Source organism: Alosa sapidissima, chromosome 18 (genome assembly GCF_018492685.1).
Source record: "Alosa sapidissima isolate fAloSap1 chromosome 18, fAloSap1.pri, whole genome shotgun sequence".
Classification (NCBI taxonomy): domain Eukaryota; kingdom Metazoa; phylum Chordata; class Actinopteri; order Clupeiformes; family Clupeidae; genus Alosa; species Alosa sapidissima.
The window spans coordinates 15701262-15845440 of record NC_055974.1 but is presented as its reverse complement, the minus strand read 5'-3'; the positions used below and the strand labels follow the sequence as shown (position 1 = coordinate 15845440).

At 40.5% G+C, this 144179-nt stretch overlaps 9 protein-coding genes across 16 annotated transcripts in view; 7 read left to right on the top strand and 2 right to left on the bottom strand.

The window, feature by feature from the left end:
- The window catches only part of capn1 (calpain 1), a 37929-nt gene extending 29236 nt beyond the window's left edge, over positions 1-8693 (top strand). The window contains exons 11-22 of the mRNA XM_042069209.1: positions 461-621; positions 755-766; positions 1641-1852; positions 1951-1990; positions 2164-2229; positions 2383-2440; positions 2726-2790; positions 3581-3649; positions 3909-3987; positions 4713-4829; positions 5151-5209; positions 7075-8693. Of these exons, the coding sequence (XP_041925143.1) occupies positions 461-621; positions 755-766; positions 1641-1852; positions 1951-1990; positions 2164-2229; positions 2383-2440; positions 2726-2790; positions 3581-3649; positions 3909-3987; positions 4713-4829; positions 5151-5209; positions 7075-7101 (965 nt within the window). The 3' untranslated portion in view covers positions 7102-8693. The remainder of the gene's footprint in view (positions 1-460; positions 622-754; positions 767-1640; positions 1853-1950; positions 1991-2163; positions 2230-2382; positions 2441-2725; positions 2791-3580; positions 3650-3908; positions 3988-4712; positions 4830-5150; positions 5210-7074) is intronic.
- Positions 8694-9478: 785 nt separating this feature from the next.
- dusp19b (dual specificity phosphatase 19b) lies at positions 9479-12916 on the top strand. Of its 2 annotated transcripts, XM_042069353.1 has the most exons (4): positions 9480-9806; positions 9906-9952; positions 11578-11730; positions 12084-12916. In XM_042069353.1, the coding sequence occupies exons 1-4, from the start codon at positions 9584-9586 to the stop codon at positions 12264-12266; spliced, it is 606 nt and encodes a 201-aa protein (XP_041925287.1). In that variant the 5' UTR covers positions 9480-9583; the 3' UTR covers positions 12267-12916. The 2 variants fall into 2 exon arrangements, with proteins under 2 accessions (XP_041925288.1, XP_041925287.1); XM_042069354.1 differs by lacking the exon at positions 9906-9952 and having other exon boundaries at positions 9479-9781.
- A 1702-nt stretch (positions 12917-14618) lies between these two features.
- Positions 14619-19249, bottom strand: pnp5a (purine nucleoside phosphorylase 5a). Its single transcript, XM_042069330.1, has 6 exons — positions 18913-19249; positions 17844-18013; positions 17591-17694; positions 17232-17407; positions 15761-15951; positions 14619-15103 (listed from the first exon to the last, which is right to left on the bottom strand). The coding sequence occupies exons 1-6, from the start codon at positions 18933-18935 to the stop codon at positions 14868-14870; spliced, it is 900 nt and encodes a 299-aa protein (XP_041925264.1). The 5' UTR covers positions 18936-19249; the 3' UTR covers positions 14619-14867.
- Positions 19250-33898: 14649 nt separating this feature from the next.
- LOC121689463 lies at positions 33899-36222 on the top strand. The gene is made up of 3 exons (XM_042069328.1): positions 33899-34290; positions 34957-35769; positions 35879-36222. The coding sequence occupies exons 1-3, from the start codon at positions 34227-34229 to the stop codon at positions 35929-35931; spliced, it is 930 nt and encodes a 309-aa protein (XP_041925262.1). The 5' UTR covers positions 33899-34226; the 3' UTR covers positions 35932-36222.
- A 13961-nt stretch (positions 36223-50183) lies between these two features.
- Positions 50184-51511, bottom strand: LOC121689494 (three-finger toxin 3FTx-1). The gene is made up of 3 exons (XM_042069364.1): positions 51381-51511; positions 51019-51102; positions 50184-50921 (listed from the first exon to the last, which is right to left on the bottom strand). Exons 1-3 carry the CDS (start codon positions 51499-51501, stop codon positions 50743-50745), a joined length of 384 nt encoding a protein of 127 aa, XP_041925298.1. The 5' UTR covers positions 51502-51511; the 3' UTR covers positions 50184-50742.
- A 19616-nt stretch (positions 51512-71127) lies between these two features.
- Positions 71128-83988, top strand: LOC121689442 (low affinity immunoglobulin gamma Fc region receptor II-like). 5 transcript variants are annotated; one of them, XM_042069279.1, is made up of 10 exons: positions 71128-71233; positions 72420-72455; positions 72544-72816; positions 79260-79529; positions 79749-80015; positions 80315-80416; positions 80638-80662; positions 81038-81138; positions 81259-81309; positions 82236-83988. In XM_042069279.1, the coding sequence occupies exons 1-10, from the start codon at positions 71137-71139 to the stop codon at positions 82277-82279; spliced, it is 1266 nt and encodes a 421-aa protein (XP_041925213.1). In that variant the 5' UTR covers positions 71128-71136; the 3' UTR covers positions 82280-83988. The 5 variants fall into 5 exon arrangements, with proteins under 5 accessions (XP_041925213.1, XP_041925214.1, XP_041925216.1 ...); XM_042069280.1 differs by lacking the exon at positions 82236-83988 and adding an exon at positions 81730-81784; XM_042069282.1 differs by lacking the exon at positions 79260-79529.
- Positions 83989-87595: 3607 nt separating this feature from the next.
- LOC121689413 (carcinoembryonic antigen-related cell adhesion molecule 5-like) lies at positions 87596-131576 on the top strand. Its single transcript, XM_042069210.1, has 15 exons — positions 87596-87691; positions 94484-94519; positions 94608-94880; positions 103065-103334; positions 107962-108231; positions 112857-113123; positions 113233-113502; positions 113722-113988; positions 114204-114320; positions 114675-114705; positions 114892-114962; positions 125684-125734; positions 125815-125856; positions 126804-126857; positions 131036-131576. Exons 1-15 carry the CDS (start codon positions 87670-87672, stop codon positions 131077-131079), a joined length of 2085 nt encoding a protein of 694 aa, XP_041925144.1. The 5' UTR covers positions 87596-87669; the 3' UTR covers positions 131080-131576.
- Positions 131577-133749: 2173 nt separating this feature from the next.
- LOC121689484 lies at positions 133750-135529 on the top strand. 3 transcript variants are annotated; one of them, XR_006024779.1, is made up of 5 exons: positions 133750-134005; positions 134177-134308; positions 134584-134683; positions 134903-135013; positions 135104-135529. XR_006024779.1 is itself a non-coding variant. In XM_042069352.1 (5 exons), exons 1-5 carry the CDS (start codon positions 133951-133953, stop codon positions 135292-135294), a joined length of 594 nt encoding a protein of 197 aa, XP_041925286.1. In that variant the 5' UTR covers positions 133751-133950; the 3' UTR covers positions 135295-135529. The 3 variants fall into 3 exon arrangements, 2 of the variants coding, with proteins under 2 accessions (XP_041925286.1, XP_041925285.1); XM_042069352.1 differs by having other exon boundaries at positions 133751-134005; positions 134584-134688; XM_042069351.1 differs by having other exon boundaries at positions 133753-134005; positions 134584-134724.
- Positions 135530-136663: 1134 nt separating this feature from the next.
- LOC121689483 (urokinase plasminogen activator surface receptor-like) lies at positions 136664-141829 on the top strand. Its single transcript, XM_042069350.1, has 5 exons — positions 136664-136824; positions 137907-138017; positions 140164-140310; positions 140660-140776; positions 141154-141829. Exons 1-5 carry the CDS (start codon positions 136776-136778, stop codon positions 141366-141368), a joined length of 639 nt encoding a protein of 212 aa, XP_041925284.1. The 5' UTR covers positions 136664-136775; the 3' UTR covers positions 141369-141829.
- The last annotated feature ends 2350 nt before the right edge of the window (positions 141830-144179 follow it).

Sequence of the window (144179 nt, the reverse complement as noted above, 5' to 3'; positions counted from 1 at the left end):
GTTGGTTTATACGCCATTTTGAACAATCAACAAAATCCATAGGAAATCAGTATCGACAGGATGCTGTTTCATACTTGTCTTGGACTTTCTGAAGACCTTTTAACAGTAATGCAAAATGACCAAGAGGTGTCACTGTTGTATTAGTTTTCACACTACATAGGATCCTTCTAATGTCAAAACTTTGACACATTTTCCGGTGCAATGGGCTCTTCAAGTTAAAATTGTTATTATTGGGCAAACAAGATATTCAGTGTCGGAGTGAAGATGTAAGGAGCAGACTATAACAGATGATGCTGTGCAAAGAGACCATTGCTTCAAATGTTTCACAAAGTTCACAAAGCCTCGCTTGAGCCATCACAGATTTGTTTGCATATATAGTAAAATATTCTGAACTGAATGCTCACCAAAAGCAACATTGGCCACCTCTAAGAGATATACATTGTTTTCCATTCCTCTACAGCCACCTTCTGGATCAACCCACAGTTCAAGATCGCGCTGCAGCACCCGGATGTATCCGGCCAATCAGCTTGCAGCTTCCTGGTAGCTCTCATGCAGAAAGATCGTCGAAAGAAGCGGAAGGAGGGCAAAGACATGGAGACCATTGGATTCGCCGTCTATGAGGTGAGAAAGACCGAAAGACTCAAGTTCATCACTCAAGTCCATTGCAGTGTCTTCAACATTACAGTAATACACATTTTTCGCATCATGACATCAAACATCTTGAACATCACAATTTTTTTGTTTCTCATCACAGGTTCCAGATCAGGTACGTCCAATTTGGAGGTAGATGGAGATGCTGGGCTCAAGAGATTTAAGCAATGTGGCACAAGTGAGAGTGGCGTTGGCAGCAGATATCACCATGGTTCTGATTCCGCCATAGGCACGAGGCTGGAGTAACAGTGTTACAGTAGCATCCCCCTTCCCCTTCCTTCTGCCTCTCGTCCAGTCAGAAATTCATAAATACTTTGACCGGACCTAACATCACTGACACAAACTGGACTGAATTATACCCTAGTGCAGTGGTTCTTAACTGGTCTGGCTTTGGGACCCACAATTTCCCATGTTCATTAAGTTGCGACCCATATATTTTTTTAGCAATCAAACCAATTGATAGGCATACGGTGAGCTAAAGTGCGTGTAGGCCTACTTGTTTGGAACATGCTGATGTTTGGCATTACATTTGTGAAGTCTTCAACTCCTGATGTCACCTTTCAGGTCCAATATTAGATCTGATAGCATTTAAAAATGGGCGTTTTTATTTTTTATTTTTCACCACAAGCTCCACAACCTACCCAGAACGGTTCCTGGACAAACTTTTGGGTCCTGACCCACCACTTAAGAAACACTGCCCTAGTGGACTAACACTATAATGGCAGAGAGAACTTATCAAACACAATTTTGTATGACATAAAATGTTGAACGTAATTTATGCTAGTATTACTACTAATGTTTCATATGATTTTTTTGTTTACTATCATTTAGGCTCTGTGCTCTTTGGAACATTGTGATTGAAATGCATGTAGAGCTACTGTATTAATTTGTCCAATATCTCAAAATCTCAGTTATCTCAAAAGACAAAGTCGCATTTCTCAAGGTCAAAGGTGACCTGACCCCTCTCTCATCTCACCTGGTATTTATAGTACCGGGGTCGTTCGGGAGTGCACCTGAAGCGAGACTTCTTCCTGACGAACGCGTCGAGTGCCCGCTCCGAGACCTTCATCAACCTGCGCGAGGTCAGCTCTCGCTGCCGCCTGCCCGCCGGCGAGTACATCATCGTGCCCTCCACGTTCGAGCCCAACAAAGAGGGCGACTTCGTCCTCAGGGTCTTCTCTGAGAAGCCTGCCAACTCCGAGTGAGTGGTGGATAGTGTGTGTGTGTGTGTGTATGTGTATATAAATTAATATATATGAACAAAGTATGCCATAAGGTTTCCTCTTTGTCTTTCTTCAGAGAGCTGGATGACAACGTCGTTGCAGATATTCCTACTGAGGTATGGCCGACAGCAAGCATTATTGTAGTAAACAAAGTGCCAGGAAACCATAGCCGTTGAGTTTATAAACTTCCTTTCTTCTTCTCCCTCTCTCTACTGCTCTATCTCTTTCTCCCTCCCTCTCCCTGTCAACCTTTTCGATCTTTTTCTCTCTCTGGTTTCCTTCACTCCAGACCAAGTTGGATGAAAGTCAGATTGATTCAGGATTCAAGAGCTTGTTCAGACAGCTAGCTGGCGCGGTAAGTAATGGATTATGTCAGCTGTTGATGTAAAATTATTTTACTTTCACACTCAAGCATCTATCGCTCGGACTTCAACTGAATTCGGCGGAGATAAAATAGAAACTGTCTCTGTAACAAACTCTTTTGAACCCAATTTCTCTGTTTTTGAAGGACATGGAGATAAGTGTCACAGAACTTAAAACCATTCTCAACCGTATCATTGGCAAACGTGAGTACACATCCAACCACCCCCCCACCCCACACACACACACACACACACACACACACACACACACACACACACACACACACACACACACACACACACACACACACACACACAGTTTGGCTAAAAGTTGTATTACCTCTCTCTATCACCAGAGGGCACTTTATGTTTTTGTAGTGAATACTGAGAGAGGTTGATCACAAAACTAAAATCTGTATGCTCCATACCTGACCTCACGAAGGAAGGCTGGTCTTGTACTAACCTCTTCTCTGTCTCCTCTTCACACAGATAAAGACCTGAAGACTGATGGCTTCACTGAAGAGGCCTGTCGTAGTATGATCAACCTGATGGATGTATCCTTACTCTCTCTCTCTCTCTCTCTCTCTCTGTGTGTCTGTGTGTGAATATTTGTGAGAGACAGTATGTAATGAATGAGACTGTGTATAGCTAGATAGATAGATGATAGATAGATAGATAGATAGATAGATAGATAGATAGTATATAGATAGATAAATAGATAGATAGTATATAGATAGATAGATAGATAGATAGATAGTATATATATAGATAGATAGATAGATAGAAAGATAGATAGAAAGATAGATAGATAGAGTTGATGTCCCCAGATAATCTTTTTCACACGTAAATCCATGTTCCAGTGTTACGAATGTGGGCACAGCACCACATATAACATGTAAGACATGTGACATATAATATGTAACATATCCCATCCCCACTCAGAACAACACATCACATCGGAACACACAAATATAAACTCAAATGAACACAAATCCACATAACAGACTGGGGGGCAACACGGGTTCTCTATGTAAGTTTGTTCAGCACTGTGATGGCGGTGACAAAACTTCTTTTAAAGGGGACTTTTGTCCAGTTTAGAGCTCTGTATCTGTGGTAAGATAGAAGCAGTGTGTGCATTTGCCATATTTGTTTATGTGTATGTTGAGTTGTTTGTTGTATATTGTGTTGTCTTGTTTGTATACACAGGTTTCAGAAAAGTTGTACGTATCTTAAAGTGTAGTGTGTGTGTGTGTGTGTGTGTGTGTGTGTGTGTGTGTGTGTGTGTGTGTGTGTGCTTGTTTAGTGCAGTGCAGATGTGTTTGTGGCCTTGACTTATTAATACAGACTGATGGCAGTGGAAAGTTGGGATTGACTGAGTTCCATGTGTTGTGGGAGAAGATCAAACGCTATCTGGTGAGACGTGACACACACACACACACACACACACACACAAGAATATTGCACTGATAGCAATGTATTAAAATGCTACCTGCTGAAACGTGCACACACACACACACACACACACACACACACGAGAATATTGCACTGGTAACAATGAGCCATGTGATTATGTGTACCCATAGTACCACAAATAAGCATAATTTTTTTTTATGATGAATAAAGGTTATGTAATCTCTCTCTGTCTCCCTCTCTCTCTCTCTGGCCCTATCAGACTGTCTTCAGACAGTTTGACCTGGATAAGTCGGGCACCATGAGCTCCTATGAAATGCGCATGGCCCTGGAGTCTGCAGGTATCCTCCTTTAGCCAAACTCCCTCTATCCCTCTACTCTACTTAGGACAGCCGTGGCCCACTGGTTAGCACTCTGGACTTGTAACCGGAGGGTTGCCGGTTCGAGCCCCGACCAGTGGGCCGCGGCTGAAGTGCCCTTGAGCAAGGCACCTAACCTAACCCCTCACTGCTCCCCGAGCGCCGCCGTTGTAGCAGGCAGCTCACTGCGCCGGGATTAGTGTGTGCTTCATCTCACTGTGTGTTCACTGTGTTCTGTTTGTGTTTCACTAATTCACCGATTGGGTTAAATGCAGAGACCAAATTTCCCTCACGGGATCAAAAAAGTATATATACTTATATACTTACTTATACTTACTCACATACCACCGCAGTACAATACAGTGATTACCTGTGTATTAACCGCATTGTGTATAAACCGCAGAACAGTGTTTTATGCAAATAAAAAAAGTGTGTGTGTGTGCTGTAGTTGTATAATTGTGTACACACAATATGATTTTTTAAATCTTGAAATGCACAACTGTATTGTCATATGCTGTGGTTGAGAAGATCTGGTGCCTTATTTGAGTGTTTTGTATGACTGCTTATTTTAAAAACCAAACCAAATGCAAAAGTGATGTGTGTATGGCTTTTATGTCCTCTATTAGCTTAATAAAACAACATGAGTTGACCCCCATCCCCTTCCTTCTTATTTTGATTGGATGCTGTGGCTGTCTGTTACCTTTTAGGCTTCAAATTGACCAATCACCTGTTCCAGTTGATCATCCTGCGCTACACAGAGGAGGATCTGTCGGTTGACTTTGACAACTTTGTCACCTGTTTGATCCGCCTGGAGACCATGTTCAGTGAGTTTTAGCCTTTAGACAGGGCCGCATGTTTGCTCTGACACATAAACATCTGTACACAGACACACACACACACAGACACACAGACGCACACACGCACACACACACACACACACGCACACACACACAAACACAGAATATGCACTGAAGTGTGTATATGTGTGTATGTAGACCTATGTGTCTGCATCTGAAGTGTTTTTCATCAAGTGTATGCATGCATACATGTGTGCATTAATATGCTGTATCTTTATAATATTTTAATAATATCTTAGACTTTATAATATTTTAATAACTCCCTTCCTCTCTATCTCTTCCCTACAGAAACGTTTAAGACGATGGACACAGACTCTGATGGTGTCATATCCCTCAATTTCTTTCAGGTAAGTTCCACAGCTTGCTCTTGGCTGGTATTTATCACTCACATCTATGTACCTTAACTGTACTTTAAATATTTCTTCTCTGATATAAATAATGATATAGCTTACAAAACGATACAAAGCATGATACAAAGCAAGTTCTAATAAAGCCTACCCTTTACCTAAAGCCCCCTAGTATGCTATCATTAACGTTTCCCAACGTTTCTCTGTCATTAAACAGAGCTAGGTGTGAAGTTAAATTAGTTCATTAGGTTCATGTAATTAGTGGGTCTGTTGACCGATGCAGGTGTTTTCACACCCTACCTCGTAAACTGCTTAGCCCAAACCTGTCCAGGCGGCACACAATCCAGAGTTTATAGACCCATCCTCTAACAAGGAAACAGAGGAAGTTGTCAAAACTTTTAAAAGCAGATGGTCCTGCTGCCGCTGTGTCCTACTGGTGCCTAGACTGCTGACCTAAGGGTGGCTGGTTTGATCCCTGACCACTTAGAAAAATGTGGGTGGGAGGAGTTATTGAACCATGCTTTCCCATGTCCACATCAATGGCTGAGGTGCCCTTGACCAAAGCATCTAACCCCCAGCTGCTTCCTGAGCGCCGGAGCAATGACCGCTCCAGGTGTATGTGTGTACTCATTATTCATTGCTGTGTGTGTGTTCACTAACAACGGATGTGTCAAATGCAGAGGAGGAATATCCCTCAGGATGAATAATACTATCTATCTATTTATCTATCTATCTATCTCTATATCTCTATATATTTATCTCTATCTATCTATCTATCTATCTATCTATCTATCTATCTATCTATCTCTCTCTCTCTCTCTCTCTCTCTCTCTCTATCTATCTATCTATCTATCTATCTATCTATCTATCTATCTATCTATCTATCTATCTCTCTCTATCTATCTATCTATCTATCTCTCTCTATCTCTATCTATCTATCTATCTATCTATCTATCTATCTATCTATCTATATCTCTCTCTCTCTATCTATCTATATATATATCTATCTATCTATCTATCTATCTATCTATCTATCTCTCTCTATCTATCTATCTATCTATCTATCTCTATCTATCTCTCTCTCTCTCTCTATCTATCTATCTGTCTATCTCTCTCTCTAGCACTCTATCTATCTCTCTCTCTCTATCTCTCTCTATCTCTCTATCTATCTATCTATCTATCTATCTATCTATCTATCTATATCTCTCTATCTATTTATCTATCTATCTATCTATCTCTCTCTATCTATCTATCTATCTATCTATCTGTCTCTCTCTCTAGCTCTCTATCTATCTCTCTCTCTCTCTCTCTCTATCTCTATCTATCTATCTATCTATCTCTATCTCTCTCTCTCTCTCTCTCTATCTATCTATCTATCTATCTATCTATCTGTCTGTCTGTCTATCTCTCTCTCTCTCTCTCTATCTATCTATTTATCTATCTGTCTATCTATCTGTCTGTTCGTGTGTTCTTCACACCAGTCGATTGTGAACTGGTGACCCGATCGTTCTGCTGGTTCTATTGGTCACTGCACAAGGCTAAACTGGCAAGACGAGCATTATCCAGCCCACAAAATAGGACAAACAAGCGTTTGACCTCTTGTCCAGACTATATGGCTGTTACAGTTCCAGTAAATAGTTTGTACTGTAAACTTCATGTCAACATACTGTAGTTTTCTCTCTCTCAGATGAAAACTTTCTTCAACTGAAGAAATGCAATATGCAATGTCAATGTCATTCAATAATACAGCATTTCATCTCTCTCTCTCTCTCTCTCTCTCTCTCTCTCTCTCTGTCTTTCTTCACTCCTACTTCTCTCTCTCTTTCTCTCTCTCTCTTCACTCCTACTTCTCTACCTCTCCACAGTGGATCTCCCTCACTATGTTCGCCTAGAGAGGCTGCATGTTGGCTGAAGATTCTGAGCCTCAGTCCAGCACCCTGTGCCAACCCACACCCCCTGCCCACCCTTATACCAGCCGTGCCTTAACGCCTTACCACCCCAAACCGGTGGTGGGACTTCGGGCCAGACTGCTTTCACTTTTTAACCTCTTCCCTCCCACAGTGGGTTCCTGTTTACAAGACTGGTCATTTAGTGTGTGTGCCAAATAGTGCACTGCGTCCTACTACAATCATCACCATTTTGACAAGGAAGGACTTCAGTGGTGCTTCCGTGAGACTGCCATGTGGATTAAGTGTATTATAGGCTATTCCTTGTTTTAGCCTAAAACATTACTTTAAATTATGTCCCACTGCATAAACACTATGCAGATTAGAGAGATAACATCATTATACTAGGTAACATCAGCTGATGAAGTGACATATCAAGGGTTGGTGAGAGATTGCCAAATCAACAATTTTAGGTTTTATTCTATGTTGTGTGGTATTCTCAATACCAAAGATATACCAAAATATATTCTTGGGGCAAAATGCAAATTATGTGGATATGCTTGCCATTGCTTGGAGTAATGGAGTGTAAAACTCAGCATTCACAATCATGGATATTGCTTACATGCTACTTTATTGAGGCTTTGCCTTTGCTGCCTCGTGACTGCCAAATGTCTATTTACATCTCAGCATCTTATACATAACCACTGAATGCCAAAAAACCTGAAATCTTACTTCAATGATGGGATAGATTCTTGAGCGATATAGAATTTAGGTTCTTTTCATGCCAGAGTCCTGGTTTAGATGACCTTAGACTTCTACAAAGATATTGGGTTAAAGTTGGTTGGGGAAGTACATGTTTACACAGTACCATCACAGTACAACTTTAAAGCTACGGTGGACTCTTTGAGTTACTTAGTTTTTCTATGTCTCAGCCAGCCATTTGTGTAGCTAACTCACATCCGGTCAGGAAAGCCACCCATGTTTTGATAATACATTACAAACACATTGGATCATTGTTTGAGGACTCGTTCACAGAAGTCACTCATTCTATACTGCCTGCTTTTATGTCAGTGGCCAATAATCATAATTACAATGTCAGTCACAAGTCAGAAATTCCCTGCTTATGTTTTTACACTGCACTGCATGTTTGCTTTTGTACAAAATGAACTTGTTTTTGGGGGTGGGTTTAATAAATCATCGGTGTGTGTTGGGAGAGGCTGTTTTTAAATACTTCTAATAACCTAACAAAAATGAGTCTTATCCTGCCAATTTATGACCCCGAGATTGTGTAAGAGGATCAACAATATATGGGAACAACAGCATATGCCGAAAAGTGACGCCAAAAAGGGACAGGCATAATAGTGTGCATTGGGTTGACATGCCTAAGGGTGCATAGATTCCTCAAATATGGACAATGGCCAAAATGTTATGTTTACGGAACATGCCATAAGCACCTTATGTGCTAACCAACCAACCTTGATTAATTGTGAAATGGTGCTTGCTGTCACTTCATTGTAGTCTCTACTGAATTGATTTTTATTATGTAGGCTGCACCTTTTTTCTGTCAACGTTGTTGAATAAATACATTTTTAAATTGGGTTGAGATTGGGCTTCATTCTTTACACTGATTCTGTACCCCAACGTATCTTCCCACTGTGTTCCCACTTCCCACACATCCCCAGCACAGTCACATTTAACACAAAGACACCAAATTTGATTTACACAAAGATGATAGACTTGAGAGCTGTGAAATTTGAGTGATACATGTCTATTCCATGAAAGTTTTTACATTTTTAAAAAAATATGTTATAGTTTGTTAATAATTTAACTTAACATGTACCTTTGTTACAACCTTGATGCAGCCATAAAAAGTGCAGTAGGCTACAGTTGTAAAAGTATAGTGTCATGAATGTAACAGTGCTAAAATCTTGAATTCTATAACATATTGTAACACAAAACATTATATCTCCAGAACGGTTTGACGCATATGCTTCAAATTTGGTACAAGTGTTTATATGGACTCAAAGATGAAGTGAGTTGATGTTGGAGGTCAAATGTCAAGGTCAAAAACACCTTGAGTGTTATATCTCAAGAACGCCTTGACACACAAGGTATTTTGGTACGAGGGTTTGTATGAACTCAAAGATTAAGTGATTCAGTGTTTTTTTTTCTTCAGGAATCTCCCTACCAACATTAAGCCAGCAGCTTTCCATCCACTATTGTAATTCCTCTGGCATTACATTTTCTAGTTATTATTATTATTATTATTATTATAGCAAGTTATAGGCCTTAAAGGCCCGTTCTATTTATAGAGGTTCTAATAATAACTAGTGAGAGGACTCTTAAGTCGTTTACTTTCACAAACCGGAAATATAATCTTTACTACCGATGTCAGTTTATTATTTTCACTGACAGCAATGGTTGATTTTCCAACTCAAATAATAACGTTAAATTATAAGGATAGGTCAGTTCAGATACTGTCGTAATTATGAATTCGCTAGCTAGTGAAATTCAGGGATTTTCAAAATCACATCTGAAGAAACAGTCTACGAGAGTGACAACAGTAACCGGAAGACAATTAATAGAAACTCGGAGCGGCTCCTCAGTCCAAGTTACAGAATGCTTCCCTGAGCCTGAGGCAGCCTGCGGGTTTGTCCAGGACTTGAGAGCGGACCTACAAGTTGGTGTAATCAAACCATTTCTTTTGCTCTGTAAGATATCATGCCTGATCACCATATGCCGAGCGTTTTCTATGCGTAACCGGACAGTGCCCAGAATTGCAGGTCTAATAAATTATGTTCTTCTTTCAGCGTCCCAAGATGCTGCTCAAGATATTGATACGTTGAGAAAATACAAGGTGATGTTGTCGAACTGTTATCATGATGGTTATAAATAGGGTCCGTGGAGGGAATGTGCTACAATTCTTTCACACAAACATACGGGTATTTGTGGGCGTTTTTGGGAGGTAACACGCCATGCATGCTTTTGGAGGTGCAAACAAACGCTGCATTGCCATTGAGATCACATAGTAAGGAGCTGGCTCAGGTGTTATACAAGTTTTTTTCGTGTTTAGTTGTAAAATGAAGGCACAGTTTTTATAGCCATACATGCGTGTTCACTTCAGGCTCCTTGGCTATCAATTTGGTAACGATAGATAACGATACATAGATACTGTAGATAGATAGATGGATACTTTATTGATCCCCAGGGGAAATTCAAGGTCACAGTAGCATACATACACACACACACACACACACACACGCATTCACTAACCGCAGAAAGTAATTAAAAGTATATAATATAAAAACACAACTATGCAATAAGGACAGTAGAAGATAAATATATACTAAATGCTAAATATTTACGGGCTATTTGACGTCTTTATGTCTTAAATGTTGAGTTACTCCAGTCTAGATTTTGTGACGTTAATCACTCCTATCCAAGTGGGCGGTGATTACGTCTGTGACGCGTAACTTTGCAAAGATAGGCCTACGTGGAGAAATGGCCAACATGTTGTATTTTGTAATAGGGACCTCATTGTTGTACATTTGTGCAGTCTCTAATATAGGACAGTGTGCAATATCAGTGGGCCTCATCGTGGCAAAGAAGTGCAATATGTTGGGTGCATTATCGAAATATTATGGAGATGTGATGAGAAGGGGTGGGGTTAGAACTTTTCAGTTACTCCAAATGTTGTTGCATGCAATTTCCATCAAGTCATAGCTTTCAAACATTCAACTGTAGAACACTCCCTGTAAATGTCAATTAATTCAATGAATTGTTCATAGTAACTTACAGAACTTAATCTTATTTAACCCTAATTTATTAGAGCTATAACCCCATTTTGTAGCCCTGCATATCTGAGAAATAATGGTAATAGAAGCAAATTGCATGGTCATTGTTGGGTACATACCATTATCCTCAGAAAGTATGAAGCAAACCCAAGAGAGTCAGGCAGGAATTAAAAACATGTTGATTTGGCATGGAATGACCCAAAGGCAGATTCTTAAATTCTTCTGCAGGCCCTCGAAGGCAGGATAACTTAATGATCAAGTGCAGCTGTTGCACAGGCCGATCCAACAATGCCTGACATTTAGTGTCACAGGGGATCACGCTCTGTGTATTGATTTTCATGTTGGTAAACCGCACACGTGATCTGTTACATTTTCAGTGGCAAGGTCAATAAGGTCAGTGTTCTTAACTTACTTATCTTGGATATCATGGGGTTTTTAATATTTTTTTTAAATGAAATGTAATGTAATGTACTTGTCAATTGTAAGATACCCAGTATCTCAGGTGATCCCATTTGAATTTTGGATATGTGTAGACAACGGCCATATTGGCGTAACTAACCCCATGCATTTCTATGGAGGATTTTTTGAGTGCTCTCTCCTCATTAGAAAGTATCTGCTTATATTCAGTCTTATTATTGTTTATGACCTATAATTAATGTTTTTGACATTTGTGGACTTTTTTTTATAGGTGACCCACATCCTAAATGTAGCCTACGGAGTAGAGAATGCCTTTCCTGACTTATTCCACTGTAAAACTGTTACCGTGCTTGATGTCCCTGAAACTGACATTACATCGTATTTCCCAGAGTGCTTTGCCTTCATAGACCAAGCCAGAAACCAGGTAAAGCATGTGTCTGTGTGTGTGTCAATTTGCTTAGCATAGAAAAGGTCAAGTCTACTGTGTACTGAAATTATTATTTCCTCAACATGCATTTGGGCTTGCCTTATCCTCATGTTTTTACATTACATTACATTACATTACATTTGGCTGACGCTTTTTAGCCAAAGCGACTAACAACATAGTAAACAGTTTAAGTTTTAGAGCAGTTCTCAACAATTTTAGGACAATTTAAAAACAATTAAAAACAATTTAAAAACAATTTTTTCAACAAGATGTATTTTGGTGTCGAGAGACAAATAAAAGGCAAAATCAATTAGTCAATCAGTGTGTGTGTGTGTGTGTGTGTGTGACAGGGCGCCGTGGTGTTGGTCCACTGCAACGCAGGAGTGTCCCGCTCGGCCTCGGTGGCGATGGCGTACCTGATGTCTCGGGACACGCTCTCATTCCAAGAGGCCTTTGATGCTGTGAAAGCCGCACGTCCTTCGGTCTGCCCCAACCCCGGCTTCCTCAAGCAGCTGAAGAGCTACACGCCCTGAATTACAGCGGGGTACACCAGGCATGTAACTGATGCGCACCCGATCGCGGAGTGTGCTCCAACAATTCACTTCCTTCCGCTATAATCTGTGGAAGTTGCTGCACCAGACGTGATACTGGCGCATTACATAGAAAAAAGTAGACCAGTCTTGTCAAATTATTTTAACGAAATGCTTTGGTTGCCCACCTGGTGTAGCCCCCCTTGTACCGTGGAGTACATACAGCCCACCCAGTGAAGGCAACCTCTGCAATGCACCTCTGTGTGGTTTAGGGCTTAGCTGTAACCAGGCAACATGCATATTCTGAGAGACTCATTGAGCAGCTGCCATTGTTTAATGGTAGATTTTTGACCAGTCTCTTAGTTGCCATGACGGTGATTCAACAATGCCATCAAGCCAAACTTTCCTTTGTCTGGCAAGGAGGATACCCTTTTTAACCCTTGCCTTTCACCTCAGTGTTTGTGTGTGTTGAGAAGGGGGGTTGCAATTGGGTCCTGCTTTTTGTGTGATTGTGTCTGCTTGTGTATCTTAGATATGCTACTTTCACATTATATTGTGCCAGATGTATTTTTATGTATGTCTCTGCACTTATTTGTCAACGAGTTTTGCACTGAAATAAAAATAACTTTTTTGTACCACAGTTAAAAGTACTACTTTCAGTTGTAAATAGTTACTCCTTTGCCTAACCCCCTTTATTGTGACTGTCACAGAAGGGACACCATATCACAAAAGGCAATAAAGGTCGTTATCGTGACCTGGGGCATGTCACCGGACCCAAATGTGCACTGCAGCCTTTGATAAAACAGCATCGGATGTTGTAGCAGAAAGTATGCGACCAAAGGCCGTGGTAGTCTCATCTTCATTTGCTAACTTCTCAGCCCACCCCTCTACAGTTGCACAACTGCTGTGTTGTCTTGATATGTAAAAATAGGTCCCAGTGAGATTGTCCTTTCCGATAGCTGAGTGGGTGTATTCCTGGAAGTCTATCTCCTAAGGATGCGACATTTTCTCCAGAGTTGCACAACTACTCTATTGTTTGGTTAGGTATGCCATAAAGGTCTAGTAATTTCACAGGCAAACAAGGATATCCTATTCCTGAGGGAGGACTATTACAGGGGAATTTTACAAGTACCCCTTGAAGGTAATCAGGCCCAACACTCAAATGCACCTTTGTAATTAGTGATACACTGGATAGAACAATTCCTTGACAAGGAGCACGCCTACGCAAGACTTGCAGACAATTATTAGCCAGGCTATCTGAGAATAAAATTTAACAAAAGTTAACCTGAAGCTTCCAGAAGATAAAGTTACATGATCCGCTTATAATACTGTATATACATTCACACCCTTATATTTCAAGAAAATCTGGCAGGTCAGTGCTGGAATTGACCAACCTGATTCCGAACTTGTGCTGGGCTCCCACACACAGCTGCGTTCAGTCAACGCATTCCAGTGGGTGTTCCCGACGGTAGCTATGCAAATGACTTGAAGTAAAACCGTAATGTGATTGGTTGGTGCCGTCCGTAGATTGGATTGATTGGTCGGTGCAGTCTGTCGGTGCAGCAACAGCTGAACCAAAGATTGTGGCTGAACAACGCGAGCAGCGGGAGAAACGCGACGCGACGGACCCACAATTCAGTTCGGCAACGGATCACGTGAGCCCATTTAAAGTGAATGGGATGAGTCTCCAGCAACGCGATGCACGCAGCTGTGTGTGGGAGCCGTTACTCAACGGTCTTCTTTTGAGGAAGGACTTCATCTAAGAGCTCAGCGATTAGGCATGGTCATCAAGTTCACACTTTAGAATTCCTCTTCATCTCTCGCCATCATGAACACAGTAAAACACACTTAATTTTATTTAATAACTTTATTTATACAATCTTTACAGCATTTCTCTTTCTGTTCAATACAATTGACAGATTAGGGATAAAAAAAATAAAATAAAAAAAAAGTACTAAAGAAACTAAAAAGCTCACTTGAGAGCTTCAACAATGCAAATGATCCACACATACACACACAGGCATGCAGTAGTTCTGTTTGCAGTGTTACCTTATATTCCAGTCATCGGAAGTCTGTGCATTGTCCCTGATACACACTTTTGGGCAACCATACAGTCAATAAATAGTAACATAACATTTATGTTAAAGAAAGAAAAGAAACTCTATTGTACATCTATTGACAACATAATACAATACATTAACAAGTCTCATATCTCTACCATACCTCTAAGTTAAACATAGAAGCACAGAAACAGACATAAAAATGATTTAAGTTAAAAACAGTTGAACAGGCACTTGATGAAGGACATCCCTCTGAGCATTGCAGGAATGTGCAGGATCATAGTGAATAGTTCTGAGAGTAAGGTAAAAAAAAAAAAAAAACGAAAACCCAACAGATATTAAGAAAAAAAAACCTTAACTCTCATATTTTTGTGTTGCTGTGACCTCATTTTGAGAGGGTCCAGAAAACAGGTGCCATATCTGACCTTTGCTTTCTCCAAATGACCCCAGGCTCTCTTAGGCCCCCCCCAACCTAAGGGTAGTGGGGGTGGGGAATGTTCTATGTACAAGAAGTCAAGCTGGGAACAGGCCACATGCAATCAGCTTAATGCAGGTTGATGTCGTCGTCATTGTTATTGTTGCGCTCGATGCGCATGACCATGTTGGCGACGAGACGTTCAAGCTGCTCGGCGCGCAGCTTGCCGGTTTCGAGGACCTCCTCGTGGTTGGCCTTCTCCTCACTCTCGTAGTCCATGACCGACTGGTTAGTGATGAGCGACAGGGCGAAACAGCGCATGCCACAGTGGCGGGCGACGAGGACCTCGTGAACCGTGCTCATTCCTGTCAGGGAGGGAGAGGGAGGACGCCGCTTAAAAACAGCATTCTAGAATGTATTCAGTCCTGCCAAACATCCAGAAATCCTTCCTTCCTACATCTTGGCATTGTCATTTATGTGAAAATAATTCATATGCATGTATTATGTGCATACTGAATCACAGTGTTAGGTCCCTATCAAGAATGTGAAATCTGGTGGATAAGATCTCACAATTGTATGTCCATCCTAGTGCTGTGAGTGTTTCTCTGCACGTCTCATAAGCTATTGGACACCAGTTCCCCTGCGGACACCTTAACTTCCCTCAGGATTATTTTGTATCCGTGTCTCTATTAGAATATCAGTGCCATCAGCCCAGGCCAAAACCAGCTCTATTAGAATCACACCATTTCATTATATGCTCTACAGCTAATATGTTGTGTTACTGCAGGACCATTTCTTTATTGGTTGATTTGCACACTCAATCGATCATTCCTGGGCTCGGTGCCATCACACAGCTCACTGTGTGACAACAGCAACGAGTCGGAAGAGAAGAAGGGGGGGGGGGGGGGGGGGGAGAGAATATATATATATATATATATATATATATATATATATAGTTCTATCTCTGGAAAAAGACAAGGATGACGAGGAGAAGTATGCACAGGTGAAGATGGGACACTCACCAACGGCATCAGCGCCCAGCTTGTGCAGCATACGGCACTCGGCAATGGTCTCGAATGATGGCCCGCCCAGCACGCAGTACACACCCTTCCGCAGAAAGTCGCTGTAGCCCAGCTCTGACCCGACGTCGAAGGCCAACTGTTGAAGATCGCGGTCATACGCATCTGACATGCAGGGGAAACGCACTCCAAACCTGAAAGAAAGAAAGCAAAGGAGTGAGTTACAGTCCATACAATTCAAATTCAGAGTGAAACCCTATCTAGGTCCAGAGAGAGATTCAGTGCAGTCATTATATCTGATGTTACTTCATCATAGATAGATGAATTTAGTACAAAATGCCTGCTCCCATTCTTTCTTCAAATTATGCAACAGGCTTGAAAGACACATACATAGAAATGTAAAGCATCCATCAAGGGCTAGACTGCATGACTTGGACTTTTTGCATATGAAGGGTTCAGACGCAAAAGCCTCTAAATGCCACCCATGTCAAAAATGAGATAAAGATGGTGAGGGGATGCTCTCTACACATAGTATACGCTAATCAAATAATTTAACTTCTAAACCCACTAAATACCACTCTCTTCCTGGTCTGAAATATCGATAGGCAAAAACCTATAGGAGCCTGAATTTAAAATGCTCATTTAAAAGAAAAGTGGTCAGACGGATTTAGAGGGTTTTGCATCTGAACTCTTCATATACTGTAGCTTATTTTGCCCAAGGGCTACACCCACATAGACACGGCATACTTTCCGAGGCTAATTACCTCATGAGTCATGAGATCTTGCCAGTTAAGCTTTAATGCACAATGCCAAAGAATTTCACCAGCTAAGGTTCGTCATTATAGTTTTAGCATCAATACTAGACTCCCCCGCCACCCATACAAACATCACTCGTCTCTCCATATATATTGGTTTTAATTACTTGACTTGTGCCAGCTTAATGGCTAACGCCTTGGAACGGATATTCAGGACCTTGAGGTCTTGGTTAATTTGATAAGTCAACAGGTTGGAAATTACACAGCTGGAGTGTAGAAGACTCGTGAGAAACCCCATCGACACGCAGGCCACACATTTACGAGTCATAACTTTGCTATCTGTATCTGCATTTACACTCCGAGGACATTCTTATCGTAAGACCTTGAAATGGGCCCGCACGACACAACATTCTGTATCTACCCGTGCTACTGGATGCCAGAGAAATCAAACCTTTCTGATACGATTTTAAAAACCCTTAGGCCCAAGAACGGTCTTAGGTAACGCCCCAACAGTGCTTCATGTACTATGCTGCTGGCTAGATGTAAAACTGCATTAAGTTGTAGTGGTAGTTTACTTGTGCCGTGACAATAAAGCAGACTCTAAATCGAATGTAACCAGTCGGGTTAGAGTTATGAATCAACCCTTGCTTAGAAAACAGTACTTGTACTGGGATCTACCATCACAGATAGGCTCCTTCCATCTAGTCATAGTCACTCACCTCTCATCATTGGGGCCAACCAGTGGGTTGTTGCCGGCAAAACCAGGCATGTTGAGGTGGTCCTTGATGATCATGATGTCGCCCACCCTGTAGTCCTGGTTGAGGCCACCAGCCGCATTGGTCAGAATCACCGTCTCCACACCCAGCAGTTTGAAGATCCGCATTGGCAGGGTGATCTAAGGCACAAAGGGATCTTGAGTGGGACTGATACTAATAATAATAATAATGGCACTACACAGAAGTCATATAATACAAATACTGCTGACAATATATTCTTCTTTTGCTTATGGAATTAATTATTGACGGAACTGAAGAGGAGTGTGTATATGCCTGTGTGTGTGTGTGTGTGAGATCCTCACCCTCTGTATGGGGTAGCCTTCATAGAGGTGGAAGCGTCCCTGCATGCACACGCATGCCCTTCCCTTCAGGGTCCCAAACACCAGTCGACCAGCATGGCCATGAACTAGAACACCAACATGAAACACACGGTCAAAACACAATAAGCACACACACAAGAACAGGGCTTCAGCACAAAGTATACACAGGCACAAATCTCTGTCACTCGGTCACAGTGTGCTGACTGTCATAATCTGGACACACACACAAACTGACCTGTGCTCTGGGGAAAGTTGGGGATGTCTTTGTAGTTGAAGGCCACCTGGTCCTTCAGCATCTCAGCGAGTCCTCCCAGACCAGAGCCACACACGATTCCCACCAGGGGGCGCACGTCCATCTGGGCCATCAGCCAATCAGCTGTGGCACGGCACTCCTCATAGCTGTACCTGCGAGAGAAGCAGAGATTCATTCATTATTTCCCTTATCGAGCTGTGGCCAGAGGCCTGCCGCCTGGGCTCCAAGTCACATTACACTGAAATCAAATGTCAACAAACTTAAAGGTCAAAACACCCAAATACAAAATTGCCTGATAATGCAATGTTTTCACACGGTTGTATTGCATTTTAGATAAAGTGCCCGGTTATCTTCAGTTCGGAGTTTGCTTGCAGTTCAACATAATTGTGCAACATTCAGCAGTGAGAATCTAAAATTGGCTCAGACGCTAGACCTGCAGGTACAGAAGTTTATGATTTCTGATTTTGGCCACACTGGTAAAGGCAGCGTGATCGAAACGCCCACGACCACGGGATCCCCAAATTGGCAACACTGTAACACGAGCTAAGGTCAGACTGTCACGCTCACTGCCAATAGACTGACTGGCGAATATAGTCATGATCAAGGTGTGACATATGGTATCTCAGGTGTCTGAAAGGCCACATGTTACAGGACCCTTAATTTCCTTATTTGCAGCCCACACAGATAACAGTAAAACCGCACGCAACAACTGATAACGTACACAAACACAAGAACATGGGTCCCCGACTCAATGTATTTAAACCCATATCCCTCGACACACCAGTCATGAAACTGAAGTTTGTGATCCGGCCTTAAGTCAAGGGTTATCGTTAGATTTGTCGCCAGGTCGCGTAACCGCGCTTTGCCTTCAGGCGGAAACCCACCACGTGCTAGCCTACGCTAGAAAGACGACAAAGCCTAAGCAAGTGAGGTAGTAGGCTAGCCTATACCAGAGACACGCGGAATGATGCAACCTTGCACCCCAAATGTCAATTCTACCATGAACTTCATCTGATAGTACAGAAAGCATTTCAAATTAGTTCTCACTTACCCAGTGCTCTCTTCGGGGTGCATCTTTCACGTTTTCCTCAAAATCCTTCTTCTCAAAGACAAAATAACTAACCCGATTAGGTTATAAGCTGCAAACCAATATCACTCTAAGACAAACTTTCTGAGTCACTTTACTCGCAGCCTACTCGGACGTTTTCGATCACAAGAATAAATAAAATGTAGGCCTAAGAAAGAGGTCGTAGCCCAAAACGAGTAAAAACGCTTTTTTAAAAAGCCAAGGAGTTCTTTTGTGTTGTTAGCTGCCTCCACTGAGGAATTCCTGCTATCATAAAAGAACGTTGGCGAAGCCGGTTAATTTATAGAGCCCATGCCCTCTGCCGATCCAACCCCTACGTGCTACGCGAATGGTGACTCACCCTTTTTGGATGGGCGCATACCCCCCCTTGACGTCAGCGCAGTAGGGTAGAGACCGACGGCAAACTGTCCTCTGTAAAGTAGCCTTCAAAAGGGACAAAGTGATAACTTTCGGAAAAATAAACAAACCAGCATGTGTTTCGTAATAGCTTACCTTATCAATTAGCCTATTACTTAATTTTTATGACACTGTAAACTGCACCTGTTACAGGCAATGCTCTTTCATTTAGCCAAGGCCAACCTCAAAAACAAAAACATGTTTCTTATAGCCTAGGTCTACTAATTATTACCCAGGACAGGTAGCCTATATTTTAGTTGTATCATGCTTTGAGGCTCACTTATGCTGTTATTGTAAAAGAATCGGCAAGGTTTAATTTTTTTAATTAGCCTAGGCTTAAGTTACATCCGTTTTTATTGGGGTGTTAAAAAGAAAATAACTGTAATCAGACTTGTGTAGGCAAGTTCATTTTGTTAAAGTAAATTGTTAAGATTATCATCATTGTGTAACCTCTTACACTTACCTGTAACTCAGAACAGAACATTTTACAATTCTGACTTGGCATGAACACCCTGTTTGGCAACTAGAACAGCTTGACTTCATAGTGCAGACAATTTCCAATAATAAAAAAAAATCCCTACAGGAAACCTTTGGTAGCAATACACGTGATATATGGGAATGCAATCTCAATTGTTATCTATAAAATGGACTAAAACTAAAGCTCTCATGCAATACGGGCTGTTCAAATAAATTTGAAAAAGTAAGGCCTATGTATTTTTAAAAAGTTTTCAGTACTAAAGTTTAAATAAGTTATAATTTTTTTCTGACTGGCGCTTGCAGTTAGACAATGAGACTTTGTGAAAATATATTGCTAAAAAGTTTTTTTTTAAAACCGTCTTTGTGTATGTGTGTGTTTAAGAGACACTAAGCTAGTTTAGTCTAAAATAATGAAAGTGCATGGCTCAAAAATGGAACTGACATCAGTCCTGTTAGCCATTTAACTGTGGAATAAAGCTGCAATGAACACGTACACTTGTGTGTTCACTTTAATGTCTCGAATGTTTGACTATAAAGAGGCCATTTCAACAAGATCTACCATGAACAGGGAACGTTTATTTATCCATATACTATTTAATGATGCATGTGCAGTGTTCACAGTGTGATAAAGTTTAACTTTGAAATCTAACTGAATACTGTTAATTCAAAAAAATAAAAATAAAATAAAATAAATAATTTCATGAAGATAGGATCAACTGGTAGTGGAGGATGTTGATGGAAGAGGGAACAAAGTCAACATACAGCAATCAGAAGGTAAGAACTGAGTTATAGGTTGTTTATGTTTACCTAAGATGCTTACTGCATGTTGTTATGGGTTGTTGTACTATAGTTTGTGCAGCCAGTTAGAATTCTGCTTATCTATCCTCAAGACTGAGGAGGACTCACTGATAAGAGTGACAGTGTGCCTGAGCATCACACATGGAACACATGTTGGCACAAGGTCACACATGGAACCTCAGAACAGATCAAATAAATAACATTGACAAGGCACACACTAAACGCATGCACGCATACGCATACAGTATTACGCATGTTGTTATTGTAGGAAGTCTGATAAACACAGCTTTCATTCCATCGTCACTTTGTGGAATGTTTTCCCTATGTTGTCCATGTCACATGTCAACACTGTCTGCTGTCCACAGGTAATCCAACAACAGTGACCCAGTATCTCAGCTACTGTTGCCGGGTGGCCATGTTATGAAAGTTCTGAGAAGTGCCTAGGGCACGCCTTCGCTCCAGCCAATAGGGTGGATGTGCAGGTGTGATGTTAGCGTGTCTCCTGTTTGCTTTGCTAGTCCGGTGTTTGCTGCTCAATCAAAATCAATAAAAATGTTCCTGTAGAAATACCGACACACTCTCTCACACCTGCATCACACACACACACACACACACACACACACACACACACACACACACACACACACACACAGGGGAAATGTGTGCCAAATGTCTGAGAAAGCAAGAAAGAGTGGGGCAGTGTTCTTTTGAACCTTTATGAACTCTCACCGCACACACACACACGCACACACACACTAGTGCACACACTAGCGGCATGACGACCCTTCAATCTTCCTTTGTGCTTGGTTTCTTCTCTGTGTTACCCTCTTTGTTGTCACTGGTATCCTACTCCTCCTCCTTCTTTCCTCCAACTTTACTGTCCATTTTATCATCATTTTCCCACATTTGTCTTCCTCTTCTACCTCTTTCATAAATCTACTCTATCCTCCCATTTACCATCCCATTACACACCATCCATTTATTTCCTTCACTTCTTCCTATTTGTTCTAACATGCCTAGCAAAGCTGTATGCATTCCCAAAGTGCGTGACAGGCACACAGGTTGATGTTTAACACACATGCATGCTGTATCCGTCACTGGACATGCCAGTTAGTGGACTCGCCAATGCCATGTGAGTCGGACACAGTGAAATCGTGTTTTCTGATGCCTTGATGAAGATTTTATTCACGTGAGAGAGCCTTCCACTAGAAGCCGTATCATCTGATAAAGTCACATGGCCAGGTCATGGGAGCTGCATTTATTCTTATAAGATCAGGCTTTAATGCTTGGGTCAACTCTGACATCACATTTTCAAAATTATTAACCAGTAGGTCTAAGCAAAAGCATTCTGGCAAATGACACATTTTGCTTGCAAAAGACTCTTACACTGTTAAAACATTTAAAATATGCAGCAAAAGCAAATTTTGCCTTCAAACAACACATTTTGTAGTCAAATCACTGTGTGGTTTCAATCAATCAGTAGCCTACACACTGGACAATAAAATGCAAAACATAATTCTCAAAAGGAATTTCATTTTTGCTATGTCTGGGCCATTTCTTTCTCATTTTTCTGGTATGTAAGACCTACAGTAAACACCTATAAAACAAATTTCATCGAACTACAACTTGTCATTTTTTTCATTGAAACAGACTTTCGGTAAACACATGGACATATTCAGCCCATTGCAGAGCTAACGCAATCTCAGCCACTAGCCACAGAAACGAAAACTTTGTTTTGATTTGTTTGCAAAAAGGTAAATTATTTTGGGATTGAAAATGGCCAGATTTCTCCTTGACTGTTTTGGGTGTGAGAAATGTAAACCCGATGTAAACGTGTGAGCACATTTGCAAGAGATGATTTCTGCCAAGTGGATCCCAGTTTTTTTGAGCAGGTCAAAGCAATGGAGAAAACTTGATGAATTGGTCAACACAGACCTCACTAGAAAGACCACACAAGTCAACTGTGATACAGCAACTCTTTCACTCCCTCTCGATGGGTAGAGGACTGATTCAATAGACAGGTGTTGAACCTCTCTCTCTTTCTCTCCCTCTCTCTCTATAAAATAGAAAAGAGAACAGAGAAAGCATTCAGGCATAGCTTTGTTTCAATTATGTGTATGTGTGTGTTTGGTGTTTTTTGTGTGTGTGTTTGTGTGTGTTTCTGCTTCAGCAGGATGCTAAACAAGTTAGACAAGTACATGACATTTTTACAATTTTTAACAATTGCTAAAACACAATTTATAGGTTTTAGAAAAGGGTGGAAGGTTTCAAAAATGTGTTGAAACAATTGTGAAAAACTGTATACCGGAAAAGACAGGCATTTCAGGCAGTTTCGGTCCTTACTGTATACAGTAACTGTTCAGCAACCTGTTTACACGCTGAATGGGCTTAAATTGGTTGTGTTACATAATTTGAAACAAGTGTGATCAATTTGGAGTCATTATGTTTAGAGTAACATATGGCATTTGTGCTTTGATTGTGTTTACCTTTTGCCACTTCTGGTTAGCATTATGCATCACAAGTGCAAAATATGTTTTATTGCATGTGTTTAGAGTTTTGCAAAAAGAGTCTATGAGATCTGCAAATATGTTTTATGTGTGGTTTTGCCAAAAGGATGAGTGATTCAAGAAATGTGAGAACGACAACTGAGAATGTGGTTCAGAGTAGGGAGTTTAGCGTTTTAGCAATTGTGAAAAAACTGTAAAAAAAGGGCGGTGAAGCATAATGTTATGTAATGGAGGCCCCTGAGTCTCTCTCTCTCCCTGTGTGTGTGTGTGTGTGTGTGTGTGTGTGAGAGAGAGATAGTGTGTGTACTCGTGTGTGTGTTGAGTGCTTGACACAGTAATATCCAGGTGATGTTTGCTCAGTGCTGACTCTGAGGTGCAGACTGCAGGACAAACTGTGCAGCCAAAAGACCAAAAACTGTGTTACACTGTTTCATTCACCCATTCACTTCACTCATTTAGTAAAGACATGCAATTTCACACACCTCCTTTAATACGGGTTAGAAGATACACCAAATAAGGCATGTGTTGTAGAAATAAGGGCCTGTGGTGTAGAAATAAGGGGAAATGCATTTTGTCCACATACTCAAACTGCTAATAACAACAAAGTTTCAGTTGGAATGTACCAGATAGATGCAGCTGTGTGTTTGTAGCCTAGACTTTATTACACAATCTTGCTAAGTCCAGTCATACTTTTCTGACACTGATCGTTCAGGTATGTAGACATTTCCAACTCTGTCCCATTATTTCAGTGTGAATGAGCTTTGTCCAATTTTCATCTCATTAGAATGATAAGGTCCTAGCTGCATAATTCCAAATACCAAAACTGCTATGCGGAACAATCCATTTTTTGGAGTTTATATCTATCCCTAAACTCCAAAATGCATACACACCTCACACAGTGAATGTGAACCTGAAGAAGCAAACTGTGAAACGCGTTGTTCATGCAAATAAAATCAGCAAAAATAAATCCTCCAGTGTGCGATGTATACTCGTTTTTGAGGTTTCAATGGTTCTGCACATCATCAGCACCTGGAAAAAGAAGGGCTGTGCACAGGGATTTTGAACTTTGATGGACACCTCACACAGTGTTAAAGTTTTGTCACACAATATGTGAATAAATATATTATATAAATATATAATATGAATAAATATAAATGGTAGAGCCTTATAATTCCAAGGGAACATAACTGGCATGACCTTAATTGAAAATACTGGTGAGGAAATTCTCCTTTAGGAGAATGGAAGTCCATATGACAAATGATGCACAACACAAAAGCAGACACTTATAAAGGACACTCTAGACTGCAGGCTCTTTTCAGGGAATGGATGATTGTGATGCTCCACAGACAGAGGCCCGTGGCCACTGACAACGGGGCGAAAGTGGGTTAGGTGTTACTGTAACAACGAGGTGGGTGTTGATGCCTATCATGTGGCAGAGCAGCCCACAAGGCACCGGGGTGAGGCTAGAGTCCAATCGCAGAGGGATGTGAAGAAGCAGAAAGCCCTGTGCCGCTCGCGTCTCATCTCCCTGTAGAATGAGGGCAATGCCGCGACCACACACACACACACACACATACATGGACATGGCTCAGACACAGTCTGTCTGTCTTCCGCACACACTCACACACACACAAACACACACCGCCCCCCCTTCCCTGGACGTGGTGGCAAGTATGGTAGTTTATGTAATCTGCCTGCCTCTTATCATGTGTGTTGGATGGTGGGAGGCTGACACACACACACACACACACACACACACACACACACACACACACACATATACATACACACACACAGAGATGGTGTGGACATATATAGATAGATAGGGCAGATAGGGGATGAGGTAATAAGGGAGAGGCCTCAAAGGCTAGTGAAACTGTTTTCACATTTTTCAGAAAAAAATTATTTAACCAGTTTCTTCTATGTCAGACCGACAAAACCGGTCTTTTCAGACAAACCAACAAAAGAGATGCAGGTCACACACACACACAAAATGACACATCACAAGACCTGGCACAACTGGCACATGACACATCACAGGCACGTGAAAGCATGGGTCCAATTGATTACGCATTCAAACAAAGCCTCTCTGTGGTCAATTGTCTTTATTGGTCCTCTGAAGACACACACACACACAGTCACACACACACACACACTGAGAAACTCTGAACAGGGAGGAAGAAGAGCATAGACCAGGTTAAAGGCCCCTTGATGCTGAGAGAGAGAGAAATAATTTGGAGACTGCTCAAGGTCTGACGAGGCCAAAGATAGGTCAACACATAGTCTGGTTACTGTCGACACAGTTTGCAGAGCAGTGATTTCGGCCAAGGACCAGAGGCCGCACTGCAAAAATTGACGTTGGCAAACAGAGACAGTGGAAGTGGGGGGTGGAGTGATAATGGGGGTGTAGGAGGCTGGGTGAAAATTATAGAGCCAGACGGACAAAGAGACAGAAAGATAGACACACACACTTAAACATGTAAGGGAAATGGGTAAGGCAAGACAAATCAGATCAGATTTTATGGCAATTTCTGCAAATGCTCATGGCATATAAACAGGGAAACCAACTTCGATTTTTCTGACAGACTACAGACATACGTACAACATGAATGGCTAAGTATGACCTGAAAGAGTATTCATGTGTGTGTGTGTGTGTGTGTGTGAGAGAGAGAGAGAGAGAGAGAGAGAGAGAGAAAGAAAAAGAGAGAGAGGCAGAGCGTACGTATCCGCAAGTGTGTAAGAAAGTGTGTGACAGAGTGTGAAAGAGTGTCAGTCAGTGAGTGCATAATAGCCAGAGAACATCATTTTGTGTGTGTAGAGAGTGTGTGAGAGTGTGTGACACTGTGAAATCACCAGGTCTGTTACCAGAGAGCCATAAAGGCCAGGACATGATTGGTGCGCACCGGGGGTGGTGAATAAATGTGAATGACTCACTCAGTGGGCCTTTGGCCCCTCAGTGAGCTCCGGCCTGCCTGCCTGCCTGACTGTTGGCATCATTATGTAACCAAGCCCTGTGTGCTGTTTTATGCAAGTCATCCCATAGCTCACAGCTGTCCTTGGCAAAAAGATGTTGAGAAGTTCAGTGCACACATTTGTCTGTGTGTGTGTGTGTGTGTGTGTGTTTTGGGTTTTGTTGCATTGCTCAGATATAGAGAAATTTGGAGTGCTGTGCTTTGTGTTTGGCACCGTTTCTCTGGACCCCATGCAAGCTTTAAATGGATCACGGGTGTGACAAGCCACTGTAGCATCACCGTGCACCTCAAGACATTTTTTAGGAGGAAACAGAAGAGACGTGCTGCTGCTGACATCACAATGCATAGAACGCGTCGCTTCACAGCACCTGTGGGTGAATTCAACTCACAGTTTGTGGAAACAACTGTCTACTCTCTCACTGCTATGTAAGATCATGTGATCCCTAATAGTGTGCTTATGCTTGTCTACATGCCAAAGAAGACCCGAGTGTGTGAGTGAATGAAATGATCATAGAGATAGAATGAGAAAGAGAGAGAGAGAGAGAGATAAAAGAGTCTCATCGTGCACCTCAAGACACGCTGCTGTTGACACCACAATGCAATGAAAAATACGGTGTATCTGAAGCAATCTTTGAAGAAAAGCATATGGAGCAATTCTATGTCTTGGAAGGAAGTTATTTCCATCAGTATGAATGAATAATTAATATCAAACACAACATTGACACATTCTTTAGAACAATCTTTTTTTATCCAGTACTGTTGAGCACATATTAAGGAAGTTGAACACATATTAAGGAATAATAACATAAATATTCAGACCATATTAATACACATAAGTAATAAACAAAATATTAATATGAATAGATTTGATTGAGCAATGGCAATTGGTCAATTCAGATTAGCGATAGCTTCTCCTCAGCCCTCCTCAATACGGATCTGCACTGACAGAAGCTCAATAGCGCCCCCCTATCGCCCCATCTAAAACAACGTTAAACTGTGCTGTGGCCAGATTATAAACAGCAACCAGTCTTTGAGTCAATAGAATGTTGAAACAGAATAAAATTCTGACGGGACCGCAAGCCAAAAAAAATCGATGGCCCTAAATTGGGCAGCCCTGCTCTATATGCTTCAAGACTGAACTCACCTGACACTCTTAGTTACATAAACATACCTGAGATATGTTCTAATTTTACAAACAAATTTTCTTTAAAGCTTTTCAGTTTCTCTGTTTTGTGTGTGTAAATATTCACATTTTTAGAAAAGTAAACAAAAACTCACAGTGCACTGACCAAATGTCATAACCTCATTAGACGAGTCGCTATTTTGAAAACACTTGGTTGACCTGATCAAAGCTAGTAATACTTACACCATTTCAAACAAGGATACGTCGAACATAAAGTATGTGTGCAGAGCATGGGGTGTTAGATAAAGGAGCTACATGAAGAAACTCTGCCCAAGACCATGAAGGGAAAGCACATACATAAAACTGTGGTACACACAAGAAGGCATGTCAAGAGCACCAAGTGGCAGCGCAGACAAAACGAACATGCAAGATGCTAAGTCCAATGGAATGAGGTCACTCAATTTGTCATGTCAAAGGTCACAAGCTTGTCCTGCAGGAGAGCAAGGTGAGGGAGACTCCTAACCTGAGAATAGGGGACATTCCTGACCTCTGCCGAGACCAGAGCATGTGTGATGTGGGTTTCAAACAGGTTGATTGATCACAGCCTCCTGACAGTTGGAGCTGATGAACTCAAGGGACTCGATTGTCCGAGGGCTGTGCCAACCTCGTGAAAGCTGCAAATTGAGTGAACTATTTAAAGGAGAGCACGCCTTCGCTTTTTTCTCTAAGCAGACGTGCTGCTTCATATTAGGTGTAACGAGTGGAACAAATAGGTGCTTATGTGTCACGATGAGACTCTTTTCTCTCTCTTACTTGTTCCATCTCTCTTTCTCATTCTATCTCTATGATCATTTTATTCACTCACACACTCGGGTCTTCTTTGGCATGTAGACAAGCACAAGCAAACTATTAGGGATCACATGATCTTACATAGCAGTGAGAGAGTAGACAGTTGTTTCCACAAACTGTGAGTTGAATTCACCCACAGGTGCTGTGAAGCGACGCGTTCTATGCATTGTGGTGTCAGCAGCGCGTCTGTTTCTTCCTAAAAAATGTCTTGAGGTGCACGGTGTTGCTACAGTGGCTTGTCACACCTGTGATCCATTTAAAGTTCGCATGAGGTCCAGAGAAACGGTGCCAAATTGGTTCTGAGGGATGCACATTCTCGTGCTTCCTTGTTGAAAGGAGAGGCTCGACTTAACACAGAGTTGCACAAGCCATGGGTCACTCTGCAGAACAGCACAGGCTTTGCATAATTCTACAAGCTTTCTTCCATTACTATCAGATGGACTGTTAGATGAATAATTGTGATAAACTGTAATATATGGTAATTTATGTTTCAGGAAGTGAAACTTTTTAGGGTTTCAAAAGCAGGAGTTTCAAACTCAAATTACCCACATGCCACTTTTCAGGTGGTCTTCTTATAGGAAGACCAGGGCTAGGGAATGACGGGAAAGTCCTCTGTTATCTCAAAATGTTAATTAAAACCCCAGGTAAATAGTAGGGGTGCTGAAATGAATAATTTCTACGATGCATCATGAGTATTGTTATGTTACAACAAGGCGGAACTGCGCATACGACATGGTTGAGAGGTCCTTGGAACAAGAGATCTGTGCCACCTTGCTGCCTCCAGAGATCAGAAAAGGAGAGCTTAGCATTTCATTATCATGTATTTTGATTATACCTTTATATTTATGTATTTTACCTTTCATGTACCTTTAGCTTTTTTTTTATCTTGATGATATGTATGTCTTGTAGCCTGGGTGCCATTCCGAACTTAGTCCCGCCCCACGGGAAGTTCGGTCTGGCATTGCTCCATTGTGGGGCAAGTATGCTCGCCCTAAATCAGGCGGACCAATCAAATCAGGCTTTACGATGATGGACAGGTGAGCAACAGCGCTTGGTCTATCACGTCATCTGAGCACGCTTAGATTAGGCTTATGTTTGAAACAAAAACGCTGTGGCTAGAAGGATACATGGGTTTTAAGACCCCATATGGAAAATTCATATTATTTAATGAGTTTGTATCACTGAAAACGATTATTTCTAAAAACTTTGGCCAAAGTTGAGATGTGGGAAAACTGGTGGTTTCACTTTCATCAAGGGAAAACAGCGCTGTTGCATTGCGACATGTTCCCTCGTTCGTTTGAAATCTCTGATTGACCACCTGTTCGAGGGATTTGCGACAGCCTTTCCCAGCTGTTTAACATGTTTGTAGCATATTCTGTTCAACAGATTTATTTTAAAAACGGAGGGGATATAGGAGCAGAAGGATGGTTCGTGTGTTTTCTTCCTACACCTCACGGTAAGCTATTTTGTTGCTCTGATTGGTTAGGTCTATCCAATTGAGTGCAGAGGCATTCCCCCCCTGTATCGGTTGAAGCACGCCCCATAATTACGTCCCAATGGAGCCGTATCAGACTCATATTCTGACTAGAATTTGAGTATGACAACGTCAGGCTATATGTCTTGCAGATTGAAGGCGACATTCAAAATGATTAAGGGTTCACTTGAGGAATTCATGCGTTCAGACAAGACTTGAACCTGATTTGTTATGGCCTGTTTTTTTTCCACCACAGAAACAGGTTATCCCAGGACATATAGTGCATCGACACAGTATGTACATAGGGTTATGTAAAGAGGCTGTAGATGTCTGATATGAGCTTGATCATGATTGGTAGGATGTCTGTTGTTGTACGTGTCCTTTACATTTCAACATCAGCCTGTACTGTTCTGATCTGAAATGATTGCTAGACATTCGAGTGAACTAAGGCTTTGGCGTAGGTGGATTCATGCTTCATTGCTCTGTTTTTTTCCCTTGTACAATATACTCAAGGATGAATTAGAGATCACACGACTTACGAGAAATCCACTTCTACTGTGGAACTACAAGATCAGTTAAGACAGTTTGTGTCGTCATCAACATATGCAAGAATAACAAACAATATGTGCTACATGATGAGTTCTTCTGGGAAACTTTTATGCAATGTGATCGGATGTAGAATCCTTTAGAGATTAGAGATGACTCATTTTTCTAAATGCCAAACATCACTACCACTACCATTCAGTATAGCATTTCTGCCATGGCACTACCTAACCCCGTTGATGTAGTAGTTTACCCCAGTTTGCAGATTCCTCATGAACACATGTTAACAAAACTGTCCTGTTTAACTTTTATATATCCAATTTACATATATCCAAAAATACATTTTATATCCAACCTTGCTATTATCATTGAAACGTTAAAGGATAATTCCGGTATTTAGCACTTTGACTCCCTTTTGTGATTTGTTTTGGATGAACTAGAGTGGTGGACACCGAAATTTTGATGATGGGTCCTGTGGCACCTGTGAACACCAAACGTTCCAATTATACACTTAGCGGTATTCTGAAGATATTTACAGAGGGATTTGCTAATAAATCATTCCTGGCCTGATTTATGTGACATTTTACTTAAAAAAATATGGCAAAAATCGATTTTTTACAATCGATTTGTACCTGGCCCTATCATATGTTCAGATCTATCTACTGTACCGAAAGTATGCAAAATTGTGCATATTCAATGAAATAATGTCTAATTTGCATAATTAAACATTCGAATTTCAAAAACTTGTAATACATTTTTTGTTCATACTTGTGTAAGTAATCAACTGAGGAAGTTTCATGGTGATGTCTATTATTTAAAAATTTTACCCTATTCACCTATAGTGTCTCGCCTTAAAGTGAAAAATACAGAACAACAGGTTTATTCCCTGTGTTGCAAGGTAAAACTTTCACAACAGAGTCCAGGTATGGGGATGATGATGAGATCTCATTCAGTGATAGGATTTTTACAACTATTGCCTCCCTTGCGGAGCACGCAGTGATAGCTACAGTAGCTTCTACCAGCAATGAAACGTCAACCATTAACAGTCACACAACACAATTTTGATTAAACTTCAAAACAAAAGTCTGAGATGAAAATACATACCTCTATACTGGGCTTTCTTCTCCTCCTCCACTTTCCTCCGTTTTCATCCCTGTGCACCAGAGAGTTTGGACCTTTTCATTTTGAGAACTGACCATGTGCCAGGCTTTATATTCTAACTAGTTTGATCTAGCCTTGCAACCAACCATAAGGTCGCCGTCGTCTCCCCCCATACACATACTATAATATTTTCATATATTCACCATGTTCAATTGTTTCATTCAGGGTTTTATTTCACCATGGTTTTATTTAATTTTGTTTCATTAATCAATGCTGTTAAGAGAAAGATGTATACTTAAGGTCACCACTAGAGGGTGCCCTGCCAATGACACCCATGATTGTCCCTTGACACCCAGCCACTGTCCTGTGACCAGGGGCATCGGACTGGGGGTAAAACCACTACTGATTATAGGGGCCCAAGGGGAGAGGGGGCCCTAGAAAAGTCTGGAATATATTTTATTTTAATAAAAGGAGGAACATGGGGGCCCATCAGGACTGCCTATGTAGGGGCCCAGGATCTTGTGCTACGCCCCTGTCTGTGACACCTATAAAACATTTAGCACCCTAAATGAAGCCACCCTAAGATGATCAAAAGCCCCCCTAAAAATATATATAGTAATATGCGTCCAAATTCACATCAATTATTCTCTGTTGAATTGCTCACTGAGTACTTATCTCACATAAATCCCACAGATGTGACATGAAAGAGCGGATATCGATGATATGAATCATTCTTTTGTACAGTAAGCCGTTCCCAAGTAATTAAAAAAAAAGTTTTGAAATTGCATCAAATTTCTACATGGTATCCAACTCTGGGATGAAATTCTAATGTAATAGCAGCCCAAAAATGTAACTTGGTTTCCATATCAAAGAATCAATAGTCGATCATGGCATGCACAGATCAACTGTGCTTTTGAATAGATATTTCTACCATCATGCTTCAGGTGACATGAATGCAACAATCATGAGACACAAAGATTTTTCTCTTGACATAAAGGATGACAAGATATTTGCAAGTATGATCACACCATACTTTCCCAGATATGGGTAGCATATAATGTCTTGAAAACGATAGGCTATAGTGTAGCATAATAGATGACCAATCTATTTGGTCATCTAATCTTAAAATAGGTCTCAAAGGACTAACATATGTCTTATCTGGTTAATTTAACCCTTTAATGCATAACCTGGGTCAAAAGTGACCCGGATGAGTTAAAATGTTAAATATCTATGCTATAAATTGATTTCATCATCCAAAATTCAAGTTAATTCCTCAATTAACTTGTTTTTGACCATCAAATATCTCTATTTTATTTCTGTTCTTTCTTTTTTATAAAAAGTCATTTATGTATCGCTACCCCTTTAATGCGCAACATGGGTCAAAAATGACCCGCATTCATTTCCTACGCTAATTCATGCATATGTGTTTATTTTTGGAATTGTTTTATTTCATCAGTAAATATTCCAGATATAAATAAAATATCTTGTTTTTGATTATTACAAATCATAATTTTTAACTTTTCCTTTTTTACATGAACAACACAGTTTCTTTTCTTTACTTCATCCAGTTTTCAGACATGGGTCAAAAATGACCCGCATTCATGCTTTTCCATACATGGCTGCGTATTCCTTTGCTATATCTATTGAAAATAATGTATGTATCATTGAATATTGCATTTAATATTGCAGTTAATCAGTAGAAAATATTTTTGATTACTTCAAATAATTACAAACATGTTTTTTTTATTACTAAATCAAGTTTACGGACATATGTCAAATGTGACCCCCCGTGTGCACTTTTGATTAGAAGCAAAAACAACAATTACTTTGATAAAATTATTATGTTGTAAATGTTTTAAACAAAATAACAACACATACTATAGATGAAATATACAAACTTCATCTATCGTCACCTTGTCACACATGACATTACTGATAACCAATCACACATAGTTAGCTACAGTCAGATATTATCTGACTGTAGTATAGAGAACTGTGGTGAATGTGTCCAAATAAACTGAAGCTGATTAAGTAAAACACATTGGTACAATAAATGGTTATTACAGTACTACATAATAAATATAGCTGCAAGCAGCAATGAGGGGGGCAAGCAGTTAAGCGCAGTTGAGCGGGAGTTGGGATTGGATTGGATTGGACTAGACTAGACTTGACTGTGTTGTGTTTGGTTGGATTGGATTGGACTTGATTGGATTGTATTGGACTGGACTGGACTGGAATGGATTCGAAGGTCACCGAGTTTATTGTGTGTCCTCAAGATGTACTCCTAAGTCCACATACCAAGTTTAGTTTAAATAGTTGAAAGTGTTGATAATTATAGCACCACTAATGGTCAAAGGTCACCAAAATAATTGTGCAGTCTTAATATGGGGTCATGACTCCACATACCAAGTTTAGTTTCAATTGGTAAAAGTGTTAACAAATATAGCTCCCCTAGTGGTCAAAGCACACCAAATGAATAGTGTGTCCTCAGTATGTGGTCCCAAGTCCACATACCAAGTTTGGTTGCGATAGGGGATTATCACGCTTCCGGGTTTCACGGGCAGGATTTTTTAATTTTGTGCACGTCCACTTCCGGCGCAGTTCAACAATGGCTGAAACGAAGGCTAGATGTCACTGCTCTGTTCCACTTTGTACATCGAACAAACAACCTTCCATGTTTCCATGGATTCCCGACTGAATTGAGTCTAAGGAAGAAGTGGATTAAAGCGGTTCGCCGGGATAAAGGGCCAAACTTTAAAATAAAACAAGGTAGGACGTTTGTTTGTAGCCGGCACTTTAGTGAATCAGACTACGCTAACGCTACAGGTGCTATCAGGCTAGCGTTAGCTAACGAGGCTAATACCAATTGGGGTCGCATCAAGCGTCTGAAAATCGGGGCTGTGCCCTCCCGTTTTCAGTGGAACAACTGGGGACTGCCAAGAAGGGAGTCCGCTTATAAAAGAGCATCAACTCGCTTAGGCCATGACATTTGCCCTGCCCTTCCTCTGGAGCATCCCCTGCCATGTGAGGAAGAGGCTATGGAGGAGGTCGCAGCTTCGGTGGTGATGAAAGAACATGATTACGGCTCTGCTCCTAAACCAGGTAGTGTTTGCCGATGATCTGAAATGTTGGCCTACCTCCTCATGATGACCTACCAGTACCCCATACTATGCTTAAACCATAGGTAGCACATCCTGTTAGGCAGTGGTGGAATGTAACTACGTACAAATACTTCGTTACTGAGTAACGTTACTTAAGTAAATGTTCCACGTATTTGTACGTACTCTCATGTTTTTACTAGAGTAAATATTTCTCTGCTTATTTGTACTTTTACTTAAGTACTGAGTTTCAGTACTTCCTCCACCACTGCTGTTAGGTAGGAAATGTCTATCAGAATGCCCTACTGCTCATTATATTTTGCTTAAACCGTAGATAGCACACCCTCACAGGTAAGAAATGTCTATCAGGATGTGCTACCTATGGTTTTAGCACAGAATGGGTTATTAGTAGGTCATACCGAGGAGGTAGGTCAACTTAGAACACTGGCACAAAATGTTTAGTGTTATTGATGTCCCAGCATTTGACCAATACTACAATTTGAAAAGCTTCATCACAAGTACAAACGTTGCATTTTATATCTTACTTGATTAAACGTAAAGGTGAATATTGAGCTATAAAATGCTATTTCATGTAACTTTAGAGGTCCAAACTACTTCCAATATGCAAGTCACAAACAATTTGTTTTCATTTTTCTCTCATCTCATACAGGTGCACTGGATGCTGCTGCTGCACTCATACAGCAATTGGAAGACCAAGTCAAGGAGCTGACAACAGAGCTATCAGAGCTGAAAGTGGGTCGAGTGCATTTTCACAGATTTTGTGTCTCAGACAAGGACATCCTTTTTTACACAAGATTCACATCAAGAGATGTTTTTTGTGCCTTCTGGGAGGCTATTCAACCATCTGCCTCCATGGTGGTTTATTGGTCGAAAGCTCAGAAAAAGGGACAAACATTTGCACCCATTTCTCCCAGTCCAACGCGTAGACTAATACTAATTGATGAGCTCTTCTGCTGCCGAGTTGCTGCAGGCCTGCAAGAGAAGGTGCTGGCTGACATGTTTCAAGTCAGTGTGTCCACTGTCTCCCGTGTTGTTATAACGTGGGCCAACTACCTTTACCTGCTCCTTGGCACCCTTCCCATCTGGATGAGTAAACAGCAAGTCAAGGACACCATGCCAAGCAGATTTGTGCAGTATTGTCCAGATGTTCGGGTAATCATCGACTGCACCGAGGTGCGATGCCAGAATCCATCATCCCTCACTCTCCAGTCAGAGGTTTTCTCATCGTACAAAAACACGACAACCTTTAAGAGATTAATTGGGATTGCCCCATGTAGTGCTGTGACTTTTGTATCAAGTCTCTTCACCGGCTCCATCTCTGACGTTCAGTTGACTGAACGAAGTGGACTGCTCGACTTACTGGAGCCAGGAGATGGCTGCATGGCAGACAAGGGTTTCACCATCACGAAGCTGCTAGCTGATTGTGGGGCAACGCTGATTATACCACCCTTCAAGATGACAGGTAGGCATGAAAGGAATGAACATTTCAAATTAAAACTGTGACAAAAATGATACTCATTAAAATGTGCACACAAATGATAGAAATTAACTTATTTCATCTCTAACCACAGCACAGTTCACCAAAGAGGATGCTCTAAAAACTCAAGCAATCGCCCGACTTTGAATCCTCGCGGAGAGAGCAATACGCAGAGTCAAGGAATACCGCATCTGTGAACACACTCTCCCTCTAACCTTGTCTGGGACAGTCAACCAGCTGTGGACTGTCTGTTGTGTGATGACAAACTTCCAGGGACCACTTGATTTAAAAGGCTACATCCCTGTTGAGTAGTGTTTCCCCCGATCCCATGCATTTAACTGTATACTGAAAACATTGTATATAGATGTACATAATTGAATGAAAAGTCATTCATCTATAATAAATTCTAGTCAGTCTGAAAGTATTCAAAATAATGTAAATAATGTAAATAAATATGTAATGTAAATATGCAAATAAATATGTAATAATGTAAATAATGTAAATATGTAATACTGTAGTAAATAATGCGAAATACTCTGAAAAAGGGAATTAATAAAATCCTTTATTCATTCAGTTCATTTCACTTTCTGCTGTAGATACACATTCATATATGTACCAAAGAAGTACAGGTCCACCTTCTTTTTCATGTCTTTTATCATTTCATCATCCCTCCAGACTCTTTCGACTGTGAAGTCTCCCTCAGTGTCTGTTATAAAATCGCACCAACTCAATCCAGTTACAGCCAATTGACCTTGAACCTGCCAGTGGTATTTATGATTCTGCTTCAGTTTTGCCTGACCATTCACCATTTTTACATGTCCTGCCTCAGAAATGCTAGAGATGTCTGGGCATTTAACTTCAGCAAGCCCAAAACACGGAATTGCACTAGGGTCATATACCCTTGCATCGGGGAGGTGAGGAGCGTCGGGATGGATAACAAATCCACAGCGTGAGACATTTACATTGAAATGTTTTGAATATTGTTCCAGCACTTGTGGCTCGCGTTCAAGGCCCCTCTTCATGGCGGGAGTTTGGCGTACTCCCTTAAGTATCCGCCCTGCCAGGGTCTGACCAGAAGACGGCCCTTTCACATGGCTAACCTCATAAAACCTACTAGCTGTTACTTTAGGTTTACGTAATGCTTGCCATAATGGGCACTCAGACTGCTCACGTGTCTGCTCCTCTCTCTCAGCTGCCACTTCATGTGTCACAGTTAAGCTGTCCAAATGGAGAAACTGTTGGGAGTTTGGTTCAAAGTTCGGAAAAGTAGTGGAAAATGTTGACCCCTCTAAAGGTAGTTTAGGGAATGTTGGTGCATCTGGGTGTTGGACGTAATTTCCGCGTTTGACCACAGGAGGACACTGGTAGGACAGGGGTGAACCTCGCGGCACAGGTCTGAACCTGGAGTCGACCATGGTGAGTTGAGACAAGCCATGCAGCACTGATGATATTAGTGGTTGCGGCCTGAGGCTTTTCAGTCCTTTTCCAAGAGACAAGACTTGCGGGTCAGGTAGGGATCCTAAAACGTAAAATTAAAAACAGTAAGTGTTAAATTATCCACACATCTCTTCAGCTTGTTTTGGTTTTCAATTCTGATGTCAAGAGTCTTTCTGGAGAATTGCTCACTGCAGTGTTCTATATCATAGCCTACGGTAGCCAACAGTATGATATCAGTTACAGTATTAACATTACCTGTGTATGCTTGATAGAGTGTTGATTTGCATACACTCCTGGTGGATGGCTTTGGTTTCCTAACAACCAAGTCCTGAACCGGCTCTGTATGGATCCCTTGGGAATGATATTAACAAGTAGCCATAATTGTAATAGTATCTTGCTTGTAATGGTGTAAACACGTAGCCATGCTGAAATTGGGCTGCATCAGCTTGAAAAACAATCTACATTACAGACACAACACTAATCGTTTTAGTTGATAACGTTAAACTAAAAGGAAAATCTTGTTGCAAATTATATAGAAATGTAAGGAAGAGCATTACAATTAACCAAAAATCCTAGGAAATCTGCAACCGCAGTAGAGTAGTTAACCCCTTACACCATTAACATGTTGGATTCAACAAACAGGATATTAAAGAATTTAAATGCAAAGTTACATTATGATGTTTGCATATCGTATGTATGTAACAAAGGTATAGCAATTTATTGCACATGGCTGTTGACTGACTTAATATAAACAGGCAACAGTGGAAGGGGTTAAACTTGTTGCCATTATGCCCTAGCTTCCTAAAATAACCTTCAAATAATGGGGCTGTTCTCGCTTCTTCATCGACCTGTAACACCTACACCTGACAGCCACCTCCCTGTCAATGATGTTGGACACTGGTGGACAAAACTATAATTAATGCATACTGTGATTCAACATTACATAGATAAAGACATGGTACTTGTCATGGTACCATCTCTCATGGTACCATCGTGATTTTTAACTTGTACTGTGTTTGTTGATGTACCAATGATTCTAGCAAGAGACACTTGTATGCTGACGTTAGCTAGCTGACACTGACAGAGGCTAAAGTTCTTCCTATCAGAATATAAATGAAATGGGTGCATTGACTCAGCCTCATTTAAAGCTGAATAATCTTACTTTAGTTGGGTTTAACGTAGGTTAAACACCTTATAACCATACGAACATCTGAGCTGACGCCAAACTGACGTTAGCATAAGCTAACCTACCTAGCTAATGTAATGTTATGTTAGCTAGCTAGCTAGCCACTCACCTTCATAGTCGTAGATGAAGTTTTTCGAAAAAGAAACTGTATCCCTTGTCCACTTTGGAGCGGGCTGTGATGGAGTGTTGTTCAGTTAGCCGATGTACGTCAGAAAAAGTTATTTTAGGTAAATTTACCAGGGATGCAGTATAAGTAAACTTGCGCTCATCCATCATGGGTACGCCAGAGTGATGAATAATTCACCGGAAGTGGCAGTGCACAAAAATCATGAATGCGGAAGTACGTCGTATCAGCGTGATAATGGCTCATAGGTGAAAGTGTTGCTAATTATAGTGCCCCTAGTGGTCAAACATCACTAAATTTATTATGGGTCCTTAGGATGTGTTCACGAGTCAACATACCAAATTTGGTGTCAATACGAGAAAGACTTCCTAATTATAGCGCCCCTAGAGGTCAAAGGTCACCAGATGTATTGTGCGTCCTCTGGATGGAGTCTCAAGTCCATGTACCAAGTTTGGTTTCGATATGTGTAAGCATTGCTGAGATATGAGCCTACTTCCTGTGATTATAGCGCCACACAGTGGTCAAAATGTACCAAATTTCTCGAGCCTCCTCCTAATTGGGTTCTGAGCACATATACTAAGATTAGTTTTGATACGAGAAAACCTTGCAGAGATATAAGTTCACTTCCTGTTTGGCGGCATCACCGTCAATTTTGATTGGCTGTTACTGGTGAACGGTTATAGATATGGCTACAAAAAGCACTACTTTTGTTAGGCATGGTCAAAAGATGGGCTGTGCCAATTTTTGGTGAAGAGCAGATGAAATTTGTTACCTTTGAAAACTTTTTAGTGTTTTTGATTAAATCCAATATGGCGGCCGAATCAATTACGATGACATCACAATTTAGCCTGAGTCAGCCTAAGGACCTCCAACAGTATTACCAGACACCACTAGTACATTTTATGCTGCTTTCGAGATGTCATGGAAATCCGCCGCCCGAGTTGCTCTGACGCGCAAACGTGACGTAATTGCCTGGCTCGTACCACTTATAGTGTTCCAAATGCGTCTTTGGGCATTTGCTACAGGACGAGTTGGAAAGAACATGGGCGCCACCAGTGCAGCAGCTGCCATGCTAATGATAATTAGGATATTATAGAGGTATTACAGAACATAACAAATGTCTGAGCTGTACTGTAATCACAGAAGTAGTCATATAGTACTTCTATAGTATGCCTGTCCATTGTCTACTAAACCACTAGCAGCAACACACATTATAATGTTTTTCTACAGAAACACGAACATTTCAAGTAATTCCATTGTTGCAAGTCTTACATTTCAGTACTATTTAGCCATTTTTGCCTATTTAATTTTTCAACAAGTGCAGTCACGTTTTCCTCGAGCCACCAGGGGCAGTGGCAGGCTAGTTGTTGTTATTGTTAGCAACGTAGCCTTTTAGCAAACCAGTTCGAAAACAAAACGTTACATTGTATTGCACGCACAGCAGAACCGTGTAATGCATACATTGGTGACCGGACTGAAGCAGCAATGTAAATAGGTGTGTACGAGCATTTAAAATCGACATTAAAACGACCAACGTAGTACAAATACAAAGACAATACATATCAACTTACCATGAAATGTGGGCGCAGCCATCTTTGTTTATCTTTGTTGTGCGAGTCGTACGTTCTTCCTGGTTCAGCTCGGAGTACTCTGAGGAGCCCGAGTCGGACGGCTGATATTACGACCTAAAGGGGGCGTGTCTTCCCAAAATGCCGCAAGAAAGCTGGGTAATTTACACTTTCCAACCCGGGCGGCGGATTTACGAGACAAATAAAAAGCAGCATTAATTCCAAAGACAACAGCAGCTACAGGCCAAAACACATTTTTCCTAATTGCAGCGCCCCCTAGAGGTTAAAGGTCACCAAATTCTGACCATCCTCCTGATGAGGTCATGAGTCTACTTACTAAGTTTGGTTATGATACATGAAATGGTTGCGGAGCTATGAGCTCACTTCCTGTTTGGCAGCTTCGCCTTCAATTACGATTGGCTGATACAGGTGAACGGTTTTAGTTCTGAAGACAAAAAGCACCACCTGTATGAGCCATGGTGAGAAGATAATGTGTGTCAAGTTTGGTGACAATCGGTCAAAATTTGTGACCTGTGAAGCTTTAGTTTCACTTTTGATAAAATCCAATATGGCGGAAAATCTATCATGGCGGAAAACAACGTCACAGTTGAACTTGGTTTGGTCCAAGGATTCCAACGATACCTAATTTTTGAAAATCGGAGAAACGGGTCAAAAGTTACGTGCATAAACGCACATTCAACTTTGGCCTGTTGGTGGCGCTAGAGTGCTCGAGGTGCTGACTTGAAACTTTGTAAAATTAATCATGGGACTGTGACTAATTAGTGCCAAATTTTACAACTTTTTACCAGACGGTTCTATTGGCTGCTGCCATAGACTTCCATTGCGGAATAATAATAAGAAAACACAAACAGGTGCCTTCGCAGCTTCGCTGCTTGGACCCCAATAACGTAACGTAATACGTAATAACAGCCCAAAAATTAACTTGGTTTCCATATCAAAGAATCAAAAGTTGATCATGGCATGCACAGATCAGCATAATAGATGGCCCTTACAATGACCAAAGAGCTGAAAATAGGTCTCAAAGGACTAATATATGTCTTATCTGTTTAAAAAGTGTAATAGCTTAGTCTAGGGTGTAATTGTTTTGGTTTGAATATTGTTTGATGATTGTTTGATTATTGAATGATCCCATAAGTTAACAGTAGTTTGTAGTAGCTAAGCACTAGTTCAACTTAAAAAGAGCACTGGTCAAATGCAGGGCTCTCAAGTAATTTCGGTGTTTTGTTACGCACTCCCGCCACACATTGTAATTCTCACGCAGAAAAACTAATATATGCCGCAGCGCCCAAAATTTCTCTGGCCGCGCCGCTCTAACTATGGAACAGGAATCAAGCACATCTCCCCTGGAGTTCTTAGTTGAGCCTGCCACAAAAAAAGAAAGGGGCTACACAATATCAGAAAATAGCACTATTGTATCTGGGTAAGATTTAACGCAACAACCAATGAAAAAAGAGTTAAAAACAGAGTTACAGAGGCTAGAATATTGTTTTCTCTTTCTGCCGGATAACAGGCATCTCTGAACTGACCACATTTCAGCCCTCTAGGTCACTTGATATGACTTAGAAACAGAACTGAACCCTAGAATCAGGTCTTGTGAAGCTGTGTGAAAAAGTAGATCAATATAGAATAAAAACATGATTACTTTAGACAATGATTTGCCATGGTATGCTCATGCGTTTTGTAAAATACCCTTTTGAAACTCCGCATAGGACTTTTGGTTATCCAAAATGTGACGAGGGGTGCGACGAGGAAATTATACTCTTGCCTGTCCTCAAAACTTGAGAGCCCTGCAAATACTACAGGAGAGGAAGGGCGGAGAGAGAAGGCAGTGTATTTTCTCTCATTTCTCAATCTGTACGTCATCTACTTTTAGAATTCCATGGTATTCTGCTACTTACACATCCAGTAAGTGATGGCTCAAGAGAGGATTATTGTGGAAGAATCCTTGACATAAAGGCTGACATAAGATACTGTATATGCAAGCATGATCACATCATATTTTCCCAGATATGGGTAGCCTATACTGTCTTGAAAACTATATAGCCTAGCATAATAGATGGCCCTTACAATGACAAAAGAATATAATTGTAAAATTAAGTTGTTTTGTTTTGGTGTGCCACCCCAAGATTTGCAATGGCCTCAACTGGCCACCCCAGTTAACATTTTCTGGGGGTGCCACTGGCAAGCTAGGCCTACAATATGAGTCCCCACAGACCATTGTTATAATTAGCAATAAAATCAGCAATATTGCGAGAGTGAAAACTAATGGCATGGTGTCCCTCTTAATACCAATTCATTGAAGCCCTTTTAAGGTGTGATGAAACTTTTTCGGCGCTCTGCACGCGCATTACCTACAGTACAACCCTGTCTTTCAATCCTAGTGACGTCCCTGCACAACGCAAATTCTGCATGACAGTACTGCGAGTGGCACATGACAAGAGCACAACACAGTTTCGGCTCTAACCACCTCTGCCCCGGGACAGTGGCCGGGTGTCACGGGATAGTGGCTGGGTGTCTCAGGACACTACTAACAAGACAGGACAGTCACAGGACAGTGGCTGGGTGTCTCGGGACACTAATAACAAGACAGGACACAGGACAGTGGCTGGGTGTATCGGGACACTACTGACTGGACAGACAGTGACTGGGTGTCACAGGACAGTGGCTGGGTGTATCGGGACACTACTAACAAGACAGACAGTGACTGGGTGTCACCAGGGGCGATTCTAGACCTAGAGATTTGCTGGGGCACAGGCCCCCAACTCCCAATAGGCCTACATAAATAAATAAATAAATAAATAAATAAATGTGCGCGCAATATGAAATAAATGGCTAGCCTACGGGTAGGCTACAAGCATACTGTAGGACCAGCACTCTCTCCCTCAATTGTAAGAACCACTATCCAGCAACATCCAAACATAGGCATAAGTAGGCCTACACTCATTGTATACTCACTGCATGAATTTAATAGGCTTTCCTACTAACACACAGCTTATTTTTTAGTCAAAATTGAGATATACTTCCCTCCCAGGCAAGGGTCCTATAGTCATCCTGGCAATACTGCAGTTCTTTGTAGCTTAAATAGCCTACTAAAGCCTTCATATTCACAGAGTCTGTGTAGATTATTACAGGCTACATTTGCAAATGCAGCAAACTTATTTAAGTTTGCCATTAAACCATTGATCAAATCACAGCACACATAAATGTTAATGTTACCGTTAATGTGGGCAATCATACCTCCCTCGTCCTCCTCATCTCTCCTCACTGTTCCTCTCCTTCTGCCTCTGTTCAGGAAGAATTTTCTGATGTCCATCTCTGAATAGTTTATCAGAAGGCTATGTTTAGTTTTACAGTAGGACAGCTTCACAAATAGTATAGGCTACTTTTACTGGACTCTCTCTACACTATACGTAAATCATTATTAATTGTCCGCATGTGTGCATGCAGCCTACGCATGGTGTGAGTGTGTGTGTCAGGGAGAGAGCAGAAGCTGGTAAACTGTTGCTAAATTTAGGCTACAAATTTGATACTAAGCATTGAAAAACAGATGCTAATTATGTGGGCAACATTCTCTAACATCGATCAACTTGTCATATTTTCTGTCAAACAAGTTGTGAATTTGTTGTAACATTAAAACGGGACGACTTTCTCTGCGCTCAAAGTGATGTGATGAGCTCCAGCGGTTTCCACTGTACAACGAAACACTCGGAAGAATCATGTGAACGATTTTCATTGGTTGTTGCGTTCAATCTTACCCAGCTACAGAGGTGCTATTTCCTGATTGGCTATTATGGCCACTTTCTTTTTTTCCTTGTTTATTTTTATTGGCTGGTAAGTGACAGGCTCGAGTCATGACTAAAGCAGGCACGGAGATGCGCTCATGAATGCCATTTCCAGCGAGAGCAGCGCTAGAATTTTACTGGGGCACTGGAGACTTTTACTAAGGCACGTGCCCCAGTGAATAAGGTCTAGTGACGCCCCTGGGTGTCACAGGACAGTGGCTGGGTGTATCGGGACACTACTAACATGACACAGGACAGCTTTTGCTGCTACTCCCTCTTGGGGAATTGTTGGAGTGTAGACCTACATAACATACAGTTAAAGCCTCAAATTATTCATACCCATGCCTATATGTTGACCTAATATGTTTCTTCTGCTTGGAAATTACATAGCACGAGACAAAAGACATTATATTGTGCTAGAGAAATAAATGGGGGACAGTCTGTTTTTGTGTTTTCTTGATGATAGAGGAAATTGTATGAAATTAAACGTTGGCATAAGTGTGTATAATGATGGGCTTAACTGTATACATAACATACCATTGAATCCAAACAGCATAATGTGGAAATACTGTTGTTGGCTGAATTCTTCTGTGATTCTGCACACTATAGTGAATAACTAAACCAAGTTGAAAGCGCATAATTTCTTCCCCAATATTTGCAAGAAGGAGGTTTCATTTGCATTTCACATTACTGTGCTTTTTGTTCACAGGGCTTTCAGGAAAGTGTTACATAATATAATGGTGCGTGCTTGGGAGAGAGAACATTAACAACTACCAGAGACATTCTGCTCCGGTGTTAGAGGGGTCGAATAGTATACTGTCTCAGATCTGAAGTGCCATCTGCAAGTGGGTCATTATTATTATTGCATAATGGCTTATGCAATTCGCTTATGCTTATGCAATCTGCTACTGTACACTTCTCTTTTCAGGTGCTTATTGCACTGTTTGTATTTATTAATTTCTCTTCATTATTCCAAAACACATCCTACTTTTGATAGCATAAAGGAAGGGCTATAAGATTATAACTGCTTTGTAAGCCATGTGTCTTCATTCATTCTTTCATTCATTCATTTCTTAAAAGTAAGAACTGAGAGAGATAGAGAGATAGTCCCCTCCTGTACCTATGATTCCTACCTATGATCACCACCAACTTGTCTACTAATTCTTACTGATGTTTCTTCCCTATCTATCATCCTTCATATAATATGTATTACTTAGAAATATAGTCTGAAACTATGGCAAACAAGTTATTTACTATTTGAGCTAAACAGCCAGAAATTGACTGTTGAATTTGACAAAAGTGTATGAGTTACAATTAAAGGCTGCACCAAAGAGGGTTGAACTGTGTGGAGATCTCCGTACTCACTTAGGAATACTTACAGTGGGTCCCAGTTAAAAATTGACACTTCATTCACGATCAAGGTGATTCACGCAGCTGGGTGAAATGTAAGTACAACTGCAGCCGCTTGGGGGCAGCATAGTCCGCTGTGGCGTTCCACGGTCGAACCAGACGGCGCATTCGACAGCAAGGGCTGTGATTAGCCAAGTTTTCAGTGCGTTTCTGTGTGTTTTTAGCAGCCCCTGCAACATTCTAGTCCACTGTAGCCTTACGGAGCCCCCCGGGTGACATGGGGGAAAAAAAACATGGGTTAAAAAAAAAAAAAAAAAAAGTAATGTGGGAAAAAAACATGAAGAAGAAGAAAAAAAAAACCGCTGTACTTTTGCGAGATCTCGCAAAAAAATGTTTCTACTTTTGGAACTTGCTGGGCTTCCTACTTGACCCCAATAGGCCCACAAACCACTACCGCCAGATGGCAATCATATCAGAGGGCCGAACGAGCGAACCGGGAGGAACAAAGGTCCGTTAAATTCTGTCAATAATTGCATAGGCCTTTGATCATAATTGTAGCGCCGACCTTAGTTGCATTGTGATGTTCCTGTATGTTGTGTGTGTGTGTCAGATGCGTATCAAGCTTTTTAAAAGTGTGGGGGTTGTGGGATAGGAAAATGAAACACTCTGGCCAATTTATAAATAACTCCCTACAGGGACGTTGTAAGTATTTTCTAAGAGGGGTGCGGACTATATTGGTGTCCGGGAGTTTCTCCCCCGAAAAAAATGGAAATTCTGATTGCTAAAAACACCATTTTAATGCAGTTTGGGAGGGACAGAAGAAGCAGCGCCCGTCATATGTGTGGCTCATGTGACATGTAGGCCTACATGCTACCTGCTATCACTTCACTATTTGACACTACCCTACATGGAGACATATCTCATGTTATAAATCAAGAAATCATTTCAGAAATTATGTTTTGTGCATATGGGTTAGCAGGCTACAATAAATTGCCTAACAGACAGCAGCCTAATTTCGAGGTATCACTAATACCTATTAAATAAATGTAAAGGACACAGAACTGTAAGCTCAAATTCAAAAACGTTTGAAGTCTAACCAAACATATGCAAAGGGAATATAAATAAATTGTGTTGCATATAGCCAGCTTAATTAATGTCAATTTAAAGATTATGATTAGCAGTTTCTATGCATTTTTCCATTGATCGTTACGCCACGTTGTTGTTTAAACTATTGTTGCTTCAAGCCCACGTTACCTCCAGTTTCACTTGCTGCAGGGACGCACACATTGCATGAGCGATCATAAGCGTTCTATCTCCGATGTAGCCTAGAACTCAAATGTGTCTTGATGCCGCCGTTTGTAAGATCAGATCAAATAAGACGTTCTAAATGGAACGCGATGTAACTGAGCTGTTCCTTTCCAAGCGTCTTGGAGACGTACTGTATGTGTGCTGACTGGGCTATGTCTATATAGTTGATGACACCAAATGAATAAGTATGCTGCAAATGAGCAGACGTGTGAAGCACCGGGCATAACTTAATTTCGCGGCTACGTGGAGCAGTAGTAGGTTAATTGTTGAGGAGGCCCATAGTTTGAGAAAAGCTGCAGATCATAGGCAGAGAAAGCATAATGCTCTGAGAACAGTAGCCAAAGGTTTTCCTGCAGAAACAGGTGCCTTGGTGCATGCACCCCGGTTTCACTTTGACTCCCTGCATTGTGACAAAAACTGTTAGTCAGACAGTGAATTTTGGTTTACTAAATTAGCATAATGCGGTAACAATTATCAATTCAATTCTATCTAAAATCTGCTCACTGCAGACGTTACAATGCAGACCCAAGCAGCAGCATTGCCTTGAAAGACGCACACTTTGAATTTGATCAGAGCGGCTCTGGTTCTTCACCTTGATGTGATTGGCTGGATGACCGTTCAATCAAATCAACAGACCTATTTGTGTCTCTGTGTGTGAGTTATAGATACGGTTCCAACTCTTTACGGGAGCGTTTATTTCCATATTTTACTTTTAATTTAATCTGACAAAAAGTGTGGGGGATAGAATCGTGTTCCAGCAAAATTGTGTACGTTATAACACCCACATCCCCCACGCTTGCTACGCGCCTGTGTGTGTGTGTGTGTGTGTGTGTGTGTGTGTGTGTGTGTGTGCGCGTGTCTGCACGCAGGTGTCTCCCTCTCCCTCCCTTGTCATAGGCCTACTGTATGTAATGTGTCCAGAAAACCCACAAAACGCAACAGTGATAGAGCAATCATAGTATCATGATATGATTGCCATCTGGCGGTAGTGGTTTGTGGGCCTATTGGGGTCAAGTAGGAAGCCCAGCAAGTTCCAAAAGTAGAAAAAAAGTTTTGCGAGATCCCGCAAAAGTACATCGTTTTTTTTTTTTTTTCTTCTTCATGTTTTTTTTCCCATGACCTTTTTTTTTTTTTTTTTTAACCCATGTTTTTTTCCCCCATGTCACCCGGAGGGCTCCGTAAATTCCTATAGGATTTCGGTTCCAAAATCTGATAGAAATCCTACAGGATTTCCTCTATTGGAATCCTAAAGGATATTATTCCTACAGGTTTTTGTCTTTTAAAAACACTTACAGGATTTTAAATCCTATAGGATGTTACTAAATTAAATCCTATAGGGTTATATAAACAATATTGAATTTAAATAAACCAGTTCCCAATAACAGACATGAAGTAATTATATTTATTATTAAATATAAATAAATAAATAAATAAACAAACAAAGAAATAACAACAATAACAAAAATTATTACTGTTACAAATAATCAGTGTGTGTGTGTGTCAGTCAATGTGTCCGCCTCTTCTCCATCTTTTCCTGATCCGCACATTTCTTGGAAATGGCCTTCTTTACCTCCCCCTGGTCGACCCCAAATCGTTTAGTGATGTAATCTGTGGAAACAAAAACAGCGGGAAAGTGTAGGAAAACGTTAGCATGTGCTTTACTGTATATTGCAAGTTCGCTGTTGTGATGATATGCTTTAATTGGACATAGGCTTTTTTTCAGCTTTTCAAATCTTATATTCATTCACGATAATGCAGAAACTAACAACAGGTGTGCCAATTACAGTGGAGGGTACTGTATATAATGTATAAACAGTTTAAAGTCAATATATCAACCATTACATTGTGAGGGAGAAATAAAGTTTTACTCACTTATAATGTCACTCACTTTGACCGGGTTAAGCTGGGGTTTAGCTGCTTTAGTCCGGAAAGCATTGGACTTGTTTGCCAGTGTAGGAGTGGCTGGCAAGTATTCTCCTCCCAAACACGGCCAGAAGAAGGTCCTTTGTGGCCTTTTTAGCATTAAACCACTTGATTGAACCATATTGAAGCTGGGTTATTGAAGTGGAAGGTCCTATATGAACCTGTGGATATACACATGAATTTTGATTACGAAATGGTTACTACTCTTCACTTGTGTCAGCTACAACTGTTGTTAGATATGACTCAAAAACAATTCCACAGACCTCTACAAAAATTACATTTAGCAGGAGATAGCATCCCTAGTATTATGCTCCCTAAACCACAAAAAAAACATAGTACAGTATGTAAACTTTGTATGTAAAGGGAGACTATTATAATATGGCAGAATCCAAGAATTTCCAAGAATTTGTCCAAGCCTTATTTTTCTGAGCAATGGATGCACATTTCGGACATGGTATCATGATCTCCAAAACCCTCCTCCCTATTTCAGTAGAATGTCGTGATAGTATGACCCTCCAGTCGAGAGAAAATCAACATTAATGAAGGTGTACACCAAGTTTATTTTGTACTCCGGCTTGTCTGGCGTGGAACCGAGGCGTTCAAACGTAAGTCATACGTCAGTGACACGCCCCTGTGCAGGCGGGAACTGAACCAGAGCCCGTCTCTGACTGAACTCCACTTTGCCCTCATAGACATGAACTAGGACGACCCATCTTGCTACGCATTCATTATCTTTGGTATAGAACTGGTCTACCTTGTCTGTACTGCTGCAAGTTTCATCACCTGGTAAGAAACCCACAATTGCAGTGTCATGAGCAAATGTCTAATGAGCAGCTTCAAAGAACGTATAGTGATTTCTAGCTCGTAGTGTGAAAAAAAGTATTTATTTAAATATCTCACGAAAAAAGTAAAATGAACTGAACTTTGAACTAGTTCAGAATTAAAATTGTGAACTTTGAACATGAACTGTTCACTTTGAGCATGTATGAACTGAACTTGGACTGCAGGTTCCTGTGCTACTCATACATTCTATGGACACCCATCGAAGTATTGGGTTATTGTGTGTAGATTGATGAGAAAAAAATGAATTGAATCCGTTAGTGGCCCAATCATTTTGTCTATTTAATGTAATTTATTTCCATGCATGTGCAACACACCAGTGTCATGGTGTTCTCCAAAAGCCTTAAACTAACACACTTCCCCAAGGAATGTCTTGATTGGTCAAAGGAAAATGCTGAGCAAGAGGTGTCGGTAGGGTGGTTTGTGTTGTCGGCGAGACTGGATTATACTGGACTATACTGGACTGGATTACTTATGTTTTGGTCCATTGGATTATTATGATGCCATTGATGTATTGCCAACATCACACAGGCCAATTCAAAACCAAACAGGACATTCATTACTTCAGAAATTAGACTCCTCTTTCATCCTATGGTGTTCTCTGTGAGAGGGAAGAGTTGAGGTTTGGTGCACAGGCATAGGGTAAACAGAACATAGGAAGTTTCAAAGAATCCCTCTGTGGTTTCCATGGTGACGGGAAAGACTTGAGAGTTTGGTACAGAGGGCAGAGGTCCACAAAACGCAAGATGCCACTATCTGCTGAGGGCAACTTTAGCAAAGAGTTGGACATGTCCTTTCCTTTCCTAATTTATCACAAATTCAGCCTTTTATCACAAATTTACAACATGATTGACCACTGATTGAAGCAAATATTTATTAATTTCATATTTTAGGATATCTCGTGCAAGCATTAATAATGGAAAAAATTTGACACGTTATGAAAATGTATATAAAAGTGATTGTAAATGGCATCAGTAATATCTGCATCAAACAAGCTAAATAGATATGACCAGACATGACATATAGTACATTTACAAATTATAGTACAAAAACCGTTGACATCCTCCAGCCCATTCTGAAGGGACAGATGAGAGCAAGAAGGAAACGACAGAGTGAATGACACACCTTCAGTTCTGCTTGAAGAAGCACAGAGAAAGCGGAATGACCGAAGGACAGTGTTTTATGCAAGTTAAACAAAAATCTTGATTCTTCAGATCTTGCTTTATTCATCAATCAATCAAAAGAAGCATGAAGAAAAGAAATGAATTCTCATGTATAGCCCGTCCCGTGTATTAACCTCATAGCTAAAGAAATGTTGCAAAATCAATGTATAAACCCTGGTTATAGATGGGAAATTGTGGTACAGCGCTGCACTGAGGTCAGTGGTGAAGAGGATTGGAGGACGGAGACGCTGACAGCTCAGGAGAGCACGAAGATCGAGGCCAATGGCACCAGCAGAAGCAGGAGGCTCTTCCCGATGGTACCGGCACCGTTACATAAGTCCCCCTCGCAGCACCATTTTTTCAACCCAGGTGTTTTGGCATCGCAGACTTGTTGAGTGGCACAAGTTTTACCGTATACACCTTTCTCTGGGGTTTCTGAGGAACAAGAAAGAGACATGACAATATATGTTTGTTGTGAACTCACAGTGAAAGAGAAATGGTGTAATATGCCAGTGTAGTGCCACTGACTCACCCATCTTGATACAGCGATCAGCTCCTGGAGGACAGGTCATCTCACTACACTGGCTCCCACCACAGAGGTGACACTTCAGGAAATCTGAGAACAGACAAACAGAATCAGCGTGGAAAACGGGACAGTAATGTGATAGAAAGAACAAGGCAAAAAGAGCATATAAAGACAGCTCAACTATACTTTCACTTCTATAACTGTTATTATCATTATTATTATTTATGTTGACTAGTATTGTATTTGCATGCATTTGGATATATTTTTGGTCATAAATTCAAAGATCCTTTTCATGACTAACATTTACTGGACCTGAGCAACTCTTTCAAAACGATGACAAATGGATATACTGTACAAGGTTAAGTTACCTGCAGTGGACAGCATGCTGGCCAGGGTGAGCATGATGAGGGTGATCTTCAGAGACATCTTGACGTGGATCAACAAACACAGTGAAGTGTTGGATGATTTGCGCTTGGTTATATATTTCATGTGAGGTGGGCGGAATTGGAGGAGGAGATGTTCACTTTTGTGGTACTGGACAAAAAAAAACAAGAAGGCAGCGGCTTGTGCCTTTTTAAAAACATGACTTTGAAATAAGACTGAAACTTTAAATCCTTTTTTCTAGTTCCACAGTATTGTAAAATAGAGGAGTTGAAGGAACCCTGGCACAGTACCTGTAAGCTACTGTATATCTTGTTGGTCTTTTAAAGTACAGATAAGTGTAAGATTTGATTAAAATACAAGTCCCAGGATTTCCACTCATATACATACAAACTCATGAGGTAGGCTACATCAAATCTCAACAAACTGACATACAGATGCTTGTGTTTAACAAGAGGGTGTTATCTATCTCAGAAACTCATTCTAATCTCCTGTCATTATGATAGTTGAATTGTGCAGTTAACAAGTTCAGCAATTCTGACACGTGTTGTAAGACATTGTGCCAGAAACTGTGAGAGTGTGTGGGGGCAACTTAACAACCTCCTTACCACACTGCCGTGGCATTATGCCAATTAATTGCTGAATCTTAAACCCTTTCACATACTGTAAGGTGTTGAAAAGTCATCTTCCTTAATCTTCGCCCCAGTTAGATAGTATAAGTACACATGACAGAATGTTAACCCTATCTCTGTTCCAAACCTCTTATCTTAACTGATATGGGAAAGGAAATGTTTAAAAGAAAATAGTGTTTTGATTGTTATTTTTCATGTGAACAAGGATACAAATGAAAGTCTAAAGTCCAAAGCATAGAAAGACGAAGAAGCAGAAGAAGTTGTCCCCATGTCCCCAACAGTTGTCAGTTAGGTTAGGTGCGAGATGACCCCATGTGCTCTCTCTCCGCCTGAGGGTTATATATGAGGAGTTCAGATGCAAAACCCTCTAAATCCGTCTGACTACTTTTCTTTTAAATGAGCATTTAAATTCAGGCTCCTATAGGTTTTTGCCTATAAATCGATATTTCAGACCAGGAAGAGAGTGGTATTTAGTGGGTTTAGAAGTTAAATTATTTGATTAGCGTATACTATGTGTGGAGAGCATCCCCTCACCATCTTTATCTCATTTTTGACATAGGTGGCATTTAGAGGCTTTTGCATCTGAACCCTTCATATTGAAAATCCAGTGCTGGAGCTTGTCTTAGAGAGATGGCTTCTCATGACCTATTCACTATTGCTGTAGCATGAGAGACCTTGGAATATGCTTCTCTGATATGCTTAAATTATTAACTCAAATAAATAAGCCAGTGCACTTCATGCCAAGAGGAGAAGTAACAAAGGCCTAACTGTGTGTGTTTTTTAAAGTTACTTTGTTTTTATTCAGTATGAAATATGGAATCTGAACAAATACAAGACACATTTCCTGTGAATTTGTTTTCTTGTTTGTTTTCTACAACATGGTTTTAACTTTGGTGTTCAACTCAAAAACATCACAACAACCATTATAAAAAAAATAATAAATGTAGGCCTAACTTAAACAACTACGCTTTTGATAAATGTACCTCAGATGGGGGACAAAGAAATCTCGTTCAACAGTTGTGTCAATTTCCTGCATGATTGCGGGGACAAGTGTTGCTCCAGTAGAGATGAAGTGTGTGTGACTAGGAGATGGAAAGTTTCAGTGGTGAAGGACTACATGTGTCTTTGGTTGATGCTCCCCCAATAACCCCAGTTCTCCTTTCGGGCTGGCCATCTTCTTATGTGCCTCTCACGCTGCATGGTTAGCGGTTGAACCCAACAAAAAATTCCACTGAGAGACCACCTATTAGTCACCACTATGAAGACTGAGTCTACTCCACCTCAAAGGTCACACTACACACAAACAGGAAAAGCCGCTTTCTTTACTGATGAAACCACATCAGTGTGCCAGTAAAGACAATGCAACAGACAATGCAACATGCATAGCAGCAATGTTTTTCTACACCTACTTCATATAGGGATGGTCAATTTTTTTTTTCTTCCGTCATCTACTTCCTGAATTTTTGGTCAACAATTTCCGGGACACCATGCATGTAGCCCCACTAGACTTTTACAGAAAAATGTTGTTTGGTCCCCGGGGGCCACCCCCACCTCCCCCGCCCCTTGCGCTGGGTCCCAGTCGGACTCCGCCCGAGTCCATTAATTCCGTACAACTGGACAAACCTCGAAGGCCATTATCCCGCTTATCACCCGGTTGCCACTGTAAAGCCATGCCTTTATAGCACGCAAAGGAAACATGCGGTTCCGTTTAAAAAGAAGCCCACTAGTTCAGCTTGTTGTACAACTTTCGTTGGCCCTATAACAGTGATAGCGTGGACAGTTAGCTTGTTTACAGTTGATTCCATTGTTGCGAAGCCTGCCTCCAGGCTCAACTGTCGTCCTACTATGGTTGTTATAGTTACCATTCATAAGCATTGATATGGAACGGCGATTAAACTTTTTTTTACCAGATCTACTTCATAGGTGTCCCGTTATTCAGAATTAAAAGCCACCCCGCCAGCCAATCAAAAAAGAGTATTTCTTCTCTCCGGGTGATAAATGAAAGATAACCTGTCTTTGATGCATCCTAAACACCAGGCTAGGACATTTCTGCTTGCTAAATAGGTTTTTCGGCTGTTGACTCGCTCACAGTCCTTGATGGCCCTGTCAGTACTTTGTAACATGTTGCATTAAGACCACAAAAGGTAGGCTTGCTTGAGGAAGGCTTTTCAAGGCTTGTCCATCTGAACTGACTGAGGTCTTTATGGACATCTTTCGGGCCCTATCATAACAGTCAAAAGCGCATCGTCACTCATCAAAAGCTTATTCAAATTTACTAGGATGTCCAGTCCACATTGGGAGGGTTTTCGTTATCAAACGTCGAGCAGATGGCGCAACAAGGTGTTCCTAGGTCTTTTAATCAGTCATGGGTGTGTTTGGGGCGTAACATCATTTAAACCAATGAGATTGACATCTGTCATTCCCTTTAACGGCACAAAGTGCGATGTCAAATAAATGCATCGGTATTTTGACATTCAACGGCGCATTTGAAGGAGGCTCCTTGCAAGACCGTATGGAATAGTCATTCCACTAAACCATGCTTTACTAAAACCTAGCATAGCCTTCACACATTTGCTCTATTATTTGAACTCATTGGCAAAGTGAAACTAACTTCACCATGGTGTCAGTGATTCAACGACAAGACAGTTATATGCTGTTACTTTCACTATTGACTGCCAATGGGTTACCATTGAAAACATACGCTGGAAAAAGCAACACTTACCCTAATATTGCTCAAATGACTGATTAAAAAAACATTTATCCTGCAGAGGAGTTGCTTATATCTCGTGCATCTTCAGCTGTGCTCCATACGTGTCTCTCACCTCTCCCCTAATCACTTTTAACCGTCATTACCAATTTGCAAACGATGGTGAATAACTACTCATCATGAGATGTACAGTATTTCATAATATCTTTATTCTAATTATGTTTCCCATTGTAATCGTGCAATTTGTAATGTTTTGCATGGACGTCAGGCTTGTGCAAAATTCCAGAATTGAATTGAAACAGGCTCTTAAATTCCAATCCAATTATTGAATTTCACTTGCATTTCAATTGAGGTAGCAAACAGGAAGCAGAATTGCAATTCGAATTGTGCACAACCCTGAGGACGTGCGCTGGTGTGCGTTCATGGATGATAGAAGGATGGTGCGTTGTGCACCCGCCAATATGACTGTTGACTCTTAAAATAACATGTAAACAACTCGCCATAGACTTCTGACCAGGTGTACAATAGCGATTTTTAGACAATGTGCTAAGCCACTCCCTAAGTTGTTAATTGCCACACACCTGGGCGCATTGTTTAAAAAATAAACGTGCAAAATAAGGAATTAAACTTTGCGCCGGGTGGAAAACGAGTTTTACGCCATGCGCCAGGGTGCAAAATACAGCCCTTAATCTCTCCCTGCATCAGTCTGTTATCCCCGCATGTTTCAAGAGGTCCACCATCATTCCAGTCCCTAACAAATCAACAGTGAGCTAATGATTACTGCCCTGTTGCTCTCACCTCTGTTGTTATGAGGTGCTTTGAGCAGTTAGTTAAAGATCATATTACATCCTCCCTGTCTTCTAAATTATATCCACTCCAGTTTGCCTATAGGCCAAACAGGTCCACAGACGATGTGATAGCGTTTGCTTTGAACACTGCTCTCTCTCACCTGGATAAGAAAAACACCTATGTACGGATGCTCTTCATCGACTACAGCTCCACTTTTAACACCATAGTTCCATCCAGGCTGATCATGAAATTGAGAGACCTGAACATCGGTTCCTCTCTGTGCAGTTGGATCCTTGACTTCCTGACTGACAGGACACAGGCGTTACGGCTGGGTAACATCATCTCCTCCACTCTAACACTCAGCACTGGACTGGTACATCGCATGGGATGTGTGTTAAGCCCCCTGCTGTACTCATTGTACACTCATGACTGTATGGCAACTCACACCTCAAATGCCATCATTAAGTTTGCTGAAGAAACCACCATAATCGGCTGTATCACGAGCCCAAGACACCGCCCATAACCACAAAGCTCTGCAAAGGGTAGTCAGGTCAGCGCAGCACATTACAAGGACTGAGTTACCATATGCAGGACCTTTACAGCCAGCGCTGCAGGAGAAAGGCCAAGCGAATCCTCGCTGACCCCAGTCATCCCAGCCAGATTCATCACCCTCCTACCATCTAGAAGGTACAAGAGTATGCAGACCTGTACCAGCAGATACAGAGACAGTTTCTATCCACAAGTCACCAGGATGCTGAACTGTTATTCTCTTCCCCATAGCTAATCAACCTCAAACCTTAGAACCCCCACCCAAACACACAACATCACCCCCCCCCCCCCCCCCCTTCCCACACACACACACAGGGCTGGAGTGGGGCCACTTTTCAGCCCGGGAGTTTCAGGCCCAAGACCGGCCCAATTTTTCCATAGTGGTGGAAATTGGATAAATTAATGTAGTTTTTATTAGTATGGTTCAACAAATGTGTAAAGGTTATATAATAATTCACTTCAACTGAGAAGTTAACAAAAAACATTCCACAAGTTAACAAAAGCAGGAAGAAAGAAAGAAAGAAAGAAAGAAAGAAAGCCTTTGAAATGTAGCCTATCCCACGCTTCCACAAAGAGGCATATTGAACTAATGTTTAGGCTACATGCTTTTTTGCATGGGTAGGCTATATTGTTTGGTGATTTAGCCTAGGCTACTCCTTTACTACACCCTTGAGCAAACAAGGCATATAGGTTTATCATGTAGCATAATTGCACTTTCTTACATTAAATAACTTTAATTTATCCTCTCTACTTGTCCCTCATGGCCTCCTCATCACTAATTTAGGGCCCATCATTTTCAATGGTCGACTGGTTGATCTGCTGTTCAGAGGCTACAATTTTTACCGCAAAGGCCTACACAGATCAAGCTTCAGTTTTGTTATTTGCATACTGCAAAGTCTATGAATCGGATACAAAAGGCTATATTTTAAGTAATTTAATATGTTGCTTACGAATAGCTTGACAATGCTACAACGTCCAATATTAGCCCAATAATTACATTGCTAATAATCATTGCCTATAGGCTATCTCTCTTTACCAGTTGTCCCTTTTGTCTGTAATCTGGAAGCTATGCACATTTAGCAGCATTCTACCTGGCCATTTCAGTCCCTCCTGGCCTCTTTCTACCATCCATCCTTCCTGACGCTTATGGCTACTGTAGGGCCGGCCCGGCTGAGAAAACTTTTTGGAAAAGACGGGCTATATGGACCCAACCAACACTTTTTGGGAGGGGAGAACTCCCTCACATGGTAGGCTACAACCCATGCAGAGGCAACGGGAATGCACAGAATGCGGAACGTGTATAGCCTAGACTAACGTGGCAAATGTCAACAATTTTTTTCCTCGACCGGCCCAAAAGTGAAGCGGCCCACCGGGAATACTCCTGATTCTCCCGATTACCCACCCCGGGCCTGCACACACAAAACACACCTTCTTAATTACTGCTTTTAATTTATTCTTTTAAGTTGAGCTGGCTTTTAAGCTTAAGAATTTCATTACTTATAATTAATTTTATGAGTACTTGACAATAAAACTACTTGAACTTGAACAAAAAGTCTACACAAGATAAATGTGAGCATCTGAGCTAACATTCATTCCCAAATACATAATTCAAATACATAAAGGCCCCATTTTGATTAGAACCTTGTTATGGGAGAACATTTTTACATTGTGTTTGTTAAAAAAAGTCGAAATTGGTATTGGCCCTCTAATCCCATATCGGTCAGGCTCTAAGGAGATGGAGAGACACAAACACGCACACAGGCACTCACACGCATGCGTGCACGCACACACACACACACAGGCATGCACATACAAGCATACACAAAAGTTTCAAGAGTGATTATTTTTGTTTGATTTCTTTCAAACCTGATGAGTTTATTCTGATACATTTGCAAATCACTTTGCATCTTGGATTTAGAAAATAAAGTCCTCTTGACAATCAACTTTGAAGACAAAGACATATGCAGCCAGTCAGTCCAGCAATGCCCAGCACAAACTCTGGACTAGACATGGACAGTAGTGGATAGTTAGAGAGCTTATACAAATCAATTAACTGATAAATTTAGTAATTATGAGCTAAGAGTTAGTATGGTGAAGTTACACAGCTGACCACATTTGAAGTTGACTGTAAACTGAAGCAGCTCCTGCAAGCATCTTATAACATTCTAGAGGAATTAATCAAGAGTTTGCTGACAAACTGAGTTTAATTTGAACGGCGCAGTCAGTTATTGAGCATGACGTCGTGTGTGTTTATGTTTGTATTCATATTTAAGTTTCTTACCACACACTTTTGTCCAAAACAACACCCTTCCCTTCAGTATTCCCAGAGAACCACACACTGTTTTCATTTTGGTATGAGGGACAGGCTGCCCCCAATTTGTTTGTTTCCAGTAGCCTTGGCTGCCTACAGAGACCATTTTTTTTACAGTGTACTCTCAGGATGGGCAGCTAGCAGATGTTCCCTGAATGTGACAACATTTTTTTATGGGCTTGAAATTGCATATGATTGCTGACTGCACCTTTAAATGTGGGGATTCAGTAGGTTTGATGGTTATGGGCAGCCTAATCCAATGCTACACTATAGGCCACTTAGCCTAGAAATCTAGACGCGCCCCTAGCGGCAGCAAATTACATTTGCTGCCAGGGCTAGTCTAGCAACTTTCTGTTGGCTTGTGAGCTCCAGAAATCGAAACTTAATCAGGCCAATGAAATCGTGTATAGAGTCGTTAGGTGGGCTTAACATAATGATTGATTGAGTTGCAACGGTTTGGCTTGAATTCCCTGCTAGTTGAAAACAAATAAGATGGATGTTGCTGTTGGGAAACAGTGTGACACGAGTTAAGCTTTTACTAAGTTGGCAAACGTTTGAACTAGCCAACTAGCTCCACTGGTGGGAAACGCATGGGACTCATAGCACTGCCGCTGTCCTATTGCGTGCAGAGGGAATTTGAAAGACAACTGATTATCCCGCCCCTCGGACTGAGCACTGCGAACGGTGAGTGCCCAGACCCTACATTTTAATGTGGGTCTGGCTCGTCAGGCTATAGGCCACTCTCAGTATATACTAAATGTGTGGTTGGCGCCCCCCTTAGTCAAATAACTATTACTGCAACAAGGAGTCATTTACCGTCATACTTCCTTTGTACTGGATGGATCCTGTGCTATTTTTGTTGCTCTTCCCCGATATTGTCACCCAATTTGTATAGGTATGTGTATAGTGTTAAAGACTAAACGTGTTATGGGGTGTACGTTTCACCACCCAAACAAAAACAACCTCATCCTGCTAATCCTCTTGTCCTTGAAACAAGGTCTTCTTATGGGAGGACAGGCTGAATTTCCCACACTAGATGCATTAACAAGTTTATAGATTAGTTACAGAGATCTTCACAATTCAAGACCCATCCAGTTGTGCACCCTCCCCCTGCTTGTCATATTTCTCATAAAACATTAGAAAATAGCTTGTGTTAGTAAATAATGCGGTGTACATTTTGAAAGGATAGCTAATGAATGTCTAGCATGTTGCAGGGGTGTTAATTCACCAAAACATGATTTGGTGATGAGCAGAACATTTACCTTTGGCATTATTAATACACTGAAAATCTAAAACAAACAAATAATGATTCCAGTTATTATTTTCATGAGAAAATTGTTATCTACCAATAGTAAAGAAAAAAATTCTCAATCAATGTTTAAACTGCAATTCATTAACATATAAAAAACATACAATTCATTGCTGCTCCATAGTAATGAAATTAACAATTGTTGTATTATACAATGACCAGGTAGAGGAAAGACATAGCTCAGAAGACATATGAGTTAACTGTCAGAGACATCAACATAATTGTGAGAAGACTCTGAGTGATGTCGTTCACATCGTTCATTGCAAGTTCCAAAAAGAACATCAGGCCACCTCTGTCAGAGAGATTTTGTGTGTAGATTAGGATACCTATAATCAGGAAATGAGAAAAGAATGCTGAATTACAGAATGTTTGCCTTCAAAGATCATTAAAACATTACTTTGCAGTATGCATTGGCCCTCTACCTCTCTTGCAATATACACAAACTTACTGTTTTCAGCAGTAGTTTTCATCGCCCAATCATTCCATCTGGGAAGTGCAGTTGTGGTCAAAATTAATCCAAGATGACTAGACTGCATTTTTATTCTCGAGACAGTTACCCACAGCAAATGTCAAGTAACAATCCCACAGAGATCTTGGTGAAGCCAGTTCTTACACACACACACACGCACACGCACACGCACATGCACCCAAATACCCAGTGTCCTCTGCTCATTGTTGCTCTATAGCCTATGTATTATTATGACCGCCGTGCAGCGAAGCGGTGGTCATATAGGTTTAGTCAGATGTTTTTTTTCTTTTTTTTCTTTTTCGCATGCCCAATTTTCCGTCAAGGATTTCCGGGACACTGAAAGACCGAGGTGCACGAAACTTGGTGGGCATGTAGCCCCACATGGATAGCATGGAACCATTGTTTGGCGTTTTGATCTGTAGCCCCCCCACTGGAGTGGACCCCCTGAAAGGAGGGTAGGGCAGACACAGTTTTCTGTGAATATCTTGAGAACCGTAGGGCCTAGGAGGACCACCTTTTTTTGTATGTTGGTCTTAAGGGGCCATGTCAACCCATCCCATTACCTCTCAATTCATGTATAGCGCCACCTAGTTAAAAATTAAAAAGCAAACAATTAGGTGTTGTAATCACAATATCTCTGGCTGACATAGTCAAAACTGCACGAAATTGAAAGTGTAGGATCAATATGACACCCTCTGAATGCATGCCAAGTTTTGTGGACTTTCGTTCATGGGGGGCCATACAATAAATTAATTTATGTGTACATTTAGTGACTATACACCAACCATGAGAACTGTAGGGCCTAGGATGACCAAATTTTTGCGTATGTTTGCCTCCAGGGGTCATGTTAACCCATTCCATATGCACACATGTGCATAAACAGATACGCACACACACATACATACATTCACAGTAATCATATGTATGACACATACACACACAGTAGACATATGTACGCATGCATGCACATGCACACACACAGGCACACCCACAAGCACATGCACGCACATACACACACACACACACACACACACACACACACACACACACAGCACACACATAAACACGTACACGCACACATGCACAAAACTCAAGAATTTCTCAGAATTATGAACAGGCAAGATGGGGGTGGGGTTGTATAAAATGGATTTTACATGTGAAATCTATGAATTAATCATGTTTTGGCACTTGTTGTCTAGCAGATGCCAGTGAGAATTGAGTATGCATAATGCAATTCAGTGAGACAGTTAGAATCATATATGCCTTTCACATTTTGTTTTTAGCCAGCAGTCAGACCAGCAGATACCCTGACTTTGCTGAATTACTGAAGCTAAGCAGGCTTAGTTAGTACTTGGATAAGAAACCTCCTTGGAAGAGTAGGTTCCTGCTGGAAGTGGTGTTGGTGGCTGGCCAGTAGGTGGCACTCTTCCCTGTGGCCAAAAGTCAAACAAATATCAATCCCAATGTCCTATTGCAGTGACAGGGACACTGTACTGCAGGAGATGTTTTCCTTTGCATGAATGTTAAATTGAGGTCCTGACTCACCATGGTTGTTAAAGATCCCATGGCACTTATCGCAAAGAGTAGGTGGTTCCCTGATTTGCTTTATTCATGTACACATACATAAAGACACACACACATGCACACACACACACACATATATAAAAACACACACATACAAAGACACGTAAACACACACACACACTACACATGCACACACACATACATGCACACACACGACACGCACAAACACGCACATGCACACAAACTCATAAACACACATACACACACACACCCTCACACACATGCACCCACACATACAAACACACCTACATACACACACACACACACACACACACACACAAAACACATATACACAAAAACAACCACACACTCTGCACACACTGAATTACAAACACACAAAAAAGGAACAAAGTAAGAAAATTTTTTTTTTATATAAATATATATACAATATTTATATAAATTTTAATATTTTTTTTTGTGGAAAAAATGTGCTGGACTGGGCGGCGGTCATATTTTGTACCGCTCTGCGGTACATCTAGTTGCTAATGTTGTTAGAACCCTGTTCTACGCCAATGTAGCCTTCAGAAAGTTCTATAAGATTCTGTTGGTTTTGGTATGTTTTTTGATATGGTTTGTCATGTAGTGAGTGAAGAGTTTGTGAGCTATTCAGAATGAATGAGAGAAGAATGCATACTGTATGTATGTATGTGGAATCTAAATGTCAATTTGATGTAAATACAGTGTTATTTGTCTTGCAAAGTTATTTACTTCACTGACTCATCTAAGAAAGGGTAAAAAGACTGAATATACTGTATATCTTTTAAATAGTGTTCCCTTGTAATTGAAAGATATCATCAATCACACAGGTCATACATTTATGTCCCTTCTGCTTCCTGTCAGATGGGTGGCTGGGGAGGTGTTGCAGAATCTGTCAGAGAATCTGCTGTGCCGAATGTGACACGCAATTTCTCAGAATGTTCTAAATATGTAGGCCTACTCTCTAAAAAAGTACACTGTTGACATACACTTCCATACACTGTATGTGTATGTCTACTTTTATAATACATCAACAGTGTGTTCACACACATGTGACTCCTTTCATATAGTTCAAAAAGTTTTATATTTGAGGTACCTTTCTATGTTTGCTGTTATGTTATTTGGCTGTATCTATACTTGAACCATTCCTTTTGTGACCTATAAAATTGTTGATGTAAATGCCCCGTCTTATACACATTAATTGAACCAACAAAGAAAATGCAAAAATAGAGACTTTTGTGTAATTATTCCATATTTTGTGTAGTCATTCTATATCAGAATCCCTGACATACATTCCAAATGGTCTACAAGAAACAACCGAGTGTTACCCTTCATTTGAGATCAGGATTATGCTTCTACACCAAGAGGTTGCCACACAGTAAGCTTTCTATTGTCAGAATGTTTTTGGGTAAACAAAAGTCCTATGGGGAGTTTCCATAGGGCATTTTACAAAAAAATAAATAAATAAATATATATTATATATATATATATATACACACACACACACATTGTATGTGTATGTCTACTTTTATAATACATCATAACAGTGTGTTCACACACACATGTGACTTTCATATAGTTCAAAAACCTTTCTATGTTTGCTGTAATATGTTATTTGGCTGTATCTATACTTGAATCATTCCTTTTGTGACCTATAAAATTGTAAGACATACAGAGAGAGAAGCCTGTTCAATCTGCATGTTGTCCTTTGGTACAGTATGTACCACTATTTTCAGGTCTCAAGCCCTACAGTAGTTAATGCATGCTGCATGACTATTTTAAAGCAGACCTGTGATGTCATATCCTTTTTAACAGAGCCTCTCAACCCTACAGACCACCATCTATGGTATGGAGGTTGGACTCTAGGACACAAACTGGCAACCTCTCTAAACAGACACAAAACATAATTTAAAAAAAGGGCAATATGAAAAATGCAAATTAGGTCAACTAAGTCAGAAGTTTTACTTCAGTGGTGTACTACAATGTATACGCCCATGTATAACCATAGAGGCCTGAATATCAGAGGGTGTGTGCATGTGTGTAACCAACAAGCTGAAAACAGAAGATGTGGAAATGTACTGTACATGCAACTTGACTACGCAAAGCTCTCAAAAATGAATGGCCTTTGGTTGAGTTTCTCTGTGGTGTTTGACAAGCACCAAAAGAAAATTGCATTATAAACAGTTGCATAATGAGTAGCCTATTAGTTTTTAAATGAAAGCATTTTCTAGTGATAAAAACATGATAAATTAACATGTTGTAACTTTGAGAAACACTTTGGGAAGTTATAACACAAACGCCCCTTTATGAAGTTGATCACAGCACACACACATCACGTCATGTCACACATTTCCTTAGAACAGAGATGATATTGGGACAGAGAGACACATCACTAATGAGTCGCAAATATTCCTCAGATGGAGACAGACAGGTTTAGTTCCTCTTAGATTATTAACTAGAAATCAGGACATTGAAAATAACAGATCAATTTAGAGCATTACATCATGGAGTTGATACTAGCACTCGGTGAGTATTTCCTCTAAATGTATGTGTGTATGTTTTTGAGTGAAGGAGTTTCAGGGAGAGAACTAGATCTTCAGTCAGCAAACATCTTTGGAAGCTGCACACAACAGATAACATGCTATATTGGCGTCATATTTTTGTCGCAAATATTAAAAGGAACACACCAACATTTTGGGAAATTAGCTTATTTACCGGCTACCCCACAGTTAGATAACAGGATTCTTCTCTTTTCTGTGCGTGCAATAACCCAATCTGACCCTGTTAGCCTAGCTTAGCATTATTCATGGAGGTGGGTTAGAACAGTTAGCCTAGCCAGCAAGTGAGGTTATTCCCAAAAGCTTGCCATGTTCCTCTAAATGTTGGACTCTGCAGGCAGGCAGACAGACATACACACACACGGGGAGTGATGTGACTTAAAATGGCCAGAGTGTGATAATTAGGAACTGCATTTCTTTGTTAGTGATCATGTTTCAAGTGTCCTGATAAACTATACCACGTGTCAAACTCCCATGGACTAAATGCGCCCGCCATGTCGTTTTATGTGGCCCACGAGAGCTTGCTTTTTAGAGAAGACTACACTTTGTTATTCACTTGGAAAATGGTATCTTTAATCTGATAAATGAATAGCATATATGTTATAACACATCAGAATTCTCATGGGCACCCCCACACAGTATATGTTTACATTATGTAAGTGCATATAAACTGATGCAGAATCATATATTTTGTAACTAAACCCATTTCAAATAATAATAATAATAATAATAATAATAATAATAATAATAATAATAATCTGTACACTTAAATATTCACTTGATGCAATGGTAATGGTAATTCTACTTTCAAAGCTACATAAGAGTATGACCCCACCGCCAAGGATGTAGCCAAGGTAGTGGACCTCCCGTTTTACCAAGGCACACTTTTTTGGGTTGATTGTGAGCCCCGCTTCACGGATGCGGTCAAACACCTGTCTGAGGTGGTGGCAATGTTCTTGCCAGGTGTTACTCCAGATGCAGACATCATCTAAATAAGCTGCAGCAAACTGATGGGTTCCCCTCAGGACACGGTCCATCAGCCTTTGGAAACTGGCTGGCGCCCCCTGCAGTCCAAAAGGCATAGTATTGAACTGGTATAGTCCAAAAGGGGTGCGAAAAGCTGTTATCTCCTTTGCACGCGAACTCAGCGGCACCTGTCAGTACCCTCTGGACAGATCGATGGTAGATATGTACTTCGCCTTACCCAGCCGTTCCACAAGGTCATCGATTCTAGGCATTGGATAGGGGTCCACCTTGCTCAACGTGTTGACTTGGCGGAAGTCTATGCAGAATCTTACCTTCTTTGGTACTAGTACCACCGGGCTACACCAATCACTGGACGATAGCTCTACGACTCCCAGTGACAGAATCACATCCAGTTCCTCCTTCAACGCTGGAACCAGCCGCTCTGGCACCCGATAGCTTCTCCTCTGGGGGGATGCGTCTCCTGGAACAGGTCACGATCCAGCCGCGCCCTTACGTGGTCCTGCTGATGGTCCTCCAGGTGCGACAGCTCCACGGTTCCGATAATGGGCTCGATGGGGAAAAACTGCTCGTCCGGTTCCTCCTCTTCCGCCACAGCGCGGACAAAAAGCTGCATCTCCACCCGATCTCTGGCGTGGTACTCCTTCAAGAGATTCATGTGGAAGGTCTGTTTCTTCTTGCCACGTTCCGGCATCGAGACTTCATACGTGACGACTCCCATCTTCCTGATGATGTCATATGGCCCATGCCACTTGGCCAGCAGCTTGCCGTCCTCAGTGGGCAGTAGTAACAGCACTTTCTGACCTGGTTCAAATGTCCGACCCCTGGCCTTCTTGTCGTACCAGGTTTTCTGCTTCTTTTGTGCCAACTCCATGTTTTGATGAGCCAGCTCTGACATATCCTCCAGCCTCTTCCTCATCTGGAGCACATATGCGGCCACACTCTGCTGCTCAGCTTTCGGCTCCTCCCACAGCTCCTTCAGCAGGTCCAATGGCCCTCGCACTTGCCGACCATAGAGGAGTTCGAATGGCGAAAAGCCGGTGGAGGCTTGTGGGACTTCCCTGTAGGCGAACAGAAGATACGGCAGCCATTCATCCCAGTCAGTTCCTGTTTGGCACACAAAGCGGCAGAGCATGTTCTTCAGGGTGCGGTTGAAACGTTCAACCAACCCGTCTGTCTGGGGGTGACATGGCATGGTCCTGATCGCTTTAACCCCTAACAAACTATAGACCTGCTTCAGTAATACTGACAGGAAGTTGCTACCCTGATCAGTGACTATTTCCCGTGGCACCCCAACCCGTGAAAACAGCTGCACTAAGCAGTTCGCCACCTGCCTAGCCTTAATGTTCTTCAGGGGGAATGCCTCCGGATACCTGGTGGCATAATCACATATGACTAGGATATAGCGGTTACCCCTCTTACTTCTCTCTAGTGGCCCTACTATATCCATGCCAATGCGGGTGAATGGTGTGTCAATGATTGGGAGTGGATGAAGTGGTGCACGTGGTACTGCCCTCCCTGAAGTGAGTTGACTCTCTGGGCATGTGCGAACAAACTCTGTGATGTCAGTATACATATTGGGCCAACTGAAACGGCTACCAACTCTAGCCAGGGTCTTGTACTTTCCCAGATGGCCTGACCATGGGATGGAGTGTGCTAAGGTCATTACTTTCTGCCTCAATGGTTGTGGCACAATCAACATCTCCTGCTCTCCTTTGACCTGGTACAAAATCCCCTTCTTCAGGATGTACTGCTCTTCATGGTACAAGTTACCTGAATTACTGCAATCAGTCTTTTTAAACACTTGCTTCAGGGTTTCATCCTGCCTCTGTAGCTCTGCAATGTTACAGGGTAGATCTATATCAATAGACAACTGAGGCTGCGGCCATACTTCAGTCTCTGCCTGCTCAACAACATTTTCCATCTTCTGCCTGCGCTTTTGCTGTCGTGTCAAGTGCCTTCTCTTAGGCTTACTGTCTGCCATGTCCAAATCTGCATCAGCAAAAGGCAACTCCACCAGTTCCTTTGCACTCTGCGCTCTTGTGACCGCATTGCAGTGCTTGACTTTGGGGACGAGGTCCCATAAAATGGGGAGATCGTGACCCAGAACTACTTTATAGGGCAGTGTAGGGGCGATTGCAAATGTTTGGCCACTAACAGTCAGGAACACCTCAGCTGTGCGGTAGCTCTTAATGTCACCATGCACGTATGGCAAGTGGTATGAGGAAGTTAGTATAATGTATTGATGACTACGCCACCTAGGGGGAGGGTTCACCCCTAGGAAATAGTTTAAGCCAATGCTAACCCTTTGAGTTCAATTTAGGTCACACAGGTTCAAACACAGGAGAAGCTAGAGACTTAGATTCCAAAAATATACATTTTATTGACAGATCTTAGTTACAATTATAAAACCCAACTCTGAGGAAATGTCTCAGCAATTCCCCTGAAAGATACCAGTATGAGAGACACGACACACATACACACACACCATACCGTACATACGGTGACCAGCGAGGCTGCACGTCAGCTGGCACACAAGGTCTATGGGCAATCTCAAGAAAAGGGAAAACGGAGCAGGGCGAGGGCTTACCACGACCGGCAGGACTACAGGAGGGGGGGGAAGCGGTCCAGAAGACACCCACAAATCACACGTGAGAATCACACTGCAATCACTGCACTCACACTGCACTCCAAAGCTAAGGATTGACACCCGAGGTGTGCTACAGGAAACGTGAAGGGACCCCACCACCTGAGGGTGAGCCTGCCGCTCGCTTGGACCACACCGCACCTGTCCAAAGGAGAACAAGGGAGAGAGGGGGGAGAGACTATGGTTAGAACTGTGGGTAGCACAATCACACTAACTTAGCATTAGCCGGTATGGTTATACTTAGCTTTTGAGCTGTGGGGCTGGAGGCTGGAATGGCCGTCCCACAGAGGTTGAAGCCCCCAGAGGTCAAGCTGGAGCAGTACAACCGCCCTGGTCACGGCGATGGGGGGAATAACGTTACTGCACACAAATACACGCTCACACACCACTACCAACCACACACATGCACATGCACAGCAGTTCCCACAATGCAACACTACAATGAAGGGGCTGTAAGATACAGGTGAGTTAACCCCGCAAATACTCAAATGTGCATGCAGCGCAAAGCAGCTCTAAACATGCATCACAGGGAACAAAAAGGAAAGGCATAAGAAAAGAACATAAACCACATGCAAATACACAGAAAGAAGCAAGTAATCAAACATGCAAAGCATGCACCATACGGCCAGAAAGCCCTAAACATGCGTTATGCAGATCAGTCCAAAATTAATCCCATGCACAATCAATCACAACTGGTACGACAAACAATACCACCAGTAGGTTACACAATAACCCCAGCGTCAAACCGAGGATTGAAGAGGACGCGATAAACTTCGTAAGAGACAGAACAGCAGCCGCGTGTGGCGTGGAGACACTTGGCGATGCCAGCCGACTTCATATATCTGTGGAAAACAACAAGTGTATACAGGCTACCATCACGGACAATAAAGATAGCAAATTAGCCTTTAGCAGTTTAATATATTGTCCACATACATACCAGGTTAAAAAGAGTTCGTTCCTAACCATCAAGTTGAGGGAGAGGGAGGGGGAAGCTGCGTTAGCTCCGACAACACCGCTAATAACACAATCGAGGCAATTAGGATTGCCGTTTGCAAACGGTGATCAATTAGATTACGAAAAGGGTTTAAAATAAACAAGCCTACCTCTAGCTGCTTTAAGGCAGACACCAGGCTCAACAGTGCTACACCGGCCTCAACGCCGACAGGACAGACCAAGCTCTACAACACGGAAGTGGAGATATACTGGATGTAAGAGCAATCGTGCACGCACAGCACCGATAAACGTCAAGTAGCTTACCTTACTCGTGAGAGCATTCACTTGATGGCGGCTTCACCATCCAAGTTGTGATCCACGCCAAACTACTATGCGCCCCGGAAGACGGGAAAGAGAGAAAGTAGCACATCCAGGTAGCAATTTGCGTTCCTAGATATAAGTCTGCCTAGGTCCGCCCTGTAATTAGGATGAACGCAGCCACACCAATCCAGCACAGGGGGAGAAGCAAAGGAGCCAAATAATAGGGCGTAGCCCAATCTGCTACACACGCAACACACTTTCACTGTTGGCTGACTATTATTCTCCTCTACCGGGGCCAGGCTCTCCTGAATCAAAGTCTGTGAACTCCCCGTGTACACTAGTGCATTTGCTGCCTCACCATTAACCCATACCTGTACCAGCTGTTCTGTATTTGGTGTGTGTTGGATGTTTGGTGTGTGCGGCCTAGGTGTGTAGCAGATTGTGGTGTTCTGGGTGTTTCTGGCCTGACAATTAGGTTTAATGTGACCCCGTTTCCCACAATAAGTACACCTAACCTCCTGTCTGTCTATCTGGATAGCGGTTAAAGCTAGGTCTCTGATGGAACTGACCACGGCTCTCACCACCCCCATCAGACTTACCCCTGGAAGTCCATATGTTGGCGCTTGGGTCCCTGGTTCCCTGTCGTGCTGCCTGGAACACTTCTGCCAGCCTGGCTGCTTCCTCAGCGGACTTGGGGTCATGCTCCCTTATCCAGACGGCCATGTCCGGGTTCACCATGTCCATGAACTGCTCCAGCACCATCAGCTCACAGATGTCTTCCAGTGAGTGCTCCTCAGGACTCACCCACTTCATGAATAGCTCTCTCAAACGCACATAAAGTTCTTTTGGCGACTCACCAGACATGATGATAGCAGAGCGGAATCTCACACGATAGGTATCAGCGCTGATGTTATACTTTTTGAGAATGGCCTCCTTCAACTTGCCGTAGTCCTCTGTCTCCTGCAGGTCCATTGCCACAAACGCACTGCGTGCCTTCCCGGTCAGCAAAGGTACCAGCCTGATGGCCCATGTAGAGTCTGGCCATCTGCAGGTCTTCGCGACACGCTCAAATGTGGCCAGGAAATGCTCTATGTCATCATCTTTGGTGAGTGGGTGGAGTTTAGGCTTCTTGAAGGTCAGCTGGGGCTGTGGTCAAGGTCTTCCATCGCTGGTCTTGGGACTGCACCACCCTCTCCCACTTTTCATCACGGTCTGATTGAGCCTGTAACAGGGTCTTCACCAGATTCGATAGCTCTGCCACTGCTCCCTCTGCTGGAGGTGACACCGCTGCACCATCGTCTTTAGGCTCCGTTGGTACTGGATTGGCATCCTCCTGCTCATTCTCTTCCCTCTGCTGGGGTTGGGTCTTGTTCTTGGGTGGCATCTTCTCAGCTGCTCTCTCTGAAGGCGTCCCAAGCACTTCTGACACCAAATGTTGCCTGGCTGGCCTTACGGCCTAGAAAAACAGAGCAGCGAGGCGATGCTGAGGTTCCAAAAGCTGTTTATTTCCCTTCCCAAACAGGGGTATGGTCATCTCAGAGGAAAAAGAGAAAAAAGAAGAAAAAAAAACTCCAAAACAAAATAATCAATCAAACTAATTTATACTTGAAACTAAACTTTTTCCAAGCAAAATGGCTTCAATAATATAGCACTTTACATATAGCTAAATGTGGAAAATCTCTTTTCTCTGGTCATACACATGTGCTCTTCATCACCTTAACCCACTCTACCTGCTGTCTGGTCTGCCACAGGTCTTCTAGCCCCTGGCCAGAACCAAATCACTGTCCCAAAATCAATCATTGTCTAACAGCCTAGAACCAATACAAAAATATATATAAATACTCTAATGAAATATAATACATTATCCGGTTACTAGACATTAACACCACCACCTTTACAAACACAATAAACATACATATCCTGTTAACTACACAAACACCCCTCTTCCCACACAACAATGCCCCATTCACGCCTATGATGTTCACTCCGCAAAACTATAATTGTCTCTTGAGAGCTACCGTCGGGTCTTCTGATGAACGCAAACCAGGAAGTAAACAGACCAACGTAAGCGGTAAGCCCTGCTCTTTGTTTTATGCTAGTTCGTTTATTGTTCGCCAAGTTTATAAGTTTATTGTCCATAGTACTAAACCTTCAGTTGGCCACTCCTGAAGTTTACGTAGTTTATTGACGAAGGTGCTTTTGTGTTTGTGTTGCAGATGTTGTTGCTTCCGTGACTGCCAGCTGCATGCTCACGTTCGTGCGGTACAAACAAAATAAAGGCCTGTGTGAGAAACGGTGTCGGTGTGTTTGTAGCGATAGCTTATAGCCTGATGTGGTGTAACACTGGTAACGGGCTACCGCACCGTTACACTGGGTTTTGAATGCATTTGGACCATTACAACATAACTGCATTAATTAAAAAAATCATTAAATCAATCGTGTCCAAGTAGCCTACCACGCATTGTGCACCTGAATGGAATAAACAAAGTTGATCCAGGCCACCTCGCCACAACATTACAATTTCTGGATCATATCCCTATATTTGCACACAAGTGTGACAATAATGTGAATGCTTACTCGAAGAAAGTCAAAGTAGCCATGCAGTCAATCACACTAAGGGAAATAGCTTATATTCGCGCTTATTAGTCAGCCTATCTATTCACATGCATGATCCTGCCCCATATGTATTTCTTTTAAAATGAAAACTATCGGAGATATGAAGGGAAAACACTCAGCAAATGTTAAGGCATGGGCAAATGTGTGAAGCCGACCCCATTTATCACAGGTTTTGTGGAAAGCTCTTCAAAATCTGAAATGTCATCAACAATCGTGTAACCAAATATTGGCACTGTGTAGGCTATAGGTTTCACATTCCGTTTTAATTCCTATCCCCTAATAAGTCTACAGTTGTCATTATAGATAGGTTGTTGCATAACTTAGTAGTATTTGCGCATGTTGCATGTCCATTAAATAGAAACAGACATATAGTTATTTTTGGATTCCCAAGAGTTCAAGCTTTCAAATGGTGTATAATATTATCATGCTACATGTACATACAGTAGCAATATGGTGCATACAATTGATTTTGAATGTTGGGGGGGGGGGGTGCCAATGTAGGAACACTGTCCGTTAAGATTAAACATAACTGACAATTTTAGAGAGGATGGTTTGATGGCTTAGATTACACAACAAAATTAATCGACACATATAATTTATAATGCTGCCAAAATTATTCACTGATTCTGTCTGTGTTTCAGTTTTGGGATCCCAATGTTATTCATGTTACACAGCAGGTAAAAGAACACAAATCTCACATCACAGGCTGTTTGTATGGAAAGGTGTCCTTAAATATTGCTCATCATGAATATGCCTGTTTTTCAGAAAGTCTCAAGGCAGTAGTGGTTATGGAGCCAAACCTGTTGCCTATTTTCTGTGGAGAGAATATCAACCTTCGGTGTGACATACAGGGAGAACCAAACAATGGTCAGTGGTGGTACCGCTGGTACAGAGGTGATTCTCTACTGGAAGACACAGGAAAGAGTGTAATTTCACTCAACCAGACGGATTACCCATTATACGACAGTGTTTATAAATGTACAGCACAGAGTCCAGAGGTTTATTTTGAAAGTGAACCTTTCAAAATGGTTGTAATGGGTGAGTTTCCAGTGTGTCAGCCATAGAGCATGTCTCAAACATGGCCAATTGTATCCATTTTAAAGTATTATTTGTAGCTAGTTGTTATGAACTATAAATGTACAGCATCAGTCACGGGTCACAGGTTTCTGCTTGAAAGTGAACCTATCAAAATTCCTGTAATGGGTGACTCTCCAATGTGCAAATATATTTCTTTGTCAGCCATAAAGCATGTGCCAAACATACCTAATTCATTTTTAAGGTATTATTTCTAGCTAGTTTTTTAATGAGCTCTTCAAATAGTGGCAGCGTTGGCCTACTGGTTAGGGCTTCAGGGTTGGAACCAAAGGGTTGCCGGTTCGATCCCCGACCAATAGGAAAAATATGGGCAGGGATGTGGTTGAGCACTGCTCTCCCATGCTCACATCCATGGCTGCAGTGCCCTTGAGCAAGGCACCTAACCCCTCACTGCTACCCGAGCGCCACTGTAGCAAGGCAGCCCACTGCTCTGGGTTAGTGTGTGCTTCACCTCACTGTGTGTTCACTAATTCACGGATGGGATAAATGCAGAGACCAAATTCCTTGTATACACAAGTATACTTGGCCTAGAAACCTGATTTACATTTTGACAGCCTGCATGTTCAAGTAAAGGGAGATAAACACATTGGGCTATATCTTGCACTTTAGCGCAATTGACTTTGCGCAAATCGCTTTGTGGGCAGATCTTGGGCGCTGTTTCTATTTTACCGGCGGGATCATGACTGTTGCGCCCGACGCAAATCTAAAATGGGGTGGTCTGAAGTAGCTACATTAATCATGGTTGTGGTTTGGGCGCAACGTGTAATAAACCAATCAGAGCGTCATCTCACATTCCCTTTAACAACAGGCACGCTTGTTCCATAGCGGATTGCTATTATGATGGCGGAATTGACAGGCGCAGCCAGTAACGGTTCACAGAGCCTTGTCAGTTGGGAACAGTTTGCTACTGATTTTTCCTCTTGACAAAATGTAATACAGAAATGTCACTTTCCGATGTTTTGGGATCACTCTCACTGAATCACGAGGTTATGAATGCATGGTGATATTTTTGCAATGTAATCTACCTCACTATAGAGTATAGACAATGCAGATCTGTCAGATAAGCTCTCCTCTCCCGTGCTGCTGCTGGGGCATTTGGCATGCAGTTCAACATCACGTCTCATTAAGTCCTCTAATATTTCCTAATTTATGTCATCAACACATCCGTGATTCATAGAATTGTGTACCCTGGATTTATACCTATTTTTTCACATCGGACACCACACTGATTTCCCTCGTGTAGCAATATTTGTCCTTGTAATTATGTATGGTTTGGAGAAATGGGAACTGCGTCGGATAGATGAGAGGAGCAAAGTGCATTGCACAACACAGGCGCCCAAGCAAGCGCTCCTGCAGGTGTAAGCTACGGCTGTACCTTACCATCAGGCAACAGAAACAGTTTCTAAGTTGACCTTTCCAACTCTGCACAGTATCCCATTAACTGCATGACAATAGGCTATTTACAATATTTTATGTAAAGTAGAGTTTGTAAACACGTTATCATCAACTTAATGCACGCACAACTTCTGTTTGAGCAGGAGAGAGAATAACATGAATGGACGCAGCAACTACAGAAATTGTAGCCAAGGCTACTTGCTGCTTTCTTTTATGGTTGCTGGTTAACAGCACATAATAAGCTTATTTAAGCGAATTCACAAACTCAAGACTTCAAGGCCATCATGGATATAAAACGTTTTTTGAAAACAACGAAAGGATGGAGGGAACAAACAGGGCCGTTTCAAGGAATTTGGGGGCCCCAAGCAAAATGGACATGGAGGCCCCCCCACCGCACGCAAATCCTACAGGAACCACAGCATAGCCATACAGTTTAAGTTTTTTTGATATTTAGAAGGGATGCAGCTGCTTTCACAACTACCAATGCTTACTGTAAAAACATCCCAAGCTAATGTTATACATTGACCTAGGCCTACTTGTAGCTTAACATAGCATTTAAGCATTCTGCTGTTTGAGAAATAGACAGACGCACCTGGTGCTTTAAAGACAGTAAACAGCTGGCGTGCATGAATACTACTAGACATGAATGTTCCAGTCTGCTTTGACGCACGTAATTTATCGTGGGGTTTTCCTAACCCCCATTTGGTAAATAGATTATCACGGTCGAATAGTTAGCAGAGAAGCTATGCCACTTTCATCAAAACCTATTACAAAGCTATAGCAATGTTATGTCATTAAATACGATAAACAGTGATTCTGGAAAATATCTGCGTCTTCCTTATCCCGTTAATAAACATATTACAGTATGTAACCATATTCCGTCCGTTCGGGATAAAAAAGTTGCGTTAACTAGTTTGTTACAAGCAGCATGGGCCGTCAGGCAGGTAGTTAACATAAACATTTTTTGCTAGGCTAGCCTTCCTGCTGCGACCACTATCTTGTTTTTTATTGTCATCCTCTTCCTTTTTCTTCTGGCTTCCGGACACATAATTCCGCTTCATATGACTGCTGAGGTTTTATATTTTCGCGGCAGCAGCAGAGACCACAAACCTGGCTGGCTGGCTGCTGTCAGCGACTACTGAGAGGGGCCCCCTTGAGGGGGATCCCGGTATTGCCGGTAACAGTGTCGTTGCACTTTACTGCATTGACTATCAAAGGAGCGCTCATAGTTTGTCGTTGCATTTTATTCTTAACCAGTCGTTGTCTTGGGGCCCCTGGCCAGCTCGGGGCCCCAATCAATTGCTTGGTTTGCTTGCCTTCTAGTGACGGGCCTGGGAACAAAGCAAAGTTTGGAGTTATTTCAGATGGGCTACAACAAGGTAGGCAAAATTGTGGTGCTTGTCAAAACCTTAGCGCAGCTGGAATAATGCTTATAGGCTGATGTTAAAGCGCACACAATGTTTAAAGCCATACACAACGGTAAATTGGAACAAAACTAAAGGTAACTTTAGCCTTTATAGGGCTGTATAAAGTTGTCCAAATGAATAGGTTGTAATTAGGCGTTGTTGTTGTAAAGATATTGCATAGATGTACTATATAGGCTACTAAATTTTTAGTTGACCAATGCACGAACAAAACCGAGAAATTGACAAATACTATCAAGGCTTTGAATGTTTCCATTTGTGCACAGGGTGTCTGTAGATCGGTGTGCATAGCATTCATTTCTGCAGGCCTGTTGCCATGCATGTGCCCTTAAAATAGCATCTGAATTTGCGCCACTGACTTTAGACCATGAGGTTCCTGGTCTGTGGCGGAATTGTTTTCTGAAACTGCAAAATATCAACAGGGACCGTTTGCGCCGGAACACGACCCCTCTTTTCGCTGAAACGGCCCCGTGGGCGCACATGTACCTGTGGAGGGAAAATTCCAATATGCGCTGACTGCAAAATAGGAAAGACAAATGCGCGAGTATACGAAGTCAATTGCGCTAGTGTGCACGATAGAGCCCATTATCTTACATGTTTCACAGAAATACCTCAGGCTATAATCACCATCCAGAGTCCTCAACAGCCATTCTACAGTGGAGACAGAGTCACCCTGAGGTGTAACATCACATAGGGTGAAGGCTGGGAGTATCACTGGAGGAGGAATGGTAGCAGATTAAACGGTTTGATTAACAGCACCATCACTATCTCCCTTCCTAATGAAAGTGGTCTCTACCGTTGCTATGGAATAAGGGGACATTTACTAAACTATTACAGTCCTGATATTCCTATTGTTTTCAGAGGTATGTTTTCCATGTCCATGTGTTGCTCCAAAGCTGTATTTAAAAGGTGCTTAGGTTTAAAAGGTTTTTGGTTATGGAGTAGAGTTGCCATTACTTTCCTGTTACTGTAGTAAACTACTTTGACAGTATCTTCCTGTTACACAATACCAGTCAAACGTTTTGAAACACTTTGGGCCCTCTCGTGCACCTGGCTCAGATGGTGCAAAGTGTGATGCAAGGCTTATTCTTATCTTACACTCAATACATTTAGGAATTGTTTGCCATGCGCTTCACTGTTATCAAACCTTGCACCCAGTGGTATGGAAATTAATGACATAAGTTGTGGTCTGGTGCATGATCCAAAATTTGTTATCTTACACCCTCTAAAAATCATTACGCCACTGACCAAGACAAACCTTGTCTATAGCGAAAGGTGCATATAAAGCACAGCTGACGACGCATTGTCACAAGATGTACTGTAAGCAACTCCTCTGCAGGATAAATATCCTTAGGATTTTTATTCAGTCATTCAAACATTATAAGTGTTGCTTTTTCAGGCTATGTTTTCAGTGGTAACCCTTTGTCAGCCAATAGTGAAAGTAATTAACTGCGTAGAACTGTTTTGTCATTGACTATGAGACCATGGTGAAGTTAGTTTCACTTTGCCTATGACTTCAAATAATGGAAATAATAATTCAAAACATTTCACCCTCTCCGAAATCAAAAATAACATTGTGCACACCTGTCATTTTTCAGAAAAGTTTTCCTTTACACTAACCCGGGTATATGCCTTCAAGAGCATGCCAAACCTGTCGGTGGCAGTGTAAGGAGAAACTCAATCCCAAGTTAGCCAATCAGAATCCCGAAAATACCAAAAAAACGATCAGCCCGGAGTTTTTAAAACTCCGTTTGCGTCTAAATGACACTGTCAAATGCAGAACAACATCACCAGTTGCATCGTTTTCGTTGTCATCTAAACAGGGCCTAAGAAACAACCCTTTTTGCACCCAGTGCAAAATCAAGCCATTAAATGAATGATTGTGCACTAGCCATGCCTTTAGTTTTTACGTCTCACTGTAAAAAAAAAAAAAACGCCTGTTAACTTGACAGTGAAAAACTCAAATATTCAGTTAAATCATCAAATGCTAACTATCAACTAATCTAAGGACTAAGTATTGTGAGTGAGGAGGACTGAAGTTGGCACAACTAACATGGAGTCAAAATTGGTAATTAGTATGATTTAGTACGATTTTAGGATTAGTACAATTTTAAAGGCCAGCACTGACAGGGGGCCAGAGAGCCCCCTCCCTGATAATACTATATATTATTGGTTGGGCCCAGAATTACTGACGGTCATAGGGCCCAAATTCTCTAGCAGCGCCCCTGCAGACACATAATGCAAGTAAGCATTGAGTGCCCAACTTTGTGACATCACCAAGGGGTCAGATAATTGCTAATTGAGAAGGTCGTGAATTTGAACCTCACACGGGGCATGATGCTTTTTTTATCAACTATAGTGATAAACCATGGTTAATTTTCGTAAGTGACTGAAATAGAGCTACAGAGGCTAGGATAGTTTTTACTTTCTGCTGGGTTACAAATATCTATATGAACTGACCACATTTCAGCCCTCAAGTCACTTGAGTCACTTGAGAAACACAACTGAGCCCTAGCACCAGGTATTGTGAGGCTGTGTGTAAAGTAGATCAATATAAAGGAAGAGATTAGTAGTTTACACAATGATTTGTAAAGGTATGCCATGTGTTTTGCTAAAGAGACTGGAGACTCCCCAAAATGCATACTGACAATAAAAGGCTTATGATTAATGACCATGGTAATGCTAGGGTTTAATTGCTGTGAAACCATGGTAAAACTATAGTGATAAAACATGAGCTCTCCGTACTGACATCTGCGGCTCAAGCCTCGTTTGCGCAGTAGGTACCGCGTCAGTCTCATAACCAGATGTTTGTGAGTTTGATCCTCACATGGGGCATGATGTTTGTTTTTATCAACTATAGTGATAACCATGGTTATCATGGTTACCCAAAAAACCCAGTAAAAACAATGGTTAATCCATGGTTCATTTTCGTAAGGGGTACTTCACACAGTTATTTAGATTGTTTCATAACAAACTAAGTCAGCGTTCTACATAAGTCAAGCATTTGATGGTAGGCTAAAATAGGTGGGAACAGGGCCCTTTGAAGTAGGCACAGTGCAATGTCTGGGGGAAAAGCCTAGAAAATGGCATATCCCGTATGAAGTTCAAACATCCACAAATGACCTAGAAGTAGCAACAGAATGTGATGAAACAATACCTGTTCTCTGTGTTGTTGATGTGATGCCCACTGAAGTTAGCATGCAGATCAGCTGGTGATGGCCTGGCTCTTCTGTAAAACCATGTTGTAACATGTGGCTGTTGTAGTAAATGCAATGCAAACCAACTAAAGAGTGCTGTGTGGCTGTTTTCAAGACAACTTGAATTCTACTGAATTACACATATAGCTGCTTTAAATCTGTCTCTTGTCAAATCAATTTCCTGTATCCCGGTGCTCTAGTCATTTTATTGATAAACAAAAATCTTAAAGCTTGTCCTTCTTGATTCCTCATCCAATCCTACAGCTACCCTAACGGTTAAGACATTAAACTGTCTTCATGTCTTAAACTCCACATCCATGACATGCACATCAAATGCCTCTTTTTATAACCAACATGCTTATTCCCACAGCCCTGCCTACACCTAAAATAACAATAGATGCCCCAAGTCCTGTGTTTCCTGGAGAAAAAGTCACTTTTAAGTGTGAGGTTAAGTCCTCAAATGAATGGAAATATAAATGGTTTAAAAATCACCACCTTGAACCCGTCGCTACATCTAACACCAGCACAACCTTTAAACACGTTGTTGAGACCGATGCTGGTACTTACTGGTGTCAGGGAGAGAAGAGAGACAGGCCCACATCATCACGAGCCAGTAAAGAAGCTCATCTTCATATGATACGTAAGTCAATTAAGGCCTGGTCATTCCATGCTGATTTGACCAGAGCCTGGCAAATCATGTCATGGATTTTACAATATTTAAAGTTAGTGTCCCTTGTTGAAAGCAGAGCAGCCCATATATTTAACCTCATAAATGGCTCAAATCATATTCAAGTCTCATAGATATTCAATGAAGAACAGCAAAAGCAATTCTTCTATGTGTCCATGTTTGTTTCCACAGCTCTACCTAAAGCTAACCTAACAACAGAGCCACAGAGTCCCTTGTCCAATGGGGGGATAGTCACTCTGAAGTGTGTGATAGAGTCTCACAATAACTGGACATATAAGTGGTACAAGGACAACGAGGAGAATGTTGTGATTGAGGGGAACAACTTCACCATCACCAGAGCTACTGACTCTGATGAGGGTACATACTGGTGTCAGGGGGTGAGAGGAGAGAGACCCACATCATCACAGCTCAGTAACTCAGTTTATGTTGACAAGAAGGGTGAGTCAACTCATATTCTTTCAGTTGTTGTTTGTAATCAATGTGGATGGAAGCACAAATTATACTGTCAGACACCAATTTGATTTATTTTCCCCATTTCATCAGGGACCGGTATTCTGCAATAACCCATTATCCGTACAATAATATTGCTTTGTATATAAAAAAGTGTCTGCTAAATTAATAAATGTAAATATAAAGCACATCTGTAACCTTTCATTAGATTTAACTCTATTAACCTGATGTGTAAACTAGAGTATGAGTAAGATCATTTTTCCACTGTTGTGTTGCTGTTGTTCTAGCTAACAGTTCTAATCAGCTTGCAGTTGGAATAGCGTTGGGAACAGGGATCTCTTTTCTCTTCATCCTTGTGGTCGTTCTGCATCGTTTCATAAAACACAGAGGTATGATAAGGATTTATTGCAATACAAACCACACAAATGTAGATCATATTGAAATGACTGACAGGACAATTTGTGACCCCTAAAAATATAAGTTGTAAGTGATTCTGAAAGCAGGCTAACTAACAACTTGTTTCAATGAATAACATCATGAATGTGTAGATCAGGTCAACAGATACTCTGTTAAGCAGTTGACTAAAATATATTCACACGTCTCCTTTCAGTTTTGTGTCTTCGCCAATCAGATCTGTAAGTTTTTTTTCTAAGCATGTTCATATTATGGCATACAGGTAATTGTACTTTGAATTAGAGATTGAAATGTTACCTTAAGGGCAATTCCATGGAAAATTAAGTTTTTTGTAACATCCATAACGCCAATAAAATGTGATGGTATGGTATGATGTATAAGTATAAGTATAAGTATAGTATAGTATGATGTGAATGATTACATGAAATTTGAGCATTTGCTATTTTTGGCTGAAGAATGAACACGAGAAAAAATGCACAAAAAATGAATGTTATCATTCACATCATACAAATGCCAAGGCATTTTACTGGCGTTATGGATGTGACAAAAATCCATTTTCCGTGGAATTGCCCTTAAAGCACCTTGTCTCCCTCTAGTGCCCAACCCCAGCAAACCATCTACCAGAACGTAGGCCAAGCCCAAAGCCAGCCTGGTGGGAGTGAAGGGGACCAATCTCTCTATGTGCCTCTGCAGAGGGGTGAGTAGGTTATGATTCCAGTGTGAATGGCATTGATAAGAATATATAAGGAAAAATGTGTATAATCAATCCTCCCTCTCCCTCCCTCTCTATTTCTGGCTGTCCCTCTGTTGCTCAAAGTTACTGAAGATGTATATGAGACAGTCACTGTCAGGGACAGATATGGGAAAGGTATTTATACATGTTCAGATATATTTACTTCTTTTTTGCTTTGTTTGATGCAATTTGAAAGACTACTACAAAATTGATGTTGTAAAACACATACTGAATTAGTATTTAAATGTAATAAGAAGGTTTAATTTAAACTGAAACAACTTCATGTACTGTAATATGTTGTAATATGTACTTCCTAAATCCAGATAGTGGATTTCAGATAGGCTTCTAGAATATGAAGCAGGTTTCTCATTGACACAGATAGGATAATTAGAATACAAATTGAATGTAAAAGGTCATACTTTTCATCCTCTCCCTTTTTATCACTTCCATCATCATAATCATCACCATCATCATAATCACCACCACCACCACCAACATCATCATCTATGCCATCATCATCACCATCATCACCATCATCACCTAAACCACCAACAGCATCATTACCATCATAATCATCATCATCATCATCATCACCACCACCACCTAAACCATCACCATCATCATCACCACTTAAACCACCAACATTATCATCATCACCACCATCATCATCATCACCTAAACCATTATCACCATTATTATTACCAGGTAAGATTTCAACAGAAAATCAACTTCTCTGATCATCTCAGTACCAGTTCTCACTAATATCTTAGTTGTCAGTATTGGATACAGTGTATGCTAAACTTTCACTCCGCAAAATGGGTGTGTAACACTCAAGATGGAAACACCTATAGCCCATGGGATATTTTAATAACTTAGTCACTTTAATCATATTTAGTTACATGAATGATATATTCTGTTAGTGTAATTGATATTCATTAATGAACTTGTGTCTATGATACCTATAACACATAAACACCATACAACTCTTTATCTCTGTGCCTTGTGTCCAGGTAACCCTTCATCACCATGTAATCCTCTCTATCTCTGTGCTTTGTGTCCAGGTAACCCTTCATCACCATGTAATCCATATCCGCTTGTGGAGTGAAGCAGCAGCAGCAGCAGCAAGTGCCTTGCTCAGAGGCACAATGGTGGTAATCTTGAACTCACAACCTTTACCACCACACCGGTTTTCCTTTCGTAAGCCCCGCTACCTGACCACTATCTATACCTCCACAACCCATTACAATAAATATCTGTTTTGTAATGATGCCTATGGTGAATACAATTTGTGTTTACACCACAACCGTTTCTTTTTGGTAGCCCCATTGTCTAAAAACTATTTACACCTCCACCACCCATAACAAAAAATGTCTGGGAATGTAATCTGTGTGCACACATTGTGTAGTTAATACTGTGTATTCTCCAGTAGAGGGCACAAGTGAACTCACAATGATAATTCCTAACTCTCCACCCCACTTGAATAGCCATCATCATGTGCAGTCTAATGCTGACCTTTTTTTGTTCATTTACTGAGTATAATATTATGCTAAGAGACAGAGACATTTGAATAAGGAGGAAAACCTTTTGGGACTTTAAATGGCACCCCCCCCCCCCCCCCCCCCTGCATGATATTATTGCTAATGTTGTTAGAACCCTGTTCTACGCCAATGTAGCCTTCAGAAAGTTCTGTAAGATTCTGTTGGGTTTTGGTATGTCTTTTGATATGGTTTGTCATGTAGTGAGTGAAGAGTTTGTGAGCTATTCAGCAGAAAACAATGGGTGTGGAGAAGAATGCATACTGTATGTATGTATGTGGAATGTAAATAAGTCAATTTGATGTAAATACAGTGTTCTTTTGCAAAGTTATTTACTTTACTGACTCATCTAAGAAAGGGTAAAAAGCCTGAATATATATATAGTGTTCCCTTGTAATTGAAAGATATCATCAATCACACAGGTTATACATTTATGTCCCTTCTGCTTCCTGTCAGATGGGTGGCTGGGGAGGTGTTGCAGAATCTGTCAGAGAATCTGCTGTGCCGAGTGTGACGCAATTTCTCAGAATGTTCTAAAAATGTAGGCCTACTCTCTACAAAAGTACACTGTTGACATACACTTCCACATTAAAGTAAGGCTACATTGCCAAATTAAATTTAGTGTTAGTTACAATTTGTCATCTTTGTCAGGCTTTAAGTAAACTGTTTAAGTGTGCCCATTTGGAAGAATTCTATATACTGTATGTGTATGTCTACTTTTATAATACATCAACAGTGTATTCACACACATGTGACTCCTTTCATATAGTTCAAAAAGTTATATTTAAGGTACCTTTCTATGTTTGCTGTCATATGTTATTTGGCTGTATCTATACTTGAATCATTCCTTTTGTGACCTATAAAATTGTTGATGTAGATGTCCCATCTTATACACATTAATTGAACCAAAAAAGAAAATGCGAAAATAGAGACTTTTGTGTAATTATTCCATATTTTGTGTAGTCATTCTATATCAGAATCCCTGACATACATTCCAAATATTCTACAAGAAACAACAGAGTGTTACCTTTCATTTGAGATCAGGATTATGCTTCTACACCAAGAGGTTACCACACAGTAATCTTTCTATTGTCTGAATGTTAAAGTGAGGGTGTGTGCATGTGTGTAACCAACAACCAACAAGCTGAAATGAAGGATGTGATAATGTAACTTGCAATATGCGCCATGCAACTTGACTACGCATTAAATTTAGTGCTAGTTAGATTTGTCATCTTTGTCAGGCTTTAAGTAAACTGTTTAAGTGTGCCCATTTGGAAGAATTCTGTCGAATATATATATATATATATATATATATATATATATATATATATATATATATATATAGTGTGTGTGTGTGTGTGTGTGTATGTCTACTTTTATAATACATCATAACAGTGTGTACACACACATGTGACTTTCATATAGTTCAAAAAGTTTTATGTTTGAGGTACCTTTCTATGTTTGCTGTAATATGTTATTTGTCTATACTTGAATCATTGACCTATAAAATTGTAAGACATACAGAGAGAGAAGCCTGTTCAATCTGCATGTTGTCCTTTGGTACAGTATGTGCCACTATTTTCAGGCCTCAAGCCCTACAGTAGTTAATACATGCTGCATGACTATTTTAAAACAGACCTGTGATGTCATATCCTTTTTAACAGAGCCTCTCAACCCTACAGACCACCATCTATGGTATGGAGGTTGGAATCTAGGACACGAACTGGCAACCTCTAAACAGACACAAAACATAATTTAAAAAGGGGCAATATGAAAAATGCAAATTAGGTCAACTAAGTCAGTAGTTTAACTTCAGTGGTGCACTACAATGTATACGCCCATGTATAACCATAGAGGCCTGAATATCAGAGGGTGTGTGCATATGTGTAACCAACAAGCTGAAAATAGAAGATGTGGTATTGTACATGCAACTTGACTACGCAAAGCTCTCAAAAATGAATGGCCTTTGGTTGAGTTTCTCTGTGGTGTTTGACAAGCACCAAAAGTTAAAATTGCATTATAAACACTTGCATAACTAGATGTACCGCATAGCGGTACAAAATATGACCGCCGCTCAGTCCTGTACATCCGTTCCGCGAAAATAAATCACACTTCAATTTGTCTCCATATTTTACTCCATCTCCCACTCTTGAAACTTTTGTGTATGCTTGTTTGGCATGCCTGAGTGTGTGTGTGCGGCTGCACAGAAAGTAGCCTACTGGTGCTGAAAAGGTGAATAGATTGTAAAATAGCCAAAGAAGATGTAGCATTGTTATAAAACCTTTAAAATCTCTAAACAATCACAAGTAGGGCAGTTCATCACAGTTCATCCATTGCAACTGGATTGATGAAAGGTCACTTACACCTGTAGGCTACATTGTATTTGGGAAAAGCAAAAAGTATCAGCATAATGTTATTTATTTATTTATTTATTCATAAACAAAAACATCTCTGTCAGTTCCATGCCGTTTTCAACAGCTATCAAAAACAAAAGGTCATTTTTGGATGGATGGATTTTTTGTGAATGTTTCTTCTTCTACATAAGATTTTAGTCATCTTTAGTTCATGTAATACTTTATTGTCAATGCACAAATTAAGTAACAGTAGTCTGAAACGTTATTGTTAATGCACAAATTAAGTAACAGTAGTCTGAAACGAAATGCTGTTTTACATCTAACCACTGGTGCAAATAACTGACATGTCCAAATGGGCCTTGATGAAATGCGTCGCTACTGTTCATTCACATTTTAACGGGCCAAAGTTGAAGAGCTGTTGTCCGTTATTGTTCGTGCAAATATAGGCTGATTCATGTTCCCTTGCATTGTGTAACTGAGGTCCATGGCTAGTCTGGCTTTCACCAGACCAAGCTCAATCTTTTAAGAAATCAAAAAATAAATAGCGGGCAGATCAGGCTGGGTTCACCCAGCCTAGTCCATAGGCACCCGATATTGTTTAATTTTCCGATTGAGATATACATGCTCTGGCTATTCTAAATGCAAAAATGCATCAGGGAGTTATGACAAAACTGTAACTAACAAACTAGATCCTAATAGAAAGCTGTTAGCTTCCCTAAGCTACAGGTAGGCTAGAAGGTAGTAGGCCTATTTAAAACATAAATTGTCAATAGGCTATGCTGGCGACACAAATAAAATCTCTTTTGGAAACCAATGGCTTACGCCTTACAGTATCAAGCGGACTTAAACTGCCATATCGTGGCGAAAAGTTGTAATAAAATTCACACAGCTCCATGAGTCAAGGAAAGCGCGAATGAAGTAGCCACTTCTAAATGGGACCCACTACACAGTAGCTTAAGGTGTGTTGCTAAAGCAGCCATAATGAAATGAAGGTGTCATTGTTTGGATACTTCACACACACATGGTTTTTAATTTCACAGACTACAACTACCAAGCTGGAATCAAAGCACATCGATTCCCCTCTCACACCCTGCACGCACTTAAAACAAAATAAACAGGTGTCTCAGTCTCACGCATGTATAGGCAAAACTGTATCAGACCGGTGTAACGTTGGTAAATCTTCCATTGCACAGAATGATTTTTGTAGCACGTGCAACAAATGACAGTCGAAAGATACAATTACAGTGCTGCTATCAATTTGCTTGGTATAACCGCATTTATAGTTTTCTACAAATGCAATCAATCAAATTGGCCTCCATCACTCAACCAACGCTAACGGTAATATTACCTAGGTCCTTATTGATATTATAAGATTAACGTACCTGCAGTAAAAACCAAGCATGTCCGATAAACATCCTCAGATTTATTTCGGCTTCAAGAAGAAATGGGAATTACATTTCATGTGAACATCATCCTATCCTTATTAGACGTTCTCTGCGGTAAACTACAGTCCTTGTAGGAAGCGTCCATTGTTTTCCCAACCCACTTTTAACTTCCAACAAAATTACGTCTCACTGCAACGATGCGCCATCTAGTGGACAAATGACTACTTATCGCCAATACTTGAAATGCAGCCATGATGATGATGATGATGAATATTTATTTTGGCTTTCTTTTAATCCTACTGAATTTGTAATTATGTATCGGCCGTTCTAATACCGATAGTATGTGGGTGCCTGTGTGTGTGTGTGCATGTGTATATGTGTGCACCGCCATCTACAGGCCAATGAGTGTACAGTCACTAAATGTACACATAACCTAATTTTTTTTAGACCCCCCCATGGATGAAATTCTACGAAACTTGGCATACCCCCAGAGAATGCCAGGTCAATCATACACATAAAATGTGGTGCAGTTCTGAAGATCTTAACTGAAGATAGGGGCGATTAAAGCAGAATAATATTGCATTTTCATTTTTTCTTTACAAATGAGTGATTATGGGCCAGATTGATGTGGGCCCTTGAGACCAACATACCATAAACGATTCTTCATCCTCAGTGCCACGGTTCAGGTAGTTATTTAGGAAAAACTGCTTTTTTTGCGGTTCGGGGGTCCCAGCACGGGGGGGGAGTGGCCCCCGGGGACGAAACAAATTTTTTCTGTAAAAGTCTAGTGGGGCTACATACCCACCAAATTTCATGTGCCCCGGTGGTTCGGTGTCCTGGGTATCGTTGACCAAAAATTCAGGAAGTAGATGACGGGGGGGAAACTTTGACAATCGGCGGTCATAATAAGTAGCCTATTAGTTTTTAAATGAAAGCATTTTCTAGTGATTAAAAACAACATGATAAATTAACATGTTGTAACTTTGATAAACACTTAAGGGAAGTTATAACAGAAACGCCCCTTTATGAGGTTGATCACAGCACACACATCACGTCATGTCACACATTTCCTTAGAAGAGAGATGATATTGGGACAGAGAGACACATCACTAATGAGTCGCAAAAACTCCTCAGATGGAGACAGACAGGTTTAGTTCCTCTTAGATTAATAACTAGAAATCAGGACATTAAAAATAACAGATAGATTTAGAACATTACATCATGGAGTTGATACTAGCACTCGGTGAGTATTTCTTCTAAATGTGTGTGTGTATGTTTTTGAATGAAGGAGTGTTGAGTGGTTGACAAAACGTTTCAGGGAGAGAACTAGATCTTCAGTCAGCAAACATCTTTGCAAGCTGCACACAACAGATAACATGCTATATTGGTGTCATATTTTTGTCGCAAATATTAAAGGAACACACCAACCTTCTGGGAAATTTGCTTATTTACTGTCTACCCCACAGTTAGATAACAGGATTCTTCTCTTTTCTGTGAGTGCAATAACCCAATCTGACCCTGTTAGACTAGCGTAGCATTATTCATGGAAGTGGGTTAGAACAGTTAGCCTAGCCTAGTCAGCAAGTGAGGTTATTCCCAAAAGCTTGCCATATTCCTCTAAATGTTGGAGTTGGAGCCTATCTTGTGTGGGTTAAGTTCATTTAGAAGCACACAAACACACACACACACACACATACACACACAAACACACACACAAACACACACACACACACACATACACACACACACACACACACACACACACACATACACACACACACACACACATACACACAAACACACACACACACACACACACACATACACACACACACACACACACACACACACACAGAGGGGCACACTGAAGGGGAGTGAAAGGGGAGTATGAAAATTAGGACAGAGTGTGATAATTAGGAACTGCATTTCTTTGTTACAGTGATCATTTTTCAAGCGTCCTGTTAAACTATACCACGTGTCAAACTCCCATGGACTAAATGTCATTTGATGTGGCCCACGAGAGCTTGCTTTTTAGAGAAGACTACACTTTGTTATTCACTTGGAAAATGGCATCTTTAATCTGATAAATTAAAAGCATATATGTTATAATAACACAACATAATATTAATGGGCACCCACACACAGTATGTTTACATGTTTACATTATGAAAGTGCATATAAACTGACGCAGAATCATATATTCTGTAACTAAACCCATTTAAAATAATAATAATAATAATAATAATAATAATAATAATAATAATAATGATAATATAATAATAATAACTAGAGAATGTAATTCCAGGGAATTACGAGTGCATGAAAATGGAAAAATGGCTGCGTAATGAAATATTGTTAAATATATTGTCTAAAATATAATCTAAGTAAAAAGATGGAGGTCAGATAGAGAAAAAAAGTTGGCAGGGAGTCATCAATCGATGACAACTGACAGTTGGAATGGCCGAACAGTTAAATAGTTGAGTAGTTTAAATAGTTAAATTATTTTATAGCGAATTATTGTATTGAGGACTTATTTTGAAGTTGAAGTTGTTGAGGACAGAGGAAACAGTTGGCGGGAGTTGTAGTTGATGACGACTGACAGTTGGAATGGCCGAACAGTTAAATAGTCGGACAGTGAAAATGGTTAGGTTATTTAATAGGATATTATTGTAGTAAGTACTTTTTTTTTAAACAGTTGTAGGCAGAGGAAACAGTTGGCAGGAGTCATAGTTGATGGCAACTGACAGTTTGAAAGGCAGTTAAATAGTTGGACAGTTTGAACAGTTAAATAGTTGGTTAAATTATTTAAAATGGAATTATTGTAGTGAGGAGTTTTATTTTGAAACAGTTGTGGTCAGGGTAAACAGTTGACGGGAGTCAAAGTTGATAACAACTGACTGTTGCTAGAGTAGTTATGGTGGTTGCTATTCTGGTTGCTAGGTTAATGATGTTGGTTGCTAGGTTTTAACTGTGAATGTGGTTGCTAGGCTGTTGCTAGGGTACTTGAAGTCGTTGCTAGGTTGTTGCTAGGGTGTCCATGGTGGCTACTATCAGAAAAAAAGGAGTTACTACAGTGGTTTGCTAGTATAATTATCTTGGTTGCTATGGAAACAGCTGAACAGTTAAATAGTTGGATAGTTTAAATGGTTAAATTATTTAATAGGGAATTATTGTAGTGGAGACTTTTATTTTGAAATAGTTGTGGACAGAGGAAACTGTTGAACAGGATCTGTAGTCTTAAGAGAGCCAGATTGTATGCTTAAAGCCTGAGACAGACAGTTGCTGGAGGTGGCCGGAACCATATGGCTCTGCTTAGGATTCCAAGTGCCCTATTGTGATGCCATAATCGGCAATGTTAAGTCTATGGGCAAATTTTTAATAGTTTTTAATTAATAGTTCAAAAAGTATAAAAGTTACAAATATGAAAAATACATTCCACACCTGTCCTAAGTAAGACCTACATAACGCAGTTTGAATGAAGTTTCTACGTTAAACGGTTGAAGCCGCATTAGACGCGGAACAAGCGTTAGAAGAAGAAGAATAAGAAGAAGAAATCGGATAACAGTAGATTGCATTTTCATGCACTCTATTAATAAACTGTACATAGTTGTACACTTAAATATTAACTTGATGCAATGGTAATGGTAATTATACTTTCAAAGCTAGGCTACTTAATTTGTTGGTAATCAATTTTAATAGAATATGGAGGCAATTGTGCAAAAATATTATAGATATTATGTAAGGGATAACGGCCGCCATGGTGTCCTGTTATATGGAATTAATGGACGAGGGAGAGGGGCAAAGAACTCCCCGACACGCAGCGGAGTTGCCTCCGCCCGAGTCCATTAATTCCGTATAACTGGACACACCTCGAAGTCCGTTATCTCGCTTATCACCCGGTTGCCACTGTTAAGCAAAGGAAACACGTGGTTCCGTTTAAAAAGAAGCTGATTAGTTCAGCTTGTTTTACAACTTTCGTTGGCCCTATAACAGCCATAGCATGGGCAGTTAACTTGTTTACAGTTGATTCCATTGTTGCTAAGACTACCTCCAGGCTCAACTGTAGTCCTACTATCGTTGTTACAGTTACCATTCATAAGCATTGATATGGAACAGCGATTAAACTTTTTTTTACCAGATCTACTTCATAGGTGTCCCGTTATTCAGAATTAAAAGCCACCCCGCTAGCCAATCAGAAAAGAGTATTTCTTCTCTCCGGGTGATAATGTAACTTATAATACTGGAAGAGTATGTTAATATACATATATTAACATACTCTTCCAGTTACAACTGGCTTTTGAGGGCAACCATGATGCTGATGTGGCTCATAATGATAATTTCACAATTCTGGCCTAGACAGTTTAGCGATTACTTTTTATCACCACTAGTGGGACTCTTGAGCAAGCTGAACCAAGGTGTAAATACAGTACATGTAATACATAAAGAAAAAAAAACATAATGTGAAACAACCCCACTCTACTGTCAGATATTTTCAGGAAACATTTTTCATATAATTTGTTTTAATTTATTTTGTTTTGTTGTGGATAACACCAATGACTATTATATTCCATCAGGTTTTATAAACCTGCATAGACCAAGCCTGAACTGACATGGTTGATCTCATCAAAGGAACAACATTTAGTTACTTACTGTAATCCCAAAGGTACTGACTTACAGTAAGACCATATAGAGGAACCTAAACAGGTTTGAGAATAAAACATAACATAGGCCCTAAACCTAACCCTAACCTAGAAAATGACTCAGCTGGCAATGACAAACACACAAACATCAGTTATTGAAAACAGAGCTTTTTCTGTGCAGTAATGTAATGATAACTTGTTTTTATTCCGTGAATGTTGAAATTTAAAAAAGTAGTACATTTTTCTCAAGATGGAAAATCTTGATCTTGAGGACACTATCACAATGCAATGCAAAACCCACAAATAAACAACACCCATTCATGCAAACTAAATGAAAAATCCATTCTAAAAATATAATGCATATTCCTACTTAGTACTTCTATGAGTGCTTAAAAAAAATCAACAGCAATGTTTTGAACAAAATGGAAAGTTGTGTCATTTTAGCCTACCTGAAAATAATACAACTCTATATAGCCTTTTTCAACTCTGAGCAGACAACTTCAATTATTTTTATTCAGAAATAGCATGTCAGCTCTGGAGTTAGTTGTGTGCACAGTCTATTCACTGTGAGACCCGCAGCAGAGATAACTCCTTGTGACCAGCCTCGGTAAATGTGTCTGATTAACTCTCCACTGGTCGAGAGAATTCATATGCAATGAGGCGTCCACAGTCTGTGAGGTCTTTTTTCACAGTCTTCCACAGTCTTTTTTGTAGTCGTCCACAGTCTTTTTTTAGCCATTTAACTGTATTAGTTGGTTGAAACTCTTCTTATCGGTTGTTGATCATTGCTGAATTATGAACATCCCTATTGTGAAAGACATATAAACACACACACATACACACAAATACACTAACACACGCACGCACACACACACACACACACACACACACCATCCATACAAACACACACACACACACGCCAACACACACACACACTCAAACACAGCATGAAAACGAGAGCGAGAGAGAGAAAGAGGACATACATAGGTCTAACATAGTAAGAGTGAGGAAAAGAGGAAGATAAAGGGTCTTAGTTTTATCCCTCCATGTCGGAATAAGTTGACTGAACACAGACACAGAATGAGGAACTAGACTTCCTGTGACCATGGGAGTTGTCATGTGAAGAAAAAAAAAAATTGTTATGTTGATAAAAATGTCGTTTAGTCGTGTTGAATTTATCCGGTTTAAATGACCTGGGGCCTCATGTACAAAGACTTGCGTGGATTTCATACTAAAACATTGCGTACGTGCAAATCTGAAAAGTAGCGAATGTAGCAGGGCGAGGTTTTGAAGGACAGCACTAAGAGTCAATCACTGTAGCCAGACTACGCCACCCTGGGCCTAGCACCCATGGAATGTGTTAAGAGAACACATAATTGCACCATAGCACACAGGTTCGTATACACGAGATGTGAATTCCAGTGAAAACATGACCAAGTTTATTCAACTGAAGCCAGGGAAAAGGAAAGGGGAATAGCTGCAAAAAGACATGAGGACTAGTCCAGGTTAGGAAAGTACAAAAATATTTATTATGTTTTCTTGTTATACTTTTGTTTAAAAATGATCACAACTTACAGACAGAGGTTCCATAGGGGAGGTACGATGGAGTGGAATGAGCAAGGCAGGGGCTTACCTGGGGGAGGCAGACTACTGATAATGTGCCCTAGAGCCCACACACAAAAATATCAAATAGTAACACTGCAGACCACAGCAAACATTCTGATAATTCACACCAAAATGTGCATCTTTACTGCACCACCACTACGTGACTGACAAGCCTCCCGCCAGCAAGAACCCTGCCCGCCAAATTAACAAACAGTCAAAAGTTGTTGCCCCCAGACTCTATGGAATAGACAAACACTGGATAACTAAGATAATAAAGTAAGGTAAAACAAAAGGGTACAAGTAAAAAAACAGAAACAAAACAAAACTAAGACAAGACAAGGCAGCAGCACGACCTACGCTGAGGGCAACGCGGATGGAAAGGCCATGCTACCCATACTCCTCTCTACACCAATTTCCCGAGGACAGCATATCCATCCATCTACAGGGCTGACGGTCGGTAGACCCCAGTGCTCAGACGAGGGACAACCAGTGGAACCTACCGAGCTACTTGCTGTAGAGCTCCTAAAGTAGTGCATGGTTGGCCTAATTGAACGATTGGCCCCACCCACTCATTAGCAGAGGGCCAGAGAAAGGCCAGGAGGAAAGAGCAAGCTACACGTACGCACAAAAAAAATCCTGATGTATGAAACTGTGCGTACGCAGCATTCCACGCAGTTTTTCTTTGTACATCCCAATTAACGTGAAATTAAAATTAATTTCCAGCGAATGCGAGGTAGAAGTGCTCATCTGACGAAATGGCAAGAATCTTACGTCTTTATCATCTGTAATTAATAACAAAAACCAGTAGTGGCAGAGCGTGGTAGTGGCTAGGCTATAGGAGACCGTGGCAGAATTATTGGTCAGTCTGCAAGTAGGTGACAGGGTTCGCATAACTGGGTTTTGAATGCATTTGGACCATTGCAACATAACTGCATTAATTAAAAAAATCATTAAATCAATCGTGTCCAAGTACCACGCATTGTGCACCTGAATGGAATAAACAAAGTTGATCCAGGCCACCTCGCCACAACATTACAATTTCTGGACCATATCGCTATATTTGCACACAAGTGTGACAATAATGTGAATGCTTACTCGAGGAAAGTCAAAGTAGCCATGCAGTCAATCATACTAAGGGAAATAGCTTATATTCGCGCTTATTAGTCAGCCTATCTATTCACATGCATGATCCTGCCCCATATGTATTTCTTTTAAAATGAAAACTATCGGAGATATGAAGGGAAAACACTCAGCAAATGTTAAGGCATGGGCAAATGCGTGAAGCCGACCCCATTTATCACAGGTTTTGTGGAAAGCTCTTTAAAATCTGAAATGTTTGATAAGCCAGTCATCAACAATCGTGTAACCAAATATTGGCACTGTGTAGGCTATAGGTTTCACATTCCGTTTTAATTCCTATCCCCTAATAAGTCTACAGTTGTCATTATAGATAGGTTGTTGCATAACTTAGTAGTATTTGCGCATGTTGCATGTCCATTAAATAGAAACAGACATATAGTTATTTTTGGATTCCCAAGAGTTCAAGCTTTCAAATGGTGTATAATATTATCATGCTACATGTACATACAGTAGCAATATGGTGCATACAATTGATTTTGAATGTTGGGGGGGGGGGGGGTGCCAATGTAGGAACACTGTCCGTTAAGATTAAACATAACTGACAATTTTAGAGAGGATGGTTTGATGGCTTAGATTACACAACAAAATTAATCGACACATATAATTTATAATGCTGCCAAAATTATTCACTGATTCTGTCTGTGTTTCAGTTTTGGGATCCCAATGTTATTCATGTTACACAGCAGGTAAAAGAACACAAATCTCACATCACAGGCTGTTTGTATGGAAAGGTGTCCTTAAATATTGCTCATCATGAATATGCCTGTTTTTCAGAAAGTCTCAAGGCAGTAGTGGTTATGGAGCCAAACCTGTTGCCTATTTTCTGTGGAGAGAATATCAACCTTCGGTGTGACATACAGGGAGAACCAAACAATGGTCAGTGGTGGTACCGCTGGTACAGAGGTGATTCTCTACTGGAAGACACAGGAAAGAGTGTAATTTCACTCAACCAGACGGATTACCCATTATACGACAGTGTTTATAAATGTACAGCACAGAGTCCAGAGGTTTATTTTGAAAGTGAACCTTTCAAAATGGTTGTAATGGGTGAGTTTCCAGTGTGTCAGCCATAGAGCATGTCTCAAACATGGCCAATTGTATCCATTTTAAAGTATTATTTGTAGCTAGTTGTTATGAACTATAAATGTACAGCATCAGTCACGGGTCACAGGTTTCTGCTTGAAAGTGAACCTATCAAAATTCCTGTAATGGGTGACTCTCCAATGTGCAAATATATTTCTTTGTCAGCCATAAAGCATGTGCCAAACATACCTAATTCATTTTTAAGGTATTATTTCTAGCTAGTTTTTTAATGAGCTCTTCAAATAGTGGCAGCGTTGGCCTACTGGTTAGGGCTTCAGGGTTGGAACCAAAGGGTTGCCGGTTCGATCCCCGACCAATAGGAAAAATATGGGCAGGGATGTGGTTGAGCACTGCTCTCCCATGCTCACATCCATGGCTGCAGTGCCCTTGAGCAAGGCACCTAACCCCTCACTGCTACCCGAGCGCCACTGTAGCAAGGCAGCCCACTGCTCTGGGTTAGTGTGTGCTTCACCTCACTGTGTGTTCACTAATTCACGGATGGGATAAATGCAGAGACCAAATTCCTTGTATACACAAGTATACTTGGCCTAGAAACCTGATTTACATTTTGACAGCCTGCATGTTCAAGTAAAGGGAGATAAACACATTGGGCTATATCTTGCACTTTAGCGCAATTGACTTTGCGCAAATCGCTTTGTGGGCAGATCTTGGGCGCTGTTTCTATTTTACCGGCGGGATCATGACTGTTGCGCCCGACGCAAATCTAAAATGGGGTGGTCTGAAGTAGCTACATTAATCATGGTTGTGGTTTGGGCGCAACGTGTAATAAACCAATCAGAGCGTCATCTCACATTCCCTTTAACAACAGGCACGCTTGTTCCATAGCGGATTGCTATTATGATGGCGGAATTGACAGGCGCAGCCAGTAACGGTTCACAGAGCCTTGTCAGTTGGGAACAGTTTGCTACTGATTTTTCCTCTTGACAAAATGTAATACAGAAATGTCACTTTCCGATGTTTTGGGATCACTCTCACTGAATCACGAGGTTATGAATGCATGGTGATATTTTTGCAATGTAATCTACCTCACTATAGAGTATAGACAATGCAGATCTGTCAGATAAGCTCTCCTCTCCCGTGCTGCTGCTGGGGCATTTGGCATGCAGTTCAACATCACGTCTCATTAAGTCCTCTAATATTTCCTAATTTATGTCATCAACACATCCGTGATTCATAGAATTGTGTACCCTGGATTTATACCTATTTTTTCACATCGGACACCACACTGATTTCCCTCGTGTAGCAATATTTGTCCTTGTAATTATGTATGGTTTGGAGAAATGGGAACTGCGTCGGATAGATGAGAGGAGCAAAGTGCATTGCACAACACAGGCGCCCAAGCAAGCGCTCCTGCAGGTGTAAGCTACGGCTGTACCTTACCATCAGGCAACAGAAACAGTTTCTAAGTTGACCTTTCCAACTCTGCACAGTATCCCATTAACTGCATGACAATAGGCTATTTACAATATTTTATGTAAAGTAGAGTTTGTAAACACGTTATCATCAACTTAATGCACGCACAACTTCTGTTTGAGCAGGAGAGAGAATAACATGAATGGACGCAGCAACTACAGAAATTGTAGCCAAGGCTACTTGCTGCTTTCTTTTATGGTTGCTGGTTAACAGCACATAATAAGCTTATTTAAGCGAATTCACAAACTCAAGACTTCAAGGCCATCATGGATATAAAACGTTTTTTGAAAACAACGAAAGGATGGAGGGAACAAACAGGGCCGTTTCAAGGAATTTGGGGGCCCCAAGCAAAATGGACATGGAGGCCCCCCCACCGCACGCAAATCCTACAGGAACCACAGCATAGCCATACAGTTTAAGTTTTTTTGATATTTAGAAGGGATGCAGCTGCTTTCACAACTACCAATGCTTACTGTAAAAACATCCCAAGCGAATGTTATACATTGACCTAGGCCTACTTGTAGCTTAACATAGCATTTAAGCATTCTGCTGTTTGAGAAATAGACAGACGCACCTGGTGCTTTAAAGACAGTAAACAGCTGGCGTGCATGAATACTACTAGACATGAATGTTCCAGTCTGCTTTGACGCACGTGATTTATCGTGGGGTTTTCCTAACCCCCATTTGGTAAATAGATTATCACGGTCGAATAGTTAGCAGAGAAGCTATGCCACTTTCATCAAAACCTATTACAAAGCTATAGCAATGTTATGTCATTAAATACGATAAACAGTGATTCTGGAAAATATCTGCGTCTTCCTTATCCCGTTAATAAACATATTACAGTATGTAACCATATTCCGTCCGTTCGGGATAAAAAAGTTGCGTTAACTAGTTTGTTACAAGCAGCATGGGCCGTCAGGCAGGTAGTTAACATAAACATTTTTTGCTAGGCTAGCCTTCCTGCTGCGACCACTATCTTGTTTTTTATTGTCATCCTCTTCCTTTTTCTTCTGGCTTCCGGACACATAACTCCGCTTCATATGACTGCTGAGGTTTTATATTTTCGCGGCAGCAGCAGAGACCACAAACCTGGCTGGCTGGCTGCTGTCAGCGACTACTGAGAGGGGCCCCCTTGAGGGGGATCCCGGTATTGCCGGTAACAGTGTCGTTGCACTTGCACTTGCACTGCATTGACTATCAAAGGAGCGCTCATAGTTTGTCGTTGCATTTTATTCTTAACCAGTCGTTGTCTTGGGGCCCCTGGCCAGCTCGGGGCCCCAATCAATTGCTTGGTTTGCTTGCCTTCTAGTGACGGGCCTGGGAACAAAGCAAAGTTTGGAGTTATTTCAGATGGGCTACAACAAGGTAGGCAAAATTGTGGTGCTTGTCAAAACCTTAGCGCAGCTGGAATAATGCTTATAGGCTGATGTTAAAGCGCACACAATGTTTAAAGCCATACACAACGGTAAATTGGAACAAAACTAAAGGTAACTTTAGCCTTTATAGGGCTGTATAAAGTTGTCCAAATGAATAGGTTGTAATTAGGCGTTGTTGTTGTAAAGATATTGCATAGATGTACTATATAGGCTACTAAATTTTTAGTTGACCAATGCACGAACAAAACCGAGAAATTGACAAATACTATCAAGGCTTTGAATGTTTCCATTTGTGCACAGGGTGTCTGTAGATCGGTGTGCATAGCATTCATTTCTGCAGGCCTGTGGCCATGCATGTGCCCTTAAAATAGCATCTGAATTTGCGCCACTGACTTTAGACCATGAGGTTCCTGGTCTGTGGCGGAATTGTTTTCTGAAACTGCAAAATATCAACAGGGACCGTTTGCGCCGGAACACGACCCCTCTTTTCGCTGAAACGGCCCCGTGGGCGCACATGTACCTGTGGAGGGAAAATTCCAATATGCGCTGACTGCAAAATAGGAAAGACAAATGCGCGAGTATACGAAGTCAATTGCGCTAGTGTGCACGATAGAGCCCATTATCTTACATGTTTCACAGAAATATCTCAGGCTATAATCACCATCCAGAGTCCTCAACAGCCATTCTACAGTGGAGACAGAGTCACCCTGAGGTGTAACATCACATAGGGTGAAGGCTGGGAGTATCACTGGAGGAGGAATGGTAGCAGATTAAACGGTTTGATTAACAGCACCATCACTATCTCCCTTCCTAATGAAAGTGGTCTCTACCGTTGCTATGGAATAAGGGGACATTTACAAACTATTACAGTCCTGATATTCCTATTGTTTTCAGAGATATGTTTTCCATGTCCATGTGTTGCTCCAAAGCTGTATTTAAAAGGTGCTTAGGTTTAAAAAGTTTTTGGTTGTGGAGTAGAGTTGCCATTACTTTCCTGTTACTGTAGTAAACTACTTTGACAGTATCTTCCTGTTACACAATACCAGTCAAAAGTTTTGAAACACTTTGGGCCCTCTCGTGCACCTGGCTCAGATGGTGCAAAGTGTGATGCAAGGCTTATTCTTATCTTACACTCAATACATTTAGGAATTGTTCGCCATGCGCTTCACTGTTATCAAACCTTGCACCCAGTGGTATGGAAATTAATGACATAAGTTGTGGTCTGGTGCATGATCCAAAATTTGTTATCTTACACCCTCTAAAAATCATTATGCCACTGACCAAGACAAACCTTGTCTATAGCGAAAGGTGCATATAAAGCACAGCTGACGACGCATTGTCACAAGATGTACTGTAAGCAACTCCTCTGCAGGATAAATATCCTTAGGATTTTTATTCAGTCATTCAAACATTATAAGTGTTGCTTTTTCAGGCTATGTTTTCAATGGTAACCCTTTGTCAGCCAATAGTGAAAGTAATTAACTGCGTAGAACTGTTTTGTCATTGACTATGAGACCATGGTGAAGTTAATTTCACTTTGCCTATGACTTCAAATAATGGAAATAATAATTCAAAACATTTCACCCTCTCCGACATTGTGCACACCTGTCATTTTTCAGAAAAGTTTTCCTTTACACTAACCCGGGTATATGCCTTCAAGAGCATGCCAAACCTGTCGGTGGCAGTGTAAGGAGAAACTCAATCCCAAGTTAGCCAATCAGAATCCCGAAAATACCAAAAAAACGATCAGCCCGGAGTTTTTAAAACTCCGTTTGCGTCTAAATGACACTGTCAAATGCAGAACAACATCACCAGTTGCATCGTTTTCGTTGTCATCTAAACAGGGCCTAAGAAACAACCCTTTTTGCACCCAGTGCAAAATCAAGCCATTAAATGAATGATTGTGCACTAGCCATGCCTTTAGTTTTTACGTCTCACTGTAAAAAAAAAAAAAAAACGCCTGTTAACTTGACAGTGAAAAACTCAAATATTCAGTTAAATCATCAAATGCTAACTATCAACTAATCTAAGGACTAAGTATTGTGAGTAAGGAGGACTGAAGTTGGCACAACTAACATGGACTCAAAATTGGTAATTAGTATGATTTAGTACGATTTTAGGATTAGTACGATTTTAAAGGCCAGCACTGACAGGGGGCCAGAGAGCCCCCTCCCTGATAATACTATATATTATTGGTTGGGCCCAGAATTACTGACGGTCATAGGGCCCAAATTCTCTAACAGCGCCCCTGCAGACACATAATGCAAGTAAGCATTGAGTGCCCAACTTTGTGACATCGCCAAGGTGTCAGATAATTGCTAATTGAGAAGGTTGTGAGTTTGAACCTCACACGGGGCATGATGCTTTTTTTATCAACTATAGTGATAAACCATGGTTAATTTTCGTAAGTGACTGAAATAGAGCTACAGAGGCTAGAATAGTTTTTACTTTCTGCTGGGTTACAAATATCTATATGAACTGACCACATTTCAGCCCTCAAGTCACTTGAGTCCAGGGCTTTGAACCGATTATTTTTTTCAATCGGTTCGTTCCGAACAGAAACGGAATTATAACGTTTCCGGTTATGAGTTCCACCAATAAATTGACGTTCCCGAACCGGTTAGAACAAAAAAATACTGTTCCCGGAACGGTTAATTTCGTTCCTGTCAGCTGTTTAATGCTATAGAATTATGTCACATCTTTCTCATCCTGCTTAAACCAAATGTAATAATATTACAACCATTATTAAATAATAATAATTATATTATTAATAATAATAATAATTAAATAGGCCTACAATTATTTGAAATGTGTAGTTTATTGTTAAAAGAGAAAATTTCCACACAAACGTAACCAAATTATTAAGACACGTGGTTATGCCACTCGGGCAACAACAAATTCCAACTGTCGGGGGGAAAAGCCATTTAGCCAAATGTTCGCTAGTCCATCATTAACGTGGAGTCGACAAATATAGCTATTGATATTGTGTTTGGAATGAGCGTTTTAATTAACGATGGATCGTAATTTACCTCTTATTTAAGATGTAGAGTGGAGACTTTGTAATCCACCGCTCTCTCTCCATTCAGTCAGCGAATGTGTGATGTGATGTCACACAGGAAGTGAACCTCAGCCGTCATGGTAACGTGCGCAGGAAAATAATTACTTTTTTTTTTTAGTTAATTAGGCAACGAAAACTTTGAGGAACGAAATAAAACCGGTATTAACCGGTTACCATTATTTTTAAATAAGTGTTCCTGTTCCAGAACATAAAAAATAATAACGTTTCCGGTTTCGTTTCTGTTCCCTGTAAAATACAAAAAGTTCCCGGTTCTCGTTTTCGTTCCTTGAACCGGTTCAAAGCCCTGGTTAGAACATCCACAAATGACCTAGAAATACCAACAGAATGTGATGAAACAATGCCTGTTCTCTTTGTTGTTGATGTGATGTCCACTGAAGTTAGCATGCAAATCACAGAGGTGGAAAGTAACTAAATACATTTACTCATTTCACTGTATAGAGTAGTTTTTTTGTGTATTTTGTATTTTTTAAGTAGTTTTTCAAATTAGTACTTTTATTTTTACTTGATTACGTTTTGAGTGAAGTATTGTACTTCGCTACATCACAAATCCCATGCGTTACTGAGTAAAAAAAAAAAGTTAAGACTAACGACAACCGAAAGGAAGGGGGGAAATTGCGCCCGGAACCACTAGAATGATCAGCATGTATCAAGCTGGCACCAAGTCTTTCTGAAAGAGATGGAGATGGAAGTGGATCACGAGATAGGCTACCTCAGATTACCTGTGTAACCGAGGAAAGTGTATTTTCCGCTCTTTCAATGGGTTGCTTCAGTTCTATTGCGGAGATATTCAAGCAGTTTAACACCATGGGATTTCGTGTTTTAACGTGTGTGCTCATCTTTCTTTGGAAAGAAGTTTATTAGCATCTGTTTCCCCTCATTTTCATCTCTCTTTTTCTCGTTTTTGCCTTTGTTTTTTGGTAATCCAACTTGGTTTTCTTGGAGAAAGACATTGTACCAGCAGCACAACAATTAGCTGTCCACTACTAGCGATGCTCAACTACGTAAACAAAATGAGATACCTTATCAATCGTTGTGCAGGCGGACCAAACCATTTTGCGCTTTAGCAAGGGAGAGTGAGAGTGACCTTTGGCCTTGTCAAACTCATATTAGGTAGTGGGCCGGATTTGTTGAAATGAAACCTTGTTGGGGCAGCCGTAGCCCACTGGTTAGCACTCTGGACTTGTAACCGGAGGGTTGCCGGTTCGAGCCCCGACCAGTGGGCCGCGGCTGAAGTGCCCTTGAGCAAGGCACCTAACCCCTCACTGCTCCCCGAGCGCCGCCGTTGTAGCAGGCAGCTCACTGCACCGGGATTAGTGTGTGCTTCATCTCACTGTGTGTTCACTGTGTGCTGTTTGTGTTTCACTAATTCATCGATTGGGTTAAATGCAGAGACCAAATTTCCCTCATAGGATCAAAAAAGTATATATACTTACAGTCATGGTCATTATAATTTTTCTGCTGTCTCTTTCTCTCTTGAAATGCCCTACTTCCATGTTAGTTTTTCTGACTAGGTAGCCAGGCAGCTGCAGCGCTACACTCTGGGGGGCATGAACATGGGGGCTCACGAACATGCCCCCAGAATGTAGCGCGGTAGCTGCCTGGCTACTTTAGCTGCTGGCTGCAGCCACTAGAGCTGGGTAAAACCGACCCCCCCCCCCCCCCCCCCAAAAAAAAAGTAACTAAGTAACTTTTACTTAAAGTACATTTTAAATGAACTACTTTTTACTTTTACTTGAGTACATTTTCAGATGGGTAATTTAACTTGTACTTGAGTAATATTTCATCAAAGTATTGGTACTTTTACTTGAGTACAATATTTTAGTACTTATTCCACCTCTGGCAAATCAACTGGCAGCCTGGCTCTTATGTAAAACCATGTTGTACAGTAACACGTGGCTATTGTAGTAAATGCAACGCAATTGAAGAGTGCTGTGTGGCTGTTTTCAAGACAACTTGAATTCTACTGAATTACACATACAGTACAGTTGCTTTAAATCTGTCTGTTGTCAAATCAATTTTCTGTATCCCGGTGCTGCATGCTGTCATTTTATTGATAAACAAAAATCTTAAAGCTTGTCCTTCTTGATTCCTCATCCAATCCTACAGCTACTGTACCCTAACGGTAGACCCCCAGAGTCACATGTTCACTGGAGAGAATGTCAGAGAGTGTGAGATAGATTCACTCGGAGGATGGATATATGTGACATGTAGATCAAACACTACTCTTCTTCAGTACTGTCATGCTTATCTCCACAGCTTTGCCAACACCTATACTGGTCATGGAGCCCCAGAGTCCTGTGTTCATTGGAGAGAACGTCACTCTGAAGTGTGAGATTAATAACCCACATAGATGGAGTTATAGATGGTATAAAGGCAACAGTTCTAACCCAATACCTACATTGATAAGCAACATAACCACCATCAAAGTGGCTACATCTGATGAGGGTCTGTACCGGTGCCAGGGACAGAGGACAGACAGAAACACATCATCACACATGAGTAATGAAGTCAATATTCACATGAAGGGTAAGTACGTCCATTAGTCATGATTAAACTGTCTTCATGTCTTATTCTCACAGCCCTGCCTACACCTAGACTAACAATAGATGCCCCAAGTCCTGTGTTTCCTGGAGAAAAAGTCACTTTTAAGTATGAGGTTAAGTCCTCAAATGGATGGAAATATAAATGGTTTAAAAAATACAGTCTTGGACCCTTCGCTACATCTGACACCAGAACAACCTTTAAACACGTTGTTGAGACCGATGCTGGTACTTACTGGTGTCAGGGAGAGAGGAGAAACAGACCCACATTATCACAGCCCAGTAAAGAAGCGCATCTTCATATGATGCGTAAGTCAATTAAGGTCTGGTCATTCCATGCTGACTTGACCAGAGCCCGGCAAGTCATGTCATGGATTTCACAAGCAAAATTTTGCAAAATCTTAAAACAATGCACTTTTTACTTTTTAAAAAAGAATATTTAAAGTTAGTGTCCCTTGCTGAAAGCAGTTATTTTACTGTTTACTGTAGAGGAAGAGATTAGTAGTTTACACAATGATTTGTAAAGGTATGTCCGTGCGTTTTGCTAAATGCCCTTTGGAGACTCCCCAAAATGGTTACCCAAAATGCATACTGACAATAAAAGGCTTCCTGTATGATTACTGACCATGGTAATGCTAGGGTTTAATTGCAGTGAAACGATGATAAAACTATAGTGATAAACCATGAGCTCTCCGTACTGACATCTGCGGCTGAAGCCTCGTTTGTGGAGTAGGTACTGCGTCAGTCTCATAATCTGATTTTTGTGAGTTTGATCCTCACATGGGGCATGATGCCTTTTTTAATCAACTATAGTGATAACCATGGTTATCATGGTTACCCAAAAAACCCAGTAAAAACAATGGTTACCATATGGTTATTATTATGACCTCCGCGCAGCGAAGCAGCATGGAACCATCGTTTTTCGTTTTCATCTGTAGCCCGCTGGACTGGACCCCCCGAAAGGAGGGTAGGGCAGACACAGTTTTCTGTGAATATCTCGAGAACCGTAGGGTTTAGGAGGACCACCTTTTTTTTGTATGTTGATCTTAAGGGGCCATGTCAACCCATTCCATAACCACTCATTTCATGTATAGCGCCACCTAGTTAAAAATTAAAAAGCAAAAAATTAGGTGTTTTAATCACAATATCTCTGGCTGACATGGTCAAAACTGCACGAAATTGAAAGTGTAGGATCATTATGACACCCTCCAAATGCATGCCAAGTTTCGTGAACTTTCGATCATGGGGGCCATACAATAAAATAATTTATGTGTATATTTAGTGACCGTACACCAACAGAGTTTTTTGTGAATATCTTGAGAACCGTAGGGCCTAGGATGACCAATTGTTTGCGTATGTTTGCCTCTAGGGGTCATGTTAACCAATTCCGTATGCACACATGTGCATAAACAGATATTCACACACATACATTCACAGTAATCATATGTATGCCACATACACAAACAGTAGATACAGTATATGTACGCATGCATGCACATGCACACACACAGGCACATCCACAAGCACATGCATGCACGCACACACACACAAGCACACACACACACACACATAAACACGTACACGCACAAATGCACACAATTCAACAATTTCTCATAATTATGAACAGGCAAGATGGGGGTGGGGTTGTATAAAATGTATTTTACATGTGAAATTTATAAACTAATCATGTTTTAGTACTTGTTGTCTAGCAGATACCAGTGATAATTGAGTGTGCATAATGCAATTCAGTGAGACAGTTAGAATCATATATGCCTTTCACCTTTTGTTTTTAGCCAGCAGCCAGACCAGCAGATACCCTGACTTTGCTGAATTACTGAAGCTAAGCAGGAACAAAGTAGGAAATGAACACAATTTGCCAAGAGTGACTTGTTTTTGTGGAAAAAAATGTGCCGGACTGGGCGGCGGCCATATTTTTTACCACTCTGCGGTACATCTAGTTTAGATTGTTTCATAACAAACTAAATCTGCTTTCTTCATAAGTCAAGCATTTGATGGTAGGGTTAAATAAGTGGGAAGAGTGCCCTTTGAAGTAGGCAAAGTGTAATTTCTGGTGAAAAAGCCTAGAAAATGGCATATCCCATATGAAGTTAGAACCAGGGCTTTGAACCGATTTTTTTTTCCAATCGGTTCGTTCCGAACAGAAACGGAATTATAACGTTTCCGGTTATGAGTTCCACCAATAAATTGACGTTCCCGAACCGGTTAGAACAAAAAAATACTGTTCAAATATAGCTATTGATATTGTGTTTGGAATGAGCGTTTTAATTAACGATGGATCGTAATTTACCTCTTATTTAAGATGTGGAGTGGAGACTTTGTAATCCACCGCTCTCTCTCCATTCAGTCAGCGAATGTGTGATGTGATGTCACACAGGAAGTGAACCTCAGCCGTCATGGTAACGTGCGCGGGAAAATAATTACTTTTTTTTTTTAGTTAATTAGGCAACGAAAACTTTGAGGAACGAAATAAAACCGGTATTAACCGGTTACCATTATTTTTAAATAAGTGTTCCTGTTCCAGAACATAAAAAATAATAACGTTTCCGGTTTCGTTTCTGTTCCCTGTAAAATACAAAAAGTTCCCGGTTCTCGTTTTCGTTCCTTGAACCGGTTCAAAGCCCTGGTTAGAACATCCACAAATGACCTAGAAATACCAACAGAATGTGATGAAACAATGCCTGTTCTCTTTGTTGTTGATGTGATGTCCACTGAAGTTAGCATGCAAATCACAGAGGTGGAAAGTAACTAAATACATTTACTCATTTCACTGTATAGAGTAGTTTTTTTGTGTATTTTGTATTTTTTAAGTAGTTTTTCAAATTAGTACTTTTATTTTTACTTGATTACGTTTTGAGTGAAGTATTGTACTTCGCTACATCACAAATCCCATGCGTTACTGAGTAAAAAAAAAAAGTTAAGACTAACGACAACCGAAAGGAAGGGGGGAAATTGCGCCCGGAACCACTAGAATGATCAGCATGTATCAAGCTGGCACCAAGTCTTTCTGAAAGAGATGGAGATGGAAGTGGATCACGAGATAGGCTACCTCAGATTACCTGTGTAACCGAGGAAAGTGTATTTTCCGCTCTTTCAATGGGTTGCTTCAGTTCTATTGCGGAGATATTCAAGCAGTTTAACACCATGGGATTTCGTGTTTTAACGTGTGTGCTCATCTTTCTTTGGAAAGAAGTTTATTAGCATCTGTTTCCCCTCATTTTCATCTCTCTTTTTCTCGTTTTTGCCTTTGTTTTTTGGTAATCCAACTTGGTTTTCTTGGAGAAAGACATTGTACCAGCAGCACAACAATTAGCTGTCCACTACTAGCGATGCTCAACTACGTAAACAAAATGAGATACCTTATCAATCGTTGTGCAGGCGGACCAAACCATTTTGCGCTTTAGCAAGGGAGAGTGAGAGTGACCTTTGGCCTTGTCAAACTCATATTAGGTAGTGGGCCGGATTTGTTGAAATGAAACCTTGTTGGGGCAGCCGTAGCCCACTGGTTAGCACTCTGGACTTGTAACCGGAGGGTTGCCGGTTCGAGCCCCGACCAGTGGGCCGCGGCTGAAGTGCCCTTGAGCAAGGCACCTAACCCCTCACTGCTCCCCGAGCGCCGCCGTTGTAGCAGGCAGCTCACTGCACCGGGATTAGTGTGTGCTTCATCTCACTGTGTGTTCACTGTGTGCTGTTTGTGTTTCACTAATTCATCGATTGGGTTAAATGCAGAGACCAAATTTCCCTCATAGGATCAAAAAAGTATATATACTTACAGTCATGGTCATTATAATTTTTCTGCTGTCTCTTTCTCTCTTGAAATGCCCTACTTCCATGTTAGTTTTTCTGACTAGGTAGCCAGGCAGCTGCAGCGCTACACTCTGGGGGGCATGAACATGGGGGCTCACGAACATGCCCCCAGAATGTAGCGCGGTAGCTGCCTGGCTACTTTAGCTGCTGGCTGCAGCCACTAGAGCTGGGTAAAACCGACCCCCCCCCCCCCCCCCCAAAAAAAAAGTAACTAAGTAACTTTTACTTAAAGTACATTTTAAATGAACTACTTTTTACTTTTACTTGAGTACATTTTCAGATGGGTAATTTAACTTGTACTTGAGTAATATTTCATCAAAGTATTGGTACTTTTACTTGAGTACAATATTTTAGTACTTATTCCACCTCTGGCAAATCAACTGGCAGCCTGGCTCTTATGTAAAACCATGTTGTACAGTAACACGTGGCTATTGTAGTAAATGCAACGCAATTGAAGAGTGCTGTGTGGCTGTTTTCAAGACAACTTGAATTCTACTGAATTACACATACAGTACAGTTGCTTTAAATCTGTCTGTTGTCAAATCAATTTTCTGTATCCCGGTGCTGCATGCTGTCATTTTATTGATAAACAAAAATCTTAAAGCTTGTCCTTCTTGATTCCTCATCCAATCCTACAGCTACTGTACCCTAACGGTAGACCCCCAGAGTCACATGTTCACTGGAGAGAATGTCAGAGAGTGTGAGATAGATTCACTCGGAGGATGGATATATGTGACATGTAGATCAAACACTACTCTTCTTCAGTACTGTCATGCTTATCTCCACAGCTTTGCCAACACCTATACTGGTCATGGAGCCCCAGAGTCCTGTGTTCATTGGAGAGAACGTCACTCTGAAGTGTGAGATTAATAACCCACATAGATGGAGTTATAGATGGTATAAAGGCAACAGTTCTAACCCAATACCTACATTGATAAGCAACATAACCACCATCAAAGTGGCTACATCTGATGAGGGTCTGTACCGGTGCCAGGGACAGAGGACAGACAGAAACACATCATCACACATGAGTAATGAAGTCAATATTCACATGAAGGGTAAGTACGTCCATTAGTCATGATTAAACTGTCTTCATGTCTTATTCTCACAGCCCTGCCTACACCTAGACTAACAATAGATGCCCCAAGTCCTGTGTTTCCTGGAGAAAAAGTCACTTTTAAGTATGAGGTTAAGTCCTCAAATGGATGGAAATATAAATGGTTTAAAAAATACAGTCTTGGACCCTTCGCTACATCTGACACCAGAACAACCTTTAAACACGTTGTTGAGACCGATGCTGGTACTTACTGGTGTCAGGGAGAGAGGAGAAACAGACCCACATTATCACAGCCCAGTAAAGAAGCGCATCTTCATATGATGCGTAAGTCAATTAAGGTCTGGTCATTCCATGCTGACTTGACCAGAGCCCGGCAAGTCATGTCATGGATTTCACAAGCAAAATTTTGCAAAATCTTAAAACAATGCACTTTTTACTTTTTAAAAAAGAATATTTAAAGTTAGTGTCCCTTGCTGAAAGCAGTTATTTTACTGTTTACTGTAGAGGAAGAGATTAGTAGTTTACACAATGATTTGTAAAGGTATGTCCGTGCGTTTTGCTAAATGCCCTTTGGAGACTCCCCAAAATGGTTACCCAAAATGCATACTGACAATAAAAGGCTTCCTGTATGATTACTGACCATGGTAATGCTAGGGTTTAATTGCAGTGAAACGATGATAAAACTATAGTGATAAACCATGAGCTCTCCGTACTGACATCTGCGGCTGAAGCCTCGTTTGTGGAGTAGGTACTGCGTCAGTCTCATAATCTGATTTTTGTGAGTTTGATCCTCACATGGGGCATGATGCCTTTTTTTAATCAACTATAGTGATAACCATGGTTATCATGGTTACCCAAAAAACCCAGTAAAAACAATGGTTACCATATGGTTATTATTATGACCTCCGCGCAGCGAAGCAGCATGGAACCATCGTTTTTCGTTTTCATCTGTAGCCCGCTGGACTGGACCCCCCGAAAGGAGGGTAGGGCAGACACAGTTTTCTGTGAATATCTCGAGAACCGTAGGGTTTAGGAGGACCACCTTTTTTTTGTATGTTGATCTTAAGGGGCCATGTCAACCCATTCCATAACCACTCATTTCATGTATAGCGCCACCTAGTTAAAAATTAAAAAGCAAAAAATTAGGTGTTTTAATCACAATATCTCTGGCTGACATGGTCAAAACTGCACGAAATTGAAAGTGTAGGATCATTATGACACCCTCCAAATGCATGCCAAGTTTCGTGAACTTTCGATCATGGGGGCCATACAATAAAATAATTTATGTGTATATTTAGTGACCGTACACCAACAGAGTTTTTTGTGAATATCTTGAGAACCGTAGGGCCTAGGATGACCAATTGTTTGCGTATGTTTGCCTCTAGGGGTCATGTTAACCAATTCCGTATGCACACATGTGCATAAACAGATATTCACACACATACATTCACAGTAATCATATGTATGCCACATACACAAACAGTAGATACAGTATATGTACGCATGCATGCACATGCACACACACAGGCACATCCACAAGCACATGCATGCACGCACACACACACAAGCACACACACACACACACATAAACACGTACACGCACAAATGCACACAATTCAACAATTTCTCATAATTATGAACAGGCAAGATGGGGGTGGGGTTGTATAAAATGTATTTTACATGTGAAATTTATAAACTAATCATGTTTTAGTACTTGTTGTCTAGCAGATACCAGTGATAATTGAGTGTGCATAATGCAATTCAGTGAGACAGTTAGAATCATATATGCCTTTCACCTTTTGTTTTTAGCCAGCAGCCAGACCAGCAGATACCCTGACTTTGCTGAATTACTGAAGCTAAGCAGGAACAAAGTAGGAAATGAACACAATTTGCCAAGAGTGACTTGTTTTTGTGGAAAAAAATGTGCCGGACTGGGCGGCGGCCATATTTTTTACCACTCTGCGGTACATCTAGTTTAGATTGTTTCATAACAAACTAAATCTGCTTTCTTCATAAGTCAAGCATTTGATGGTAGGGTTAAATAAGTGGGAAGAGTGCCCTTTGAAGTAGGCAAAGTGTAATTTCTGGTGAAAAAGCCTAGAAAATGGCATATCCCATATGAAGTTAGAACCAGGGCTTTGAACCGATTTTTTTTTCCAATCGGTTCGTTCCGAACAGAAACGGAATTATAACGTTTCCGGTTATGAGTTCCACCAATAAATTGACGTTCCCGAACCGGTTAGAACAAAAAAATACTGTTCAAATATAGCTATTGATATTGTGTTTGGAATGAGCGTTTTAATTAACGATGGATCGTAATTTACCTCTTATTTAAGATGTGGAGTGGAGACTTTGTAATCCACCGCTCTCTCTCCATTCAGTCAGCGAATGTGTGATGTGATGTCACACAGGAAGTGAACCTCAGCCGTCATGGTAACGTGCGCGGGAAAATAATTACTTTTTTTTTTTAGTTAATTAGGCAACGAAAACTTTGAGGAACGAAATAAAACCGGTATTAACCGGTTACCATTATTTTTAAATAAGTGTTCCTGTTCCAGAACATAAAAAATAATAACGTTTCCGGTTTCGTTTCTGTTCCCTGTAAAATACAAAAAGTTCCCGGTTCTCGTTTTCGTTCCTTGAACCGGTTCAAAGCCCTGGTTAGAACATCCACAAATGACCTAGAAATACCAACAGAATGTGATGAAACAATGCCTGTTCTCTTTGTTGTTGATGTGATGTCCACTGAAGTTAGCATGCAAATCACAGAGGTGGAAAGTAACTAAATACATTTACTCATTTCACTGTATTGAGTAGTTTTTTTGTGTATTTTGTATTTTTTAAGTAGTTTTTCAAATTAGTACTTTTATTTTTACTTGATTACGTTTTGAGTGAAGTATTGTACTTCGCTACATCACAAATCCCATGCGTTACTGAGTAAAAAAAAAAAGTTAAGACTAACGACAACCGAAAGGAAGGGGGGAAATTGCGCCCGGAACCACTAGAATGATCAGCATGTATCAAGCTGGCACCAAGTCTTTCTGAAAGAGATGGAGATGGAAGTGGATCACGAGATAGGCTACCTCAGATTACCTGTGTAACCGAGGAAAGTGTATTTTCCGCTCTTTCAATGGATTGCTTCAGTTCTATTGCGGAGATATTCAAGCAGTTTAACACCATGGGATTTCGTGTTTTAACGTGTGTGCTCATCTTTCTTTGGAAAGAAGTTTATTAGCATCTGTTTCCCCTCATTTTCATCTCTCCTTTTCTCGTTTTTGCCTTTGTTTTTTGGTAATCCAACTTGGTTTTCTTGGAGAAAGACATTGTACCAGCAGCACAACAATTAGCTGTCCACTACTAGCGATGCTCAACTACGTAAACAAAATGAGATACCTTATCAATCGTTGTGCAGGCGGACCAAACCATTTTGCGCTTTAGCAAGGGAGAGTGAGAGTGACCTTTGGCCTTGTCAAACTCATATTAGGTAGTGGGCCGGATTTGTTGAAATGAAACCTCGTTGGGGCAGCCGTAGCCCACTGGTTAGCACTCTGGACTTGTAACCGGAGGGTTGCCGGTTCGAGCCCCGACCAGTGGCAAGGCATTGAGCAAGGCACCTAACCCCTCACTGCTCCCCGAGCGCCGCCGTTGTAGCAGGCAGCTCACTGCACCGGGATTAGTGTGTGCTTCACCTCACTGTGTGTTCACTGTGTGCTGTTTGTGTTTCACTAATTCATCGATTGGGTTAAATGCAGAGACCAAATTTCCCTCACGGGATCAAAAAAGTATATATACTTACAGTCATGGTCATTATACATTTTCTGCTGTCATATAGTGCTCTTTCTCTCTTGAAATTCCCTACTTCCATGTTAGTTTTTCTGACTAGGTAGCCAGGCAGCTGCAGCGCTACACTCTGGGGGGCATGAACATGGGGGCTCACGAACATGCCCCCAGAATGTAGCGCGGTAGCTGCCTGGCTACTTTAGCTGCTGGCTGCAGCCACTAGAGCTGGGTAAAACCGACCCCCCCCCCCCCCCCCCAAAAAAAAGTAACTAAGTAACTTTTACTTAAAGTACATTTTAAATGAACTACTTTTTACTTTTACTTGAGTACATTTTCAGATGGGTAATTTAACTTGTACTTGAGTAATATTTCATCAAAGTATTGGTACTTTTACTTGAGTACAATATTTTAGTACTTATTCCACCTCTGGCAAATCAACTGGCAGCCTGGCTCTTATGTAAAACCATGTTGTACAGTAACACGTGGCTATTGTAGTAAATGCAACGCAATTGAAGAGTGCTGTGTGGCTGTTTTCAAGACAACTTGAATTCTACTGAATTACACATACAGTACAGTTGCTTTAAATCTGTCTGTTGTCAAATCAATTTTCTGTATCCCGGTGCTGCATGCTGTCATTTTATTGATAAACAAAAATCTTAAAGCTTGTCCTTCTTGATTCCTCATCCAATCCTACAGCTACTGTACCCTAACGGTAGACCCCCAGAGTCACATGTTCACTGGAGAGAATGTCAGAGAGTGTGAGATAGATTCACTCGGAGGATGGATATATGTGACATGTAGATCAAACACTACTCTTCTTCAGTACTGTCATGCTTATCTCCACAGCTTTGCCAACACCTATACTGGTCATGGAGCCCCAGAGTCCTGTGTTCATTGGAGAGAACGTCACTCTGAAGTGTGAGATTAATAACCCACATAGATGGAGTTATAGATGGTATAAAGGCAACAGTTCTAACCCAATACCTACATTGATAAGCAACATAACCACCATCAAAGTGGCTACATCTGATGAGGGTCTGTACCGGTGCCAGGGACAGAGGACAGACAGAAACACATCACACATAAGTAATGAAGTCAATATTCACGTGAAGGGTGAGTACGTCCATTATTCGTGATTAAACTGTCTTCATGTCTTAAACTCCACATCCATGACATGCACATCAAATGCCTCTTTTTATAACCAACATGCTTATTCCCACAGCCCTGCCTACACCTAAAATAACAATAGATGCCCCAAGTCCTGTGTTTCCTGGAGAAAAAGTCACTTTTAAGTGTGAGGTTAAGTCCTCAAATGAATGGAAATATAAATGGTTTAAAAATCACAACCTTGAACCCGTCGCTACATCTAACACCAGCACAACCTTTAAACACGTTGTTGAGACCGATGCTGGTACTTACTGGTGTCAGGGAGAGAGGAGAGACAGGCCCACATCATCACGAGCCAGTAAAGAAGCTCATCTTCATATGATGCGTAAGTCAATTAAGGCCTGGTCATTCCATGCTGATTTGACCAGAGCCTGGCAAGTCATGTCATGGATTTCACAATATTTAAAGTTAGTGTCCCTTGTTGAAAGCAGAGCAGCCCATATATTTAACCTCATAAATGGCTCAAATCATATTCAAGTCTCATAGATATTCAATGAAGAACAGCAAAAGCAATTCTTCTATGTGTCCATGTTTGTTTCCACAGCTCTACCTAAAGCTAACCTAACAACAGAGCCACAGAGTCCCTTGTCCAATGGGGGGATAGTCACTCTGAAGTGTGTGATAGAGTCTCTCAGTGGCTGGATATATAAGTGGTACAAGGACAACGAGGAGAATGTTGTGATTGAGGGGAACAACTTCACCATCACCAGAGCTACTGACTCTGATGAGGGCACATACTGGTGTCGGGGAGTGAGAGGAGAGAGACCCACATCATCACAGCTCAGTAACTCAGTTCATGTTGCTAAGAAGGGTGAGTAAATTGTGCAATTCATGTTGTTCCAAAATATGGACAATTGCTGAGTAATTTAAAGCTAGACACTAACTTAATATATTTTCTACATTTCATGATGATTCAATATTTCATTCCAAATAACTTTTAATCCGTATATGTGATGTATGTAAAATCCCTCAAATCTGATTTATGTAACTTGCCCTTACATAAGGTCTTGATCGATTTGTTTTCAGATTCTGGGTCCAGTCTATTTATAATGGGTGTGGCTGTGGCTGGAGGTGTGGCCGGTGGAGTGGTTCTCACTATCATCTTTTCAAAGGTTCTACCATGTTGCCGCCTAAGACAGACAGGTAAATAGGTCCATTTGTCATAGTTATCTTTTTACCAGCAACTTGTTTCATTTGTTGCATTGTTTCCCTATAGAGATTATAGGTACAGACTATGATTCGGAGATTGAGAAGTCCTTCAGAATTGAGCTCAACAACCAATCAGCTCTCCTTTTCATGCTGGTGAAGCAGTGGGATTATTTGGCTGAAGTTGTTCATGGCTCTATGTGCCACTGTGTTTGCTTCCCATTTAAAGTGTAGGATTGGTCAGCTGCTAGAGGCAGACTGAAACAGCTAAAACACATCTTTCAGAACTCAGATATGTTCTCCTTTTCCTTCTGTCATTTATTGTGTGTTGTGTTGTCTTGGTCTCTGCAGGTGCTGTGTCCAACACGTCCAGTGCAGGGCCGTAAGTAACCCAAACAATTCTATCAACATAGTCCATTACTCATTAATGTGGCCAAAAGCCACCTTGTTTGCACAAGAAAGTATTGTCTGTCTTTGAATACAGTTTCCCATAGATATAGGTTTTCATGCTGTGCTGAATGTCTTTAGATATGAACTAATTTGGTGACTTCAGATATTATTTGGTTAGATTGCTATCTCTCTACTGTAGTGGTTTGGCAGACAGAAATACCACTGAGTCCCTGGATAAGTCTCATGAAGGTGAGAATGTCTTTGTTTGAGTGACATTTTGGGCTCTATTTTAACAATTTAAACGCACGGCCCATATATGGGATGGTTTAAAGACAGATGGATTAAAGATGGCTGTACTGTAGGTAATGCCTGCACATAGCACTGGTTAATGAATTGATATACCGGTATAATAGCATAACAGGGACAACTTGGCATTAGTTTTCACTCTTGCTATATTGCTGATAATATTGCTGATTATAACAGGTGTCAGTCTGCGGTAATTAAAAATGGCAACTGCAATATAGCATTTTCTTTCCCTTAAGTAGACGTGAGGCAATTACAAGTCATTAACACCTACAATTTAAAGAAGCCCTATGCAGGTCTGGTTATTCCTTCCATAGACATAATATACATAGACGCCGCATCGACCGCTACTCCTTACTAGCGCTGACGAGATTTGGAGCCGCCATCTTGGACCGGTCATCCACTCCACTCAGTGTAATCTGTTTGGCCGGTGAGATGAGCTGTCAGCGCACTTAATTAATCATATCTCACTGAATACCGAACAGATTCTCACGCGTTTTTTTTTGCTGCAAAGGTCATACATGTAGCTATGATACAGGACACATGATTTAGCGTATTTTAATATTCATAGTGGGTTTAACAGTAATGGAATATTCTGATATATGATATAAAGTGACCTGACGTCCGATATCAAAACTGGGAACATAATCCATGTTTGACAGCATAGACAAAACTAGTTTGATACAAGTTTAATGAGTTAAATATAGTTCACAGTTGACAGAAAAGTTCCATCAACAGCATTATTCACAGTCCACAGAAAGGTTCCATAAACATTTAAGTGAGATCAGTGCCATTCAGACATCTGAGGGTATTCCAAGTAGGCCTCTGTGGTTTAGTGACAAACTTGGGTAAATTGACTCAGAATAAGTTGTAAACCTCCCAGTAGAAAAGCTGTATGATACAGGAAACATGGTTGTGTGTATTTTAATATTCATAGTGGGCTTAACAGTAATAGAATATTCTGATATATATGATATATTATAAAGTGATGACATCCAATATAAAAACTGGGAACATAACTAATCCACGTTTGACAGCATAGACAAAAACTGGTTTGATACAAGTTTTAATGAGTTAAATTTACAGAAAAAAATCCATTAACATTTTCAGTTCAGTGCCATCAAAAATAAAGTGATGAACAGACATTGGTGTGGCATAAAGGAAATGGAGTAACTGGGTTCAATATCAACAGCATTTGTTAGACAAGTTCCATAAATATTGTAAAGTGCAAGTTTGTAGGTTTGTTTCTGATCCTTAAAAAACAGACATTGGTTTGGCATAGTAAGTGTAACAGTTCATCAATTCAAGACAAAAAGGTGACTTGTCACTTGTACAGTGTCAATGGGTTCATCAACAGCATCTGTTATTTACAGTTCACAGAAAGGTTCCAGCCCCAATGAAGAGATTAAATAAAAAGGAATTAAGAAACATTTTAGAAACTGCTAAGATCAACCCGTTCATTGCAATCAGTAAAGAATCAGGGAGTGTCTTCACAGGCTCAGTGAGACAGAGTTACCGTCATGCAGTTGGTTCTATGATTTCGACAACTGGTGCATGTCATTTTGTATGTTCCCACCTTGCTAAAATTGCTTGGGTACACTTTGGCTGAGAACAAAAGTGCTTCAGACAGCAGGTGGGCAAATAAGATGGCATAGTAAACTGGGTAAACTCCATAAAAGAGGACTGAGTCAACCAGACGATGGGAAAATGGGACACAGAGTGGCGAATGCAGGTGATGAAGGTGGAGCTCATAAATCAAACATTCAGTCACAGTGTAGCAGATACCCTGCAGTACTGCAATGAAGAGCTGCACCTTCCTCAGTTCCAGGGGTGTGAGGAGACCGTTCAGTTCATTCACAGTCTTCTTGAACAAGGCAGTTGTTCTGGAGAGATACAAAATAATAAATAAATGAATGAAAAGGAATTTGAGAGGCATCTTATTCTTGTTAGGGTAAATTACATGTGAATAATACAGTGTTGGGCAAGCTACTTCGAAATTTTAGTGAGCTAAACTATCAGTTACTCTGCCATGAATAAAACACTACACAAAACTACCACCCAGTCAAATGTATTAGTAGCCTAACACAAACACAGCAGTAGGCTAGTTCACTACATAGGAAGCTACTTTAAATTGTGCTAATTTCACATGACAAGAAAAGTGTAGCTTGTCTGGCTAAGCTACTTGATAAATAAAGAAGTTGAGCTATTGAAAAAAGTTACTTTATTCAGGAAATAGTGAGGCTACCACCAACACACTTAGGCTACAAGTAGCAGCTAGTGATTGCCCAATAGGCTAGTCTGTGCCACTTGTGTAAAATTCGCCGGCCAAATCTAGTATGATTTATTTCTACAATAGCCTTCTTGTGTCAGTTGTAATCTAAGTCAGTGTTATGGAATATGACTTATCAAGTCTCAGTTCATAGCCGGGTGAACACCGAGTAAACATAGCCTAGCTAGATGGCTACGATTTTCATACAGTAATATCAAAGATTGCTCCTTCTCAGCTCTCTGGTAATATTCTATTCACAAAATATAACCAATAGTACGGTTATGTTAAATCTTACTTGTGAAAAGTAAATCCCCCGAGTATGGTCCGCCGATTTGAGAAGGAACATGCTGCACAGTGCTGTCATCTTGTGTCTTCTGCTGCAAAGCAACGAGGAGTATGACCGGTCCAAGATGGCGGCCGCATTTCTTGTTTCCAGCAGCCAATGCGGTGTCTATGTATATTATGTCTATGATTCCTTCGCTTTTTCTGTGGTTTCTCTGATTTGGGCTGCCATTTTTCGACATAGCTCCCCCTGCAGCTTCGGTAGCAAGTGACTGCTACGCTAAACCCCCACTAGTTAGCGAGCTAGCCATCAATAAACCAAGCTAAACACATAGGGCTCACAATAAAACGGTTGAGCAAACACATTGTTCAAGAGACTATCAAACCCAGGGTTGCCAACTCTCACGCATCTGGCGTGAGCTTTCAGCATCAATCTCATGCTCTCACGCACACACAAGAAATAGACCTCTCCAAAATAAGTCCCGCCTCCGTAACTTCCGTATCCATCCAACTTCCGGGCGTCGATTGTCTATGGGAAATAACATGGCGTTTCGAAATATCATACCGGTAAAACATCTGTAGGTAGCGAAGTAGAAAAAGCTGGTGGGCAGATTGGCCTACACACTTCTGCCATCTAGTTTCCACTGGATTTTTTGATTGTCGGTGCCGTTTAAGTAGTATACTATAGACTATCCTACTTAAATGGCACCGAAAATAAAAAAATGTGTGTGACACGAGTTAAGCTTTTATTAAGTTGGCAAACGTTTTAACTAGCCAACTAGCTCCGCTGGTGGGAAACGCATGGGACTCAGCGCTGCCGCTGTCCTATTGTGTGCAGAGGGAATTTGAAAGACAACTGATTATCCCGCCCCTCGGACTGAGCACTGCGAATGGTGAGTGCCCAGACCCTACATTTTAATGTGGGTCTGGCTCGTCAGGCTACTAGACCATAGCATTGTTTCTAAATGACAGGATACGAGTTTAAGGCATACATATGTCTAGACCAACAGCAGGTAGGTCTAATATCCGCCTACAACAGTGTTTCTCAAACTTTTTTTCTGGGGACCCACTTTTTAAAAATGACAGACTATCGCGACCCAACTCGTGACTGTGGTAGTAACAGATCTAGAACAGATCTAGATCAGTGGTTCTCAAACTTTTTCTTTCATTCCCCACTTTGATCAAAGGGGGGATTCTCGAGCCCCACCTGTCCTTATCGCTCTAAGAAAGTGGTAGGTCAAGCTTAAAATGGTCAAATTTATTGAAATAATGACAAGTTCTAAATATATCCTATTCACCAGATTTAAAATCAGCTGGTGCTGCAGATATAATAATTAATAAATACATAACACATTTCTGTTTTCCAGCAACATATTAGGAAGCATAGGCCATTTTACAGCATTGTACAATATATTCAATGAAATACCAACATGCTGCATTAAATGGATCCATAATCCAGTCATACTGAGCACTGCTGGTTGGGAAATATTTTTGAAATAAACTTTGCAGGGATGTGATGTAGGCCTACTCTGTTTAATACATGGGATCACAAGAGTGCCTCCCAATCAGACGTTTCAGCGATTTCGCTCAGAAATCTCAAAGCCATAATAGGCCTACTGTCGCGATCGAGGCGCCTGTCCCATACTCAAGTTTTTTTGGTTAATGCCGTAATCGTATTTGCTAGGTGAGGTAGGTACTTGTCTTTGCCTTGTAACTGGACATTAAGTCAAATGTATCGCTAAGATATATCAAATATATCGCTAAGATAGGCCAGCTTCGTCAAGAAATGTTCATTAGTGAACGTGCTTGCAGATTCAAACATGCGCTCTTCCTGAGACCTTGCCTCGCTGTGAAACAGTACAGCCGTTTGGTCGGCTACCATCTCTTCGCAAAGTGCGGAGAATAGACGCGCTTTTAAGGGCCGGGTTTTGATGAAATTCACCACTCTCACAACAACGTTCAAAATCTCATGTAGGTCGGCACTAACTAAGCTGCCTTGACACAAGCGCTTCCCTGTGAATAACACAGTGCGTCCATTGCGCATCGGGTGCTACCTGGGCCCAGGCTACAGATAAAAAAAATAAATAAAAAAAACTCCTGTTTTTCACGTCAGTTCGCGCCCCACCTGCCATGTCTCCGCGACCCACAGTTTGAGAAACGCAGGCCTACAACGTTCTCAGTGCAGTTTTTTCTGATTGTTGATTCGCTGACTAGGCTATTTTAATCCGGTCCGCGACACCTTCACTGAACGCGCTGCTATTTAGACATGAGGCAGACCGACACAAAGTGTGGCCGCCCATTCTTCTCTAGGAACTACTCGCGAAGTAGCCTCACAGACATCACATGAAATAACTTTTTCTCATATTTTATAAGGTGCTATAGCCTCTATTTGCTGCGACAAATGGTTCGCGAGAAAATTAACTTTCAAGAAATAGGCCTAATCATATTAGGCTACTATAGCTCTGCGCTCATTTCAATTCATATAGGTGGAATATCTCACAAACTTTTCGTTCCACACATGACAAACCGTAAACCAGAATAAACAGCAGACCTTACCGAACACGAAGGTGTAATGAAATCCCCTGTACAATAAGCCGTTCCAGAGTTATCCGGTTTTGAAATGGTAGCAAATTTCTATATGGTCTCCAATTTTCTTAAAACTGAGCTGTGCTTAAATACCTACATATGTGTAAATATTAAAATCAGAGGATATACAGCTCATGGCTAGGAGTTTGTCGATGTAGCCATAATTATTTGTTTTCACAAAATGCTAAGCATGCATGTATTTAAGTGTCTTAAAAAAGTGTGCTTATATTGGTCAATGCATAATTTCATAACAGGCCAAATAGAAAATAAATGTTAAATGTTAAATATAGCCTAGATATAATATTAATCAGATGATGTAGGATAGTATAGAGTTAGATAAAGTTGGATGGCCCCAGAACTCACACCAGTGGATTGGGTCTTAAAGGAGCCACACCACTTTTATGACACTATACATGTAGCTTTTCTGTTGACCTTTAGTCAGGTGGGCAGGGGGGCCCTTTTCATGTCTGTGCCCAGGGGCCCAGTGGTTCATAATCCTTCCATGCCACAGGGTTAAAACACTGGTCTTGTTTTCAAGTGCAATCAATAATTTAATTGTACATTTTGAAGAAACTTTTCCATTCTATTAGTTAAAAAAAAAAAAAAAAAACATAAATCAGGGATTATACTGTATAGCAAAAAAGTCAGAGGACAGACATTTTTAAAATTAGGTTTAGGGAAAAATGTAACGCACACGCACTATGACTTCACAAAATTTCACTCCAGCCAAACACCCAAAGTTGGCAACCCTGCAAATCACATTACAAAAACGAAGTTCGCCCAAGGGTAGGCTACTTACAATTTCAACAGCAACAAAGCCAAGTCGGAGGCCGTTTTGCAGTCTTCTTAGAAACTACAATCTGACTACATTTTCGAGTATTTCCGCCGAGTTACATCCGGATGTGTTCGGACCGCGACCAGAAAGTTGCATATTCGTTTTTTCCGCGGAGAAGCACTAGGGGGAGACGAAGCACCCACCAAACGACCCAAAAAGTGTTGTAGAACCATCAGAACGACTCTTAACCTGCATAATTAAGGTTATTTTTGCTAAAATTGTTGCATAGGGCCTCTTTAACTCTGTGTGTTCACTGCTAATCCGCCTGTTTGCAACTCTGCCGGCCATTCAGGAAAGTTAATGTTACAATGACCACTAGCTCACCCGGCTAGGGAAAACAACCAGAATTATGATTTTAATTAAATAATGACAACTTGTTACTATTTCAACTCATAGTAAGTTGTTTTTTTAAGATAAATGCATGGCTGCAACGGATTCCATTAAACAAATGTAAAAATTCTAAATTATTAAAAGTGGAAATTTCCAAGGGGAGTGTACTTGCATCTGCACTCAAACTCATAGCAAAGTGAAACTAATTTCACTGTGGTCTCATAGGCAACGACAAAGTTTTTGTTGGTCAGTGGCGTTAAGATTTTTAATGGGTTTATGATAGTGATTATTGAATCATGTGCCTCATCACACCTATATTTTTTTAATTTACACACCCGTGGGCGCAAAGTGCAAATGAACCCGAGCGGATGGCGGAAAATTCATTACTGGCTTGGGTGTAAGATAGGAACAAGACTTGCATCGCGCTTGTCGCCACTTTACGCTGGGTGTAAGATAGGGCTCTAGATCTCATTTAACATTTTGTGTATATAGGTCATTCTGTGTCAAATCAGATAAGGTTATTGCAGCACCGTCTCAGGTTTTGTTCAACTCCTATGAAATATAAAATATTTCTGTTCAAATCCTATGTCTTCATGTCAGGATTATTTCCTTCTGTTTAGACTATATTTTATTAATGTTGCACCAATATTTGAGCTCTCCACATATAATGGGCTTAAAGAAATCAAGGATGAAATAAAGGGAGGTTGTGTTTTTCGGTCATTTTAACAGAGGTGGAAAAAGTACGAAAATATTGTACTCAAGTAAAAGTACCAATACCTTGATGAAATATTACTCAAGTACAAGTTAAAATACCGATCTGAAAATGTACCCAAGTAAAAGTAAAAAGTAGTTCATTTAAAATCTACTTTAAATAAAAGTTACTTAGTTACTTTTTTTTTGGGGGGGGGGGGGGGGGTACCAGAACAACCAGTTTTACCAAAGACTTTCTAATGAGGAGATACAGCACTCAAAAAATCCTCCATAGTAATGCATGGGGTTAGTTTGTAACGCCAATATGGCAGTTGTCTACACATCATATGTCTACACATATCACAACCCTTCCGCGGCAAAACGTCGACATGTGAATACATTGAGCCAATCATGTGGTGTGTTGTAAAATACATTGAGCCAATCATGTGGTGTGCTGTGAAGACATCGTGCCAATCGTCTGTTGTGATCTCGCTGCTGGAGCAAGATTGGTGTCGTGAAGCCTTACGCACACGCATTTCTGCTGAAATAGATGCACGATAAGTGCCCAAAAAGTGTTGCAATATGGCCGCCGAGTGGAGGTACTTGCCTGAAAAGGACGTTGAGAAATGGAGATCTATGTGAAAAATCACCGGAGTTCTCCTTTAAGTTTGAGCAGTAGTTGATTTTCAAAGTTAGTTGCACTCATCCTTGGGTCGCTTTGCAGTGAACAGTAATCCAGCACAACTGAAAAGCCCCTCACAGGCAGCTGAGGCAGGCTGGCCAATATTGAGTTGCAGAGAGTTTTTTTTATATTTCGAAAAGAGCAGAAGGTTCAGCAGATTAAAGGGCATCGTACTGGGGGGGAAAGTGGGAAGTATAGGGCCCCAATGGAGGAGAGGGCCCGTGAAAAGTGGAATACAGGGGGCACAACATTTTTACCAGGCATTAGTAATAACTCAGGTAATCCACACATAAAAAATCCAAACAACTCCATAAGTAGAGTCATGTAATGAAGTGGAATAACACAGGGGAAAAGTATTGAACACGCTAAGAAAAAGCACTAAGGCAAGGAAAGGGAAGGAATGAGCTGGAATCTGTATAGAGAGTAGTTACCCTTTGTATCTGTGCAAATTAATATAAGCTTGGTTAGTAGCCTACATATTGATAGGCTATAAAAAGATTTTTCATTACCAAGGTGTCACACAAGAAACATTTCATGATGGATAAAAGCAAAAAGCTCTCCCAAAACCTTTGCAACCTTATTGTTGCAAAACATATCAATGAAACTGGTTACAGATGCATTTCAAAACATCAGAATCTTCCAGTAAGCAGCTTGGGAGCCATTATCTGCAAGTGGAAGAAACATCACTGCATCATCAACCAGCCATGCACAGGATCTCCTCGTAATATTTCTGACCAGGGAGTCAGAAGGATAGTCAATTCCAAGAGCCAAGGACCACTCGGAGAAAGCTCCAGAAAGACTTGAAGGCAGCCAATTCAATTAAATAGTTCTGGAAGTAACTAAAGATCAGGATTCACAAGAGGGACCTCTGGAATCTGTTTAGAACAATAGGCCAAAATCAGACCTGATACTGCGACCAATACGTTTTGTCATACAGGAAATGTCTTGAAGCTGTCTTTACAAACAAAGGCTTTTCCACAAAGTATTGAAGAAATTTCAGTAGGCACGTTCAATACTTTTTTCCTGTGTCATTCCACTTTAATACACAAAACTCTTATGTCTGGATTTTTTATATGTGTGTTAATATAATGTGTGGTGAAAATTTCGAATAGACTCACTGGAAGTTTAGGCTAATTACTGAAAAAAAAAAAAGCGTTCAATACTTATTTCCACCATATATTTATTTTACCTGAATATTTTAACTTCCAAATTAAATGTCAAAATGAATGTCAGACTAAATTTAAAGTTTGACTGACTGGATTTTGTATACAAATCATAGTGAAAACTGTGTAAGGTCACTCTCACTCTCCCTTGCTAAAGAGCTAATGGTTTAGTCCACCTGCACGATTCATAAGGTAGTCTAGGCCTATCTTTTGTTTATTTAGTTGAGCATCGCTAGTAGTGGACTGCTAATTGTTTCGCTGCTGGTGCAATGTCTTTCTCCAAGAAAGCCAAGTCAGGTTACTAAAAACAAAGGCCAAAACCGGAAAAAGAGAGACATCAAAATGAGGGGAAACAACTGCTAATAAACTTCTTTCCAAAGAAAGGTGAGCACAAACGTCAAAACACGAAATCCCATGGTGTTTGCTTAAATATCTCCGCAATCATTAGTGCTAAAACAAACTGAGACAACCGATTGGAATAGCGGAAATTACACTTTCATAGGTTAGGCTAATCTGATGCATTTCGTGATCCAGTCTCCATCACTTTCAGAAAGACTGCATGGCGCCAGCTTGATTCATGTCCTGTTGTAGGCTACATGCTGATCATCACTAGTGGTTTAGGGCGCAATTTTTTTCTCTCCGTTTCCGTTTTCGTTAGTCTTAACTTTTTTTTTTACTCAAGTAACGGATGGGATTTTTGATGTAGCGAAGTACAATACTTACACTCAAAATGTAATCAAGTAAAATTTAAAATACCGATTTTATAAACTACTTAAAAAATACAAAATACACAGAAAAACTACTCAATACAGTAACGTGAGTAAATGTATTTCGTTACTTTCCACCTCTGCATTTTAATAAGATGAAAATGGTATGCGGGGTAGCTAGTAGGCACTTGAAAATCTATGTGAAAGTAGTTCAGTGTATATATATTTAGTGTACAAAGTACCAATCTTGTACCATAGATAAATGAATCATTGTTTTGCCTCAGGGACAAGAATGAAAACACATTGTTATTTATGTATGAATGAAACATGGTACATCATGGGCACTTTATACACAAAATTACTATCAACTGAACTATTTCCACATTGATTTTCGTGTTCCTACTAGCTACCCCACATAGCATTTTAGTCCTATGAACATTACCAAAAAATGCAATGACACCTTGTTTTATCCTTAATATCCTCATGTGCATTTGTTATAGAGGCCTCAAATACATGGCTCAATATTAATATCAAGTATTGTATTTGCTGACAAAATGATTTGTGTAATGATTGGTGTCGTTTGAATACATAAAAAGAGTTTAGAAGACCCTCAATGTCACCAGTTTTGCATTTGTTCTAGGGCTTTATATAAAACTAATGAATATGGCATGCAAACTTTTAATGGTCCAATCATACTGAGAACATGTCTGTCTTCCACCCTACATGCTGGGAATAATACTTTTCAAGATATTAATGTCCAAACATGGCCTCCAAGATGAGGCAATGAAAATGATATAAACTTGAGGGTGAAAAAATGTATGAAAACATTGGAATTTAACAAAACATATTTTACAGGTCTTAGTTTTGGGACCTAAAAATTAGGCAAAAAAATTAGACAAACTTTTAGCAAAATCTGAGAGGGTGCAGCAACCATTTTCCTGTATTTTGTCTGATTTGAATCGGAATGACCCATGTTTCCTCTCCTGTTAATTTAAAACAAATAACTATTGCATTAAAACCCACTATAGTGTAATGCCACATATTTTTGAAAACATCTAAAACTGTGAAAGACTTTAATGACAAAGGTAATGCAACGTAACACTTAAAATCCTCTTTCTTCTAGAAGGGCTTCCTATCTATGAAACTATCGAACTCACAGAACCGACCAGACCAGGTGAAGTTTCAACAGACAACCAGCTTTTATTTATCATTTATCACAGTGTCATGTCCTTACTGATATCTATTTTTTGATAGTGATGGATACAGTGTATGACAAACTGTCACTGAGCAGAATAGGTACGTATCACCCTCTCTAGATGGAAAGAAAATACTGTATGACTTTGAAATAAACCCAGAATCAGCTCTGGTGGAAGCTAATTGTTTGAGCATACACAGAATGCTTCAGTTATCTGCCTGGTGTAGCCTGTCTGTAAAGCATGGACAATTTTCTAAGTGTCCACAAACTTTTGAACAGTGTATACTAGAGTATTTGCAATTCATTTACAGATTTGCATGTGGTCAGTATTTTTATATGAATTAAAATTAAGCTAAACCACCAACCATTAAGCTAAACCACCAAGGAGCTACTTAACTCATTTAGTGCCATTTATTGCGTTTTTCCTTCCCATGCGTTGAGTGCCAAAAACGTAATATTACGTTTTTAGCTTTTTTTTTAAATTACGAAACTAGACACTCTAACACACCTTATATGTGATTTTGGGAACTCTGTGATGAATGGAAATGAAATATATGATGATCGAAAACTCATGAAAACGCACAATCTGGCCATTTTATCTGGACATTTTATCATAACTCGTTTGCCGCTTTGGGTCGAATCAGTGACGCATCCACGTCAGCTCAAAACCAGGCCATTTTCGTGGGTCTATTACTAGGTGGCAGTCTCGCCAGGTCTCGCTGATCACTTCCTGGAAAGTTTACAGGCAACACTTCATTTTTCATGAAAGATGTTATATCTCCATTTCTAGAAAAAAAACAGCGATTTTGATGAAAACTAGCCTTTTAAACGAGCTATTGTATGTGTTTATAGCTATAACACAGAATATGCTGTGGCTGTACAAAAATCATCAACAATGGTCTAGATTGCTGGCACTCTAGGACAAAGCTTCCGAAAACAGCTTGGCATTCAATGAGTTAACATGTTAAATCTGTTGGTTTGATAATGGTGTTTTCATATGCCATTATAGGGAAAGATTACTTTCTTAACTCTGAAATATATTTTGTAGGTCTCTCAGGCATGTTAGAGGATCCATCAGATGCCGGTCTATGTACTTTTGAAGGTAAGGACTGTAAAAGCAACAAAGTCCTGGTCTCTGTACTTTCATAGTAAACTTCATCAATATTGCCAGATTTTGAGCAACATCACACAATCACAGGGGGGGGTTAAGCCTATGGTACGCTCCTGCGTCTGCGTTCCGCGCACGCGGCACTGGTGAGCGCGTGACGAGAATTGCGTCATTTTTACAGCATGCGTCGCGTCTTTGAGTCGACCGAAATTTAAGACTGCGCGTCAAAGTGACGCGTAGACTGCGCATGTGTGAAACGGAACTGCTGTAAACACTCCCCTCCAGTAGGTGGACCACATAGAAGAACAACACTTAAACCTAGAAACAAACCTAGACAGAAGAAGACTTGTTTGATTACCATAACGACGATGGAGCAGAGAGAGCGCCTGTCCTCAGCTTGCCTGGCTTTGAGTTACGTGAGACACCACGACATGGAGTCAACTTCGACCGATTAAAGCCACAATCCACAGATACATTCTTTAACATTATATTTAACGGTCACTTTACCATCTATGGTGTAGAACCCAAAGTATTTCAAGACACCACATTTTAGATGAGTTGGGGATGTAATTATTTGTCTGCTGGCCGTTCTGTGTGACACCTTTGATTGTCGAAACAGGGTGGCTGCATGGGCTCATTGTGGCTACTGGCTATTATATTGGCTTGATTTGGTCATGAGCCCTGGATCATATAGCACTGAATGAGATGGCAAACAATAAAATAAAACTAATCATAGACTGTAGAAATGCGCTACACAGCACTAAAAACCGAATAGTTTATTTATAGTTCGACTACGGATATTTCACGTCATGTTCGAATAAAAAGTGACAGCCCTACTCCCTGCATAGAGAGCTGTCATGACTTCGGATTAAATGCATCTTTTAAAAATGAGCGTAGCCTAGCACCTATTACTGAACAATGCTGAAATCAAATCGCGAAACCCAGAGCCATTTAAAGGTATCTATCTACAACGTTCAGGCGAAACCCAGTAACACTTGCTGATTGAGATGCATTCTGTTCCGTATATAATGCGTTATCAATAGTGATTATAATAATAAAGGGAATGTAGCCTACCTCTACCAGGTGCAATCATTATCGCCTAGCCTACTCCTGAACAATGCTCAATCAAAACAACTCAAATCTCGAAACTCGCCTGTCAACACCGGATAATGCATTATCATAATAATAATTGAAGGAATAACCGGCTACCTCTCGCTCTAAATACACCCAGTGGCGCAAAAAGTGGGTGTGCGCTATATGCGGCGCATAGGGGCGCAGCTCCATGTGGGCGCCAAAGTGATGGTAAAAAAACGAAAATAATATATTTGGTATTTTCTATATGTAGCTACTGCTGTCCGTTTCTAAATCATTTCAACATTTTCTCAATGTTCTATAACATTTTAGAGGACTAACAGGCTATAGAGTAGGCGCCCTATCTCATAAGATTCCATCATAGAATTTTGACATAGAAGGGGGAGTGGGGGCGCCGTGAGCGCTGGGCAAGCAGATAGGCCTACGAGTAGTGAGTTGCCGTCTATGGAAAAAGATGGATACAGCAAAAAAAAGCTGTTGATGACTAAAAATAGAAAAAGAAAGAGGGAAAAGGAGATGGCATGTCAAGGGATGCAACATCAGTTAAATAAGTGGACGGTGAAAGGCAACAGGTAGGATTTAAAGTGATGACGTCTGTACTTGGAGGCTTGCAAATATGAATGTTAACAGACTAACTAGCGTTTGTTAAGCATAATGCCGATTGAAACATAGCCTATTCCATTCAGATAGCTAGGTGGCTACCATGCTCATACTGCACTTTTAATGGCCAACTGCAAACAGAAATGTCATGCTAGCAGCAACTCATTACATGTTTCCATATCCTTACAATGAAGGCTCCTTGTAATAACTTAATATTGTGTTGTCAATGTGGTGCAAACAAACAAGGCTAGAGTGCCTATCAGCCTTATCTATTGTGAGCAATAGCTGGCAAAAGGACGTTATGAGAACCGTTTAGACTCTCTTAAAGTGGCAATGCGCTACTTATCAAGTATAACATCAAGTTAAACATCAAATTGGCAGCATTTTTTTAAAAACATATTCAATAGACACTAATGCACAGTAATAGTGTAAATTATTGGCCTTTTGTTTTGATTTAGGCCTAGTTGGTTTTTTTTTTTTTTGGGGGGGCGCCAATATTGTTGTTGCATACCCCTCAAAAATGGGTAGCTGCGCCCCTGAATACACCCATTATCACAGTGAGACATTATACATTATGAACACAAATAGTTACTTCAAAACTTTTATTGACACGTCATATTTACAGGTTTTTGATTCATACTTTTTGGTATGAGGCAGGTGTGAAGACTCAATACAAATTTAATTGAGGACATCTGTACGCACAACTCTTTCTTACCATGCTGTGTTTAGAAAAATGTCTTTACTTTGTATTGCACCAATATTGCTGCCCTCGCAGCACCGAGTCACTTAGCTATAGGCTAGCTAAGTAGCCTAATAAGCAAGTAGGCTAAGCTAGTCTCTCAGCTATACCAACAGGTGTGCTGTGTGTTCTGGTGGACGATAAATGGAGCGATGCGATGGGCCAGCTTATCAAACTTCCCAGCAGACAGGCGAAAGTACTCGTGGTGCTTTTTCCTTCATCAGCTCTTCCTTCGTTCAGTGCTCGCACATCCCACGTTCTTCTTTTCTTCAGGCGTTTCAGGCTTCTTTGGTGGTTGTGTCCTACTTTCAGGCTCGACGTACCGCCCCCAGTTGGCGGGGCAGAGTATCACAGTTAATCCGTAGTGCGCAGGCGCTAACCTTAACGACTTAACGCGCATTCAGGACAGCAGAAGTTGGAGTAGACTTCACATCCACGGCAAAAATGACGCACGTCTTGGACACGCGCAAATGTGACGCACGACCATACCAGAGCCTTTAGTGTCCCACACTGTAATGCTTGTTTTCTTTCCCGCTATCAAACAGCACAAACATCATTCAAAGCTCAAAGTTAAACAGTCATATACTGTATCAATAATGTATATTATATCCATCTTAAAGGTGCACTACGAGTTCCTGAATGATGTCACTTATGTTGATGTTCAAAGTAAAACAAAACCGAGCAAATTCGCCCCTCCCCCCATGTACTAATGGCACATTGTCATAAAGATACATTTATCTGCTAGCATTATATCATTGATTCCAATGGAAAAGACAGCCAGTAGTCACACGTTACGTGGCCTACTGCTTAGGGTTTTGGGCCTGTAACCGAAGGGTTGCCGACCAGTAGGAAAAGTGTGGGCGGGGGAAGTGGCAGACCACTGCTCTCCCATGCCCACATCCACGGCTGAAGTGTCCTTGAGCAAGGCACCTAACCCCTCACTGCTTCCCGAGCGCCGCTGTAGCAGGCAGCTCACTGTGTTGGGATTAGAGTGTGCTTCACCTCACTGTGTGTTCACTGTGTGCTGAGTGTGTTTCAATAATTCACGGATTGGGATTTCCTTCACGGGTCTTGGTCATGTAAATCCCATGAACACACAGATAACTCTTACATCAAACTTATTTTGTGCCTTTTATTCACGTTTGTTTAACGATTTAGTAAATATGATATAAGCCCTTTTCGTTCCCCACTTCGCTGCAGCTCCATAGGTTTCCATAATATCCAAGTCATCGTTCCCTATAACCATTATTCAAGTTTGTTAATATCCTAAATATAGCTTACCTTTGGGGAAAAACTGGTTAAATGTCGCTGTTCTCCCACTCAGTTTTCTGTTGCCTTGTTTTTCGTTTTTGATAGGGATATCCAAGTTTTTCCTCGGATACATCTTACTGACTAACTGACATTCACCACCTGTTCTACACACACAGAATTCAATTCTAACGAGCTTTAGAAGCAAGCAAGAATGAACCATAGAGAGTGCATGTGTCATTGAAAATGCTATGGCGCAAATGTTTACTTTTGGATGACAATGACAACTGGTAGTGTAGACATACTGATAGCTTTGATTAAACCTGAGCGACGCATATGTGAAGATATGTGCCAGGCAGTCGACGGCCGTCGGATGGATAGCCATTCTGGACTTTTCTAGAACGCACAGATTGCCAGTCCGTCCCTGGCACAAAAACCATGCAGGGACTCATAGTGCACCTTTAATACTCTGTGCCTCTTTCCTTGTGTCTAGGAAATGCTTCTCCAATGTCTAGTCCCTGTTCATTAGCAGAGTAAGAGATCGTCAGCATTTCTGAGGAGAACAAGCTGGGAATGGAACAGAACTGTGTACATGTGGGCAATGCAAACTGTGGTCAGTTCACTTTGATGAAAGTAGATATGTAGGCTAAACAAGACTGTATGACTGTATGAACAGTATTCACTGTGTGCTCCACTGTGTGCTAACTTCATGTTAACTTTAATGTGACCTTTTTTGTTGTTGATGATGTTGTTGTTTATATTGTTATTCATTTTCCCTGTTGAAGGCATTGCAAAGTTATTATTTTTAATGCTGAAATGGCTGCGAGTGAACTCACAAGCTTTCCTTTCTTTTTTCTATGGATACCCAGTGTAGGCTTACTGCTAAACAAATGGACACTGTTCCACATTATATTTTTCAGAATGTCACAGCCCCAGTCTACATATTCTTATAGAGATCACATATTAACCCTTACTGAAAATCAATATTAGAATGCATTGTGTCACTGTGTTATTAAAGGCTATACATACTCTCATTTTATGTTGTGTCATGTTATTGCATCATTTATATTAATGCCTCACACCATCAAGCAGATGACTATCCACAATACACTAGTCTTGTGGGTAGGGATTAACCCTTAGATGCATACAGTAAGTGGGATCAAAAATGACCCCAGCAGTTGTTTTTTTGCAATATGGTCATTTTAAATTGTTATCGTTTAATCTTCCATGTATTCCTCAAATAGGTTCTCTTTGACATGCCATGGGGCCATTTGGATTTTTATCTAATTAGTATATTTTTTAAGTAATTGCATTTTTTGTATCAGTACCACACTTTTCCATACATGGGGTCAAAAATGACCCCAAGCATTTTCTATCGAATTTCAAAGGTTAATCTAGGAACCTTTGATTTTTATCAACTGTGACTATCAGGTATGCTTTTACTGATGTATTATCATAAACTTCTCATAACATATCAATGTATAGGAAATTACAAAAAACTACATGTTGCCCTGAGGCAACATTGAACCATAACGGACTTGCATATGGCCATACCAAATATACTAAGTAGGGAAGCACCTGTATAAAGTACATGAATGTGCTTCATGAAGTTTTATAGAATGTCATGAGTAAATGCCCTGACTAACATACCAATATCCATGGCTTTTAGTGTTGTGGTGAAGCTGCATACTTGCTACCCTGTACCCTGTAGCCCCAAGTTTGAGGCCTGACTTATCCCTCTATTTGCTATAGGCCTACCCCCTGTATTTGTCTTTTGAGATTGCTTACTAAACTTTCAGAAAGACAGGTGCAGATCTCGGAGGGAAAGTGGATGTTGTAATGTGTGTGTGCATGAGTGTGCATCAGTACATATACATGAGTATGTATGGTTGTAAGTATGCAAACTCATGGATGTGGTTGTGTGTGTATATGTTTACTGTACCTGAGAATGTTTGGGGATATTTATGGAGCTAGCAAATAATTTATTAACTAGCAAATAACAGTGATTTTGATGATTTCATATGATAATTTGTATTATTATAACTTCATATCTGTAAAATATTGATTTTCATTCCGCAATGGTACAATGTTGCCTGAGGGCAAAAACTGAGTTTAAAATGAGATTTTTGTTTAGTATGAGACTTGTAATGCAATGAAAACCAGATAAATATTTGTTAAGTTATAAGGATAGGTGTTTTGAATTAATAAATTAGCTTTAATTCTTAAAAATAAAAATTATTTCACTTGTTACCGTTATGGTACAATGTTGCCATGAGGCAATCTTTAAAATATATAAAAATTAAAAACATATAAATTATTATTATATTATGTTGTTCTCATCATTATCATCATCAAATCATCATCTTTAACCAAAATGAAAGAAATATCTAAAAGTTTACAGCATAAAATGCATTAATTCTAATTGGGGTCATTTTTGACCCCACTCATGGAAGAGTGTAGGTGGTTGGTACTGTAGGTCATGAATCTAAGGGTTAAATTATCAGCACATGCAGCTAAATAGTTGGACAGTATGAACATTTTCACAATTATAGACTGATTTACTATTTTCTATTCAAGATGGAAAATGCTGTCTAGCTAGCCCTATTACATTGTCTTTTTATAAGCTTTTTGTCTCTTTCTATATGGAACAATCTACAACAGGGGCGTCCAACTTAAGTCCCTGGGATCAGGCCCTCCAGCAGATTCCATATGCCCCACCCCCATCTGTTTTTGGTAGGCAGTGAAATTTAGAAGAAAAAAAAAAAAGATATTCACATCCACTCAACAATGTGTAATAAGAAATATCTCTATGATATGATACATTTTCTAAATCTAGCACTAAAAAGGAAGGAAGAGGCAGAAAAACTAACACGGAAGTATGACATTTTAAGAGATAAAAAGCAGTATATGACAGCAGTACATGATTTGTACTTGTTTGCTCTTAAGTGCATATAGGAAAGGAGTACATCATCAAACAACACTCTGATAGCCTTGCAGAAAATGATAATGACTGTGACTATGACGGTCCTCATTCCAACGAATCCGGCTCACTGCCTAATATGAGTTTGACACCCCTGATCTGCAAGAACCACCCAATAGTGTCTAGATAGTGGAACAAAATGACCGAAGTTAGTTGATTGAGTTTTATTTGTCTTGTCTGAGATTGACAAGTCAAAACACTCTGATCCAGGCCCCTTGCATCTTCCCATGACATCAGTAAATGAAAGCACTCTACAGATGTTGAAACAAGTGAAACATGATCCTTCTATAGAATTAACTGAACCACATCGGCCACCTCTATTCTGCCTCTACACGCCTTTTCACACCAGATCGAGCACTACAAGTATTACATTAGAAGGATTCCCACCTGACTTACTCCAGTCAGGATAAAGACTGAACTCAGGCATTATGGAGTTGCAGCTCACTCTCATGTTCTTTCTGATGTCAACACTTTTAACTGCAGGTAACACACACATTATGGGTCAGGAATCAGCTTTTGTAAATCTTTTGTAAAGGATGTGGCAACATGCTATATTAAATGCGTTCAATTTAACATGGACATGATTTCCGTTTTTTTATCTGTTCTTATTTCACCGAGGCATTTGTCACATTGAACACCTTGATTTATTTCCAGTGTGGTCCCTGGCCTGCTGTTGTTGTCCAGCAGACTGCAGACCCACCAGAGATGTGGACGAAATGGAATGTTTTGCTTGTGTTTATGCTAAAATCATTTGTCATTCTATGGAAGAGGAAAGAATTGCATACGGTAAATTGTAAAAAGTTATCAAAATCTCTCTCTATATATATATATATCACCAGTTTCAAGGTAGAAGTTGTTATTGTGAACAGTGGTTAATAATCATGTGTCTCTATTTTCTCTATTTTTGGTTTTGTCATTCCTATAAGACAGTATGTATATATTCAACATTAAAATATTAACCTATAGTATATATTATATACTCAAAAAAATAGGTTTTGTGTTAAAATAATGATTTTAGAGATTTATGTATACATTCTCTGACATTGTTTGTTCACCTGTAGGTTGCAGAGAAGAAATACCCCTGTGTATGAGGAGTCTTCTGCCATGTAAAGAGTGTGACTGTCCATTGTGGATGGCTGGGAGGTCTCCGAAAAAGTGCAAGTGTGGTGTGCTGCATTTGTGCTGTGTTTCTAGAATTATGGGTACCTGTCTGAAAAAGTTCAAAAGACTTTGTTTCTTCTGTTAAAAAATGACAATGTCAGTATTAATGAGGAGAAACCATAGGCCTCTATAGTCCATTTGCAAGGAAAAAGAAGAAATGTATAGAAATAAAATAAACATTGTTCTTTTCTACTAATCAATTTGTCTTTTTGAACACAGAATTACACTGCAACACATCTCTCGATTTGAAGAAATGTCTCAGCCGATTTGGAAAAGTCCTCCCATGCATCTTGAAATGTGCCAGTGAAGAGTGTTGTCTGTCTTCAGAAAGTAAGTTTAACCAAGAGACTTTTTTGCATGCCTATCACCATTGTGTGCTCCCTTCTTGACTCTCTCCTTTTTCATTCTTCTCTCCACCAGTTGGGGACCATGTTGATTCCAAGGCATGCCTCCCTTGGTGTATCTGTGCACAGAAACATAAGCCTGAACTGGGTACCATCTGCATGGATCGGTTCTGCTGTGAGACAGTTCCGCCAAACAGAGACATAAGAACCGGACAGAACCTACAGGCCTTACTGGCACCTTTGGCACTCGTTTTTCTCCTGTCATGATCTTTCCTTTTCCCCTATTTCTTTCCTTGTCTTTCTCTGATCTCTCCATATTTTGATGGACCATCATGTTCTCAATTTTTGTTATGTTCTTTCTGTGAACTATATTCCTTTGCCTGACAACATGCTCCATTCCTGAATTTTCTCTATGGTTATACGTTATAATGATGTGCACATAGAATGCTTTACAGTTTTTGGTAACAGTGCAACTTGGGTCACACTATTTCATGACATATAAACTATATTATACAACAATTGGGTTCTATGGAACTATTTATTTGTTTCTGATTGGCCTCCGGCCTCGTGGCTACGGCCGAACAACACCCGTGGGAATATCCATGACCAACCCCACTCTCACTCGTGCTATATTGCTTAAATAATGAAGTGCAATGTAATACAAAATAGTACCATATAGCAATGCACCGTATCAGGGTGTAACCTAGTATGTAACATACGTAACCCAAGAGTTACAAAACAAAATACATATAGAATTGCATTATCAACACCGGCAGATAGGAACATTTCTGCAGATATTCCTATCAGATAAATCAACAAGACTATATACATACACGGCACAACTTGGGTTTCAGAGGAAGCACAGAACTGTTCAAATAGGATGAGATCTAAAAATGTTCTTTGAAAATGTGATCACATCAAATTGCATACTTTACATATAGACCATGTTGCAATGATGTCTTTATTCTTTATAAAAGTACAAGTTAAGGGTAAAATTAATGAGAATGGAAGATGTACTGTATGCCTGTATTTGCATGAGCTAGACCATCTCCCTTATAATAAGATGTTGTCTCTGCCACCACAAAGTTATCTCCATATCATGATAACTGGTTCAAGGTTCAACAAAAGCTTTTTTTCCTCTGGGTTGAATAAAAATGAAATGGGATTTTAAAAAAAATGAAAAAAAAATAATAATAATTTTGATTTATCTGTATGTAAAGACATGCCTTCAACATGATCTGGGATTAGTGTTCATAAATAGAGAACCACTTGAGCTGTCAGATATATAATGGGGCATTGTGTGGTAATAATGAGAGGTCCTGACCTGTCCCTCTATAAAGCCAATCCTCTCAAGATCTCTCAGTTGTACCTTCTCATTTCAATGCGTTTTCTTTATTTTCATGACTATTTACATTGTAGATTCTCAGTGAAGGCATCAAAACTATGAATGAATGCAAAGTTATTTGGCCCACAGGTGAATATTTGTCAAGTTATGGCTTGCTGAATATGGTATTAAATGGAAAAAAATAGCAACCTTGAATAAACTAGAATATAAGACATGTTTTCAGTTATTTCACACGTTTTTGTTAAGTGCATAATTCCACATGTGTTCATTAATAGTTTTGATGAATCTACAATGTAAATAGTCATGAAAATAAAGGAAACGCATTGAATGAGAAGGTGTGTCCAAACTGTTGGCCTGTACTGTATGAGCAGCTTCCTCATTCTGCCCAAGCTGCCCCTGCAAGATGGACCTGAGGGTTGTGCTCATTTTGACAAGTGCATACATCGCTCAAGGTAACAAAACAAAATGAAAATACATACTTTTAAAGCAGTGATATGCATTTTGTATTTGCTAAATGATTAAAGACGATAGCTTAGTGTTATATGGACTGTTTCTGGTTTAAATGATTGTTTAATTGTAGTTTTTAGTATCGTCTCATCTTGATCTCTGTGTTCACATACAAATCCTACTGTATTGTTTGTTAGCACAACTCTACTTTCCTGTAATTGTGTTTCAGAGTAAACATAAAGATAAACTTAACAAACTTAAGACAACAACAAGTGTGCCATTAACTCAAAGAAACAATTTGGCACTGAAAATAAGACACTAATTAATTTTAGAAAAAAAAAAAACATTTTTTTTTAACTCACTCATTAATTCACACCTAGACTAAAACTGATACAGCTGGGGATGTGTGTGTGTGTGTGTGTGTGTGTGTGTGTGTGGGGGGGGGGGGGGGGCGACCTCTGATCCACATCTCTTGGCTGGTTCTGGGCCAAAGGGCAGTGCAGGCCAGTCTAACACAAAGGACTCGGAGGTCTCAGCCAGGATACCATCAGAGAGAGCAGGAAAGCCTGGTGCATTAGGCCACAGGTCATGTCACCACAACATGTTGTTTAATCAGGCTATCAAATTCTCTATTAAAGACTTTGTAATGTTTTTGGTGATGAAGGCATTTTTTGGTTGTTCCTTCTTATTTGAAGACACATGAGAGGGTCGACTGCAGCTTCAGTTGCTTCAGTAAATAATAAATTGTAAAAGGACTGCGTAAGCATAGTTCTACAAACTAATGTTATTTAATCAAAGAAATAATGTAGAATAAGTGGTTGCATAAATATTCACCCCCTTCAAGTCTGTATTTAGTACTAGATGCACTTTTGGCATTTTAAGGGGAAATATCCAAGCAGAGTGAATACTTTTTATAGGCACTGTATGAGTAATTCATTTTACATCACAGTTAAATTCAATCAAATTTCCAACAAAGGTACTTATTGTCACAGAAATAACCTGCAACCTTTCCACTAGTAATATGGCCACTATTCTTAGCCGACTGAGTACAATACAGCAACAACTAATCACCTCTGACTGTTTTCAGTTTATTCCCTGATGTGCAACAATTGCTTCCCTGACGCCACTGGAACCTGCCACGATGTCCAGGGACCCTGCCCTGACCAGTGTGCCAGTGTGATGATCGCCACATACGAAGGTCAGACACTGTCAATGATACTGTATGTACGTCTGGTGCATCTCGCAAAAATTAGAATACCATGGAAAGGTTTTTCCCTGTAATTTATTTCAAAAAGTGAAATGTTCATTAATTAGATTAATTAATTTAGATTAATCTACGGAGCCCAGGAGGTGTCATTGTAAGATATTTTTGTGTATCAAGATAATGTGCGCTCATTTGAATATATTGTGAGGTTATTTGACTAAATTGTGGTCTAATTTTACTAGATTGTGTATATAATTTAGTATATAGTGTGTTCGTTTTACTACATAGTGCTCTTATTTTACTAAATTTTGGTCTCATTTTATTAGATTGTGTGCACGATTTACTAAACTAAGAGCACAATTTAGTAAAATGAGTGCACTATTTAGTAAAATGTGCACACAATTTAGTAAAATATGAATGCACGTTTTCTGAATATACACAAAAAAAATATCTTGCAATGACCCCCCCCCCCCCCCCCATTTATTTCCATGAGTATTATAACTCATGGAAATAAAATATCCATCATCTCAACATTTTACAACGAATAGTATATACTGTAATACAGAAATGTAGACCTGAGAAGAGTTATAATTAAGTCAAAACATCAGCACTGGTTTCCTGAACTTTTACTCTCAGTATGGACAGGGCAATGGACTTTTCCACGATACTGTAATTTTTGAGATGTACCTCTGCTTCTGCTCTAGCCACATTTATGCAGATTTACTTGTAGGCTAATTTTCAAATATCAAGTGGAGCAAAGAATGATTCATTTTGTGCACCCAATTTACCTCACCTTTTACTACAAACATTAAAGTTAAAGAAACTAATTATAAATTCCTGTATAAATACTATATAACTCCAGTTAAGCTTAATAAGTTTGATGGCACTAATTATCCTATGTGTAGAAAATGTGAAACTGAATCTGGAACATTTATGCATTTATTTTGGTATTGTAAAGCTGTTTACTCCTTTTGGGAGAAGATTCATAAAGCAATTCAGGATATGTGTAACTGTACTTTTGAGCTATGCCCTATGTTATATTTGTTGAATTACAATGTGGAAAATAAATACAGTACAAGAAAATGTGTGTTTACAATGCTTTCCTATTTTGCTAAAAAAATGTATACTTAGTACATGGATTTCCCAGTCAGGACCCACCTTGGGTCAATGGCTAGAGCAAATAATAGACTTGTTGCCCATCGAAGAAATCACAAGTAAACGACATTCAAGACTGTAAGATTACCTATCCACTTGGTCCTTAATATTGAATTATATACAGTACATACTATAAAATGACAAACTTAGATTGAATAATGGATAACCCACAGACTGTGGTAACGTAGGATTATTATTATTATTGTTTTGATTGTTGTTGTCTTTTCTTTTCCTCTCTTCTTTTTTTTTCTTTTTTTGTCCTGTGGATGTGTCTAGCTGTGTTGTCCCTGCTGTTTTTATGTGGTTGTGTGTGGATGTGTGTGTGTGTGTGTGTGTTGTATGTGCTAAATTGTGAATAAAAAAAAAAAAAAAAATATCAAGTGGAGCATTGAGCACTCTTTGGTTTCCACCGAGTAATGTGAGAACACACAGAGAGCGTGCTCATGTAGATCAAGAACGTAAACAGTCACATGAATTCCAATATAAAAGTTCAGACTGCATGTCACATTGCAAAACATTAGACCTGTAACATTACACCTGTAGGATTTAGACCACATACGAAAGTAGCTCAAATTCAGAATTGAAAAAGTGAGATTTCATGTGACTTGCACTGTTCAGACTGTTTGGACAACATCAGACATGTGTCACATCAAGTAAAAAATTTGGATTTGGCCTGGTAGTGTGGACCTAGCCATATCTGTTTTTGCTTTGTCATAGTGTGTAGTGTAGTGTTATAGTAGGCTTCGGGGTCTTACAATGACAGTAACATTGCTATTAGTTTGCTAAAAATGATTTTTGCACACCACAACTGGAAGAGTAACATACCAATTTTAATTTGTAGTATTATGTGCAAAAGAAATTGTCCTTGAAAACACAATGGTCTGCTGCTTTTCATTGATGAACTTTGTATTTCGTTTTACCAGTAATTCTTAAGCAGAAAGGTCAAACAACCAGTTGAAGGCTTATATATGTGTTTTATCTACAGATTACAGGAGGAAAGGTGTGATGACTCTGAAGACATGTATGCCCTCTGACATGTGTGTCATAGGCTCGCTCAATTTTGGCAACTCAAGAGTTAAATCGGAGAGCACCTGCTGCAACACTGACCTCTGCAATGACAAAACTCCTCAAGGTAACCATAAAAACGTAACAATTCAGTCTGCATGCTTTATTTCCGTTTATCGCAGGAATTCAGGGGCTCTTTTAGGGGGTCAGACACCTTTGTGAGTGTCTCCACTGCAAGAAAATGACCCTCTAGAACATCTTTTGTTTTTTTTCCTGGGGCAAATTTCATTGCTTGAAAATGTAGGCTACTATTTCAACTTGGCCATTTAACATATATCTGGACTGATATCTGATTTGATATAATCTATTGTGTCTGTTGTTCTTTTGCAACTCTGAATGGTGCACTGTATATTCTTTTAGTTTGGGGAGCACATCATCGCATGACAGAAGACTTAATTGTGTACTTGTCTTTATAGAATCTCTTACAGACATCTCTAATAAGATGAGATGTTACACCTGCAGAAATGGAGATTGTACTTCAATTATACAGTGTTTGGGAGATGAAGATTGCTGTGTCACATCTACATCTACAGGTGAGGTCCAATAAAGAAGTTGATTGTTTTTCTTTTTGTTGAAGAGCATCCATTGACAGCGAAGCTTTGTTGGAGTCAACTTTAAGAATCTGAAAATATCGATCTATAAAGCAAGAAGCGTCTGTGTGTCTGTGTGTCTGTCCTAATGTCTGTGGCACGCATATCTCTCTGACCGTTTGTCAGACTGACAACTACAGTTGCCGGTGCCGTCAGAATTTTCCCGGTGGATTTTAGCGCTCCACTCCGCCCCTGCGGGCACTGCACTAGTTAAACATAAACAAAAATGAACTTTACCTTGTAATCATTTGGGATTGTATTTGTGAGTCATTATGAAACATTCTCACTGTCATATTCTCTGTCTCGGTTTCTGTTTTTAGATGGTATTCAGAAAGGATGTGCATCGAGATCGATGTGCCAGCAGAGGGGCTCGAGTCACTTCTTATCCAGCATGGCGGATGGTCTGGCCTGCTGCGAGGGGAACCTGTGTAACGGCATAGAGAGGACCAACAGGAACACAGGAAACTCGGGTCACAAAAGTCACACACAGAGCTTCCTGTTGCTGACACTGCTGATGTATGTGGCCTCCAACTGACCTAGTCTCTTGAGCTGTCTATTGGCTATTGCAAGTACCACAGTGAGCTAACTATAAAGGCATGCAAAATGTTGCAAATACACAGAGCACTATAGGAGCTGCCAACATGCTAACTGGTGTTTTTTGGTGCTAGAGTCAACAATGTTGTGATCTAAAAGATACTTTCAGTATTGCAGCCCAGCCCAGAACACAAAGCAAGTTCACATCTGATGGGAGCTTATTTATATTCAACCCCTCACATGACCTAACACAATTGAAGATGACACCAAAACTAATTTCTTGATAAAAGGTAATTGCCGTATATTACATGCCTGTTTCTCATTGACATCTCTTCTGACCCTGTTTTTTCATGTTCTCTGTTCATGGCCTTTTCATTTTCTCCATATGTTTTCTTTCAATTTCTCCCTGAGAGCTACCATGCAGAACTTGTCTAGATACTGACAATAAAAGAGTTAACACTGTTTTATTCGTCATGATTAACATGCAAGCTGCTACTATGGATGCAGAACCAGAAACAGACTTTTATTATTTAAGCAGTCTGTACTAAACATCTTTAAGTGATGTTTATTCACTCTGTTGTCTATTGTGATGCTTTCTTGTGAACATGAAATCCTTTTGACCAATCAGAGTTTCAAATCACCAAAGAAGAATGTTAATGGAATGTTAACGTATTACAATTTTATCAGCGCCAATATTAATTTGGATGTGAATGTAACCACACTAAGACAATGTCATGCAGTTTTCTCTAAAGATCCACTAGATGGCGATAGTACTCTCCCATTTCTCAGTAGTGGCTGTTTATTACTCGTAACAGTTACCTCTTCTGCTGACAATATTTAACCTCTGGATCAAATCCATGCATCCCAAGTGTCACAGGGTTTGGTTGGAGGATAACTTCCTGCCCCAAAGTTCATAGCATTTTTTTGGGGGGGGGGGGGGACAAGATGTGTCCACAGTGTCACGCTTGGTAGGAGACCAAATGAAAATGGTCTGACTCTTAGTTCACACACACACACACGCACACATACACACGCACACACACACACACACACACACGCACACGCACACACACACACACACACACACACGCACGCGCACGCACACACGCACACACGCACACACACACGCACACGCACACGCACACGCACACACACACACACACACAGTATTACAATCGCAAGCCTAAACAGTACATTGTAGAGTTTAGGCAATGTTGTAGTCTTATCAACTGGTCAACTTATCAAGTAAACTGGGTGTGTGTAGTGTTCCTGTGTCTGTGTATGTTTATGCTTGTGTGTACACAATACCATGCTCTGTGTGTGTGTGTGTGTGTGTGTATTTGAGAAAGGGTCTGAAGTGAGTTGGCTGATCAGTGGGGGGTATCACTGAGCCAGAAAATCAACATTTCAGCATTTCAGAGACCTGCAGAGGAATGACGAAAGAGAAAGAGAGAGTGAGAGAGAGACAGAGGGAGAAAGAGAGAGTGAGAGAGAGAGTGAGAGAGAGAAAGAGAGAGTGAGAGAGAGAGACAGAGGGAAAGAGTCGGAAACAGACAGAAACAGAGAGCTGGTGCACCATGTGACGGAAAAACAAACTGAATGTCAGGCCAGAGAAAAGGATCAACAACGTGAAGGTTGAAGGAGAAGAAAAAAGCTCTTCTGACGGAGCTTTGGCGAGCCAATAGGACTGCTGATCAGCTCACTTGTTTTACCCTGCCCACCCACCCCCTCTCCCTCTCTCTCAATCCCTCCCTCCCTCTCTCCTTCCCTCCGTCCCTTCATCTATTGCTGATCCTCTCCATCTCTGGCTTTTACTCATTCATGCTCCTGTATGTGAACCCTGGATGTACCCCTTAGGAGGCTCTCCCCCACCCATACAGCAGCAAACACAGAGGCACACACACACACACTCAAACACACACACACACACATGCCAATGATGGAGAGTGAGATTGTGGCTGGTTTGTGGCTCAAAGTGGTTGGTTTGTGTGGTGGGACAATAACTTCTACATACACAATCAAGCAGCCATTTGAAAGTATAAACAGAAAACTGAGACATGTGGACGTGTGCTTACCAGTGAGACTCAGGCTATGATGCCAGAATGATACAAGGTGGAGGACCCAGACCCAAAATGGTGGAAGTGTGGCCAATAGTGACCTATTATCTATCTATCCTATGATCAAGATATACATACCCAACTGCACACTGTGGTCTTCTGATGAGCGTCTGTTGTGTCAACCAGCCATAAACACCAGGTGAAATTCAAGACTCTTTTCCTCAGTGGTTCCATGTTGGTGGACAGAGTTGCGCAGCGCTCTCCATTCCTGTGATAGTTTTGGGTGTTTCAAGAGGGGTCTAATAACATATCTGTTCAACATGCACTTAGTTTATTAAGCGTTTCACTATGGTTTTGTATATTATAATATTTGTTTATTTTTATTAGGCTATTGATTTACAATTTTGCCCATTGCTTGAACACTATAGACACATACTTAGACCAAAGTAACAAAACTTGAAGCTTTTGTTACTATACCTCAAACACAGTGTAACCATACCTTAAACAAAAGCGCTGCTTTGCAATTTAGTTGCAGTTCTGCAACACACTTCTCCTCCTGCACACTAAACACTATTTCATGACACTTTGTTCATAAATGAAATGGGTACCATTGGGACAACACATCTAATCAAAATACAAAACACATTGGGTTATTGAAAACACTTAGACACACATCTGAAAATACTTACATACAAAACTGAACACCAATCAGCCAGCCACAAATAGGCCTCAGTTGAGCCATTTTGAGAACTTTG

Excerpts from the sequence above, each read along its gene's own strand:
- dusp19b (XM_042069353.1), top strand. The coding sequence starts at position 9,584 with ATGAATTCGCTAGCTAGTGAAATTCAGGGATTTTCAAAATCACATCTG. Across the intron at positions 9,807-9,905 it reads CAAACCATTTCTTTTGCTCT|CGTCCCAAGATGCTGCTCAA; the intron begins GTAAGATATCAT and ends TTCTTCTTTCAG. Across the intron at positions 9,953-11,577 it reads ATACGTTGAGAAAATACAAG|GTGACCCACATCCTAAATGT; the intron begins GTGATGTTGTCG and ends TTTTTTTTATAG.
- pnp5a (XM_042069330.1), bottom strand. The coding sequence starts at position 18,935 with ATGCACCCCGAAGAGAGCACTGG. Across the intron at positions 15,952-17,231 it reads GTTGGCCCCAATGATGAGAG|GTTTGGAGTGCGTTTCCCCT; the intron begins GTGAGTGACTAT and ends TCTTTCTTTCAG. Across the intron at positions 15,104-15,760 it reads GCTGGGCGCTGATGCCGTTG|GAATGAGCACGGTTCACGAG; the intron begins GTGAGTGTCCCA and ends CCTCCCTGACAG.
- LOC121689463 (XM_042069328.1), top strand. The coding sequence starts at position 34,227 with ATGGAGGAGGTCGCAGCTTCGGTGGTGATGAAAGAACATGATTACGGC. Across the intron at positions 34,291-34,956 it reads CGGCTCTGCTCCTAAACCAG|GTGCACTGGATGCTGCTGCT; the intron begins GTAGTGTTTGCC and ends CATCTCATACAG. Across the intron at positions 35,770-35,878 it reads ACCACCCTTCAAGATGACAG|CACAGTTCACCAAAGAGGAT; the intron begins GTAGGCATGAAA and ends CTCTAACCACAG.
- LOC121689494 (XM_042069364.1), bottom strand. The coding sequence starts at position 51,501 with ATGAAATATATAACCAAGCGCAAATCATCCAACACTTCACTGTGTTTG. Across the intron at positions 51,103-51,380 it reads CAGCATGCTGTCCACTGCAG|ATTTCCTGAAGTGTCACCTC; the intron begins GTAACTTAACCT and ends GTCTGTTCTCAG. Across the intron at positions 50,922-51,018 it reads TGATCGCTGTATCAAGATGG|AAACCCCAGAGAAAGGTGTA; the intron begins GTGAGTCAGTGG and ends CTTGTTCCTCAG.
- LOC121689442 (XM_042069279.1), top strand. The coding sequence starts at position 71,137 with ATGATGTTCACTCCGCAAAACTATAATTGTCTCTTGAGAGCTACCGTC. Across the intron at positions 72,817-79,259 it reads TTTCAAAATGGTTGTAATGG|CCCTGCCTACACCTAAAATA; the intron begins GTGAGTTTCCAG and ends TTATTCCCACAG. Across the intron at positions 79,530-79,748 it reads AGCTCATCTTCATATGATAC|CTCTACCTAAAGCTAACCTA; the intron begins GTAAGTCAATTA and ends TTGTTTCCACAG.
- LOC121689413 (XM_042069210.1), top strand. The coding sequence starts at position 87,670 with ATGGAGTTGATACTAGCACTCG. Across the intron at positions 113,989-114,203 it reads AGTTCATGTTGCTAAGAAGG|ATTCTGGGTCCAGTCTATTT; the intron begins GTGAGTAAATTG and ends ATTTGTTTTCAG. Across the intron at positions 114,706-114,891 it reads AACACGTCCAGTGCAGGGCC|ATTGCTATCTCTCTACTGTA; the intron begins GTAAGTAACCCA and ends TTATTTGGTTAG.
- LOC121689484 (XM_042069351.1), top strand. The coding sequence starts at position 133,951 with ATGGAGTTGCAGCTCACTCTCATGTTCTTTCTGATGTCAACACTTTTA. Across the intron at positions 134,006-134,176 it reads GTCAACACTTTTAACTGCAG|TGTGGTCCCTGGCCTGCTGT; the intron begins GTAACACACACA and ends ATTTATTTCCAG. Across the intron at positions 134,309-134,583 it reads AGAGGAAAGAATTGCATACG|GTTGCAGAGAAGAAATACCC; the intron begins GTAAATTGTAAA and ends GTTCACCTGTAG.
- LOC121689483 (XM_042069350.1), top strand. The coding sequence starts at position 136,776 with ATGGACCTGAGGGTTGTGCTCATTTTGACAAGTGCATACATCGCTCAA. Across the intron at positions 138,018-140,163 it reads GATGATCGCCACATACGAAG|ATTACAGGAGGAAAGGTGTG; the intron begins GTCAGACACTGT and ends TTTTATCTACAG. Across the intron at positions 140,777-141,153 it reads TGTCACATCTACATCTACAG|ATGGTATTCAGAAAGGATGT; the intron begins GTGAGGTCCAAT and ends TTCTGTTTTTAG.